The following is a 118,162-nucleotide window of genomic DNA, read 5'->3' as shown; positions in this document are numbered from 1 at the left end:
GTCGCAGAAGGATACCATGGTAGATGGTATCGAAGGCCACTGAGAGGTCAAGAAGCACCTGGATAGAGGAATGACTTCTATCCCTGGCTCACCAGAGATCATCGGTCAGTGGGACCAAAGCGGTTTCAGTGCAGTAACCAGGCCTGAAACCAGACTGAAAGGGATCTAGATGATCCACTTCATCCAAGGACCGCTGGAGTTGGGAGGCCACCACCTTTTCAACAACCTTCCCTAAAAATGGGAGGTTGGAAACTGGACGGTAGTTTTTAAGGGCGGCTGGGTCCAGAGTAGGCTTCTTGAGGAGGGGTCTCACCACCGCTTCCTTCAAAGGTTGTGGGAAAGACCCCTCCCGAAGAGAGGTGTTTACAATCCTCTGGATCCAGCCACATGTCACCTCCCTGCTGGTTGAGACCAACCAGGAAGGGCATGGGTCCAGTAGACAGGTGGCGGCACTCATCGCTCCTATGGCCTTGTCCACTTCCTCAGGAGTGGCAAGCTGGAACTCACTCCATAAAATTTGATCAAGGCTCTCCCTCGGCATCTCTTCTGGCACTGTCCAAGTGGAGTCTAGGTCCGTCCGAATCTGAGTGACTTTGTCCGACAGAAACTGAACAAATTCCTCAGCTCTTTCCTGTAAGGGTTCACTCGCATCCCTCCCTTTCAGTTATCCTAAACAGGGCGGCCGGGCGAGATTCTGTGGACGCAATAAGGGCGGAAAAATGAGCACATTTTGCTGCTCGTATCGCCACTAGGTAAGACCTAATAAAAGATATTAGTAGTGTTCGGTCGGATTCGGAGTTACTAGCCCTCCAACGTTGCTCTAGGTGTCTCTTTTGGCACTTCATCTCCCGGAGTTCCTCGGTAAACCAAGGTGCCCTCCTGGATCCACTGCCGCGGAGAGGCCGCAAAGGCACAATCCAATCTAATGCCCCAGCCGCTGCTGTATTCCAGGCAGCGACCAAGGACTCAGTCAGATTGTGGGCGAGGGAGTCAGGTATCTCCCCAAGCTCCATCTGAAATCCCAATGGGTCCATCAGGAGCCTGGGGCGGAACCACCTAATCGACTCCACCTCCCTGCAGTGGGGGAGTAGCTTCCGAAAATCAAGCCTCAGCAGGAAGTGATCTGACCATGACAAGGGTGAGATCTCAATCCCTTTTAATTCCAGATCTCCACTGTCCTGAGAGAAACACAAGGTTGAGCATGTGTCCAGCCACATGAGTCGGACCCTGAATTACCTGGGTCAAGTCCATGGTTGCCATGGAAGCCATGAACTCCTGGGCCCCATCTGAGCGTTCACCCAGAGATGGCAGGTTGAAGTCCCCCAGTACTATACGTCTGGGGAACTCAATTGCCAGTCCGGCTACTGACTCTAGGAGCGCAGGCAGGGCCGTTGTGACGCAGCTGGGAGGTAGTACATCAACGCTAATAACCCGCTCCCTCCTGAAAGGGAGGGATGCGAGTGAACCCTTACAGGGAAGAGCTGAGGAATTTGTTCAGTACAAACTAATACACATTAAATTTAAAGAAGAAAGAATGGTAAGAAAAAAGCCAAGAAAGAGAAAAAAAGAATGTCATAAAGAGAAGAAATATATAAACTTCCAACTTTTCAATACAACAATTATAGACATACCGTATTTAGTAACTCTTCAATCAATCAAAATAGAGCTGGAAGGGACATTGTAAGTCTTCTAGTCCAACTCTATGCTCAAGCAGGAGAGCCTATACAATGTGACACAAGTGTCTGTCCAGTTTCTTCTTAAAAAACCCCAGTGATGGAGAAACCACAGCTTCTGACAACAAGCTGGTTAATTGTTCCCACTGTTAGGAATTTCTCCTTAGTTCCAGGTTGCTTCTATCTTTGATTAGTTTCCATCCATTGTTTCTTGTTTTGCCTTCTGATTCCAGGTGTGGCCTTACTAAGGATTTATAAAGTGATACTAATATTCCACATGATTTTGATTCTATGCCTCTGTTTATACAGCCATGAATTGTATTAGCTTTTTTGGCTGCTATGGCACACTGCTTGTTTATATTTAAGTGATCATCCACTAGGACTTCAAGGTTACTATTTTTGAGCCAAGTTTCGTCTAATTTGTACCTTTCTTTTGTTTAGAGTTGAAACTAAAACTCACCCAGTACTTTTTGCAACATGTCATTCTGAGGGTGTCTAATTTCTGAAAGTAACTAGAAAATGAGGCTTGCAAAGTTGTTCTTTAAAACATTCTGCCATGGCTGCAAGCAAAATGTTTAATCCCTCTGTCTCCCAGTGCTCAAACTCATCGAACACAGCTGCCCTGTGGTCTCCTCATGAGGATCAGTCATCTGAAACACATGTGGGTAATCTCCCATCCTCTCTTTATCCAGAGAGATTCTGAAAAACAGTCTACTCCTAAGTTTTTTGCTCTTCTCTGAGGTGGAGGTGGTTCTCCTCCTACCTCTCGGACAGGTCGCAGTCGGTGTTAGTTGGGGAGGAGAGGTCGACCCCTAGGCCCCTGAAATACGGGGTTCCTCAGGGTTCGGTCCTGTCCCCCCTGCTATTTAATATCTACATGAAGCCACTGGGTGAGATCATTCGACGGCACGGGATAAAACACCATCAATATGCGGACGATACACCGCTGTATCTATTCGCCCCGTGCCAACTCAGTGAAGTGGTTGACATGATGTGCCAGTGCCTGGAGGCTGTTAGGGTCTGGATGGGGGTTAACAAGCTTGCACTCAATCCAGACAAGACCGAGTGGCTGTTGTGTTTCCCTCCCAAAAACCTGGTCAATATTCCTTCACTCAGGCTGGGGGGGTGAAAATCTATGCCCCTCAGACAGGGCTCACAACTTGGGGGTCCTCCTGGATCCACAGCTGACTTTAGAACACCATTTGTCGGCTGTGACCAGGGGGGCATTTGCCCAGGTTCGCCTGGTGCACCAGTTGCGTCCCTACCTGGACCGGGAGGCACTCGCAACAGTCACTCACGCCCTCGTGACCTCAAGACTGGACTACTGCAATGCGCTCTACATGGGGCAGCCCTTGAAGAGTATTCGGAGACTTCAACTCGTCCAGAACGCAGCCGCACGAGCGATTCTGGGTGCACCTCGGTACACCCACGTTACACCTATCCTCCGCGAGCTGCACTGGTTACCGATCAGTCTCCGGATACGCTTCAAGGTGCTAGTCGTAACTTATAAAGCCCTTCACGGTATTGGATCTGGGTACTTGAGAGACCGCCTGCTGCCAATTAGCTCCCACAGACCCATTAGATCTCACAGGGTTGGCCTCCTCCGGGTGCCATCTACCAGCCAATGCCACCTGGCTATTACCCGGGGGAGGGCCTTCTCTGTGGCAGCTCCGGCCCTTTGGAATGAACTCCCCGCAGGGATTTGGACCCTCACCTCTTTCCAGGCCTTCCGAAAAGCCGTCAAAACCTGGCTTTGCCGGCAGGCCTGGGGGTGATGAGTTCCCTTTCGACATGTATGGTTGTGCGACTGTTGTTTATTTTTATTATTTGTATTTTGTTTTTATGTTCCCCTTTTTCCCCCTTGAATTGTTTGCCGCCTTGAGTCCTCTCGGAGAAGGGCAGCATACAAATAATAAAATTCTATTCTATTCTATTCTTTGCTGTGGTTGTCATGTTTCGCTTTTGCAGAGATCTGTTCATTTTGTCAGGCCTCTCTCAGAAGTCATCAAAAGTTACAATATGTGAAGACAGCTCACCAACTTTTATTTCTGAAAATGAAACTGTTTCACATTGTCTATTTTTCACTTGGGATATTATTATTGTCCATTTGGGTCAAAGTGTTATCATTATGATTGCTTATCAATTTAGCACCTATCCTGCAATTCTAATTCTGAAGTGTAAACAATAGTCATTCCCCACTTGAAATACCTGCTTTCTGCTATGAATTCATCACATATTTTCCAGTATTGGAAAATTTACAGTATTGTAATTACTTGAAAAGAAAATAAGGGATTACCTTTTCTTCCCTCAAAAGTTTATCTTTTAAAAACAGAAGCGTCCCATTAGATTTGCTGAGAAGGCAGTAGTGGGAGTTGACAAGTTTTTCCTACCTAAACTTCTGTTTGGAGAGAACTTTTTTTTAAAAAAAAAATCTGTTAAATAAGCAGTTATATTTGCCCAAATTTCCCAAGTGAGAAGTTCCAGAGGCAATAAAATGTTGTTTGAAACTTAAGAAGTATTTTCGATTTTGCTGTGATACTTGTTTTATTTATACTTATAAAAGTGGTACCTAATTGAGGGAACACATGAGCATTATTATAAGCTCACAGGTTCTTATTATACCATAGCACATTCACAGAGAAAGCCCAAAGCAACAGCTTCTTTCTTCAACAAGAAAATGGGAAGTACAGAGTCCTTGGTAGTCTCTGATCTTGGTTGTTTGCTTGCAAACATTTTATTACCCAGCTTGGTAATATCAATGCTAGTAAGTACAGTGTTTACTCTCCCTTTTTATACAGTAACGTATCTTGCCTGTGTTGGTGGGGTATGAATTTCTTCTTAGTAGTTCCTTGATTAGAGGTTTTTTTTCTGCTTGACATTTGCCTGGTGTAAATCCCTGCTTATCTGGGTATTAGTTATTGAAGAGGATGTGTTCTTATCTTTTTGGATCCTTCTTAGTATTTTTAATGTCCCTTTTGAATGGTGTGTAAATGTGGTTTGTCCCTAGTTATATATGTTTATTTATGGCTGATAAGCCTGAGTTCTAACCTGCCAAGAATTCCCTGGAATTTTTGGTCTTAGCTTGGTTTAGGATGCTCACAGTTTCCCATTTGAAACTATGGTTGAATCTATTCATGTATTGTGAGATTAAGGAGTTAATCTTTCATTATATCTTCTGACTGCTAGTTGGTATTCATGAATGCGCTCTGCTAGTCTTTTGCCTATCTGTCCTACATAGTGGCTTTTACAGTCCTTCTCTAGCAGTTTCTTTTTTTATTATGATGAAAATGTTATCTACATATCGGATTCATAATTTTAGTTGCATGTACAGGAATGCTATAGTTTCTAGACACTATATTACAATTTCTTCTATGAGTCCTGACAATGGTGATCCTATGGGTATTCCTCTCATTTTTTTGGTATATTTGTCGATCAAAATGAAAGTAGGTAGTGAGGCAGAGGTTACTGAAGTCCATGATTCTAGGTTAGGGCTGTCAAAATCATGGCCCACAGGCCGGATGCCTCATGCACTGGCCACACCCACGCCCGGTTTAGCAAATGGGGGGAATCCTAATATGTCACATGACACCATGAGTTTGACACCCCTGTTTTAGGTAGTTAAATCTTATTGTATATGGATAAGTTTGCTGTTTGTGTAATACTGCTCCATGGATTCTTTCACAAGATCTGGGTCAATGAAAGTACAGAGTATTGTAGCAGCAAACAAAACCATAGTTTTATCTTGCTCTGTTTTTAGGTCTTTGATTTTCTGGAAGCACTTTAGTGGAGACTGATAGAATATAGCTTCCTTCTGTGAAATGTCCAAACTCTTTTGTAAGTTCTTTCTTTATCTTGTATGACACAATCCTTGGTAATGATACGGTTAGACAAAGAAGTATGTCAGGCTTGTGTATTTGTGGGCATCTGTAGAAGCTTGGAAGGATGTGTCTGCAGTGCAGGCTCTCTATTGCTCCCAGAATTGGAAAGGATATCTGGACAATGCCAAAATAAATACTTTACCTTCCCTGCGATCAAAAGATATCTGGTGTCCTTCTCCCTGTTGATCCACATCTTGCCATGGTTGCAGACAGCATAGCATGGCTCTTCAGAGAAATGATGGAAGAACTTCTCCATCATACTGTCCTTGAATGGGCTGGCACACCTGAATAATCATTACTCTACATGCCATGAACTTTAATTCAGGAGGGGGCAGCTATTGAATAAGCATCTATTACATAAAGTTAATGAAATTCTTTAAAGAAGCAGCAGGTCCTGTTTCATATTTCTACAAATTTCTGTAGAAATCTTATAAAAAACAGACTGTTTTAAAGAGTAGCATATCATATCACATGGATTCATGCAAAGTCTAAATCCCTTCCAAAACAGAATATCTACAGGGGGTGTAAAAATATTAAAATGGCACTGCACTTTTTTTTAATGTGCAAGGATCATCTTTTCTTAGATGCCATGATGCACAGTTTTTGTAAATTGTGACTCTCTGACCACTCAAACTGTATCTCAAGTCTACTCTCACAACCCAACTCCACCCCACCATAGGACGTTTCAGGCAATAGGACATCCATAAAAGTGGTAGCCACTCCATATCGGTTCATTCCAATTGTAAAAAAAAAAAACCCCAACTTTGATGATCAGGCATACATGTGATTATATTCTTTATTTAGGAAATATATACTAGGCTTTCCTAGAGTGGTGTGGTGGCCTAGAGGTGGAACTCTCGCCTCACAATCTGGAGGCTGTGAGTTCGATCCTAGGTAGAGGCAGATATTTCTCTCTCTGGACACAATGAGTATTTTCAATATCTGCCGGACAAAACTCTGCATTGGCAACAGGAAGGGCACCTGGCCAGTAAACACTCAGCTCCATTCAGTTGTCCACATTCCACCCCACAAGGGATTATGGGGTCATTAAAAGAAGATGATACTAGGCTTTCCTAGATTTCTGATCTTGTTTTTCATCAGAACAACCCAGGGGCTGGCCTTTCTGAACAAACGTTACTAACTCAAAGTCCCCAGGTGAACTGCTGTCTGAAGGCTGATTAAACCTTAAATGGGTCTCTCCATTCATAATCTGGGAGTTCAAGCTCACACATCTTAAAGTTGAAGCCCTACATTATGCTGCCTTGGTTTACTCCAGAGTTGGTTTATGCATCGCAATCGAAGCAATGTCTAAAACAGAAGAGGGGAAGTTTGAATCCATGGATTTATTGCAAATATTGAGCTGCACCACTGCGTGCAAAGTGCTTTTCTCTTTCTTCCTAGATAGCACTTCTTCCATTTTGATATTCATGATCACCAGTACAAGTCTGACTGATTTATTACTGAGACAGTTTATCAACCTCTTGTGAAGGAGTCAGTATCTCTTTAAAAATAATGACAATGTTTGTCTGATTCCTTTCAACAATGGCCACAGGATAACAGCCACAAATTTATTCCACATTAGCTGGCACATTTCAAAACAAAAGCTTTATGAAAATTTGTATTATTTTGCATTCAAAAAACCTTGAATGGTTTTTGCATGTTTTCTTCGAGTATCCATATTTTTGCAAGTGATTTCTTCTTAGCTTGGTTGCCCTTAATAGACTGTTTTTATACTCTTTTTCCTCTAATGTATTTTTTTAAAAAAATCAAGGAATGGCTCATAAAATTCAAAGAATTGTAAAATTCCAAGAAGTGCAAAGACCAATTGTATCTCAGTAATTTGGAACATGTGACTTAGGTCAGTTCTTATTAAAACACAACCCTTCTCTGGCCTTATTTTTAATATGAGCAGCTTAGGATCACAATCCTTCCCCAAAATATGAATACCGCCATGCCAGTTCCCAGACCAAACCAAAAGAGTCAAGTTGATTCCTAGAGTTGAAGAATTCCAAAATAAACTCACCTTCTAATGAATAAACAATTAAAGGAGATAATCAGGATAATCAAGCAGCCTGTAGGAACGTTAAAGGAACTCAGGTCCATTCCCAGCCCCGTTAATCAGGCTCAGACTATTTCCCCTCTTGCTGCAAATCACCAGAGTTTTCAACTAACAAGAATGGGTTGCCCTACTTGATCTGACAACCCCCGTAAGAGAGGCACTTAGCATAACATTACCATCATTACATCCCCAGGTTAAAGGCAATGAAACTCCAGGAGTGGCAAAGTCAAATCAGTTCAATTGTCTGATTGTTCACGCTCACCAAGTAGGAAGGCCGGCAGGGTTCCGGCATAAAACTTTGGGTTTTTATCAAAGAGCTCCTTTAAGGTAATTCATTGCCCTCTGCAGTCACTTTAAATCAGACAGAATGGAAGGGTCATGCCGAAGATGGCTCTCTCTGTTCTTGGAAAGCTGTGGAGCAGATAGCCAGCTGCTAGGCCAGATGTCAAAGGTGCATTCGGAGCATTTGCTTTGGATCCAGCCCACTCTGGAGAAGCCTTTTGGAGTTGGCTCAGAGTCCTCCCAATAATAAAAGATGGTGATTAATGAAGCAGTACAACTTAATACTGCAAGATGACTCCTGTTCCTTCTCCCAGGCGCTTCCCCGTCCACCAAGCAGTTCTTTTACTTACCAGCAGGGACATGTAAAAATGTTAATCATCAATCTGTGGGCCATTAACGAAGTTGCTTTCCCTCTCACAACTTGGAAACAAACCAAGGGGGAGAAACGATAATAGGTTTGCTTAACAGAGCTCTTCAGATAATGGAAAATGTGCAGAGGGAGCCCTGGTGGAGTCAACAAGGGAGGAGGGCACATTTATCCAACTTTCCCGGAGGATCTGGTAATTCAAAACGTTGGGCCTCAAAACTCAAGTCAAAGAGTCAGTTCCATCCATTTGGGTCACTTAATAAAACCCTGGATTCTCTACCCATGGAATAGAGGGAACTATATTGGTGCCATCTGGGATTAACTGGCAACCCTAATGGCTGCTCCTTGGCTTTATAGGTGTCATCTCTTTATATGGACTCCATATAACCTTCTAAGCAGCAGCAGCAGTTCTCTGGTGAATCTTACAGCTTTAGCTGCTAAAGTTCTTAAACTGAAAATGAGAGGCATGAAAACATTGGAGAAGTGTATGGCCAAATATTTTTGGATACTTTATTTACTGTCCATTTTAATTTTTGTAATATGTGTTTTCTTTTATGTTGTACGCCGCCCTGAGTCCTTGGGAGAAGGGGGGCATATAAATCCAATAAACTAAACCTAAACCTAAACCAAGTATGATGTTTGGTTTCTCTCACTCAGTTGAGGACTTGAAATAATAAAGATGCAACTTTATAGCACCATAGCCCTTTTCCCCTCTTTTGATTCATAAGCTTTCTCAGTATTTTCATAGTCTTCTCTTCGTTTTGATCGTGGGGTAATTCAACCATTCATATTTTCCTCCTGATAGCAGAAAAGGAATAGCTTCGGGATGGAAGAATCCAATGAAATGAAATTGTCTAAAGGTCAATTTCATGACCCAGGTCCATGCTATCTTACTCTCTTAATGTGATCTTTGACCTAAAATATATCTAGGGACACTGGGATGCTGCCATGCATAAGTTTACAAACTCTTTTTGTTTATTTGTCCTTTATAATGTGTGCAAGCAATGGACTAATGAATGAGATAATCTACAGCAATTTGATGGCACTATAGAGGAACATTAAAAGACAGTATTCACTAAACAAAAGGCATTTTCGAGAGTCAAGTGGAGTTCTACTGATTTCAAGGAAATTAAAACTTAGCATAATTTTATACAAGTGCAGGATCCCTCCCCAAATCTTTCCTGACCAGTCCATCATCTTACAGGAGTTTAATACAACATGCGCCATCCTTTAAACTATATACTGTATGATATTAGTATTAAATTAGTATTTTGATTAAACAAGCACTGTATTCAATGTTAACCCTGGGCATTAAGAGCCATGGTGGTGCAGTGGTTAGGTGCAGTACTGTAGGCCACTTAAGCTGACTGTTATCTGCAGTTCAACGATTCTAATCTCACCGGCTCAAGGTTGGGGGTGATATGCTGACTCTGTAAACTGCTTAGAGAGGGCTGAAAGCCCTATGAAGCGGTATATAAGTCTAACTGCTATTGCTATTGCTATTAAAAAATAGAGCCAAGAAAAGTTTTATGACAAGTTATTTCACTTGGAGCTTTTTCTTTAAAAAAAAAAAAGAACACCTCCTTTCACGTTATTAAGATCCATGAGACAGATAGGGTAGCCACGAAGCACTGTCCGTATATGAAAGACTGCACTACTGCGTTTGTATGGCCTCCATTGAAAGACTTAAACTATGCAATTTATGATTATTTAAATGTTTATAAATAATATGCAGGAAGTATATTACTTAGGGATGCAATTTTAGGGATGCAGTGACTCAGTGGCTAAGAAGCTGAGCTTGCCGATCAGAAAGGTTGGCAGTTCAGCGGTTCGAATCCCTAGCACTGTGTAACAGTGACCTCCCGTTACTTGTCCCAGCTTCTGCCAACCTAGCAGTTCGAAAGCATGTAAAAATACAAGTAGAAAAAATAGGGACCACCTTTGGTGGGAAGGTAACAGCTTTCTGTGCACCTTCAGCGTTTAGTCATGCTGGCCACATGACCACAGAAATGTCATCAGACAGCACTGGCTCCTCCGCTTTGAAATGGAGATGAGCATCGCCTCCTAGAGTCAGGGAAAACTAGCACATATGTGTGAGGGGAATCTTTACCTTTATCTATATTACTTATTTATTTACCGTAACCCATATACTTCCCATTTCTCCTAGAGGTGACTCTAGGCAGCTTACAATCTATAAAAGCAACAAGGAAAAGTATTCAGACATTAAAATAATATTAACACTAAAACTGATTTACAAATGTTGTGGCAAGAAAGGAGCAAGATGTACACAAGGAGGGGGTGAGTTGTTGTTACAGGCCATTTACCACCTGACATGCCCCATCAGGGCCCCAGGCCAATCAGCATAGCCAGGTCTTCAGGCCCTTTCATAAGATCAAAATGGTGGGTATGAGTTCATCTTGAGGGGATGTTCCAGATTGTGGGAGCCATTGCAGAAAATATTTTTCTCCTGACCCCACTAGCTGCAATTCCTTGAATATAGGGGTCCAAAGGATGCCCCCTCTGCTAGCATGGGTGGGGCAGGGCAGGCCAATCCTACTGGGGTGAGATGATTCTTCAAATAAATACAATACCTTGCATTTTCTGTTTCCAATCAATATCCAGCTTGCAAACAAATCTCCTATTCAGCGTTTCACTTCAGTGAGAAGATCCTAATTTTATGCAAATTATTGTCCTTTTTCCTCTTTTTCTATGTGCTGTTATTTAAGCTTCATTGTCTTCGGTATTATTGTTTTTCTTCTCAGTACATTTTTTTGAATGCCACTTGGATCCCTTTATGGTGGACTTGCCTCTCAATACGTCACAAGCCAAAATCATCTTGTGATTTTGCCACAAACTTTTTTAAAAAATGGGAGTTCCTGGTAGTTGTGATTTGTGATTTTTAAAAACTGTGTGTTAAATAGTCCCAAGTATAATTATATACATGGGATTATAATTATACATGGAATTACTTAAAGCTAAAAAAATGGGGGTGGGGCAGTTTACATTCTCTACTTTCCCCTCTTTAAAAAAAAACAATTTGACTTCATTTGCCTCTTGTGAGATTGTGTTATCTCTCAAGATAGAAGGATGAAAAATTGTTGACTCTCATAGTTTCATACCTCAATGTGACAAGATCAGGAGATGCCATTGCAGAATTTACTTCGTTTTTTTTCAATTTCCCAGAAAACTGTCTCTGTTTCCAGGAAGCAGGAAGCCAGGAATTATTGTGGGCAGTAGTCATCAGAGCTGACAGCAGATTCAGACAGTGAGGAGGTTGGGGAGGAATATGGGCCAGTCCTGGAGTCTGGAGGCAGCTCTGATGAGTGCTCTGCATTGGAGGCAGAGATGGGGCCAGAGCCTTCTAACAGTTATCAGCTGCCTTCTGAATCAGACATCAGTGAGGCAGATGAACAGCTGGAGCCTGTTCCCAGTGTGTGCGCATGCGCAGAGTTGCCAGACGAAGGGAACAGCTGAGGAACAAGGGTTGACTTGGATGTAAGGCCACAGGTAAACGGTGAATGGCCCCTCCCATAGAGAACAAAAGGGGAGCAAAAGGGGAGGGGTTCTTAGCAGGAGACAATTAGTTCATTCCTGCATTCTTGCCAAGTATTGGGGCATCTGAAAAATATTGGCCTGGCCACTCTCCAAGCCTGATAAAGGACTGTAATTGTGAACTATCTTGAAAGACTGTGGAAAGACTTTGCTAGAGAGGAATTCACTATAAATTAAATAAAAGGGGTTTATTGGGACAAGGATTTGGCTTTGTGCTGCTGGGGAAGCCTAGGTAAGAACAGGAATAGGGAGATAATAGCAGGGGAAGTGCACCCTGGCAGTGAGAACTACCAAGGCACTATCTCAAAGGGCAGGAGGTGAAGATCCAGAACGCTATAAGAGATACTATTTGAGGTCTCTCATCCTTCTAACTTTTGGGCTTAGCTATGACCCTACGCTTTGCAAAGACTACGCCAAATTCTGTGATTAGTTTATTTGATAATGTCATAAAGGGTATTCTTATTGCTATCTAAAATGCTATGAACTGTTCCTCTAATCTTGATTAAACTGCTGGGGAAGAAAACACTTAGAGGCCCTTGTTAAAAATGTGTGTACCACATTTACCATTGTGTCAGCTGCTATTAAAATGTTTGTTCTGTAACACACCGTACATGAGGAATCTGTTTAGGTGCTCCTGAAAGTTAATGGGCTGTCAGATCTGAAGTCAAAGAGAGTGCAACACCTCAGCTATATGGCAATGCGCTGAGAAAGTGACCTCGAGCACAGCTATTTAAAGGCAAGGCAGACTGAAATAATTAGAATCACACAGAGAGAGAATCTTAAGTGGTAACAATCAAAGGAGCACAATGGTGCTAACAAAATCAAGAAGCCTGACCAAAAAGAAAAAAGAAATAGCAGCTCAGCTGGGATTTTGAATTGGAATCTGGATCTAAACTTCTCTAAAGTCCTTTGCATTAACTCAGACTCTTCATTCGAGCCTGATGTGCTCAGAAAATACTTGAGCTTTCAGAAACGACCTTGGCTTTACCCACTCGGTTGGTGCAGTAACTCTTTCAGCTTCTTTCTTTTGTATAATTTGCAGTTATTTATAATAACTTTTGCTGTTCTTGGAGAAATTGGAAAGCAAAAGATTAACCGTAAAATACTCTATACAAATTATAGCCCAGAGTAATGCAACTCTGTCAAACTCTTTTAATACAAAAAAAGTGTTGTGCCAATCTACAAAGTGTTTTATATGAAAAGTGGTCATATAAATCAGGTCCCCTCTTTCCCACTGTCTCTATTTATGCTTTTCTTCTATACTGTATTCTATGGCTGCTTATGAGCCTAGATGAGCCCTTAGCATTGATTACAAATTTCAAACATAACCATAGTTGAAACTACTGAAAATATAAACAATCGTTTAAGCTTCAAGAGAGTTGTGGTGACAGAATTATAGGGAAAGTGTGTTTATAATAAGCGTAATTTTTAACATTTAACAGAGAAAAAGTGGGCAATGAATGCCTAAATAAATAAAGTTGGTTTTGAGTTCTTCATTTCCTTTTTAAAAAAAATAAAAATCATAAACAACTAACATATGCAATGGCATCCAATAAATATCAAGTACAAATAACAAATAATGTAATAATATAAGCTGTTGGCAATAAGGGCTGTTAGTTTAAATTTTAAAAAAATAAAAATTTGCCCTAGTGCAATACAAACAAGATTGGCTATCCATAATATAAAGAGATGAAAATTAAAGAATAACTTGAGAAGTAATCTCAAAGACTTACCATTTAGAACTATTGGTTTTAAAAAATGTATCTGAAAACGTACTGAAAAAATTTCTCTCTTTTTAGTTTTACATTCAATTGCACCAAAACACCACAATTCAGCCTAATCTCAAAATCCCTAACCACTGGAGATGCAATATCACAGGAAGATCTCTTCCTTGAAGAGACAAGGCCCCTGTGATTCTAGATACCCAGAAACAATAGAATATGTACTTCTCCAGTGCCCATAGTATAGAGACATTGTGCTAGTTTCATCTCACATTATTGCATAAATATCCACATACAATTCTTTATCTCTCTGCTGCTCTCAGATACTAACCTTGAACAAGCAACAAAAAATATGTTGCCTGCTTCTGCATAGGAACATTTAAAATCCATCAGTGATGACCTCTACTATTAACTAGACTGAATGGCTTCTAGTTTATTATTACAGATTGCTCTGCTTTTGTGATAGATTTACACTGCCTCTACATTCTCCTACATCCACCTAAAGGTTATACCGATCCTTTTAGATTCCTCTTAGAGGTTTATTTTTTTTTATGCAAGTTTGTTTTATATCTTTATCCATAGCATTTTATTAATGTTTAGACTTTGATGTATTTTGTAGGCTTTTTAACTGGTTGTACCCTTCCCACCTTATGTTGGTCTTTGACCTTAATAAATATTTGATTTGATTAGCCAAGATCTTCCTAATCCTTCACTTCAACTTTTAGCTGCCCCATTGTATCCCCTTTTCTCATCCCATGGCATCCTCTGCAAACCACAATAATGTCAAAATGATGGTGATGTCAACACGGCAATGATACCCTTACAGGGTCTTAGGGTGCATTAATGGGGAATAGAATCAAGATCATGTGAAGTGTTAATGCCACTTTATAATGCATCGATAAAACCACATTTGGAATATTGCATCCAGTTTTGATTGCCACAATATATTAAAAAAATTGAGACTCTAGAAAGAATGCAGAAAAGTTCAACTAAGATGATTAGGGGACTGGAGGCTAAAATATATGAAGAATGGATGCAGGAATTGGGTATGTCTAGTTTAATGAAAAGAAGGACTAGAGTTGACATGATAGCAGTGGTCTTATATATGCTGCTACAAAGAAGAGAGGGTCAACCTACTTTCCACAGCTCCTGAATGCAGAACAAGGAGCAATGGATGGAAACTAATCAAGATGCAAACCAACCTAGAACTAAGGAGAAATGTCCTGACAAATGAAAACAATTAATCAGTGGAATGGCTTGTTTTCAGAAGTTGTGGGTGCTCCATCACTGGAATTTTTAAGAAGAAATTGTACAACCATTTATCTGAAATGGAACAGAGGTTGAGCAGGAGGTTGGACTAGAAGATCTTCAAGGTTCCTTTCAGCTCTGTTATTCTGTTATTTCTGGTAATGCAAGATCAGTGAGGCAAATAAGGAAATCATGGAATTTCCTTGATTATGTCATTATTCATGTATCATTTGTCCAACTTGCCTTCTGCAGAGACCCAGGATTCCTTACTAACAGAATCTATGAGATTTCAAACTGGAGGCCTCCTGACTATATCATAAAGGCAGACTTTGCTAATTTATTGTGCATTTGTGACTGTCTGATGTTTAGCAGATCAAAATCATTATGAAGGATGCCCTTTATCTTATTATTACATTGATTTCTTACCCACTTGGGCCATATTAATGTAGAGGCATCAGAACCAATGTCATAAACAATGAAGGTTATCTAATTATGTAATATATTTTGAGAACAATTGAGTACATCTTGATAAGTAGACTTTGCTCCATCTCAAGACATTAATAGGCCAAATGATGCATGACACTAATTAATTGCATAGCTTTACTATCTAGCACTGGTGTTTGGTGGTCTCTAACACATCACACAGATTTGTAGAAGAAGCAATGACATTACTAATGTTGACCACAGCCAGCAAACTTCTTGGAAATTTATCATTTTCAATAGAATGGAATGAATCGTTACACAGGAGTGAAACTCTGCAACTTTCAGTATTTATGGAAGAGGACCATTGTGGTCCCCAAAGTGACCAATGTGTCTGTTGACAACCACTTGTGGGATCCCTCTCTCACCTGACTTTTAATGGGAAGCTGGCATGTACATCCATCTCCTGTTTCAGCGATATTTCTATGAATTTCTCTGGGTCTCCTGGGACAAAGTCTATTCATTTAAGTGCCTCCATATGTGTGGCTATCAATAGCAATGGCTCACTTGAACAGATTGCCAAGTAGTCCCTTCCTACAGTGAAATTTGTATCTTCCTGAACTCATGCAGCTACTGGAAAAGCTCAAGAGAATCTATAGCTTCTTTAAGGAACAATCCAGGGATAGAAAGAGGGTTCTCATTCTGGAGCTGAACCACCTTCCTCTGCCTTGAATCCAAGCACTGCACACCACTATGACCTCCAGTCTTCCAAAGGGGATCTTGGAATCTGTATCTGATCAGATCTAACACATCTCTAATCTTGTTGAATATCAGTCACTGGGGCCTGATGGTTTACATCCCAGAGTTCTGAAGGAGTTGGCAGATATTATATCAGAACCATTGTAACCTAACTTTAAAAAATCCCAGAGAACTACCAGAGGGTTGGAAAAAAGCTGATATGGTTCCCATCTTCAAAAAAGGAAGATCTAAGGAACAATCAGACCAACCAGCCTTACATCAATACCTGGGAAGATACAGAAAAAAATAATTGAAAACCATATCTGTGAACATCTAGAAACAAATCATGTTATAACTAGTAGCCAGCATAGGTTTGTTAAATACATATCATGCCAAACCAATCTTATTTCATTCTTTGACTAATATAAAGTTTAAATTAGTAGACTTTATTACTTTATTACTAAATTAGTAGACCAGCGAAATGCTGTGGACAGGGTATTTATGTCAGTTGCAGTGTCCCGGAGTCACATGATCTCCATTTGTAAACGTCTTCTAACAAGCAAAGTCAATTGGGGAAGCCAGATTTTCTTAACGACTGCATGATTCACTTAACGACTGGTGATTTACTTAACTATGGCAAAAAGGTCGTAAAACTGGGGCAAAACTCACTTCACCTTTTGCTTAGCAATGAAAATGATGGGCTCAATTGTGGGTATGAGTTGAGGACTACCTGTACTTTTTTATGCCTATGCGAGCGCGCGCGCGCGCGCACACACACACACACACACATATGTTTGCTATACTATTGAGATCATTGATGAAGGCAGGCTTTCAATGCTTGATTTAGAAGAGCTGCAGAATGCCAAGAAACTATGTCGCTGCCTGCCTGCCCTCAGAAAGCACCCATCTTAAGATGCCAACTCTGGACTTGGGCAGATTTAATACTTAATCAATTTGAATTGAATAATGAGGTTACCTCTGAGGAAGGAACTGCTAGGTTTTTGCTAATGCTATTTCTTCCATTGATTTGTGGATAATTGTGGTCTTCTTCAAATGAACAAAGCTGTGAATGGAGTGATAGTAAAATTAATGTTGTTCAGGCCTCGTTCATTGTCTGAGGTTTTTATTGTTGTTATAATTATTGATCATTGCCAAATGTTCAGACTGGGTTTTGCATTTTTGCCTCCCTATCGAGTCCTTGACAAGGACCTGGGATAAGCAGGTCTGGATGTTTGATGGCGTTACAGATATTGTTGCAGGATGGAAGCTGTTCCTAGTAAACATGCCTTTTGCAATTGATGGACAGTGAATTTGTCAATGCCCATGGTGTTCAAGTTGTTGTTGTTGTTCTTATTGTTGTTTTTGTTATTCATTTGTAGATAAAAGTTGAATGGTATGAAGAGAATGCTGATGTTCATTGGAGTGGGCAGCAAGAAAGTTTAATTATTTCATTTAACAGTATGGATAGGAATTTGTTAGAGTGGCAAGGTTAATCCTGCTTTGGATTTTATCCATGCCTCAGTTCTCAATGTATTTAATATGGCAAGCTAATAGCTTTTAATGTTGCTTCTCTTGTGCCAGTGGAACATTATACTTCTGTTCTTCTCCTGCCATTTCAAGGTTCAACTGGTATCTCAGTTTTCTCTGACCAGTTCAGCATTGTTTCTGCAGCCTCTGCTAATCACCTACATTAAAATATTGCTAGCACGTGACCCTTCAGATACAACCAAGTGCATTAAGAAGTCTTCAAGGATTGCCCTGGGGCCCTACTCCATCTAGCATCACACCTAGGCTAAGGTAGAGATCTTCCTGGGACAGTTTTTGATCTTCTGTCAGAAAAATCTCTTAGATTAAAGTAAGGTTTGAATTTGAGCACATCAACTGTAACATCTCCACTATGTCAGTGTTTGCTGTTGACATGGCTACAATTTGTAGCATTTATAATCACCCACCAGTGCAAACAATGAATTAAAATTCTCCATGGGGCCCTTACTGGTGCAGTGTATATTAAGATTAAAAGGCTACTTATGTAAAGAGTTACTTCATGGTTGTTTATCTGCCTGCTGTTGAGTTGAACCTAAAGTAATAAAGTGACCACAAAATGTACAATTTCACAGGAGGCAGTTTTTCAATAGTGCTAAGGGGATCTCCCTGACATATATTTTGTAACAAAAAATGCAAACAAAGCATGATGGATGGATGGATGGATGGATGGATGGATGGGAGATGAGAGAGAGGGAGATGGATGTTAAAAACAGGATCAAAAGTTATCAGAAGGTTATATATCTGGTAACAAAACTATGGTAATAAAAGCAAGCCGTAGTGATTTCAATAATGGTAAAAATGCTAGAAAATGTCCGGGGATACAAACAATCCCTCTTCCTACCCAAATATCTTGCCTCTTCCCTAAAGCATTGAATTGCCAATTTGTTGTTGTTTTTCCCCCTGGCTTTTGAGCACACAAATTATAAAGACAGTCACTTCCGCATAATATATTTATTTCATGTGCTTATAAGAAGGCAATGATGTCCAGTACAGTTCATGTTAAATAGATCTATTCCTCATCTCTCAGAGATAGATAGATAGATAGATAGATAGATAGATAGATAGAGAGAGAGAGAGAGAGAGAGAGACAGAGACAGAGACAGAGACAGAGACAGAGAGACAGAGAGAGAGAGAGAGAGAGAGAGAGACAGAGAGAGAGACAGAGACAGAGACAGAGAGACAGAGAGAGAGAGAGATTTTACTTAAATATTAAGTAAAAACAGATTTATTCTTTGTTTGAGATTTTCTTTCCTTGCATTGGTTCCTAAAAGTTGGAGGACTCAAGTGAAATTATTAACCATTCCAAGAGCGAAATTATACTAGCTCTTGAGATAACAAGGCACATTTGATAAATGTTGACAATTAATATTGACAAAAGTGTTAAATTTGCATACCACACTGTGTGTCTACAGTGCATTTCTACTTCTTTTTTTAATTTACTCTAACCCTCATTATAAAGACTGAGGAAAACATCTGTCATATACATTCATATAGAAGATTTAGTTATCTTTCTTCTTATAATTTTATTTTAAGGCAACACTGTGCAGTCTCATTCAGAGCTCTGTCTGAAATACCTCACACTATTTCAATACTAACATTCCATTGTTGTTGTTGTTGTTGTTGTTGTTGCTGTGAAGGGCTGTAGCTCACATAATTTTGTGAGAAAAGATCTTTGTTTAGTCTGCCTTATGTCTGTAGGGATAATGCCTGAAGCCCTGAGAATTTGATTCCAGCTCAGGATAAAAAAACATGAAGTTAACTTAAGTTAAGTTAACTTAAATCTGACTTGCAATAAGATCCTATACCTTGTATTTCCAAGTTAGGTGATCATATGAAAATTATTTTTCTGACATTCTAATTTAAAGTTTGATCAAATCCTAAATAACTTACAGCACATTTATACAAGAACTGGTTTTATTTACAAATACACAAACATAATCAATGAAAATCTCATTATAAAAAATATAAGGAACAGGTCTGATGGGGAACTGGGAGCTAAAGTACATTCTCATTGGAATGAGTTCAAATGTTAACAGATACCCACCCTATTAAATTTAATAAATATTTCAGTCTATGTGATCAGAACTTACTTGAAGTGAAGCCATGGTTAACCCAAATGTTGTGTTCTAGTAGACGTGGCCGGCAGGCGGCATCTAGGAAAAAGCCCCTGATTGGTCCAGGCACGCCTGCTGGCCGGCGGGAGAAATACAGCTCTCCCATTGGTTCCCCGTCTGACAGCTACAAGTATAAATAGCTGTCAGACGCGGTTTGTGTTGTTCTGTCAGTTCTAGCGTTGTCTGCGTTAATAAACGTTTGAGTGAATTACTGCCTCCTCAGTTATTGCCGCCGCAGGACACAAAACCAAACACCCAAAACTTTATTAAAATTACCAGCCATAATTATAGAACTACTCAGTTAAAGTAAAAAGATGAGCAAAACATTCATTCATTTATATACTGTATATAAAAATGGCTGTGGGTGTTTATGTTATGTTATGTTATGTTATGCATAACTCTGGAATGCCTTGAGCAATTTCAACCAAACTTGGTACACAGATGACTTACTCTCTGGAGACAAATGTGGGGGTAAGACACCCTAATACCCCTTGGGGGTGTTCTATTAAGATTCAGCCTGTTGTGTCATACTGCCATACTGACTTCTACTGTACAGCGCCCCGGAGTTGCCATGGTAACAGATTCACAGCACTCCACAAAGGGGCTCCCTCTGGTAAGAGGGAAAATCCAACATTAGAAATTACATTTGGTCCGGACATTTTCCCTCTATAAATAAATACCCAGGCATCACCGGGTTATCCGCTAGTAAAATATAAATGCTGGAGACCTTTTCAGATGAAACTCCTGGACTTTGGAACTTCTTTTCTTGGAAATTTTGAACCCCAACTTTTATCTGGCTATTTTGTCAACAAGTTTGACCACCTTTGACCAGGACTGAATATTTCTAGTTGCCAACTGGGGGATTTCCTTGAATTTGTTTCTAGAAAATTCTCCAATTTCTCAGAACCATAAGAACTGTTCTTGTTTTAAGTGACACACTTTTAAACATTCATAAATTGAAGCACTGGCACTGTTTCAATTAATCCAGTGACCTTGGTGAATAACCTTTAAAAACAGAGAAGACTCCTTATTTTAGAAGGAATTTATTTGCAAAAGATTTCATATTAATGGTTTTTATTTCTTTATTCTAAAAAAGTACAGACAGTGGAGGTAGTAGAGTTCCCAGGATTTGGCCCTTCAGAAAAAAAATTCTAATGATGAAAATTAGTAGCTCTTGCTTCACAGCCGAGTATAATATTCCAGTGGTTCATCGTCCCTATTGTTTGCATTCTCATCTTCTGCTGCCATTGGTATTTCAGTTTCAATTTCAAAAGCTGGATTGACCCTCCCAGATGCATAATCATTTCTTTTCAAATCTATGAAAACAGAAAAAAGCTTTATCTTAGATAATATATCTTTATTACATGCTGCAATCTCCAAGGATCCCAACAATAACAAACATACAATCTATATACAGCATTAAAATACCCAGTGCTACTATTACTAGTAATAATAATAATAATAATAATAATAATAATAATAATGTCTCCTGCTTCATCTCCATTGCTGCTCAGACCTCCTTAAGATGAACCAATAGAAAAAAAATCCACTTGAGAACATTAAGCCTCCAAGCTACTTCCTGTTACCAGAAATTAATTACCTAAATCAAAAGAACTGCCCACTAGATATTGGAAAACTCCCCAAGCACCTTTCATATTCCCTCCAAATCCATCCATTATTGTGGACTTTTTCAAGAAAGTCCTGGGTGACAATCAATCCCAACTTGTTGTGGCCCCACAGCTGGCAGCAGAGCTGGCAGCAGACTCGGACGATGAGGAGCTTGGGGAAGAATTTGTTCCAGTTCTGGAGTCTGGGGAAGGTTCTGATGGATGCGCTACATCAGGCGCAGAGATAGAAACAGTGTCGTCTGACATTTCTCAGCCACCAGAGAGGCAGCTGCTTTGAAGGCTGATCTGAGTGAGGAGGAAGAACAGCTGGGGCTTGTTCTAGATGCACGTATAAGCAGAGCTGTTAGGAGAGGTAAACAACAGAGGACAAGGAGTCGACTCGGGAACACACGTGGATGCTGAATGGCCCCTCCCTGGCTGGGGAAAAAATAGAAGGAAAGGAGAGTTGTTGTCATAGGAGACAACAGTTCGTATTTCTGAAGATTTTGCTCACCATGTTTCATGCCACAGAGACTGATTGCTAGAACTTAATTTGCAGCTTTTCCGCTGGGAGCTCACGGCCTTGCAATTATCGCAAGGAACTGATAAGGTCTGTTACTTCAGTTAATTCTTTGAAGGACTATTGCCTGGACTTTGCAGTGTGTGAATGCCATTAATTCACAAGAGGTAAATAAAGAGGGATTTTTCATGACAAGAAGTCTGTTTCTTTTTTCTGCCAAGGCTGGGTCAGAACACATCTAAACTATGAGGTATGAGGCCATAGGAGGAACTAAAGTGTAAGGCCTTGTATATCCAGGTCACAGCACACAAGTTGTTTATGGGACAAAATCAACATCTAACCTATGTTGTCATATGCATGAGGCAGAGATTATCTGGGACAAGTCATGGAATTCATGCTGTGGAAATCATGACTCTCCGATACCACGTATAGGACATAAAGAGTGAAGTCCTCTAATATTAACTTCTTCTTCTTGTGCCATATCTTTCATCGGACATTGGTGTCTAATATGAACAGTGAAGGATATTCCAACATTTGCCCAGAGACAAAATATATGAATAAATCAGATGATACACCACAGAGATTCCCATTTTGTAACTCAGCACTCTATCTTCTTAACAGCAGCAACGTGGGTCCTAGAAGAGATATCTTTTAAGATCAATGTTATCATTCTGAAGTTTGCTGCAGGACCCAAATATAAGTAGATAGAGCTCCAAAAGAATAACATCACAACCATCGTCCAAATGGATTTTGGTAAAATATATTCATATTAGTAACTGAAGGGATATAGCTTCAACTATGCATGACATCTTCATAAAACTTACTAATTATACAGATTGAAAATAAATACTTTTATTATTACTTCCTTCCTATAATTCATTAGATTGTAAAACAAAGAAGTGAAGGCTGCTTATTTAACCTTCAAATCTACCGCTTTACTGTAGTCACTCTACTAAAAAACTAATCTAATATACTATTTAGAGAAAGGACATGATTTTAGTGCACAGGTCCAAGGCCTTGAGGCCTCTACAAAAATGGCCACTTTTAATATGATAATAAGGAATGTAATATAAATATTTTTTTTCTTTTTATTCATTCCTTTTCTTGTTCCTTCCATCTTTGGAATGGATCATGAAAAGCCAAGTAAGACTTTTAGCATTAAAAAAGTGCACCCCATATTTAAAGTTTGCCAGATCGATTTGAAATAGAAAACCAAAAAATAAGGCTTTGTGATGCTTTTTTTCTAGACCTACAGTATGTTAGTAGTGTGCAGACCCTCAAAATATTAATGGAAAATGTTAATTTATACAACTCTTTCTTGGAATATTTTGTTACCAACGTCAATTCAAGGAGCTCAGTCCTAGATTCAGGAATTAGATCTAAGGCCAAATTTGTTCAAAAACGTTCTTCAGAGCTTTGCTATGGCATACCAGGAAGTTTGAGTTTCTTGCAACAAGAATTGCAGCAGTGCTTTGAAATGAAATTTTTGAAGGCTTCTTCTCCAAGGTTTGCCGGTCCGAAGGTCATCCCTCTAGAATTTGAAAATAACAAAGGAGTAATTAATGTCATGATATCTGTACACATCTTTTCCACCTGCATATCACAAATACCCTTAGTTGGATGCCCGGTTTTGGGGGGGACCTGCCCAAACAGATTGGAGGATGAGTGCAGGAGGAATGGAATAACAAAATGCTTCGTTGTGTGAGCTTCTATTAGCCTAGAGGATGTAGCACTTATTAAAAATTAATGTTATAAACTCATACCACAGTCTAGTTTGACACAGATACCACTTTACAAAGTAGCTGGAGGGTAAAACCTAATCCTTCAACTAGTGTCATGAGCATTACTTATGAGAACTGTGGTTAGATAGCATTTCATTAACTGTAGTTTGTTTCTTGTGCATTCCTAGGATTAAAAGGCCTATTTAATCCACAAGAAACAATATAGTAACCTCAGCACTACTTGTTGTATCTGAAATGAACCAGGAAATCGGTTATGTCCATTCAATATAAGTCAAATATTTATCACTTCTGTTGCCAGGTTTTTCAGTAAATATCTGCATTTATAGCTTTATTATAATTTTCTTCAGTTACCTTTTTGTCAATGCATTACATTATTCTTAATCGGCTGGGTAAAAAGAAAAATATACAAAACTGGGCTGTTAACCAAAAAGAACATCACTGTCAGCAATGAATAAAAATATGTATATGTGCATTACAGTTAATATCAAAGATTAATTGAATCATGGAGTATACATCACATTTTATATGATACATTTACGTGATTATACTTACTGTTTGTCTTCAGGTTTAATAACAGATGGATCAGTGAGGCTTTCTCCAACACCTGCAGAATTCAAATTTATAATGGTTATTAGTAGGTAATTGTCTTCTTAAAAACCATTTGTGAAATTATAACAAATTGTTATTATTGTGCAATTATTGTACAGTTATCTAATCTTTTGGTTTACAGAGCAAAAGTGAAAAAGCAATATTAAAATTATAAATTATATTAGACTACAACAAACGTCGCATACTCAACTATTTTTAAAACATTTTTTAGCTTAAATGAGAAGCAAAGAACATAAAAGCTATCATTCAAAAATATTTTGTGGATCCAAATGTATATTGCTGGAACTATATATAAATAGGATATATGTTTCAATGTCAGATAAAACTAAGATAAGAACTACTTTCCATTGTGTGCAACAAAACTTCCCTACTCTGAATAAAATATATAAACACTATAGATATATTCCAGCTCTGAAACCTTCATATGCTCCAGAATATCTAGATCGGGGTAGTCAATCTTTTTATACATACCGCCCACTTTTGTATCTCTCTTAGTAGTAAAATTTTCTAACCACCCACCGGTTCCACAGTAATTGTGATTTATAAAGTAGGGAAGCAACTTTACTTTATAAAATTTATAAAGCAGAGTTACAGCAAACCCCTACCGCCCACCATGAAAGCTGAAACGCCCACTAGTGGGTGGTAGGGACCAGGTTGACTACCACTGATCTAGATCAAGGTTGAAATTTGGATCCTCATATTTAATCTATTGTGTAAGCTTGTTTTTCTGTCCTGAAACAATAGCTTACATTAAGCATATTAATGTTTCATTTATTTGTGTCAAAGTTGGTTAAATTTTATGGGTCATTTCAGAATTGCGAAAGCTTCCATAGATGAGTTCCCTAGTCACAAAATTACTGTTGTGTGGCCAGTCACAAAACATCCATTTATCAGAAGGCAAACTAGTCCTCAAGGGTGTTCCCTTGATGATTTCAGCGGGACCTCATGGCATTCATGAAGCCCTAGAGGTTAATGTTTCATTTTGGAACAAGTCAATTTGCTTTAAAACAGTTTTTTAAAAAGTGATAAATTGAAACTGTATTATTAAGAACTGTTAGGTAAACATGGAATCCCTGATTGTATTATATTGTGTATAAATGATGGATTTAGATGCTTAATATTGTTTCTTATTTTTTAAAAAAATCTTTATTCTGTTAACAAGTATTCTGTGATATTTGTGCACTAGTTATCCCTGACATTGAACTGGCTATGACAATATATGGACTAGATTCTATCAGTACCCATGGCTGTTCTGGCTCACATCAGGCACTTTCTCTCTCAAACTAATAGCCCCCTTCTGGCAAATTTACTATTCTCCATGTTCACTGTGAATTTGACACACCAATTTCATGTAGGAATAGAATGTATTATCAGCTAATTTAGCATCTGCAATATAAGCAACCTTGTTCTTGAATAACTACACCAATGTAGACTCAGAAAGTAACTGGAGCCCAAATGTGTAGAGCTAATCAATAGTTACTTCTTCCTGTTAATCTCCAGATTCAGATAAATGCAGAAATACATATGCAAATTCTTAATACACTAATATATCAAAAATAATATAGACAGGAAAGACTTAAAAGCAACCAGATTAGTAGGAACAGCTAGAAGCACACAACTGTACAATTCCATTAAAGAAAGGTAGCATACAATACAATACAATAGCAGAGTTGGAAGGGACCTTGGAGGTCTTCTAGTCCAACCCCCTGCCTAGGCAGGAAACCCTATACCGTTTCAGACAGATGGCTATCCAACATCTTCTTAAAGACCTCCAGTGTTGGGGCATTCACAACTTCTGGAGGCAAGCTGTTCCACTGATTAATTGTTCTAACTGTCAGGAAATTTCTCCTCAGTTCTAAGTTGCTTCTCTCCTTGATTAGTTTCCACCCATTGCTTCTTGTTCTACCCTCAGCTGCCTTGGAGAATAGTTTGACTCCCTCTTCTTTGTGGCAACCCCTGAGATATTGGAACACTGCTATCATGTCTCCCCTAGTCCTTCTTTCTATTAAACTAGACATACCCAGTCCTGCAACCGTTCTTCATATGTTTTAGTCTCCAGTCCCCTAATCATCTTTGTTGCTCTTCTCTGCACTCTTTCTAGAGTCTCCACATCTTTTCTACATCGTGGCGACCAAAACTGAATACAGTATTCCAAGTGTGGCCTTACCAAGGCATTATAAAGTGGTAGTAACACTTCACGTGATTGAGAGCAATGAGAGCAAATATATAGATGCATCTAACTTGTACTTTAAAAAAAACATGTTCTATACCAAGCAACCACACCTTCATTTTCCTAAGAGATAAGTAATGGTGGTATGCAGTAATCAAAGATTAATACATATACTATAGCATGAACTTGCCAGGTTAACACAAGTGCTCCAAATCTCATAACTTAAAGAATGCAGATGTGCCAAGGCAATAGCAGTAGACTTATATACCGCTTCATAGGCCTTTCAGGTCTCTCTAAGCGGTTTACAGAGAGTCAGCATATTGCCCCCAACAATCTGGGTCCTCATTTTACCCTCCTCGGAAGGATGGAAGGCTGAGTCAACCCTGAGCCGGTGAGATTTGAACCGCTGACCTGCTGATCTAGCAGTAGCCTGCAGTGCTGCATTTAACCACTGCGCCACCTTGGCTCTAAGGCTAAGGCTATGATTGCTACCTTATTTGTGCCAAATGATCTCTGGGTGATCATATTTCCCCATATCAGCAAGAGGTCAAGCTTTGTTAATATGCTTGCAAACCCAACCCAACCCAGCCCTGCACTCACCTCACCTCACCAAAGCCAACCAAGAGGCAATGCTTAGGAGTCAAACTTTCTAACCAGTTATGCCAAGTTAGTTAATTACTATAGTTTTAGATATCCCTAAAAACCAGTGATCAGAGGCAGCAACATTTCCCTGCCTGTTAAGGACAACTCAATAATTACTTAGTATTGTGCCAAGTCAGGAAATATGTTTCGCGTGGTTAGAACCTGTGTATGAGACTGTGTGATGGGGTAAGCTTCTGTTATTTTTTCCAATTCCTGCCCACCTATCAGTTTGAAAGAATGCAAACGCAAGTAGATAAATAGGTACCACTTTGTTGGGCACAATAACAGGGTCATGAAAGGGAACAACCAAGTGTCCCCTGGGCAATGGTGATGTCACCAGCTAATCCGTTCAACCTGGAAATGCCTTGGTACTTCCAACACAAATGCAATGCAATGCCAAGCCCTGCACTCCAAGAAAGCAACTGAGAAATAATTGTATAGATTTTCTATTTTTTTTACTTTCAGTATTGTCTTCAAGTTTTAATTCAACGATCTCAACTTTCTTCCTTCCTAAAAAAAAAATGGGAGCTTTCCTCATACTTTTTAAGATAAAGGTGCACTTTTGGTGATAATTAGGCAATACTGGGTGAATCACTCTTGGAGCCCTTCTGATCCATTTGCTTAGCATCAGCAGGGAAGAGTTTGTGATGCTCTTTTTCTGGAAATAAAAAGTTTTTGCAAATTCCAGGCTAGTCCACATCGAAGTATTAATCAGGCCTAATCCTACCTTGCTTCGATCTAAGATAAATTTAGGCAGGTGCTGCTGCCTATTGAGTCTCAGGCATGTGATCTGAACCTTAAAAGAGATGCAGGAGGAATATTTCCCAAGAAAGTGTTGAGACTTTTTCCCATTATAATTTAAAGAAACAGCTCAGATCAAATGGATTTGTCCTCAAATCTCTAAGCCCAGCCTTAAAACAAATCATATTTATTCTAAATCTCAAATATTCAAGGTGAATCAGAACTAATTCACACAGGTCCGCATGCATTTGCAAAGATGGAAGTAAAGAAGGTAGAATGATGAAAGCAGAAATGCAATATCATGTTGCTCACAGAACGAAAATTGTGGCATGCTTGCACAATCTTTTGTAGTTGCACACACACAGGCCTAGAAGTCACTGTTAATCATTCAACTGCTAACAATAGATGGGTGTTTGTATGCCTGTGTGTTTGTGCGTGTGTGTGTATGCGCGCGCACACATTCACACATGTATTATGGACTGTATTCGTAGAACTGATAAACTATACTATGGTCCACAAACTGACACTTAAATAGATGTATTAGCCATTCAAGTGTCATATGCAATTTATCTAGCTTTGATTTTATTAATTTTCATGGGACAGTCTTTTTTACTCACCTTGCAAATCTAATACAAGAAGTTCTCCTCGGGTATATTCATAACTCCAGTGAGAAAAAGCCAGCATAACTTCTTCCAGCAAATTGCTAGGTGTGATTTCATCCCCATTATTGTTATTGTACTTGCGGAATTCTCCTGTCATGTATTTCTCTATTGTCAGCCACTGATTGGCTGAATGGCAATAAATTAAAAAGACTTCAAGGAATCTGAAAAGAAATGAGAGCATCTTTTCAGGAGGTGTTCTTCACACTGCTTTTGACGAATAACGGGTACTAATCTCACATTCAACTTTCATCAAAATCATAATTTTTAACAACATTAAAAACATAAGTATGTGCACAATGCATGTTAAAATGTAATGTTATCCTATCTGTGTCTATGCAGAAATAAACCTAATTGAATTAAATGGCATTTATTCCCAAAAAGTAAGTTGAGAACTATAGCCAAAAAGATGTCCTGAGATAATTAATCTAAGAGTTAATGAGGACCTAATTTTCAGACAGCGTTTCATAAAATCTCCACGCTTGATGGGAAAATTGGGTACAACTTTGAGAAAATCTATTATCATAATCCTGGCAAACTAGTTACAGAGGACAAATCACCACTGGCAATTTAACAAGAGAATAAAAATATAATAATTGCCACCTAGAAGATTCACTGGTGAATCAGGTAAACACATAAGAAGTTATTGGGTCTCACAAAACTATTAGCACATTCCCCCCGCCTTTTTTTTTTTTTTTTTTTTTTTTTGCAATAATCAGCAGTTTTCTGATACTTTTTAAATTCCTACATGGTTACTTTCTACAGGGCTTAATGTAGTCTTTTCTCCTAATTCTGAAGTTGGGTACTCAAATGAAATCGCTATTCACAAAATTAAAAGTGTGTCTTGCATTTCTGATTATCTTGTAAATCAAATAAATCTCCATTTTAAATATATAGAATGAAGTTTTGATGTTGCTCATTAAATGAATACAGATGAATGGAGAAGCTTGAAGTAATATCAGAAAAAAATAATGTACACACTTTAAAAGGATTTTATCCTGCCATACTGTTATCTGACTTGAGCAATTTTGTCCGCACTGAATTGAACAAAAGGAACAAGGTAGATAGATATATAAGATTTTGTGTGTGTGTGTGTGTGTGTGTGTGTATGAGAGAGACAGACAGACAGACAGACAGACAGACAGAGAGTTGAAATATGCTCCAAATTAACTGTATTTCCTGAATAAATATTTAATATGGTGGATCATCCCTTTATGATTTATCACAGTCCTGAAAAGTGGCATCTTGTTTGTAATGTCAGTTTTGGGTGGTCATTATATAAAGAGATGGAAGGAGAGGAATGATGGAATATTGTTGTTGCTATTGAGTCACTAAGCCATGTCTGACTCTGCGACCTGATGGACCATGGCACACTCTCCTTCATTGTCTCCTGGAATTTGCCCAAATTCATGTTCATTGTGTTGATGACACTATCTAACCATCTCATGCTCTACTTTTCTTCATGTTCTTTTCTCCTTTTGCCTTCATTTTTTTCCAGGGTTGTTTCCAATGAGTCCTCACTTCTCATTAAGTGATCAAAGTATTCAAGCTTCAGTTTCAATTTCTGTCCTTCCAAATAACAATCAGGGTTGATTTCCTTTAGAATTGACTGGTTTGATCTCTTTGCAGTCCAAGGGACTCTTAAGAGTCTTCTCCAGCACCATAATTCGAAAGCATGGATTCTCTGCCTTCCTTATAGTCCAACTCGCATTCTGAAAAAACCATAACTTTGACTATGCCATAGTTTTCTTCCCCAAGAGGAAAGCATCTTTTAATTTCATGTCTGCAGTCATTGTCTGCAGAGATCGTGGAGCCCAAGAAAATGAAATATGTCACGGTTTGCATTTCAATGGAATGTAGACTGTAATAATATGTAAAACATGTGAATAAATAGTTGTCTATTCCTCTAATAATTGTGGGCATTTTAGTGCAGGATTGTATCTGCCTGTCTATTAATGACTGATATTATTAATTAAATCAAAATATATTATATAGAATGAGTAAGTTTAGTCTTTTACATTTTAATTCTAGAAACATATTTTTCATACCTGGGGGTATATGGAATGCTATGGGGCTTCATTTGATTGAAGGTATATATCAATTTCTGAGCTGCCCTTTGCTGTTGTATTTCCTAAAAATAATAATATAAAAACCCTAGATATATTATTTCAATAATGTTTACAATAACATTTAGCAAGTTGGTGCTCTGTCTGTCCACATTTTAAGTATGGTACGTCCATCTCTTTTAAGATTGTGATGAGACAATGTGATTTAACTAACTCTGCCCAATGACTCTTTCCAGAGTTGAAGTAAGAACTGAATTTTGAAATCTCAGCTTAGAGATCGTATTAAAAACTACTAATTGGCTTGGGTGGGGGAAACTTTGAAGTACTCATAAGTCTCAATCAAAGGCCAGGATGAAAATGAAAATTTAGTTTTCTTAGAAAACAAAATCACAAAATAATTTATAAAATATGAGTGAGCTGATCCCATGTAGCTGTAACTGTATTTTATTTCCTTGACAAATAAGAAGAATACTCTTTCTGGTCTTTCCAGTTTCTATTACAATGATATTAACAGCTTTGTGACACCCCACCCCCCCCACTACTACAGAATAATGGACTTGGAAGGGACCTTGGAAGACTTCTAGTTCAACCCTTGCTCATGCAGGAGATCCTATAGCATTCCAGACAAATGGCATCCAATCTCTTCTTAAAAACTTCCAATGATGAAGCACCCACAACTTCTAAACAGGCAAGGTCTTAATTGTTCTAAATGTAAAATTTCTCTTTATTTCTAGATTGGTACAAGTTTGAATACATTACAATACATACCTGAGAATATTAGTAGTTACTGGTTACTATTTGTGTGCTCTAATGAATCCATTTTAGCCATTGTCATGAATAGAACTACTTTTGGGGAGGCAGGGCTGAGATGGCTGTTCTCAGAGTTGGGATTTATCTGGCAATGGGATTTGACAGACCTCGGTAAACCACCATTTTAGATCAGGGTGCAGGGGTGGGATTCAGCTAGTTTGGACTGGTTCAGGTGAATTAGATGCTAATTTTACATTTGGTTCACCAAACCGGTAGTTGGAAGGACTGGCTGGCCCTGTCCACCCCGCCTCTCCCAGAAGTCTCCATGCTGCCCATTTTGGATGCCAGGTAAGTGCAGGGCCAGTGCGGAGGCTCTGGGAAGGTGAAAAACGGACCTCCCGGTAGTTCCAGAAACGGGGAAACAGGCCTGTTTCTAGCCTCCAGAGGGCCTCAGAGCCTGGGAGGAGCGAAAATACCACTCCCCCCATGATGCAGGAGGCCAAATAGGCCATGCCCACCCAGCAACCAGGCAGAGAACTGGTTGCTAACATTTTTGAATCCCACCCCTGCCAAGATAGAGTAGATAGACTACAGTGTACAGTGTGGGCTCCTTTGGTAGAATGTTGCTAACCTCCTATTATTATTAGGGATTGCTGATCAGATTATACTCACTCTGAGACATAGATGGAGGACTGTGCTTTCATGGAAGATCTTCTGCCAAGTCCGAACAACTTCCGGAAGGAAAGATTTTACAATGAAAACTTCACCTAACTTGAGCACATTATTTTCAGACCAGGTGCAGACAGCTTTCATGGCTCTCCTCAATCCTCCATCCATTTCCTCTTGAGACAAAACTTGAATCATGGCAGCCATGCCGTGCTGTGACCAAGAGGACATGCTTTTATCAAGGCTCGAAGGTGAACTTTCTTCCAGTCTATAAATCGTTACTTCTTCTCCAGCTAAATAAATTTAAGAAAGAAAGAAAGAAAGAAAGAAATTTGAGATGTTGTAAAAAAAAAATCTGAGATTAACAACAAAAAAACAATGAGATTAACAAAAAGCAATGAGATTAATAATAGCAATAGCAATAGCAGTAGACTTATATACCGCTTCATAGGGCTTTCAGCCCTCTCTAAGCGGTTTACAGAGAGTCAGCATATTGCCCCCAACAATCTGGGTCCTCATTTTACCCACCTCGGAAGGATGGAAGGCTGAGTCAACCCTGAGCCGGTGAGATTTGAACCGCTGAACTGCTGATCTAGCAGTAGCCTGCAGTGCTGCATTTAACCACTGCGCCACCTTGGCTCTAATAATAGAGGGAAATGCAAGGGTTTTTAAGGACAATGTTTTCTAATTATTTCTTGGTATGGCATTATACAAAATAATGCAAAAGATAGAGATATAAAATGAGAGGGGGAGAGAGGGGGGTCAGGGAGGGAGGGAGTGGAGGATAGATAGAGAGAGAGAGAGAGAGAGAGAGGGAGGGAGGGAGGGAGGGAGGGAGGGAGGGAGGGAGAGAGAGAGAGAGAGAGAGAGAGAGAGAGAGAGAGAGAGAGAGAGAGAGAGAGAGAGAGAGAGAGAGAGATGCACCATGATTTGATAAAAATAGCCAGACAATAGCATGATTGTACATTTTAAGTCTAAATTATTATGAATTTTCCTAATAACTAAAATGTTTTCATACATCAACATGGAATCTGGTACTCACCAAAAAACTGCACTGGTGTGAAAGGGATTGTTTGAGCCAGTCTCATTAAATTGTTTCTTTCAACAGCTGCAAAGAACAGGTTAATCATATGATTTGAAAATTCTTGTCCACCATTTTAAAAAAGAAAATGTGAAAACAGCTGTTATTCCTACCAAAGGCCTTTGACCGGGAGACATAAAATATGGTACAACATTTGAAGTGATCAGAATAATGGTTTAATTTTCTTCATGGAAGTAAAACTAATTTGTTAAAATATTATCTATTTTTTTCAGCATTTTAATTTTCTTACACTCCTCTTTTCTGGCCACTGGCTGGAATGGGCAAAAAATATTGAGTGGTGGAATAAATCTAGTAACTAGACAAAGATTGAGTTAGAGATGGAAAAGAACTTAAAGGAACAATATAGCACTGGAAAATCTTTTAAAGAAACCATTGGAATCATTTATTCAACCCTCAAGGGCCACCCACTGAATTTATTCTTCTGATTTAAATAAAATGGGTAGTATTTGATAATATCATTTCAACCCTACAACTGATCTAAAGCCTTACTGTAAAGTATTGACAAAAGTTATTAAGATTTAAATCTGAGTTTCCCTCGGATCTTTAGCAAATTACTGAAACTTTGTCTAAATTCAAGGTATTCCTTTCTATCTTTCTTTTCAGATAGCAAAGCAGACTATAATATCCTAATATAGGATGTATTTATTGCTGGATATACATCAAGGAGGGTTAGTGGCATTTCAGAATTTCTTGTGAGTATTTTTGTAAATTCCACTAGTTATAAAATGATCCTTCACTTTATCCACATTTGCAATATAAATTTGAACTATCTTATACATTCTAGACAATTTTTCTGGACTCATATACCAGAAAATATATTTAACACTTGGCTTTTTTCTTGCCATATAGATTTTGATATGTATACCTTTCTGCCATTGTTCAGTTATCAGAAAAGGTATTGTTTGAAACAAAAAACATTATCCTTGACAAAAGATATATGTTTCTTAGAAAAATTCTCCTCAACATACACAATTGTAATTTCTCCCATGTTAAGATTCTTTTTAGGTTTAAGATTCTAGCTTATACTGCAAGATTATTATATGCATATACTGTACATGGAAAGACTGAAACATCACAATGGAGGAATGGTTGGGAAAAATGATTAACATAGATGGCAAAATCACTTAATTAGTGACAGATCAAAAAGTACACTTATCAGTGACTAGAAACTCCTTATGGAATTTTTGTTGAAAAAAGAGAAAAATGAACTTGTGATTTATGAGTTTGAAGATTAGAAAAGGTTGCTTATGAAAAGAAAGAAATTATGATATAACTCTGGATAAAGAGGGCAAAATATAAATGTATTTATAACCGTTGTCAAGGAGATTGGAAGCCATTTATATATATTTTTATTTTATTTTTTCACTATTTTTTATTATTGTCTTATTTTCTTTTATTGTTTTTATTTTTGTTAAAAATTATTCAATAAAAATAATTTAAAAAATAATGTGTAAAGTTTGAATAGATATTTGTGCGCATGTGCGAAGGAAGGAACATGGCTGCCGAGCTCTTCGCTCCGGCGTTTATATGAGAAAAAATTGCCAAAAAAGAAGATATTGTCTTAGGAGATCGAGCTAGAGAAAGACCAGGGGACGGGCGATTTTTCGGGGGATCGGGTGCTGGCAGCGGACCGGAGAAAAATTGCTTCTCCAGGCTGCCTCGCACGAATAACGCCGATGCCGTTCGGAGGTGTTCGGAAGACGCCACGGCCCAGCTGATTTTAAAAAGACGTTCAAAGATATCGCCCGGGTGCCGCCTGGAAGCTGGAGAGAAGACACGAACGACTCTCGGAGGGCTGGTGCTGGCAGCGGACGGGAGAGAGTTTTTACTCCCCGAGGCTGCCTGCTACGAAGAACACCGACGCCATTCGAGGGTGCCCGGAAGACACCGCGGCCCAGCTGATTTGGAGAGGCGTTTACAGACACTGCCCGGGTGCCGCTTGGAAGCCGTTGCGGCCCATTTCGGCTGGAGACGCTGGGTAATTATTGCTGGGAGTACTGTTGGAGTCCGCTGCGACCCGGCTGATTTGAAGAGAGCCCTGACCCCCCCCCTCCTCTTGTGGGCTGAGAGATTCTCCCCCTCACCCCTTTTACCACTTCTTTATCTCGTCTGTGCGTTTGGTTGCTGTGGATTTGTTCTGACTATCTATTGCCCCAGGGAGAAGGCGGTTAGCCTGAGATAGTACTGGGAGAGAATGGGAGGCGGTTTCCATCTGCTACGATTGCAACCCCACTCCTCTCCCCTCGGCTTGGCCTCCCCTGTTGGGGCATTCTTTCTTCCACTGGACCATTGTCATCACAGGCCCTTTTGCTGGTTGAGCTTGGACTCCCCTCGGAATGCGGCTATTGGACTTTTTGGATTGTATTATCATCTATTCCTTTATTTGCATTTTCATCTGCCACGGCCATTGTTGCCTGATGCCGCCTTGGACCTGCTTTTTCGGATAACACCATTGCTGGACGAGTGGGGGTACCTACAGTGTATAGGAGGCTCTCTCCTTTCCTTAACCACCTCAGACTTTTTTTGGACTCTCCCAGAACTATTCGCACTTTACTTTAATTAACTTCTAGCGCAATTATAATTTCTTCCTTTTCTTTCATCTTTTTCTTCCTCCTTTGTATGGGTTATGCATGAGGTATGCTTGACATGAATGAATGTCCCACTTTTTATGATTATATTGTTGTAAATTTGTGTTTTTTAACTTTTTACGTGGGGACTGTTTGGGGGAGTGTATGAGTGTGCGTGATTCGGAGGACCTGTCGGGAATTGCGGGGGCCACGGGGGTGGTTGAGGGGACCAGAGATACGGGAGAGGGTCGGGGTATTGCGGTCGTAACAGGGAGGGGCAGATACGGCGGGGACTTTAGGGCAGGCCATTACCGGGGAAGGAGGGTTCGCTACATTACAGAGATCCCTTCTTCCGGCCCTAGGAGTCCCACTCCAAGACCAGATGGCGCAAGTAGTCAGGACCCTGGTCTCAGGCTGTTGTCGCTAAATGCCAGGTCTGTTGTACATAAAACACCTCTCGTCCGGGACTTAATTTTAGACGAGAGGGCAGACCTGGCATGTATTACTGAGACCTGGCTGGGCCCAGAGGGAGGAGTCCCCCTTGTAGAACTGTGCCCAGAAGGATTTCAGGTGCTGCATCAGCCGAGAGCCCAGGGAAGGGGTGGAGGTGTGGCCGCCGTTATCCGGGAGTCGTTAGTTCCTCGTAGGGTCCCTGCTCCGGAGATTGTCGGGTGTGAGTCTTTGCTGTTAAAGTTGGACCTCAAGGGTCAAGTGGGTCTGCTGCTAACGTACCTGCCTCCCAACAGCGTTGCAGCAGCCCTCCCCTCGCTCCTCGAGTCGGTAGCCGAGCTGGCAATTGAGTTCCCTAGGTTGATGGTCCTGGGGGACTTTAATTTGCCGTCGCTCGGTGAAAACTCTGATGGGGCGCAGGAGTTCATGGCTTCCATGACAGCCATGGGCTTGACCCAAGTAATCCGAGGCCCAACCCATTCAGCGGGACACATGCTTGACCTTGTATTTCTCTCGGAGCAGTGGATGTGTGATCTTGGTCTGAGGGGGAGTGACATCATACCCCTGTCGTGGTCAGACCATTGCCTACTGAGGCTCGACTTCCGGAGGCCAAACCCCCACTGTAGGGAGGAGGAACCGACCAGGTGGTTCCGCCCCAGGCGTCTTATGGAGCCAGTAAGGTTCCAGACAGAGCTTGGGGTTATTCCTGACACTTTCGCCCACAGTCCGGCGGAGACTCTGGCTGCTGCGTGGCACTCGGCAGCGTCAGAGGCCCTCGACCGGATTGCGCCACTGCGGCTCCTCCGAGGCGGCGGATCCCGGAGACCTCCTTGGTTCACCGAGGAGCTCCGGGAGATGAAGCGCCGGAGGAGATGCCTAGAGCACCGTTGGAGGTCCGATAAGTCCGCATCGAACCGAGCAATGGTAACCACCTGCACCAGGGAATATACTAGGGCACTTAGGGCAGCTAAAAGATCACACATAGCCTCCCTGGTCGCATCCGCTGAGTCCCGCCCAGTCGCCCTGTTTAGGATAACCCGCTCCCTATTGAACAAAAGGGAGACGGGGGAACCCTTGCAGGGCAGAGCTGAAGAATATGCCCAATTCTTAGCGGACAAAATTGCTCGGTTTCGGGCGGACTTGGACTCCACACCTGCAGTTCCAGCCGAGGCACAGGGGGACCAAGTAGAACAGCTCTGGGTTGAGTTTCAGGAAGTTACCCCCGGGGATGTGGACAAGGCCATGAGAGCTGTAAGTTCCTCCACCTGTGTTCTGGATCCGTGTCCCTCATGGCTGGTTTCTAACTGCAGTGAGGTGACACGAGGCTGGATCCAGGCGGTTGTAACCGCCTCCCTTCGGGAGGGGAACTTCCCCGCCGCACTGAAAGCGGCGGTGGTGAGACCCCTCCTGAAGAAACCATCCTTGGATCCAGCTGCCCTTAACAACTATCGCCCGGTCTCCAACCTCCCCTTTCTGGGGAAGGTTGTTGAGAAGGTGGTGGCCTTCCAGCTCCAACGGTCCTTGGAGGAAGCAAACTACCTAGACCCCTTCCAGTCAGGCTTCAGACCCGGTTACAGCACAGAAACCGCTTTGGTCGCATTGATGGATGATCTTTGGAGAGCCAGAGATGAAGGACATCCCTCCATCCTGGTCCTCCTTGACCTCTCAGCGGCTTTCAATACCATCGACCATGGTATCCTTCTGCGACGACTGCGGGAGGTGGGAGTGGGAGGCACCGTATTACGGTGGTTCTCCTCCTACCTCTCGGACAGGTCGCAGTCGGTGTTAGTGGGAGGGCAGAGATCGTCCCCAAGGCCCCTAAAATATGGGGTGCCGCAGGGTTCGGTCTTATCCCCCCTACTATTCAACATCTACATGAAACCGCTGGGGGAGATCATCCGCAGGCACGGGATCAGATACCATCAATATGCGGACGATACTCAATTGTATCTGTCCGCCCCGTGCCAAATCAATGAAGCGGTTGACGTGATGGGCCGGGGGCTTGAAGCCGTTATGGACTGGATGAGGATTAACAAGCTTGTGCTCAACCCAGAAAAGACCGAGTGGCTGTTGTGTTTTCCTCCCAAAGATTTGACCAATAATCCAACACTCAGGCTGGGGGGTCAAATTTTACACCCCTCAGAGAGGGTTCGCAACTTGGGAGTCCTCCTGGACCCACAGCTGTCATTCGACCACCATATAGCGGCTGTGACCAGGGGGGCATTCGCCCAGGTACGCCTGGTGCGCCAGTTGCGACCCTACCTGAATCGGGAGGCCCTCACAACAGTCACTCGGGCCCTTGTGACCTCTAGGCTGGAATACTGCAACGTGCTCTACATGGGGCTGCCCTTGAGGAGCATCCGGCGACTTCAGCTAGTGCAGAACGCAGCCGCGCGAGTGATTGCGGGTGCACCTCGATTCACCCGCATAACACCTATCCTCCGCGAGCTGCGCTGGCTACCTGTCGATCTCCGGATGCGCTTCAAGGTGCTATTGATCACCCATAAAGCCCTACATGGCAGTGGATCTGGATACTTGAGAGACCGCCTTCTGCCAATTCAGTTCAGTTCAGTTCAGTTGTGTTTATTTATAGGCCGCCCTTTTCCCTGGGGGGACTCAGGGCGGCTAACAACTTATGGGAGGGGAAGACATACAATAACATAAAAATACAGTGTGTAGTTAAGATCAAACAACATTCATTCAACATTCGGGCGGGGGCAAACTATGATCTTTACCCCCAGGCCTGGCGGGATAGCCAGATCTTGAGGGCTGTGCGGAAGGTCTGAAGGGTGGTGAGGGTACGAATCCCCACGGGGAGATCGTTCCAGAGGGTCGGAGCTGCTACAGAAAAGGCTCTCCTCCGCGTAGTTGCCAGCCGACACTGGCTGGCAGATGGCACTCGGAGGAGGCCTAATCTGTGGGATCTTATGGGTCGGGAGGAGGTAATTGGCAGAAGGCGGTCTCCCAAGTACGCAGATCCACTACCATGAAGGGCTTTATAGGTAGTAAGAAGCACCTTGAAGTGCACACGGAGGCCAACAGGTAGCCAGTGCAGCTCGCGGAGGATAGGTGTTATGTGGGCGAACCGAGGTGCACCCACGATCACTCGCGCGGCCGCATTCTGGACTAGCTGAAGCCGCCGAATGCTCTTCAAGGGCAGCCCCATGTAGAGCACGTTGCAGTATTCCAGCCTAGAGGTCACGAGGGCGCGAGTGACTGTTGTGAGAGCCTCCCGATTCAGGTAGGGTCGCAACTGGCGCACCAGGCGAACCTGGGCAAATGCCCCCCTGGTCACAGCCGACAGGTGGTGATCAAAAGTCAGCTGTGGATCCAGGAGGACTCCCAAGTTGCGAACCCTGTCTGAGGGGTGTAAATTTTGACCCCCCAGCCTGATCGATGGAACACTAGCCAAATTTTTGGGAGGGAAACACAACAGCCACTCGGTCTTTTCTGGGTTGAGTACAAGCTTGTTAGCCCGCATCCAGTCCCTAACGGCTTCAAGACCCCGGTTCATCACGTCCACCGCTTCATTGAGTTGGCACGGGGCGGACAGATACAGCTGCGTATCGTCCGCATATTGGTGGTATCTTATCCCGTGCCTCCGAATGATCTCGCCCAGCGGTTTCATGTAGATGTTAAATAGTACGGGGGACAGGACCGACCCCTGCGGCACCCCATATGATAGGGGCCTCGTGGTCGATCTCTGACCCCTGACCAACACCGACTGCGACCTGTCCGAGAGGTAGGAGGAGAACCACTGTAAAACAGTGCCTCCCACCCCCACCTCCCGCAGTCGTCGCAGAAGGATACCATGGTCGATGGTATCGAAAGCCGCCGAGAGGTCGAGGAGAACCAAGATGGAGGCATGGCCTCCATCCCTGGCTCTCCAGAGATCATCGGTCAATGCGACCAAAGCGGTTTCTGTGCTGTAACCAGGTCTGAAGCCGGACTGGAAGGGGTCCAGGTAATCGGCTTCCTCCAAGGACCGCTGGAGCTGGTAGGCCACCACCTTCTCAACAACCTTCCCAATAAAGGGGAGGTTGGAGACTGGACGATAGTTGTTAAGTACGGCTGGATCCAAAGATGGTTTCTTCAGGAGGGGTCTCACCACCGCCGTTTTAAGTGCGGCGGGGAAGTGCCCCTCCCGAAGCGAGGCGGTAATAACCGCTTGGATCCAGCTCCGTGTCACCTCCCTGCTGTTAGCAACCAGCCAGGAGGGACACGGGTCCAGTACGCAGGTGGAGGCACTCACAGCCCTCATGGCCTTGTCCACGTCCCCGGAAGTAACATCCTGAAACTCAACCCAGCGATGGTCAACCAAATCATCCTCTCGTGCCTCTGCTGGCTCTGCAAAGGTGGAGTCCAAATCCGACCGAAACCGAGCAACTTTGTCCGCCAAGAACTGGGCATAATCCTCAGCCCTACCCTGCAAGGGGTCCCCCGTGTCCCTCTTATTTAAGAGGGAGCGGGTTATCCTAAACAGGGCGGCTGGACGAGACTCGGCGGACGCAACCAAGGTGGCAATATAAGATCTCTTTGCTGCCCTAAGTGCCCTGATGTAATCCTTGGTGCAGGTTGTTAAGAGTGCTCGGTTCGGTTCGGATTTATCGGACCTCCACAAGTGCTCTAGGCGTCTCCTCCGGCGCTTCCTCTCCCGGAGCTCCTCGGTGAACCAAGGAGGCCTCCGGGATCCGCCGCCTCGGAGGGGCCGTAGTGGCGCAATCCGGTCGAGGGTCTCCGATGCTGCCGAATGCCAGGCGGCAGCCAGAGTCTCTACCGGACTGTGGGCGAGAGCATCAGGAATAACCCCAAGCTCCGTCTGGAACCTCAAAGGGTCCATAAGTCGCCTGGGGCGGAACCACTTGGTCGGTTCCTCCTCCCTACAGTGGGGGTTTGGTCTTCGGAAGTCAAGCCTCAGTAGGCAGTGGTCTGACCACGACAGGGGTATGATCTCATTACCCCTCAGACCAAGATCACAAGTCCACTGCTCCGAGAGGAATACGAGGTCGAGCGTGTGACCCGCAGAGTGAGTTGGGCCTCGGATTATCTGGGTCAAGCCCATGGCTGTCATGGAAGCCATGAACTCCTGCGCCCCATCCAATTACCTCCCTACGACCTATAAGATCCCATAGATTAGGCCTCCTCCGCATTCCATCGGCCAGCCAGTGTCGGCTGGCAACCACAAGGAGGAGGGCCTTCTCAGCAGTGGCCCCGACCCTTTGGAACGAGCTCCCCGTAGAGATTCGTACTCTCTCCACTGTCCAAGCCTTCCGCATAGCCTTGAAGAACTGGCTCGCCCGTCAGGCCTGGGGATAAGGACTGTTACCCCGCCCGAATGTTGTATGCATGTTGTTTGCTATTTTATTATGTGTTGTAATCTCAATGTTGTATTCCCCCCTCCCTTGGTTTTCTGTGAGCCGCCCTGAGTCCCCTCAGGGAAAAGGGCGGCCTACAAATGCAAATAAAACCTCTAAAAACCTCTAAACCTCTTTTCAGTTTTATGAAAATTCAGCTTGGTGCTATTTTTAATATATACTAAATTGATCGCAGCAGATTTGGTATATGCTGATATGTGTTTATAATATAATAGCTTTCGTATTTATTGCAATAACAATATACTACCTCTAACTATCATACAATTGTTACCTGCTACAAATACTTCATTAGCAATCTAACCCTGAACAATATTTGCAAAGATTGTGATGTACATCTGTTCTTAAATGTGTGACGGCAAGGACATCTGCTGGTGGGTTTCACAAATTTCATCAGCTTTGAATATATAGCAGCTTGGGAGGTTCATATGTGTTCAGTGCTTCCAATACGGTGTGAAATCATTTTTAGTATATGAATTCACTAGGGATTGATACTAAAAGCAGATTTATTTCATAGGAAACTGAATTAGCTGATCCTCAATCTCCTCTACTTCCCTTTATTCTATTTCCTAAATATAATATTAATTATATTTATAAAAGAAATTATATTATAAAAGAAATTTTACTTCTATGGCTTTTGATTATAGATCTGTTATTATCCTTTCCAGTAACCAATTTATTTTACCAACAACTACTTGGCATGCAGAAAGCAGTGCTAACATAATAAATTATCTTAATCTCCCCAAGATACTCTCTTAGGAATTATTTTAATATACGGCTCTTGATAATGAGCTACTTCAAAGTCAGATAATTAGAAAATGATAGAGGGAAAGAATTAATATACTCAGCATACTCACTTAAATACTCACTACGTACCTGAGTAATGATGGTGCAAATCTTGAGGGGTTTTTAAAGAGAGTGAGATATCTGAAATATTTTTAAAACATTAATGTTAAATATGGAAAATACACTGTTGTGAGCACTGTGCAGTCAAGATTGCCATAAAGTAATTAGAATGAAAGAGAATCAATTTTAACTTTTTGTTAAATTATCAGTAAAAGCATATAATTATACTGGGGACCATAATATTATTTATTTGTTTCATAAGACCTATATCTTTCCCTATTCCTAGCAGTCTTTGGGCAGAATACAACAGGGTTAAAACAATTTTTAAAATATTATCTTAATTGTATTTATATACAATTAAAACAATATTTTAAAAAGTCAATGATAAATGACATAGGTACCAATAAAATTAAAATAACAGTTAAACGTATACCAGAATAAGATGCCTTTCAATTCAACTGAAAATCTGTTCAGTTGAAGAACACTCTGTTTCCCTGAATTTGAACATTTATTATAAGTTTTATAAAGATAGGTTTGTTTTTTATGGCCAAAGGCCAGCAGTTTAAAATAACATATCAGGACAAATTATCCAGATACAGTTCAAAATTAAATCATGAATCAGTATAAGGAAAAAGGAAAAAAAAAAGATGGTAGATGAATAAAATCACTGAAAATGATAGAATATAACTTTTATAATAAGTAAATTTTAATATAAATCTAATGGTTACTGACAGCAGTAGAGACAAGTGTTAAAAGTTTGCTATTTTCGTGGAAGCTTTACTGCAGCAATCACTTAATTAAAAATGCACTATATTCTGTTAGCTCCAAATCGACTATTTTGCAATTAGTGGTATTAATAATTCTGCTTTCCCAGATTGGGCAGGCCAGGAATATATGTGTGTAACCATATTAATTTCAATATTAGAACAGATAAAGAGATTATCTTGGAAAGGAACATTATGACATTTCCCTGTTAAAACCATTGAGGGGAAGGTATCTAGATGTGTCCCAATGAATATCTTTTGATGTATCAATACAGAAATTTAGCGCATACAACTAAAATGTAGTGAAAGGTAAAGGTCAAAGTAAAAGTGGTGTAACTAGTCTGAACTGAAGAAAGTTATTATTTGCAATTCATAAATTGATATTATAGTTTGAAACTAGCCATAATTTTCAGTAACTGTTGATATAATAGCTGAACATACATTACAGGTCTTCAGCATCTTTGGATGTGTCTGGAAGCCTTCATATATATAACTAAGTACTAATGCCTGAATTTTTTCATTCTTCAATCCCTTTTTATTTTCCATATATTATATGACTTTTAAAAGGTAAGACTAAACAAAACACCTCAACAATCTCTACAAATGTATCTGGGGGATAATCGGTTATAGTAAGTTTCCATATAGGAAAGTCTAAGTGAGTTGGTAGTGAGAGGTTCTTCTAAACTAACTTTGCTCTAAGCATGCATTTGACTACAGTATTTACAAATAAAATAAAATAAAATAAAAACTTACTGCCATCTCCATCTAAACTTCTCAACCTTTTTGAAACAAAAAGGGGAAATGGATTTTTATCATTAACTTAACATGCACTCAAACACAGAATGATTCATTGTATTGAGAAACCTACATAGCTTTTCATTCATTTTAATTTTGCAAAGGATATATAATAGTCATTACAATCAAGACTAGGTTCATTGAGCATTTATACACTAACTTGTGTCTCTTGATCTCTCATGACAATTGATAGAGAAACTTCTTAATTGTAAACTCTATAATTTTTACTCAGCATTTATCTTCTTGATATATCATAAGTGGTGCATGCAGAGATATATTTCTGTGCATTTTTGGCACTAGTTTCAATGAGGATCTCATGCAGATTGAATTCATATTTATATTCACATATAAACACATTTAATATAACTCACAATCCTTCTAAACAGCTTTTAGAATAGGACATCTCAAAGAGGTATCAGCTAAATGATTAAAGATCACAAAGGCATGTTAGGTAATAGAAATAATATGGTTAAAAACCATCAAAAATGCCATCTGTGATCAAACAGACAATACTTACGAGTAGCTTCTGCTCAGATTATTCTTTCTATTCTTCCTAGTCCAAGCAATGCTGTTATTTAAATCCTGAAAAAAAGGTTATTGTTTCTATTATGAATAGGCATTTAATTCTGCCTGTATATCTTAGTTCATTATTAGTAACTTTCATATATCTATATACTTTGTTTCCTCTGTAGAAGCATACATTTTGCACAAAATTGTAGCTTCTTTTAACTACCGTTTATTAAGCCCACTTATAATATTAATCCATGTTTGTGACTCACCAGTTATAATAACTGGATTTTTTGACCATGTTAAAATAAAATCAACCACTTCATGAAATATATATACATACAAATATTATTAGTTCTTCACTAAGGATACTGAAAGGCAGCAAGCATCTAAGAATATATACTATATTTAAAACTAAGCTTCTAGTTTTCATTTCAAAATGTTTTCAAGACAACCTTTGTTATTAATATTTAGTTATTGTAGATTTAATCAATGGACCAGAAAACAAACCTTTGCTTTCCATATTTTTTTTTATTTCTATCCCACCTTTATTACTATATAAGCAACTTAAGACAGCAAACATACATAATCCTTCCTTGAAGCTTTCCATGTAGCAGCTCGGTTTGATTAAATTATTCAATCAGCATCAAATATTTTTCTGGATCTAGTACAGGTAGTCCTCGACTTACAACAGTTCGCTTAGTGACCATTCAAAGTTACAATGGCATTGAAAAAAGTGAGTTAGGACCATTTTTCATGCTTACAACCATTGCAGCATCCCCATGATCAAAATTCAGGCTCTTGGCAACTGACTCGTATTTATGACGGTTGCAGTGCCCTGGGGTTATGTGATCCCCTTTTGGGACTGTCTGACAGGCAAAGTCAATGGGGAAGCCATATTCACTTTACAACCATGTTGTCAACTTAACAGCTGCAGGATTCACTTAACACCTGTAGGCAAGAAAGGTCATAAAATGGGGAAAGACTTACTTAACAAATGTAGCAACAGAAATGTTGGGCTCCGTTGTGGTCATAAATGGAGGACTACCTGTACTATAGCCTAGCAAGTTTGGTGATATCAAGAAAGTAAACTGGATTCCGATTAGGAAAGTTCCAAAGTACCAATTGTAAAATTCATTTATCAGCAGATTTTATTAGAACTGTGTAAAAGAGTTGATCAGAACGTTCTGGAGTGTGCATGAAACTTTTCTTTAAAAAAAAGTAATGCCATGTCTTTTTCCATCTTCCACAACGGCTACAAAAGGTATTTCTGGGAATACCTTGTATCCTAGATAAGCCATGGAAAGTAGCTTCCAAAATAGTGATATAAACCTGAGAACAAAGATGGCTGCTTTATCAAATTGAGAAGATATGCTATGTACGAGCTCTCTACTTTCCAAAAGATCCCTTTGAAGGATTGCACACAGTGGTGGGATTCATTTTGTTTTACTACCAGTTCTGTAGGCGTGACTTTGTGGGCGTGGTGTGGCTTTGTGGGTGTGGCAGGGGAAGGTTACTGCAAAATCCCCATTCCCGCCTCACCCACTAACCTGCTTTCCAGCTCTGTTCTCCTGTTCAGGGCAACAAAAGAAGATCAGCTGAGATGCAGCTGGGGGGGGGGGGGCAGCCTACTTGTCTACTCAAAATTCTTCTACCAGTTCTCCAGAATCTGTCAGAACTGCATGAATGCCACCTCTGATTGCACACCACCAAGCTATATTTACTCATTGATGCTATTTCCTTAATAAGTCACAATCATCTAAAACATCAGCTTCTAAAGTTATTCTCTTCATATATCCTTGACTTTATGTTTTGATGTTGGGTTTTTTTAATTATTGATCTTTAAAAATATTACAGATTAATTACTTACTGTGTTTCCCCAAAAATAAGACAGGGTCTTATTTTTTGGACCTCCGAAATAAGTACTTGGCCTTATTTTTGGGGAGGTCTTATTATTTTTAAGCTGCAGGAGGTGGTGAGCATGGTCACCTCATGGCTGCTGCTGTTTTGCAATAGTTTCAAGGAAGGTTTATTTTTGGGGAGGGCTTTTTTAGCATCTACTCAAAAGCCCGATTGGGCTTATTATCTGTGGATGTCTTATTTTCAGGGAAACGGGGTATTTCTTCACCAGCATCTTCTGTACTTGCTGCATAAAAAAAAGTATCAGGCTTCTTTAGTTTGCTCACTAGAGATTCAGCAATTAATATAAATTACAGACCATAAAAATCTACTTTGCAACTCTTACCTCTTGCGATTGTCTCAAGTAGTCACAGATTTGCACTGTCTGCCTCACCAGTTCTTGATTTTTCATTTCCTGATGCATACAACTGATATGATCTAAACCTAGCCAAGTAAACAAATATAAGAGCTGTATGTTCAAAGTCGTTGCAAGTATCTTGTTCCCCGAAAAGTGAAGGTATGTATATCAATAAATCAATTTAAAGCAAGATGGTTCTTATCTTCTACCTTTGAGAAATAGGACTTTCATAAGGGTTATGCAATGTCAACACAGGGCTGTGTCATGCTGGATTCTTTTTAGACAAGTCAGGCAAGCTTTTTTTTCACCCTTTGTTTGACTGTCACTAGGATATTGTTATCAGTCGAGGGACTGAATGGTATGGGAAAGGAAATCTGCATAATCAGGTTTGATGATAAAGGATTTATATAATAAAATGCAGGTAGTCCTCAACTTACAACAATTCATTTAGTGACTGCTGAAGTTATAGTGGCACTGGAAAAAGTGACTTATGACTGGTTTTCACACTTACAACCACTGCAGCATCTCCGTGGTCATGAGATCAAAATTCAGACACTTGACAACTGGTTCATATTTATGACAGTTGCAGTGTCTTGGGGGTCATGTGATCCCCTTTTGTGACCTTCTAGCAAAGGTAATCAGATTCACTTAACAGCCATGTTATTAACTTAACATCTGGAGGAGTGATTTACTTAACAACTGTGGCAAGAAAGATCGTAAAATGAGGCAAAGCTCACTTAACAACTGTTTCGCTTAGTAACAGAAATTTTGGGCTCAATTGTGATTATAAGTCGAAGTTCCCCTGTTATTAATGTGATCTGGATAAGGTAGGTGAAAATAAAAGAATTTTGGGCATGGGCATGAAACGCGCTAAATATTTAAAATGTTTCTGGAATAGAATAGTGGTAATTTGCATCTGTTAACTCCCTGCAATATTTAAGGCATAAATTTTACATTTAAAAAATTCCACAAATAAAGACAGGCTAAAAATACCAGCTTTCTAGTTGTATCAGTGCTTGGCTGCTGCAACCCTCAGAAAGAAGAGGAGGAGGAGTGAAACTTGTAGCAAAATAAAGTTAACTAACCCTGTTCTTCGGAACTCATGAAAATTTTGCTGCTTCCATGCAATTTCTTCTTACTGGACCACAAATGGAAACTAATATGATCAATCCAACATTCAATAGTAAACCTCTGTAGAACAATCATACGTTCCACAGGGAGCCAAGATTTGCTGTAAGTTGTACATCTTTAATTTGTTACATATGATTTGAAAATATATTCATTCTGTCCATCATGGTAGATCCGGGATGTCAAATTCAAGGCCCAGGGGGCAGATTCGGCCTTTAGGGTACTTAGATCTGGCCCATGAGGTCGCCCTGGAAACAGCAAAAGACTGGCTCGTGGTGCCTCTGCCAGCAAAACTGGAGTTTGGGAGGGCTGCATGAGGCCCTCCTGAGCTCCATTTTCACTGGCAGAGTGTTGCAGGAGGCCCTGGCAGCCAAAAAATGGAGCTTGGGAGTCTGTTTTTGCAGGCAGAGTGCTTGGGCCACCACAGGCGCCCCCGACATGAGTGATGTTGGGCTGCCCATGCCCACCCTGGTCACACCTACCCCAGCTGCCAGAGGTCAAACACAATCCTGATGTGGCCCTCAATGAAATCAAGTTTGACACCCCAGTGGTAGAACTACAACTTTCTACAACTTGTGAAATTAGATTAATATATTTGTTATTCTTCAAATTCATAATATTGCAATTCTTCCCAAGAAATTTCTTAGCCTGTCTTTATAACTTGTTCTCTTGAAGGGGTTATTTTCAACACTATGCATAGTTTTCTTTTAGTCCCGTGTGTAATCTTCATGAGCTTAATGTGACATACTTAGTTGTTTGAAGTGTGACACAGTCAGCCATTTGGCCCTGCGTTCCTCTTCGTCTTCGGCAGGTTTACTGTGAAGCGGTTCGAAATTCACTTGGATGCTCTGAGGGCAACTATCTACTGTAATCAACTGCCAAGAGAAAAGAGAAAATAAAAATTAGCCAAAGATCCAGAAAAATATCCATTTTAATGTCACCTGGACAGCTGTTATACTTTCAGGCCTTCAAAAGAAGAAGAAAAATACTTTATTGCCATTGTACGTATATACACAGTATACCCATACAACAAAATTCACATAACACCCAGAGACCAGGCCCAACACACACACACACACACACACACACACACACACACCAAAAATTCCCTACCCCTAAACCACCCAAGCATCCACACAACAGACCAAGTAATGCTGTTCAACAGCTCACTGATGGTGGTTCTTTAGTTCATTGTTGAGTGCAATTGTAGCTCTGGATAAAAAACTATTCAGAAGACGTGTGGTCCTAGTTTTAATTGTTCTGTCTGCCAGAGGGCAACAGTCCAAAAAGATTGTAAGCAGGATGGGAGAAGTCTCTGAGAAGGTCGGGCAACTTCCTCAAACAGTGAGATGCGAAGATGTCGTCCAGGGCTGATAGCTGGAGCCCAATGATATTCTTGGCAGTTTTAATGATTCTCTGTAGAGTTTTTTTGTCCTCTGCAAAGCTACTCCCATACCATGCAAGAATGCCGGGTGTCAATGGTGCTGCAATAGTAGGACAGAAGTAGATGCTGAGATAGATTTATCTTCCTTAGCATTCTCAGGAAGTACAGCCTCTTCTGTGCCTTCTTCACAAGCATGTTAGCATTCATAGTCCATGAGAGGTCCTCTGAGATATAAATGCCCATAAATTTAAAATTACCAATTCTCTCCACCTCCTCACCATTTATGTACAATGGTAAATGTACATCTCTCTTCCTCTTGAAGTTAGTTATAAGTTCTTTAGGTTTTTGTGGTGTTAAGTGTAAGAGTATTTTCTTTACACCACAATGTTATCCCGTGTACTTCCTTTCTATAAGCAGACTTATTATTCCTATTAATGAGCCCCACCATGTCGTGTATTCCACAAATTTAATAATTGTGTTGGTGTTATATAATGGGGCACAGTCATGTGTGTACAAAAATAAAGGAAGGGGCTTAGCACATAACCCTGATGGGCTCCTGTGCTTAGTATCAGAGTAGAAGATTGGTGAGATCCCATTCTTACTGTCTGTGGCCTATCTGACAGAAAATCCTTTATCCATAAACAAATCCTCTGATTTATACCCAAATTGGACATTTTAAAAAACAACCTGTTGGGTAGAATGGTGTTAAAGGCAGAGCTATAATCCCCAAATAATAACCTTACATATGTTCCCTGTTGTTCCAAAAGCATCTGTTAGCCCCATACATACAGAGATTAGAGAGTTAACAGGAAAATATTGCATGAATCAAATAGAGTAGAAACAAGGTACAAAAATATAGATAGCCCCCATTTTTATCCAAAGTTAAATCAAGATATTTAAATAAAAGTATTTGCATGCTCCATGCATTGAATTCATTATGCAATACAAGTAGATGACAGCGGGGAAGAAGCGATTTTGTTATATACCAATCAGTTGGAATGGGAAAAATGTCATCAAATGTAGGATTAAAAGTCACAATACTTTGGGGGATTCTATTCACCTATTCATCTTATTCACTGGGATGAAATCCAGTGATTAAGCAAATAGTACTCTATAAAGCATGTCTTTTTCCTGTGGATTGTATCCTACAATTCCAGATGACTCATTTCATCAAACATTTGAAAATTCGGAATATGATTCACAGAACAAAAAAGTTATCTCTGTGGATTAACTACTCCAAAACCTGCTGCTCTGAAATAATCTTCAGACGAGATGAACAGCTTTTCTTTGAAAACATGTTAACTATGCATTGTAGTTTACAAATAATCATCCTCTATTCAAATGAGTAGCTTCTATTTTTGATGGATGTTTATCCTTTGTTTAAGTAATGCACTCTCTGTAACAATATATATCACCAGAAGTTTAATCAAACCCATAGATTGGGCCTCCTCCGAATTCCATCTGCCAGCCAGTGCCAGCTGGCAACTACAAGGAGGAGGGCCTTTTCAGTAGTAGCTCCGACCCTTTGGAACGAGTTCCCCGTGGAGATTCGTACTCTCACCACCGTCCAGGCCTTCCGCATAGCCCTTAAGACCTGGCTAGCCCGTCAGGCCTGGGGACAAAGATAGCCGCCCCTCCCGAATGATGAATGAATGTTGCTCATTATTTTTACTTTATGTGTGTCTACGTCATTGTTTGTATTCCCCTTTCCTGATTTTATGTGAGCCGCCCTGAGTCCCCTCAGGGAAAAGGGCGGCCTATAAATGTTAATAAACTCTTAAACTCTTAAACATACATACCCACACAGAGACACACAAACCGAGTATGTATGTATATGTGTATGTACATATATATAAATGTTTTGTGTGTGTGTTTGTGCATGTGTTTTGTGTATGTGTGTGTATACACACACATATACATGCACACAGACTATACATTATACAGTATACATCTCTGTGTTTATTGTGTGTGCATATAAATGTACATATGTACACATATGCATACATACACATGCACACACATGCTGTGTGTGTGTACAATGTGTGTGCATGTGTGTGTATGTATATGTGTGCATACATTTATGCACACACACACACAAAAACTCTTAACAAGATGTCACTGTAATTCTATTAATACCTACTGGAACTTGGAGAGTTTTTCGCTTTTTCCTTGAAGACCTCCTTTCTTTGTTTCCAAATTTTGCCTTGGCCCATACTGACTGATAGAGCTGAGTAGATTTTGAGACTTCTAAGAATAAAAAGGGGGAGGAAACAAATTCATATTTCAAATAAGTCTACACGTTTTGCAGTGAAGTTTCTGTTTAGAGATAAGACACATTGTGGTCAATGGGGTTTACTTTTAGGTATGCCTTTTTTAGCATTAATAGCTTGCAACGCCATGGAATCATCTTTAATACAATGGAATATATAAAGTTAAAGACACTATGAAGGCAAGAGATAAAAGTGGCTTGCCACAGACTTCTTACAAGGTATTTTCTAGCAATATTTTGAAAAACACTGATTATATATATTTATTTAGCATATGTATCTATTCTGCAACTAAACGAGTTCAATTTTCTGTTAAATCATAGAATAATATATTTATTTATTTATCTAACAAAAAAATTGTATAATTTCAACATACTAATATTTCTTTGTATGTCAAATTTGTAGTTATTTATTTAATTACAAATATTTACTGCTGTCCATCTTAAACAACTAAGTGGTTTCCAATTTATTTTTCTCTTTTCATGACTCTGTTTTCCAAGCATAACAGATTACCTCTCTTATCATTAGCACTGTAAGAGGTGACTATGAATGATGTACATGTAGACCCAATATATGGAGTATAGTTTGGGGAGGCTGAATCATCACAATTGCTCCTCAAATTTTGCTGATGAATAGCTAAGGATTAAACTATTTTTCTATTGTAGACAAAAGTATGAGTAAAGAGAAGAGGAGAGGAGTGGGAGAAGCTTAATAATATAGGTGTATGGAGGAAGAGTGTCGTGACATTTCATATGTCATTATAGTATTGCATATACTTATAGGTAAAGGTAAAGGTTCCCCTCGCACATAAGTGCTAGTTGTTCCCAACTCTACGGAATGGTACACATCTCCATTTCAAAGCTGAAGAGTCAGCACTGTCCGAAGATGTCTCCCTGGTCATGTGGCCGGCTGATTTAATACTGATTTAATTTATTTGTGTCCTGCCTTCTACATATACACAGAGAGACAGACAGACAGACAGCTAAAGAAGACAGAAATATAGAAAACTCTTTAAAAAAATACAGGTATTCCTTGACTTACAACCACATTGGGACCAGATTTTCCATTGCTAGGCAAGGTATTTGTTAAGTGAGTTACACTCCATTTTTTGACTGTTGTTAGGCTAATCACTGCATTTGTTAAGTGAAGCATGCAGTCATTGTTAATCTGGCTTCCTCCATTGACTTTGCTTGTCAAAGGTCAGCTGGGAAGGATGCAAATGGCAACCCAGGGATGCTGTACATCACAAATACATGCCCTTGCCAAGTGCCCAAATTTTGATCATGTGACTGTTGGGGATGCTGGAATGTGATGATTGGTTGTAAGTCTTCGTTTTTCCAGTACCATTGTAACTTCAAGTTGCTAAACAAATGGTTGTAAGATGAGGATTACCTTTAAATGCAATAGAGCAAGGGTCTCCGACCTTGACAACTTTAAGCCTGGATGACTTCAACTCCCAGAATTCTTTGCTGACTGGGGAATTCTGGAAGTTGAAGTCCACCAGGCTTAAAGTTGCCAAGGTTAGAGACCCCTGCACAAGAGCTCTCTCTTTGAAGATGAAAGCACAAGAAGAAGAGAAAACTCAAATCTGTGTTGTTATTGCCTTTTATTTTGCAGGTTTTTGCTGTTTTCTCAGCACCATGGGCACAAAAGCTGCTCCCTTTGCAGAAAGGCCAATTTCTCTTCAGAGGGTTGATCCACACAGACATGCTGCGTTGGAAAGTCAAGCGAGACTGTGAGTTGTCACTGCTGTATTCTGATAAATCCGAACTGTAAGAGAAAGATTTGGATTCCTTGATCTGCATGTGCGGAGGACTGCAACGGCCATCTTCTTTGCCACAGGGCGATTGTTGACATGCTCGTCTTGACCAATTGCCACCATCTCTCTTCTCGTTGTCTTCCAGGAAGCCCCAATTTACATAACCTTTTCCTGGTCCTTCACAGTGATAAGGAGCAGATTGAGAGATCTCGCTGATGCTATTAACCGCGTGGATGGACAAATGGTGTTCGGCAGTAGTTTCGCTTTCTTTCTTAGCCAGGGAAATGTTCAGCTCCTGCATTTGGCTGATAACCGGCATTGTTTTTGCCACATCATTGGCACTGCAGACATGGCATTGAGGGACAGTGTCATTCTGTTTTATTTCATCTTTTAAGTCCTCATCCTTAAGCTCATTCAGAGTAGTTGAAAGGGCCAAACTTAAACCAGCATCTTCAGAAGCTCCTTTCTGATCTGGAGGCACAAGAAGAAACTGTCCATATCGAGAGCCTGATTTATTCTCTGAAGATAACTCTGAGGTCAGAAGGCCATTTTCAACTTCCTGTTCTTGCTCTTTCTTGACTAATTGGATTTCACCATAGTTTAGGCCATCCAGAATGGGATGGTCCCCTCCTAATGACCAATGGCTTCTGGCTAGGTTCCTCTGAAGAGAAGGTGGCATGCTGTAGTAATTGTACTTGATGTTTTCACTTTCCATACAACTCAAAGCCTTTGAACATAGAGTGTTGCTCCAACTATGCGGAAGCTTCCTACAGGTCTGGTGCTTCTGTTCAGAGAGGAAGACTTCACCTTCTTGCAAAGTATCCACAGCTGAAATGACTTTGAGAGTATCAACTGTTAACACTGAGAGGTCCTGTAAGTGTCCCAGTTGGCTGTCCAAGGCAAGCAAAGAATCTTTGATATAAATTACTTTGTCGTGAATTTCCTTCAGCTGTGAAAACATTTCTTCAACTCTGGGGGAAGAACATCCAAAAATTATATTCCTATGCATGGTTCACTACACCAAAGGAATGTATTTACTGTACTTTCCAACCGGTAAATTAGACACTCATTAGATATGAAGTCAAATTGTTTCACCACTTTTCTACCTTATAACTCTTGATTACTGCAAGGTGTTTATGATTCATAGAATCGTTTGTCATAAATGTGAATATCTGAGACACACTTAAATGGTTTGCAGTCTGCTAAAACAATTTCAGTGCCCAGAATTTGGTCTATATGATCATTTGAGTAATAGAATAGAATTTGTTCAATATAATTCAGCATAACCCAAAAATTAGTTGAATAGATCTTTACTTTCTGCATTAAACTGAATAAAGCCTAAAGAATTTAACAGGATGGCGTAGCTTAAGGAATTTATTCATTTTTTTCATATTATCTATTATTATTTTTGTTCCACTGTATTGCATAATATTTTATTAACATTTAAATATTTTGGACCAGTTCAACATGTTTTTGTTGCCAAAAATTAAGAGGGGCAGTTCAAAATTGCAAGATTTGAGAAGTTTGCATACATGACCTGGCTCTTTTATGGCATACATGCACAAAGGGGCAGGGTTTTCATTGTGATTCTATGACTGACATCTCAAAATTTTTGACCCTCCCCCATCAATGCCACTGTTGCTCAGTATCAAAAGAAGTATTATTACAAGACAGGCCCTACCTTTCATTTGTAACACGGATCTGTTCACTATCGCTGAAATGAAAGCTTTCCTTCTTTTCGTGTAGATACTGTTCCACACACTGTTCTTCAAAATCATGAAGCTTTTTTAATTCCTCATCACTCAGGTACAGTTCTGGGTAAAGCAATGACAAATCAATTTTACCTTTATTGGATTTAAATAACTACAGTGATCAAACACGTGACAGAAAGTTGTCAGTTACAGGTGGGTGAACCTTTCAACAGTGTTGATTAACTGTTAATAGGGAGTGGTAAAATGAAACTTGAGGCAATGACATATGAAGACATGTGTTGGTCTTTTGATAGATAGATCGATAAAGCCCCTGGTTAGTTATGTTTTGTCTATGAATTTGCATAGAGCGACTGGATGCCATCTTGTTTTCTTCTGTATTGTGTTTTATTGTTTCTTAGATTGTGTGTCATCCAGAATAAAGTAAAATATAATACATAAAATCCTTTTCTCTTCCATTTTAGTTTCCATTAATCTTATACACACCACAAATATCACATATAGTCCTTCATATTTTGTTAAATAGAGGATTATATTGAACAAAGTTATTTTCTTTACTGCATATAAAGACAGCCCTCCTTAAAGAAGGCAATAGTAAATTCACGGTGTGGGGGTATGATGACAATATAATGGTATTACCCATGGCTAGTTTGCATGAACAAAAGTTGTTCAACATATTCTGGAAGCCATAGCATTTCCTTCTAAACAATATAGTTCATGCTTGGAGATTATGATAAAATTAGTTTTATCATTACAGGGCCTCTCTGGAATCAATAGAACATCGTATTTGTAGCCCAGGATTGAACTGTAGGCTACTTGGTGCTCTCTAAGCTTGGTAGTTTTCTTGCAGACATTTCATTACCAAACTAGGTAACATCAACAGTGCAAACTGATGGTGTTATCTAGTTTGGTAATTAAATGTCCACGAGAAAACGAAGCTCAAAGAGCACCAAGAATCCCACCTCTCTGGAACACAACATGTTTTATCAACTGAGTGGTATAGTTACAACCCAACTTGATTAGAAATAATCTTGACTGAACATGATGTACACCTTTCACTTGGCACTAGGATGCTGATTGTAATCATAATCTGTGAATCAGGGCTGGGTTCCTACTGCTGCTACTGCTGGTTTGCTCAGGGATGTGCTGTGTGTGAGCTTGATGCGTGCAACGTGCACATAGACAGTACTAAAAATGCTTCTGCGCCTGCGCAGAAGCAAAAAACTAGATGGCACCTGGTTTTTTCTCCCTGGCTGTTTTTGCTTTATTCCTCTTGTTTGATATGGCATATATTTGCAAGTATGGTGTTAGTTGGTCAAATTTTCCATCTTGTTCATTTATTTATTGTACATCAGAAGTGTCAAACTGGTGGCCCAGGAGCTGGATGTGTTACGCACAGGCCACACCCACCCCAGCCATGCCCACCCTAGCTCTGCAAATAGAGAAAATGTCACAAAACACCACATGACGGCAATGTGATGCAGTGAGTTTGACACTCATCTTTCTACATTGTATCTTGTTCTTTTGCATTGTGCCAACACTGATTACAACAAATACGTAAATAAACAGTATTTTTAGAATTCTGCAGCACATCTACACATTCAAGGAAGAACGTGTGATAAAAAAGAGCAGCGGAACTTTTCGGGTTCTGAATTTAAACACAACCATTTAGACAGAATTTAAGTCCTTATTTGACAATATCTATAACCACACAATTATCAGTTGGAATGCCATTACAGTCTTTTTTTAAAATAACGTATATATTTGATCCTTGCATAAGAAATCTAAATGTAAGACTCTGCTTACTGAGTTCAACATGCTCCTTCTCCTCTTGATCCAGTTGACTTGGGAGCCGGCGGTTGCAAAGGCAATTTAGCACAAGGCCAATATGGCTCAGTATGATGAAAGGTGGAGGCAGCCATGGCTTTTCATGGTATGTCATGATATAGCGGTAACGGTTATATTTCCAGAGTTTGTTTGACATAGACTTCATATCAAAATAAACATTACTGGGGATTAAGAAGGAAAGGGAGAGGGTGGATCAGATGGTCACTTTACAAACCATTTACAAAGCACAAACTTTATAACCATTGACATTTTACATCATATTTATGTTAGTTAGTGCTTAACAAGAAGAAATACAGGAAGTCCTCGACTTGCAACAGTTTGTTTAGTGACCGTTCAAAATTGCAACAGCACTGAAATAGTGCGTTCTGACTGTTTTCACTTTTACAATCCAGGAGTGGGTTTCAGCCAGTCTGTTCAGGGATGCTCTGCATGCACACGCTATTAAAAAAAATGCTTCTCTGCATGCACAGAAGCAAAAAACAAGATAGGCGCTACCGAGAGAACCAGTTCAGGGGTGTGGCAGGCCGAGTTGCTACCTATTCAGCCGAACCGGTCCGAACCGGTAGGAACCTACGTCTGTTACAACCATTGCAGCATCCCTGTGGTCACATGATCAAAATTCAGACACTTGGCAACTGACTCATATTTCTGACGTTTGAAATGTCCCGAGCACAGGTGATCCCCTTCTGTGACCTTCTGAGAAGCTAAAGTCAATGGGGCAGCCAGATTCACTTAACAGCAGTGTCATTAATTTAACAATTGCAGGGATTCACTTAACAACTGCAGGGGACTAACTAACAAGAAAAGACATAAAATAGGGCAGCTGAGACAGTTAGTTAGTTAGTTAGTTAGTTAGTTAGTTAGTTAGTTAGTTAGTTAGTTAGTCAGTCAGTCAGTCAGTCCGTCAGTCAGTCAGTCAGTTTGTTTGTTGAAAATGTACAAGATAACAGGTATAAGTATAAACATGGACAAGGAAATGAGTACAAATAAATGGGGACAGTAGGACAAGGACGGAAGGCACGCTGGTGCGCTTATGCACATCCCCTTTATGGCCCTCTTAGGAATGGGATGAGGTCCACGGTAGACGATTTAAGGTTGAATCTGTGGGGCTAAGAGGATGTAACAATGGAGTCCGCATAACTGTATAACTCAGAGAAAAAAATTGTATGACTCTGATAAGGAAGACGCCAAATGAAGTTTTTTTAAAAAAAAAACAGTTTGCTTTTTATGTCAAAGGTCTTCCCTGCCTTTCACCCAGTGGTATCATATAGCCTATGAAAGTAAGAAAAAAAATCCTAGTCATATATACAAAAGCAAGCAAGAATCTGCTGAAAAAAAGTTCAGTGTTGAACTCATTTGTTAGGAATAGACAATATCTAGTAAAAATAAATCATGATCATAACCTTGGACTTATTATGCCTTTTCTCCTAAGTTATGCCTTGGAATCTATTTATTATAGCTGGAGGAAGTTGATTTTTACTTCTATAAAATTTTGTAAGCTAGATATACTACCAATAATAACAATAAAACATAAACCTTAATACCCTACAGATGTGTCTGGACTATACTCCCCAAATTTTCCTTGGAACTTTAATTCTAAAATGTCTTAAAATCATGAGGATAATGATAGAAGAAAGCGATACTTACTTGAAGAAAGCAATAAGTAGATTGACCATAATGATGTATTGTACAAAGAGGTACACTGCTTGAAGAAATGGGGTGAGAAATGAACCTGGAGGACAGTTTTTATCTAATTCACAAGCTGAAAAAATATAAAAGAAACTATAAATCTGGCTTGTGAATACTAATATAACGACACATCCATTCATGAATTAAGAGATCCAGCCAGTTTAAACCAAATAATAAAGTTTAATCAATTTGATGATAGTAAATTAGCCATAAACAAACTACTTCCAACCATTTTCTGTATAGTTATTTCTTTTATTTTTCATAATGAAAGACAAATTATGTATTTAAGAACAAGAGGATAGAGTTCTTAGAAAAACGCATGTAGTATATTCTATATTACGAAGGTTTTAAAGTCAGAGCAGTGGGTGAAACAATCTGAAAATTATTGAACTATGACCTCATTAGAAATTATAGTATAATAATATTTAAAGTATAGTGCAATCGAAGATATCTAGTCATTCGGCATATCTTTCTTTCTTCCCATAATTTTAAGAGTCTGAGACAGACTCCAGCTGGGAAATTCAATCATCAGTCAGAAAGGATGGGGAAAGGGAGAGTTTTTTATTGTTTATCGGGATATTAGAGCTTTTAATTGCAGTGAAATTGACAGAATGATGAAATTATGCTTCATTTGTATCACAGGTTATAGAGCACAATTAAGGCAAACATTTGGTACTGTTCATTATTACTAGCCACATAATAAGTGGCTGTGTTAATAATAGGTAAGCTATGCCTTTATTTATTTGTCCAATTTGTATTTCACAAGAAGTGACTCTGGGAGGCAGGCAGAAAAACCTACTATTAAAACATGCTGACTATAAATCCATTAAAAAGAATTAAAATAATAGATGTAAATAGAAGATGAAATTTAAATGGAACATTTCAAAAAGAGCAGACATACCATCAATTTCTCCTGCATACACCTCACCAAATATCATCCAATATGGCTGAAATACAATATCTCGTGCAAGAGTCCATGATGGCTGCTCATTTGGAGAAAGTATTGCTTTTCGTGCAACACCAAAGCTTAATAGTACTATGGCCATCATAATTACAATATAGAACATGTTTGCTGTCTGTAAATGAAAACAAAACAAGGTATCATACCGGTAGTAAAACAGTCTCTGCTGTTGCTTTTAATAAACCTGATTGTGCAATCTATTAAGAAATAATACAAAAGCATCTTATAAGATATAGGGTTGCCAATTATTCAAAAACCATTAATAATAATAATAATAATAATAATAATAATAATAACAACAACTGGCCGCTGTGATACAATTGTATAATAATAATAATAATAATAATAATAATAATAATAATAATAATAATAATAATAATAATAATAATAATAACAAAATCAAGAATGGAGAGTTGGCAGAACAAAGCACTGCATGGTCAATTTCTGGAAAAAATAAAAGATAAAGTGGACAGTGAACAAACTTGGTTATGGTTAAAAACAGGTACATTAAAGAAAGAAACAGAGTCACTAATCCTGGCTGCGCAAGAACAAGCTATCCGCACAAATGCCATTAAGGCCAAAATCGAAAAATCCTCTGATGATGCCAAATGCAGACTTTGCAAAGAAGCTGATGAAACTGTTGATCACATACTCAGCTGCTGTAAAAAAATCGCGCAGACTGATTATAAATTGCGGCACAATTCAGTCGCACAAATGATCCATTGGAATCTGTGCAAAAATTATAATATTGAAACAGCAACAAACTGGTGGGAACATCAGCCTGAAAAAGTCACCGAAAATCAGATGGTCAAGATCTTGTGGGATTTCCGTATACAAACCGACAAAATACTGGCGCATAATACACCAGACATCACACTGGTTGAGAAAAATAAGGTCACAATCATAGACATCGCAATACCAGGTGATAGCAGGGTCGCCAAGAAGGAACATGAAAAAATCGCAAGATACCAGGACTTAAAAATCGAAATTCAACGACTATGGCACAAACCAGCAGTGGTAATTCCAGTGGTAATTGGCACACTGGGTGCTATTCCAAAAGCACTGGAATTACATTTAAAACAGTTAAAAATTGACAAAATCACCATCAGTCAAATGCAAAAAGCCGCACTGCTTGGATCTGCACGCATATTACGAAAATACGTTACGACGTCCTAGGCCCCTGGGTGGGGCTCGACTAGTAACCAATGCCAAATCCGGCGAAACAACTGGCCGCTGTGACACAATTGTATAATAATAATAACAACAACAACATCAAGCGAGGAATTTTCCAGGGTGATTCACTTTCACCTCTTCTCTTCATCATCGCAATGATCCCACTATCAGTAATATTTAAAAAAATGAAATTAGGCTACCAAACAGCCAAAGAAGCTGAAAAAATTTCGCATTTACTATATATGGATGATTTGAAACTCTATGGAAAGTCAGAAATAGAAATCCAATCATTGACAAACACAGTCCGAGTATTCAGCACCGATATTTCAATGCAGTTTGGCATGGAAAAATGCGCCACTGTATCCATAAAAAGGGGCAAAATCACTGCATGTGAGGGAATTGAAATGCCCAATGGCCAATTAATTAAATGCAAAGAAAATGAAGCCTACAAATACTTAGGCATTCTGCAGTTGGATAACATCAAGCATGGAGAAGTAAAAACTATTGTCAGGCGAGAGTTCACCAACAGAGTTAGGAAAATTTTGAAATCTAAATTGAATGGTGGAAATACAATCAAGGTCATAAATACCTGGGCAATACCAGTTATAAGATACACAGCTGGTATAGTTAACTGGACACAAGCTGATTTGGACCTTTTGGACCGAAAAACCAGGAAACTAATGACAATGCACTACAGTTTACATCCACGTGGTGATACTGATAGACTATATCTGCCCCGAAAATCAGGTGGCAGAGGATTATTACAAGTGAAGCAAACAGTTGAAGAAGAAAAACATGCACTGGCTGATTATTTAAAAGAAAGTCAAGAACATCTATTAATCGAAGAAAAGAACAAAAATCTACCGAAGGCCCAACAGACGAAACAAGAATACAGAAAAGATGTGATAAAATCAAGAATGGAGAGTTGGCAGAACAAAGCACTGCATGGCCAATTTCTGGAAAAAATAAAAGATAAAGTGGACAGTGAACAAACTTGGTTATGGTTAACAAGGTAACATTAAAGAAAGGTACATTAACAAGGTACATTAAAGAAAGAAACAGAGTCACTAATCCTGGCTGCGCAAGAACAAGCTATCCGCACAAAAGCCATTAAGGCCAAAATCGAAAAATCCTCTCATGATGCCAAATGCAGACTTTGCAAAGAAGCTGATGAAACTGTTGATCACATACTCAGCTGCTGTAAAAAAATCGCACAGACTGATTATAAATTGCGGCACAATTCAGTAGCGCAAATGATCCATTGGAATTTGTGCAAAAATTATAATATTAAAACAGCAACAAACTGGTGGGAACATCAGCCTGAAAAAGTCACCGAAAATCAGATGGTCAAGATCTTGTGGGATTTCCGTATACAAACCGACAAAATACTGGCGCATAATACACCAGACATCACACTGGTTGAGAAAAATAAGGTCACAATCATAGACATCGCAATACCAGGTGATAGCAGGGTCGCCGAGAAGGAACATGAAAAAATCGCAAGATACCAGGACTTAAAAATCGAAATTCAACGACTATGGCACAAACCAGCAGTGGTAATTCCAGTGGTAATTGGCACACTGGGTGCTATTCCAAAAGCACTGGAATTACATTTAAAACAGTTAAAAATTGACAAAATCACCATCAGTCAAATGCAAAAAGCCGCACTGCTTGGATCTGCACGCATATTACGAAAATACGTTACGACGTCCTAGGCCCCTGGGTGGGGCCCGACTAGTAACCAATGCCAAATCCGGCGAAACAACTGGCCGCTGTGATACAATTGTACAACAACAACAACAACAACAAACAACAACAACAACAACAACAACAACAACAACAACAACAATAATAATAATAATAATAATAATAATAATAATAATAATAATAATAATAATAATAATTCCGGTAACTAATGGTAACTAATTCCGGTAAATAATAACTCCGCCGTTGCCGGTCCCAAGCCCGGATGAGAAAGGAGGAAGGTTGGGGTCAGCTTGGCATCTGGTCCCGTAAAAAAAACCTGCCAACCCATACAATATGGTGAAAAAAACAAATAAGAATTCCATACCGCATCGGTCGTCGCGCGGGTTAACAAGGGCCGCGGTGGATGTTGGGGTCCCTGGACATCCGTCGACAAGTGGGCTACAAGTGGCCCAGCCAACAAAACGACAAAAATATAGTGCAGATGAAAACCGTGCCATAATGGCCTGTTACTACAACTCAGAGCCAGAAAAAAGAGGCTATTTAAAGAGAATGTATGAATTATGGAAACAACAATATCCACATTCAAATGTTAGTGAACAACGACTAGCAGATCAAAGGCGATTTATTATACGGAATAAAGTGTTTAGTGAAGTTGAACATGAGGAAATTCAGGCAAATTGCAAAACCCCAAAAACAATATCACAAGCGGAAATAATTGATATTCAAGACACAACTAAAGACATTATAGTAGAACTCCCAGAAGAAGCTCTCGGGGAGGAAATAACATCACCACCACTAGAACCAGTTATCACTGAACCAACTGATGAACTAACTCAAAAACAAAAAGAATTGAAGGATAAGATCATGGAGCATTTTCTGCTTAATGAGGAAAGGCAACGTTTACCATCACTAAAAACTATGCCTAAGAAAATTTTGGCCCCTATCATGAAAATGGTTAATGCAGTGTTTTCAACAATTGAATCGGGATCCATCTTGGAAACAAACCAGTTAATGTACAGCGCAGCTGTAATAGTCACTAATGAACTAGGCATTAAAATTAAAGTACCTAGTCACACAACAGAAAAAGCATCAAAGCCAAAGTGGAAAATCCGTTTAGAACAAAAAATCAAAAAATTAAGGGCAGATGCTAGTAACTTAAAGAACATGCATGAGCAACGGCTTAAAAACAACAAAATCATAGATCGGCTAATCAGGAGATATAGATTGGATACAAGAAACATCAATGAAGCTGTAGAGATTGTAAAACAGCAGATAACAGCAACAGCTAGAAAAATTGAAAGATATGAGGCACGAATCATCCAATATAAACAAAATCAGCAATTTCGATCATACCAACGGCGTTTTTACCAAAGTCTTAATGTAAATGGTGACACCAAAAGTGAAAAACCAGAAAAACAGGCCACAGTTGAATTCTGGAAAGAATTGTGGGAAAATGCAAAGGACTACAACAAGGAAGCAAAGTGGATACATGACTTTGAGAAAAGCATTGGCAACAAACAAATGCAAGTATTAGAAATAACAACTGAGATGGTCAAAAATCGAGTTAAAAAGGTAAAGAATTGGACATCACCTGGAAAGGACCAATTACATGGTTTCTGGCTCAAATATCTGACCAGTTTACATACAATATTGGCCAGGCAACTGAATGAAATTTTACAAAAGGGCCAAATTGATGAATGGTTGACAACTGGAAAAACATACTTGATTCAGAAAGATGCAACTAAGGGAACAACACCTGAAAACTACAGACCAATAACATGCTTGCCAACAACCTTCAAATTACTCACAGGCATTATTGCAGATAACATGATGGATTATTTGGAAACAAACAACATCTTGCCAGTAGAGCAAAAAGGCAACAAAAGAAGGAGCAGGGGCACAAAAGATCAGCTTCTAATTGATAAAATGATATTAGAAAATTGTAAGAACAGAAAAACAAACTTGAATATGGTCTGGATTGATTACAAAAAGGCATTTGACTCACTGCCACATAGTTGGATCATAAAATGCTTAGAAACAACTGGCATTAGCAAAAATATTACATCCTTTACTGAAAAGGCGATGAAACAATGGAGAACTGAGTTGGCAGTAGGGAATGAGATCTACGGAATGGTTAATATCAAGCGAGGAATTTTCCAGGGTGATTCACTTTCACCTCTTCTCTTCATCATCGCAATGATCCCACTATCAGTAATCTTTAAAAAAATGAAATTAGGCTACCAAACAGCCAAAGAAGCTGAAAAAATTTCACATTTACTATATATGGATGATTTGAAACTCTATGGAAAGTCAGAAATAGAAATCCAATCATTGACAAACACAGTCCGAGTATTCAGCACCGATATTTCAATGCAGTTTGGCATGGAAAAATGCGCCACTGTATCCATAAAAAGGGGCAAAATCACTGCATGTGAGGGAATTGAAATGCCCAATGGCCAATTAATTAAATGCAAAGAAAATGAAGCCTACAAATACTTAGGCATTCTGCAGTTGGATAACATCAAGCATGGAGAAGTAAAAACAATTGTCAGGCGAGAGTACACCAACAGAGTTAGGAAAATTTTGAAATCTAAATTGAATGGTGGAAATACAATCAAAGCCATAAATACCTGGGCAATACCAGTTATAAGATACACAGCTGGCATAGTTAACTGGACACAAGCTGATTTGGACCTTTTGGACCGAAAAACCAGGAAACTAATGACAATGCACTACAGTTTACATCCACGTGGTGATACTGATAGACTCTACCTGCCACGAAAATCAGGTGGCAGAGGATTATTACAAGTGAAGCAAACAGTTGAAGAAGAAAAACATGGACTGGCTGATTATTTAAAAGAAAATCAAGAACATCTATTAATCGAAGTAAAGAACAAAAATCTACTGAAGGCCCAACAGACGAAACAAGAATACAGAAAAGATGTGATAAAATCAAGAATGGAGAGTTGGCAGAACAAAGCACTGCATGGCCAATTTCTGGAAAAAATAAAAGATAAAGTGGACAGTGAACAAACTTGGTTATGGTTAACAACAGGTACATTAAAGAAAGAAACAGAGTCACTAATCCTGGCTGCGCAAGAACAAGCTATCCGCACAAATGCCATTAAGGCCAAAATCGAAAAATCCTCTGATGATGCCAAATGCAGACTTTGCAATGAAGCTGATGAAACTATTGATCACATACTCAGCTGCTGTAAAAAAATCACGCAGACTGATTATAAATTGCGGCACAATTCAGTAGCACAAATGATCCATTAGAATTTGTGCAAAAATTATAATATCAAAACAGCAAAAAACTGGTGGGAACATCAGCCTGAAAAAGTCACCGAAAATCAGATGGTCAAGATCTTGTGGGATTTCCGTATACAAACCGACAAAATACTGGTGCATAATACACCAGACATCACACTGGTTGAGAAAAATAAGGTCACAATCATAGACATCGCAATACCAGGTGATAGCAGGGTCGCCGAGAAGGAACATGAAAAAATCGCAAGATACCAGGACTTAAAAATCGAAATTCAACGACTATGGCACAAACCAGCAGTGGTAATTCCAGTGGTAATTGGCACACTGGGTGCTATTCCAAAAGCACTGGAATTACATTTAAAACAGTTAAAAATTGACAAAATCACCATCAGTCAAATGCAAAAAGCCGCACTGCTTGGTTCTGCACGCATATTACGAAAATACGTTACGACGTCCTAGGCCCCTGGGTGGGGCCCGACTAGTAACCAATGCCAAATCCGGCGAAACAACTGGCCGCTGTGATACAATTGTATAATAATAATAATAATAATAATTTTCGGTCCAAAAGGTCCAAATCAGCTTGTGTCCAGTTAACTATACCAGCTGTGTATCTTATAACTGGTATTGCCCAGGTATTTATGGCCTTAATTGGTGGAAATACAATCAAGGCCATAAATACCTGGGCAATACCAGTTATAAGATACACAGCTGGTATAGTTAACTGGACACAAGCTGATTTGGACCTTTTGGACCGAAAAACCAGGAAACTAATGACAATGCACTACAGTTTACATCCACGTGGTGATACTGATAGACTCTACCTGCCACGAAAATCAGGTGGCAGAGGATTATTACAAGTGAAGCAAACAGTTGAAGAAGAAAAACATGGACTGGCTGATTATTTAAAAGAAAATCAAGAACATCTATTAATCGAAGTAAAGAACAAAAATCTACTGAAGGCCCAACAGACAAAACAAGAATACAGAAACGATGTGATAAAATCAAGAATGGAGAGTTGGCAGAACAAAGCACTGCATGGCCAATTTCTGGAAAAAATAAAAGATAAAGTGGACAGTGAACAAACTTGGTTTTGGTTAACAACAGGTACATTAAAGAAAGAAACAGAGTCACTAATCCTGGCTGCGCAAGAACAAGCTATCCGCACAAATGCCATTAAGGCCAAAATCGAAAAATCCTCTGATGATGCCAAATGCAGACTTTGCAAAGAAGCTGATGAAACTGTTGATCACATACTCAGCTGCTGTAAAAAAATCGCGCAGACTGATTATAAATTGCGGCACAATTCAGTAGCACAAATGATCCATTGGAATTTGTGCAAAAATTATAATATCAAAACAGCAAAAAACTGGTGGGAACATCAGCCTGAAAAAGTCACCGAAAATCAGATGGTCAAGATCTTGTGGGATTTCCGTATACAAACCGACAAAATACTGGCGCATAATACACAGGACATCACACTGGTTGAGAAAAATAAGGTCACAATCATAGACATCGCAATACCAGGTGATAGCAGGGTCGCCGAGAAGGAACATGAAAAAATCGCAAGATACCAGGACTTAAAAATCGAAATTCAACGACTATGGCACAAACCAGCAGTGGTAATTCCAGTGGTAATTGGCACACTGGGTGCTATTCCAAAAGCACTGGAATTACATTTAAAACAGTTAAAAATTGACAAAATCACCATCAGTCAAATGCAAAATGCCGCACTGCTTGGATCTGCACGCATATTACGAAAATACGTTACGACGTCCTAGGCCCCTGGGTGGGGCCCGACTAGTAACCAATGCCAAATCCGGCAAAACAACTGGCCGCTGTGATACAATTGTATAATAATTTAATCGAAGTAAAGAACAAAAATCTACTGAAGGCCCAACAGACGAAACAAGAATACAGAAAAGATGTGATAAAATCAAGAATGGAGAGTTGGCAGAACAAAGCACTGCATGGCCAATTTCTGGAAAAAATAAAAGATAAAGTGGACAGTGAACAAACTTGGTTATGGTTAACAACAGGTACATTAAAGAAAGAAACAGAGTCACTAATCCTGGCTGCGCAAGAACAAGCTATCCGCACAAATGCCATTAAGGCCAAAATCGAAAAATCCTCTGATGATGCCAAATGCAGACTTTGCAATGAAGCTGATGAAACTATTGATCACATACTCAGCTGCTGTAAAAAAATCACGCAGACTGATTATAAATTGCGGCACAATTCAGTAGCACAAATGATCCATTGGAATTTGTGCAAAAATTATAATATTAAAACAGCAACAAACTGGTGGGAACATCAGCCTGAAAAAGTCACCGAAAATCAGATGGTCAAGATCTTGTGGGATTTCCGTATACAAACCGACAAAATACTGGCGCATAATACACCAGACATCACACTGGTTGAGAAAAATAAGGTCACAATCATAGACATCGCAATACCAGGTGATAGCAGGGTCGCCGAGAAGGAACATGAAAAAATCGCAAGATACCAGGACTTAAAAATCGAAATTCAACGACTATGGCACAAACCAGCAGTGGTAATTCCAGTGGTAATTGGCACACTGGGTGCTATTCCAAAAGCACTGGAATTACATTTAAAACAGTTAAAAATTGACAAAATCACCATCAGTCAAATGCAAAAAGCCGCACTGCTTGGATCTGCACGCATATTACGAAAATACGTTACGACGTCCTAGGCCCCTGGGTGGGGCCCGACTAGTAACCAATGCCAAATCCGGCGAAACAACTGGCCGCTGTGATACTATTGTATAATAATAATAATAATAATAATAATAATAATAATAATAATAATAATAATAATAATAATCGGGATCCATATTGAAAACGAACCAGTTAATGTACAGTGCAGCTGCAATAGTCACTAATGAACTAGGCATTAAAATCAAAGTACCTAGTCACACAACGGAAAAAGCATCAAAGCCAAAGTGGAAAATCCGATTAGAACAAAAAGTCAAAAAATTAAGGGCAGATGCTAGCAACTTAAAGAAAATGCATGTGCAACGACTTAAAAATAGCAAAATCATATATCAGCTAATCAGAAGATATAGATTGGATACAAGAAACATCAATGAAGCTGTAGAGATTGTAAAACAGCAGATAACAGCACCATCTAGAAAAATTGAAAGATATGAGGCATGAATCATCCAATATAAACAAAATCAGCAATTTCAATCAGACCAACGGTGTTTTTATCAAAGTCTTAATGTGAATGGTGACACCAAAAGTGAAAATCCAGAAAAGCAGGCCACAGTTGAATTCTGGAAAGAATTGTGGGAAAATGCAAAGGACTACAATAAGGAAGCAAAGTGGATACATGATTTTGAGAAAAGCATTGGCAACAAACAAATGCAAGTATTAGAAATAACAACTGAGATGGTCAAAAATCGAGTAAAAAAAGTAAAGAATTGGACATCACCTGGAAAGGACCAATTACATGGTTTCTGGCTCAAATATCTGACCAGTTTACATGCAATATTGGCCAGGCAACTGAATGAAATTTTACAAGAGGGCCAAATTGATGAATGGTTGACAACTGGAAAAACATACTTGATTCAGAAAGATGCAACTAAAGGAACAATATCTGAAAACTACAGACCAATAACATGCTTGCCAACAACCTTAAAATTACTCACAGGCATTATTGCAAATAACATTATGGATTATTTGGAAACAGTCACCGAAAAGTCACCGAAAATCAGATGATCAAGATCTTGTGGGATTTTCACATACAAACAGACAAAATACTGGCTCATAATACACCAGACATCACACTGGTTGAGAAAAATAAGATTACAATCATAGACATCTCAATACCAGGTGATAGAGAAGGAATAAGAAAAAAATCACGAAATACCAGGACTTAAAAATTGAAATTCAACGATTATGGCACAAACCAGCAGTGGTAATTCCAGTAGTAATTGGCACACTGGGTGCTATTCCAAAAGCACTGGAATTACATTTAAAACAGTTAAAAATTGACAAAATCATCATCAGTCAAATGCAAAAAGCCGCACTGCTTGGATCTGCACGCATATTACGAAAATACATTACGACGTCCTAGGCCCCTGGGTGGGGCCCGACTAGTAACCAATGCCAAATCCGGCGAAACAACTGGCCGCTGTGATACAATTATGTTGTTGTGAATAATAATAATAATAACATATTTATTATGTGGCTATTTCCAATCAAATTAATGGGCTTTTCATAAATCTTTCTCCCAACATATTTGAACATTTAATCCAGTCATTCAAATGACCAAATAAATCAGGAATTCTTTGCTTAGCATATTGTTCAAACTTGGGATCTTGGCTTGTTATTCTCAATGAATCCAAGATTTAAGTCAAGAATAAATGATAGATTAATTGCATATTATAGTCTGATTTACTATGGAAGAGAAGGAAAAGAGAGACACGGTAAGAGAGATTACCAAGATACTTGAGTTAACACATAAAGTGGAATAAATTCCTCATTATAAGGTACCAAGTGGGTGCAACGTCCACCAACATATATATTGTATACAATAAGTCAAGTGTCCTTCATCCACACATTGTTTATTGTTCCATGTGCATGTCTGCTCCAATATTACAGTTCTACTGACTGTATGACCACATTTTATTTAGTTGACTTTTATCTCACTTTTATTATTGTTTATAAATAACTCAAGATGGCAAACATACTAAATAGTCCTTCAGTTTCCTATTTTCCACACAACAACAACCCTGTGAGGTGAGTTGGGCTGAGAGAGAATGTCAGGGACAAAGTCACCCAGCTAGTTTTCTTATGCCTAAAGTAGGATTATAACTCATGGTTTCATGAGGCACCTTGGAGAACTATTAAAGCCAAGGCTTGTTAAGAAACTGTTATAATTATTCATAATAGCACCCAACAGTACTTACCATTTTGCCTATCATTGTCAGATAGGGGCCAGCATGCTGATTTACGGCAAAAAAATCAAGAAGTCGAGCATACCAGAATATTATATCCAAACAATAAATTAATCTTCCGACTGTTTGAAGTGGAGGATTCGCCCAGCGTAAACCAAATCCGGTCATGAACAGGATGATAGCAATAAAGTCTGTAAAATTCCAGTATTCATAAATCCATACTTTCACCTTTTGGATGAACTTGCTTGGCTCTGAAATAAAAATCTAAAGGCAGAATGATTTGTTATAACATTACTATATAAACAAAAGTATGTATCTCAAGTGAGTGACACAAAGCAAAGGAAAAATACTTCATTTGACTTCTGAGTCATTACAACGGAAATGTCCAACAACTCTACACACTTACACATTAAATTAATTTTCTCCAGAAATGAAATAATTATTGTCAGCATCATTTGTTATATTTATTGTTTTATCCATAAAACAAAAATTACGATGCTTTAATGACTATGAATTATGAGCTTGAAATAGATATATTTTTAAGTTTGTGTAAGCTAAATTGTAATGATAATTTAGAAAGAAGCCAATTTTAGGTTTTTAAAGATCTTAGTTTATTTTCATTGTTAATGTTTTGCCAAATATGGGTTATTTCTGATAACAAGAAAATTTATCCTGATTCAGATTTGCTTCAGATCAGGGAGTGATGTCTTCTTAGAGAGCTACAATATACACAAGTGGGACATATTGACCATGTCTTCAACCTGAAACATTCTACTTTTGGTGGTGGTGGGGGAAATACTTGAATAGTAAGTGGAGGCCTAATTACTTTGTGTCTTCTTTATTCTTTATTCTTCAAACAGTAGGGGGAAGATCTAATTTATTAATGGATTTTTCTCAAGTTTTATGGATTTTGACTATGATCCTTCCATGGAATTCTTGAAATTTATGGTAGATGCAATCCTACATCAATTTTGACTTATTTTCTCCCAGTTAATTTTTTAATCGGATTTTCTTCCATATCTTCTAGAAAGGTTAATCAGTTATCCATCATTTCATTGAACCAGAGCGATGGGGGAAGGGTATCTTTATTGTAAAATGGTGACTCTCACCTTGACAAGTTCATTCGCATATAGCTCATTTAGCTGTAGACAGAAACCTTGTGCCCCAATGAAGATCCATGAATACATTCACCAGTAAGTTGTAAACTGAAAGTTTAAGCTATGGCCTATTTTTCAATAGCCCACATCTTGGACTTTCAATTTACAACTTACCGGTGAAAGTATTTGTGGTCTGGGATTCAGAAGCACATGCATGAAAGTTGCAGATAAAAGAGACTATTAATTCCTTGGTCTGGAAAAACCTTCATTTTGCATGCAGACTATTGCAACAACAACAACAAAAAAAAAATAATGAAATTTTGTTCTTATTGCTTTAAATGTTCAAGCCTAATTATCTTGATGGTTAATAGATATTTGGGACGTCCATTTTTGCAACTTAGGAAAAGTTGATTAAGGTAGCAAACTGGCAAGATGACAGAAAGGAATTATTCAGTGAAACTTTGGAACAATGGTTGGGGGCCTTTAGCAGAAGGAACTGTTAGGAATATAATCTAACGGTTGGGTTGGCAATATATAAATCATGTAACAATGCTATACCTGTTTCTTTAAATCATACTGTAAAATGTGATTGGTTGCTGTTTCCTCAATTGTCCTTAAGAGGGAGCCAGAAAGACTGTTAGTTCTCTGTTCGTTAGATGCTGGGCTGATCTGATCTGAGTGTTTTTCGAAGCAGGAAGTACTGTGAGCTATTGTAAGTTTTGAAATTGTTAGCAAACTTTGTGTACCAGACTGTTTATATGACACTGGACTATGTTATTTGGATTATCCCTTAACTTAAAGACATTGATGACTGACTGTCTTATCCGTGTATGATTTGGACTGTTTGATGGACTCTGATACTTCTATTTCCACGAAAGTAAAAGCCTATTAAACTGCAGCGTCTCTATGCTGGTTTGTGTGTTCTCCAACACAACTCTCACAACGCTTCGCTGAACGTATTCGCTCTCCCAATGGGGAGCTTACATAACAAGAACAATTGCAATTACTCAAATTACTCAATCAACCACTGTTCAAAAATCCTGAATCTCAGATTTTTGTCAGTTCTTCCAACTGAAATGTATTTCTATGTCTATGTCTATTTGTTCTCTGTTTCATTAGAGTGACCAAAGGGCTAAAATAGCTATACCTGTGTTTAAAATATAGCTAGCCCTCTGGCAAAATGAAATATTAATAAACAGCATATAAAATCAAGGAAGCAGAAGGGAAATTAAAAGAGCTTTGGTCAAACTAAGTATGAATTAATAAATTAGCTTTCTTCTGATACAAAAAATGGGGTGGGGACAAATTGTTGCCATTTTTAAAAGGCATGCCAATCCTGAAAGGAGAAATTTTTGACATTACAAGAAGAAAAATTTAGTGGTGAAGCAGGGGGTTTCTGGAACAATAAGATTGCCCTTCAGGGCTTTGTCAACAAGGCAAATTATGAACTGGAAACTTTGGAAGGTCATTAAAAAAGATTTCTTAACACATTACACAGTACAAACTAATTATACACTGCCATGATCGTGCTGATAAGCTCCAAAGTGAAGGGGTGATGTTAAAATGTTTGCCTCCAACCAAAAAAATAGAGAAACATATAAATGACTCTAGGTGTAGGAGTCCCATTGAGCTGAAGGATACTATTAGAAAAGGTGCTATTTAAAGAAATGTTGGTCATGAGTTAGCAATTACCTAAAGCAATCTAAGAGGCAAATGTCTGCATTGAGCATTGAGCAAACACTCATGAAGTTAATTTCCCATATGTAGAACACAATGTTCTGCAAAATTGTACTTGGTAAACCAAGAACCAGTGCACAATGCTGTTTCATAAAGGAATAGTTTCACAATTAGTTGCTGTATTGAAGCCTGATCTCTAGCATATACATAGACAACACTTAGTTAATCTGTACACTTAGGACTGAATTTTTTTTAGAGGGCGGGTGCACAGCATTTCATAAACAAAATTTGGTCTTTAAATAGCATGGTAAAGATTGCATGCTAAAAAGTAAGAGGCAACACCAGCATTAAAAAAGTACATTTCATTTCTATTTAATGTATATATTTACCTACTGCATTTTTAATTATAATTAGGTAACAATGTTTGGTTCCAGGATCAAATGCATCAACAAAAAGCTTTTTCAGATAAATGGCCCCTGTGAAACTGGGATAAAGGGGAATACTGCAAAACGAAAATGCTGCCAAAACTGTTAACTGCTGCTTTCAGATGTATTTGGTTCTTCCATCCACCCAAAAAAGATTGTTGAAAGGCTGCATTGCCAATGCACATTTTCAACTCTGGTTAAATTTGTTTTTGCAAACTATGCAATATTAATATTTTTTAAGAAAAAAGTAAGTCGATCGAAAATTCGTGCAGATTTATTTTCTTTCATATCTTTTCATATATAGGTAGTCCTTGACTTACAACATTAATCATTTAGTGACCGATCAAAGTTCCAATGGCACTGAAAAAAGTGACTTATGACCATTTTTCACACTTATGATCGTTTCAGTATCTCCTTGATCGTGTGATCAGAATTCAGACTCTTGGCAACTAACTGATATTTATGATGGTTGCATGTGATCCCCTTATGGGACCTTCTGACAAGCAAAGTCAATGAGGAAGCCAGATTCACTTAACAACCATGTTACTAACTTTAAAAAAGCAGTGATTCCCTTAACAACTGTGGCAAGAAAAGTCATAAAATGGGACAAAACTTACTTAAACACTGTCTTGCTTAGTATCAGAAATTTTGGGCTAAACTATGGCTGTAAGTCGAAGACTACTTCAGTGGTGGGTTCCAGCCAGTACGCCCCAGTACGTGTGTACCGGTGGTAGCGGAGAGGAACTGCCACCGTACCAGAACGGTGTTTTGGTGGGCCAACCCTCCCGCCCACATTCCTTGCCTTCTTTTAAGCCAACTGGGCCATTTGCACATGTGGACGCAGCGTTCAGTGCCTGTGTGATCTCCGCAGTGCAGCTGGTAGGTGAGCATCGCAGACGGGTGCGTGCACATGCATGCACAGTGTGCGTGCCTGAGGGGGACGCCCAACTCTGTCACAGTCTACCAGTTGCGACGGGATCCGGAACCCACCACTGGACTACTTGTAATTTTACATGTATCTGGATGTATTCTTAAATAAGAATTGACTACTACAGAAATAATGCTAGCATTAAATAAAGGGCATACCTCTCTGGCTTTCTCAATGGAGGTAGTAAAAATGTAGGTGATCACAAGCCATTCCTGAGCACTGGGGGTTGGTTTCATCTTCACCAGGATTGTGTAAGTAAACAGCATGAGAAAGGCTATATAGGCCATCTAGCAAATATACAATAAACATTTTATAATTGACAGCTGTGACAAAAATGAGCAACTAATAGTTTACATCATCACAAAGCATTGTTATTCCATCATTTCTTCACTTGCCTGAACTGGATATTCTGAACAGTAAGTCCAGAGAATCAATACTGATATTTTAAGAGATTGAATTATAAATATAATATAAGTCAACTAGAACAAATAGGCAGATGTATATTTAGTAATCTCATTGTCTAATCAATTGCAACATTCTTCAATGCAAGAGCTGTGGTGGTGCAGTGGTTAGAGTGCAGTACTGCAGGCTACTTCTGCTGATCACTTGCTGCCAGCAGTTTGGCAGATCGACTCTCACCAGGCTCAAGGTTGACTCAGCCTTCCATCCTTCCGAGGTGGCTAAAATGAGGACCCAGATTGTTGGAGGCAACAGGCTGACTCTGTAAACCACTTAAAGAGGGTTGGGAAAGCGCTATGAAGTGGTATATAAGTCTAAGTGCTATTGCTATTCTCAGGACAATAAAGTTAATATCATTATTTCAAATAGGTTCATTCTGCAATATATTTGGCTATTAGGAAATCTAAATAAATAAGTAAAATAAAATTCAACCAGTTAAATTACTTAAAATGCCAACATTCTTATTCTCTCTCACGAATAGGTCCGTTTCAGTGGCGTGAAGAAGGACTGAGTTGTCGATACACGTTTTGGTAAAAATGTAACGTCAATAACTGACCGTATGGAACCAGAACTTGACAATGGGGGCATTGTAGAATTCATAGACTTTCCTTGTTCCAAGAAGGCTTTGTTGTTCATTGTTATTAGGGAACTTTGGTTTTTCAGCTTGCTTCTCAACCTCTTTCTCAAAATCATAATTGTTCTTTAAAAAAAATAATGAAATGTTTAAATTAGTTGCCATCCAACTAAATAAATAAATTCTGGTATATGTAAATAAACAAATATTCTGAAAGAATCAACCCACTTTAAGTATTTCTGAATTGGTGATATAGACTGGCGTGAATATGCTTTGACTTCTGGGGAAGAAATGACAAAATAACGACATCTGTGCTAAAAATAGAGCCTATGACTATGGTCAAACAAACACCCAATAAGTAGGCTGGCTCTTCATAATTCCTCTCTTCATTAGGAAAGTGCAAGAAAGCAGTCCACAGGGAGTTTAGAAAACATGAGGGAATAGCTTTTTGCTCCAACCACTGTTCCCACCTTTAAAAAGACACTGCGTTCACATCAGGGGTGGGTTCCTGCCAGTTCTAACCTCTTCTATAGAAGAGGTTCCACAATTCTACAGTGCCGTTTAGAACTGGTTCCAGCTCCCTCTCCCTGCCTGTCCGCACATCACCAAGATGAAGAGCGAGAGGAGGAATTCTGAGAGTTGAAGTCCACAAGTCTTAAAGCTGTCAAGTTTGAACATCCCTGGGGTTTTTTTTCTAAAGGGTTAGGGGTGCAAGGGTCTTGTAACTTGACAGCTTTAAGACTTGTATGCTTCGAATGCCAGAGTTTCTGAGCCAACATTTGGTTGCTAAGCAAGAGCGTTGTTAAGTGCGTTTCACCACATTTTACAAGTTGGCCACTCCCACCCAGTCACATGGCTGGCAAGCCACTCCCACCCAGTCATATGGCTGGCAAGCCACTCCCATAAAGCAGGCCACACCTACAGAAGAGATTCTAAAAAAATTTGAAACCCACCACTGGTTCACATGCTTTGCTTCTAATCACTTTCAAAAATTGCCTCTTAAAAATTAAATGGGATACACAAAGTTGCTTTAGTTGGGAAAAGGAATTTCTTTTCTTTTTCTTTACCATAGTCATATTTTCTTTCTTTTCTTTATTCTTTCTATTCTTTTCTTTTATATTTTATCTGTCCTTTTTTAGTTTTTGAAATTTTTATTGTTGCAATTATCATTTTGAATAAAATTAGTTTAAAAAGATGATTTGGTAAAAACTGAACTTTGAATGTATTTGTGTTATACTAGTGCTTTATCAAAAACAGAAAAAAGTGACTTTGCTGCTTCTAGGATAGACGAGGAAAAAAGTGAAAAAGAAAAAAAATGTTGGAATAATAACAAAATTGTGCTGTGAATTTCCTAGAAAAGTAAAGGATATCTAAATGCAGTGTAAAAGCATATGTACAGATAGTCCTCCATTTACAACAGTTCATTTAGTGACTGTTTGAAGTTACAATGCTACTGAAAAAAGTGACTTAGGACTTTTTTTCACACTTATGACTGTTCAGATGCTTGGCAACTGACTGATATTTTTGACAGTTGCCGTGCCCAAGGTCATGTGATCAATTTTTCAGACCTTTTGACAAACAACGTTAATGGGAAAGCCACATAACATGCATGTTACTAACTTAACGGTGATTCATTTGTGGGGTGGGGGGAAAGGTCATAAAATGGAACAAAATTCATTTAGCAACTATCATGCTTAGCAACAGAAATTTTGGACTCAGTTGTGGTCATTATTCGAGGAGCACCTGTATCATGCTATCTGCCTTGCATTTATTTATCACATCTGTGGCACACATTCCAATTATGGCAATTAGAAAATGCGAAGCATGAGACTGACACTTTTGCTGAGGTTCTTCTTAGTCCAAAATCTCCCATTCAAGGGAAAAGTCACATGTGAACAATCCATAGTCTAGCTAGAAATTAACATAAAAATTTCAAATGGCCATAAACTCTCAAAAGAGGAAAATTCAGATCCTGCTCTGAGGAAATAAGATTTGTTTACGATCTCATAGACTGAAGACAGTATGTTATCTATAATATCTAATATGAAAGACCAATTCTCAGTATATTGTTAAGTGGGCATGCACAATTGAAAGAGAGAAAACAGGAAGAGATAAGAATATACCAAAGGAGAGCGGTAAAGCCCAGTGTAATGTTATAGTAAAGATACACAAACCGAGGGGTCCTTGGTGCTGTCTGAGCTTGTTTGTTTTCTTGCAGACATTTCATTAGCCAAGCTAGATAACATCAGCAGTGCTAGCAAATCTAATAATGTTAACTAGTTTGGCTAATGAAACGTCTGCAAGAAAACAAACAAGCTCAGAGAGCAACAAGGACCCATTATGTCAACCCTGAGCTACAAATATTCTCCTTTAAGCAGAGAACTCACCCTTTCAACTAAAGTACGTATAGGCAAGGCTATGGTTTTCCCAGTTGCAGTGTTTTGCTATGAAAGTTGGACCATAAGAAAAGCTGAGCACCAAAGAATTGAGGCTTTTGAACTATGGAGCTGGAAAAGACTCCTGCAAGTCCCTTGGACTGCAAGCCAATCAAACCAGTCAGTCCTAGAGGAGATCAACCCTGACTGCTCTTTAGAAGGCCAGATCATATTCTTTGGCCACCTAATGAGAAGGAAGGAATCACTGGAGAAGAGCCTAATGCTGGGAAAGATTGAGGGCAAAAGAAGAAGGAGACGACAGAGAATGAGATGGCTGGATGGAGTCACCGAAGCAGTAGGCGTGAGCTTAGAGGGACTCCAGAGGATGGTAGAGGACAGGAAGGCCTGGAAGAACGCTGTCCATGGGGTTGCAATGGGCTGGACACGACTTCGCGACTAACAACAACATGCCCCTAAAATTTTCTAAGCTTTTGAAATCCAAAACTGATTGGTTTACATACTCACCAATGATAAGTTATCTTTTCCACTGTGGGTGTTGGGATCACCATGGTACCACGTGAACTGATGGGGCTCCTGCGACTGAGGCACGTGGGACATTTCTGCCTTGCTTTTAAAGTCCAGCATCAAAATGGTGGGAGGTAGAAGAATACTTAGAATCACCTAAAAGAACATCAATTTTTTTATTATGAATGGGTTTTTTATTTTATTTTTAATTTCAGACAGCAATAGTTATTATTGGACAATAACTACACAACAGCTTCTAAAAAGCAAATCCCATCCTGACATTTGCCAAAGATTAATATTGGCTAGTCTAATCCAATATTTTGCACTGAAACTCATCTGATTACAGCTCAGTTGAATTCACCTGAAATAACAAAATAACATTTAAAATATCAATAGCAGGGATGCATCATTCTGGATTATAGTTATGGTTGGAGGAACTGCAGAGTTTCAACCTTTTGCCCTCCTTGCCATCCTGATTGGTCTGGAGGCTGGAAATTTCCTACCTGGGTTGGAGGAAAAGCATTGTTCATATGACAGATTTCCTCTTATGGGCACGCTCTCTCTCCAGTGCAGTGCCCATCATGCTGTAGTTCCATAAACTGTTTTATCTCAGTGCACTTTGGTTCCAACCAACTGATTTCTGGGTGCCTATCTTGGGCTTTCTTTGCTTTATTTATTTAGCCGATTTGTATACCAACCATCAGACTTGCATGCCTCTTTTATGGTCATTTATAGAGAAAGCAATAAAAGGATATAAAAACTACAAGTAAAAACAATTCAAAAACCACACACACACACACACACACACACACATATATATATATATATATTGATAAGATATATTGATAAGATATATATATTGTGTAATATTATTATTAATATATATATATATATATATATATATATATATATATATATATATATATACACACACACATACATATATTGATAAGAGATATATATATATATATTGTGTGTGTGTGTGTGTGTGTGTGTGTTTTGGGTGTGCACACATATGTATAGTTTATATTTATTTACTATTTACTTATTATTTATTAATTATTAATTATTATTTATTACTTATTATTTATTAATTATTAATTGTTATTTGTTATTTATTACTTATTGATTGATTGATTGATTTGATTGATTTCTATAGCCATTCATCTCAGCAAGTAGCTGACCAGCATACATCATAAAACATAAAAACAATTAAACTATTATAATAATGCAAAATACAAAAAGACACAAAACCAACTCTTCATGGCCTTACAAAGGGCCAACAGGTTGATGTCATCCTGATACAGGGGTGGGCTGCTACGGGTTCTCCCGAGTTCAGGAGAACCCATAGCTAACGTTATGGCTGGTTTGGAGAACCTCCAAATCCCACCCTGGCTGATTTCTCTCTCTCTTCCTCCCCTCCCCTCAGCCCACCCCAGATCACAGGGTTGTTGTTGTGGGGAAAATAGGAGGAGGAAGGTATGTGGATATGTCTGCCGCCTTGAGTTATTTGTAAAAAATAAAGGTTAGATACAAATAAAACAAACAAACAAACAAATATAAAATATATCTTAGAGAAAGAGGTGAATTTGAATTTATACTCATACCATTGTAAAAGAAAACTGTCACTTCTTTATATATATTTTTTCCTTCTTCCTGCACTTATTCTTATTAATCTTATTTTTTGTATTAGTGTTTTCTTCTTTTAATGAAAAAAATCCAATAAAATTTTCTTATAAAAAAACAAAGTTACTCTGAAACAATCAAATGTAGGACCGTTATAATCTATGTTTATTTTGGCAGCAGAGGCAAAGGGCTTCTGCGAGACTGCGAAACATACCGTAAATGAGTTTTATGTTACAAGAGTACAGAGTCCATTCCTTCCCCACCATAATCCAAGGAGGAAATGCTTTCAAAGAGATAACCAACAATTCAGGGCTTGAGAAACAGGAAAGAGTGCATTATAAGTTACCAATGAGTTCTTATTTATTTGTTGTGTCAGAGAAATTACGTGCAGTTTTTCTCGTGCATTTTTTATGATTCTGATACTTCATCAGACATTGACATTTAAGACACCTGGTGTTACCAGAATCTGAAAAAGTATGTGTAGATGTAGACAATTATGGTTCCTTTTATGGCTTGTGGACTTCAACTCCCAGAATTCCAGAGTCAAAATTCAAGAATTCTGTTAGTTGAAGTTGACGGGTTGTAAAGAGGCTATAGTTTTCCACCCCTAGAATAGATGCATGTATAGATGGTTCAGGCAGTTCCTCTGGATAAACCTCATGTGGACATCCACTTACTGTTCTCACCTGCAGTCCAGAACTCACAGTTATATACTGTAGACCTCAATCCAGTAACTGACGAATCATGTACTATTTAGGTGTAACAAAATCATGCGATGTTGGATTTGTGGTTGTTCCGGAATTCACCTTTACTGCATTACTGACATGATCAAAATTATGAAACTGACAAAAACGTTCCCTATTCTGCATTGGTACAAGCATATCCTGGAATACATTTTTTTTAATCTTCTCTTTTCCAATGATGTTGTTTGTTTTCATCTCATCCATGAATGAAACGGATCATCTACAACTTTAGTGGTGTTAAAAAATTATTTTTCCTCCTATTCTGATACTGACCAAGATGTATGAAAAGAATTAAGCTTTAGCAGCTATTACGTTGGAAGGACGTTAGGTGATTGATAGTGATTGACAGGGACCAAAAAGTGGGTCAAACAGAATAGAAAATGTAATGGGAGCAGTTAATTTCTCAATAATGTCTTGGAAAAGACCAGGACAAGTGAACAGTACTATGAGATTACCTCAGCAATGAGGGCTTTCTCTCTTGAAACCAAAACCACTGAACTAAAATGAAGGAAGCCTTCATATAATTCCAGTCCAAGGCTGGAGAAATGTTTTTGGTTTAGACAAAGAACAAATAATTTACCTTACACCAGGAATTCTTTCTCATTTTCAGACGCCCCATCCACATATCAGTCAACAGCATCTGGGTGCATGTGTGAGATACAAAAGGTCTCAAACCCACTGACACAGCCAGTTTCAGACATGTTGAGTTACTCCAGTTCTTCAGCTCATATGTCAACAGCTTCATGGCCATCTGCTCATTTTGTTTGAATGCATTATCTAACACATCTAGAGCAAGCTGCCCAAACTCACTGTAACAGCAAAATAAAATAGGGCAGGAAGAGGAGAGTTGTGATTGTTAGAATAGAATTAATCATAGTAGCCAAGGCTTTGCATACATCTCTGTATCATATGTGCAACATGACTCTAAACATTTTCTTGAATGAGAATTATGCCAAGTGCAATTAAGAGAGCAGTCATATACAACATTGTTGTTTTTCTACAATTTTAAATTAAACTATTTATTTCAGAAAATCCAAAATCCTTCTATAATTTATTCTGAAAATCACAGGCTCAGATTATTATTATTATTTACTTTTTACTAGTATCAAATACATGTATGAAAACTACAGGGGAACTAAGGTAGTTAAGGGAGGGCCATGGTGTCTCAGAATTTAAAATTTGTTTTTAAAATAGGTTTTATGTTTTCTGCTTCAAAATGCCAGGAAAATAGCCTTGGTGTTCTTGGTCAAAGGAGGGAAATTAAAAAGGGCTCAAGGCTTTTATATATTCCTTGGATGCTTATTCCTGATTTATGGTAAAACTCTCATCAGCCTTAATAGATTCCAGCTATATTTTTAAACCTATTTTACTACAATCATACACATAATTGCTCAGCTATTAATCCCATTATGTCTAACAAGACTTAATCTTTTATACTTCCTATCTGACTCTATTAATCAGATAAAGTGAAGGAGAATCAGAGATAGGAACAATAAGGGTAAGAGATAAGCTTCACGCTAACACTATGAGATAATAACTCATTTTAGGGATAATACCAACAATTCAATATATTTTAAACTAGGCATTATTCAGATACATGAAATAAAGTGTCTCAAATAATGAAATTAAACATCAGCTTAAACATAGTTCATAAAAATATAGTTCATAAATAAACCAGAATTTGTATACATTGTTTTTTATATAATGTGATTTACTGCAGTATCATAAAAAATAAAGAATGCACATAAGAGATAAGAATTCCAGACAAAAATGTGAATTGGTGTTTAGGAATGATTACATATATTTCAAGCCAGCTCTTTGTACGCAGAGCCAAAAGATTTTTCAGATCAGATTTCACTTGCCTTAATATAAAACTGTAATAAGCAACCAAGAGAAAAGTATCTAATCGTTGTAAGTCCTGCAGATCATTACTATCTGAAATGAAAGGCAAGTTCTTACTTTGAATACTTCTTCAGTTCCTCTGCTGTATCATCCTCCATGTTGCATTGTTTGGCTTCCCGTGCCATGGCCCTATAGAGTTTGCAAGCTACCACAGCCTTGACCATTGCTTCCTTTCCATGCTGCCAAAAGAACATAGCCATCTTCTGCCTTTTCATCAAAACCGCCCAAACCAAGAGATCATTGTAGGGGTAAATAAAACCAACTGACTCTTGGTCATCAAATACTGTGAATTCATCTTTGACCTTCTTCTTGGATTTATGGAGATTTGGTGATTTTTCCTATAGGTTAATGAATAAAAAGTCAATATAAGTCATTAAACTTTTAGCCTTTTGTTCCTACCTTTTTCCCCTCAGTTAAGCTTTGCTTTGTGTCTTGGAGCTACAAAGTTAGAAGCAGAAGTAGGAATATGTAATATTTAAAAGATTAAAAACATTATATGGAGAATTGTAAGTTCACAAATGGAGCTGCAATGTATGAAACAACTATCAGAAAACTGTATGCAATTATTAATATTAATGCTTTTGTAGTTGGCTTGTATCTAGGCAATTAAACACAGAGAAGGTGTATTTGAAACATGTACAAGTACAGATAAATACAAAGTCCACAACCCAGACCACAATTTCAACAGCTATAATTAAAAACTAGGGAAACCTGTCAAGTGGTAAGGACTAACAGCTTATTTTGTTGCCTTATTCTGCTTCAGTTATGAGGCCAGTGAATATTGATATCCTTATATATTTAACCTAAAACAGATTAAGGAAAGCAATTGGAGGATTTTCTGTCAATGATTTTTTTTAAAAAACCCACAATCACTCTCTTTAACATGTAATGAAACAGGAATGGGAGAATATAGGGAAATGCTTGAATGGAAAATGGACAGATGCTGGAACATGTTTATGCTTTAGGCATCTGTCAGATTGCCTGACAAATAGGTTGCAAGCCCGAAATACTCTAGATGTGTGACCCTATTGCTTGGATTATTTCTGAATTTAGGTCTAGCAATCTTTTGGAAAAAAAAATACTGTGCCTAAAACCAGCCAGCCTGATAGTTGCAGGCACAGAGAAGGGAATGCATGGAACATCATGGGGCTGAGTCCCATGTCATGCTCTGCACTTTCCACCATATCTGTGACCCACCAAATGGACTAATGGGTGAAATGGCTGTATGTGGGATAAGGAATAATTGATCAAGAGATTGAATGCTAAAAATATGCCAAAGGTTTCATAAGGAGCCCATGAAAGACATGACTAGTGCTTTGGAAAGATATTAGATGGGCTGATGCTTCTGCAGAATCCAGGTACCTAGTCTCCTCTGCAGCCAAAGGCAATATGGCCATGGAGAGCAGTGCAGAGGGAATGGAGCAGGAGGCTTGTTCTTACCGCAGCTAAGAAACAGGGCATGTCTTACGCTCTGTCAATTATATCAATAAAGTAGGATAGATCATGTCCATGACAAAAAAAAATGTGTTGGGAGCAGTGAGTAAGCACCACTTTAATAACTGGAGCAGTTTTAAAGTTCAGTTAATGATGATTTTAACCTACTCCGGTAGTGAGCTGTCAATGAGATGAAAGCCATGTCATAAAAAATATTGCTGGAACATGTTTATGCTTCAGTTTTTGTATTGGGATATGAGGATAAGCAATCAGATAGAAACTCTAAAGAAATATTCATTTTGCATTAGAAAATAAATCAGGGGTCAAGCAATAAGCTGGAGTATAATGAGCCATAATTCTAATTCTATAATTTAATTCTGTAATTGGCAATATTTCTAATTCTATCATCAGACATGTCTAGCAGGGGGGGGGGGGAAATGAGTGAAGAGCTTCTCAAAGACTTAGGCGAGCTGAGAATTATTTGTTCTCTTAGCAAAAGCCCATAACAAGAACTGTTGAAGACAGTCAAGTCTTGAGTTGTGGCTGCTCAGTCTATTCCGTAGCTTAAGTTAGGTCAGGCAGGTTAAAGTGTTTCCCAATGATCTCTGTCTATTATCTGATTTCAGTAAATAACTGAAATCTTTCTCTACCTCTCACTGCACAGACTAAAACAAGAGAAGTATTGAAAGCCAGTAGTACTTCTAGCTCTTATCTGATTCAACCTTGTCTCAGTGTATTAAAGAAAGAAAAATTTAAGCCAGTATGCCTGCCTCTTTCATCTTCTCAAGTGAACAAACAGGATCTCCAGTCTAATGCCCTTTTAACAAACTGCACAGGTAAACAAGATTCACAGTACTTTGTATTTGTATGGCTGAGCTGTTCTGATAAACTGGGAATGCAAAGTATTTTCAGCAGTTCCACTTCGACTCCCAGTCTGATTAACCTGATGAAGTGAGACGTTCTGGGCCAGCCTGGAGACAACTTCCTGATTCTAAAGATTCATTATGAAATAGAGAGAAAGAGTTTAATTAAGACTAGGTTACACAAGCAATATATCCTGGTCATGACAATGCTGATTATTGCATAAAGGTAAATGTAAAGGTTCCCCTCGCACATATGTGGTAGTCATTCCCAACTCTAGGGAACGATACTCATCTCCGTTTCAAAGCCAAAGAGCCAGCAGTGTCCGAAGACGTCTCTGTGGTCATGTGGCTGGCATGACTAAATGCCCAAGGTGCACAGAATGCTGTTATCTTCCCACCCAAGGTGATCCCTATTTTTCTACTTGCATTTTACATGCTTTTGAACTGCTAGGTTGGCAGAAGCTGCGACAAGTAACGGGAGCTCACTCCATTACGCGGCACTAGCGATTAGAACCGCTGAACTGCTGACCTTTCTGATCGACAAGCTCAGCGCCTTAGCCACCGCGTCCTTCAGATTAATGCGTGCATGTATGAAAAATGGTCCTTTCCCACCCACTAAGTTAAATGATGTGCTTATAAAACTATACAGAGTTTAGTTTGCTTTACAAAAAAGCAAACTAAGCAAAAAAATCAGTACAGCAATTCTTCAACATTTCTTGGATATCAAGGAAGTACATTTTAAGCTAAACTCAATGTTTACAACTAGCTTTTGAAAATAGCCCTGCTTTATTTCTTCATTAGATTTATATCTCAGTTTTTGTACAGGAGTTCAAAGCAGCATACTTAGTGCTCCCTCCTATTTACCGCACAGCTGCAACTCTGTGGTGTAGATTGGGTCATATTATAAAATAAATAGTCACACATCTGAAATATTACACTGTTTGTGTGCTGATCTAATCAGGATCATATATTTATTGTCTATGTCAAATTTGCGCTTAAAACAAGAGTAGAAATTTCGTGATTCTTCCGCCTCTCACCACATTAGTTGAGCTTCCTATGGTAAGAATTACAAAATCAGCATAAGGAAAACATAAAGTAGGTAAGAAATAATGATGATCTGTGAACGAGGGTGCTCCCCATACAATGTAAGAAAATATGGCATACAATTATGCGTTTGTTTACCTTATGTTTCCTGTAAATATTATTGCATAAAATTCTGAAATGTTTTCTTGTGTAGCTGCTCTGATAAGCTCCACCAATCAAGTATTCTATAACCAATCCAATATCAATCAATGATATTTTATAGTCCACTGGAAAAGTACTCTGTAACAGAAATATTTAACATCTTACATTGCAACAAATACTTGTTTTGTAACTTATTTAAGAATTTGTAACATATTTAAGAAATCCCAGAAAAATCTTTCAACAGAATTATTCTTCCCATCTTGTGGTGAATTTAAGATATTAGTTTTGTTAAAATTTTCTCTCATCTTTTTGATTAAACTGTGATTAATATAAAACTTTTCTAGCCCATAGTTTATCCATTCATTTTTATTTCCTCGGCCAAAATTGAAGCAAGTTAGCCAGTGGTCGACTGCTAATCGGTTTATTACAGGTTCATTTGTACACGCACACATGCTCGTGCAACACTTCTGCGCATGCGCAGAAGCGTCCAGGTGGGTGGGCGGAGCCTCCTGCCACTGCCACTACTGCTGCCACCACCCGGGCCAAACCAGCAGCAACCCACTTCTGAAGTTAGCTATGAAACACTGTAATTTAAACAATTATTTGACAAGATTTTAAAATAGAGTAAACTGCCAAACAAATAAAATGAAGATATAAAAGTCAAATTATCTATCTCATGGCCAAATACAGTGTCTGAAATAAAATAAAATATTTACTATATAACTTCATGCTTTTACAGAAAGTTAACTTGAATATTGAATATAAGAATCAACTTTGCTGTTACTTTAGCTACTGAAGAACACTTAATTAGAATAAAGTTCCACAATTCACATATACATTCATTGAAGTAATTACTTATGGGCAGTTAATAGCTTTTACCATTTTAGTCATATTCCTCACATTTTTACATCTTTAATTAGAAAATACCCAGATATCTTCCACAGTAACAATAGTTCAAGACAAAAAGGAATGGAAAACATTTCACAGAGGAGTTTTCAATTAGAAAATTTTATTTAGTACCACATTGTTTTATTACAGCAATTGCTATGGACCAATAGAATTATAGCACATCTAATAAAGATTATATATAACAAGGATGTCCAACATTGTCAATTGTTAGACTTGCATGGCTGGCTGGGGAATTCTGTGAGTTGAAATCTACATGTCTTAAATTTGCCAAGGTTGGCACTCCTGTTATACACATTTGTTAATAACAAATAGGGATAAATTACTGCCTATGTTCTTTGTATTTAAGAAGGGAATTTACCTGTTTCACGTCACAAAGAAGATGATGCAAAAGTAGATTTGTTGGCCCTTGTTTCTGGAATGTAGAAATAAAAAAAATGAATAGCATGAATAAATATCACTAAAAAATAATATTTAATTACAGCATTTCTGTAATTGTTCATGAGCTTTCAAAAGCTTTTGAGAGACTTTCATGAAGAAATTGTGTGAAAAGTTCAGAATATCACAAGATGTCAAATTTCTTTTACAAGAACTTGCAAAATTTCAGTGTGTGATAGTCAAAAAGTATTCTTCAAAAGAGAAAGCAATTATTGGGACTGAGATCACATTCTGGACTTCAGAATCTAAAAAATGGCCAGGCAGAATGAATTCAGGAAGACTATTTGACTTTGGTTTTCAACTCGAGAGGTGGGGGAAAGAATAGTGTAAAATTTGGGAGTTTCCTTGTTTCTTTTTTATTTAAAAATAACCAAGATTCATCTTAATCTTTTTCAAATACATTGTTTATTTATATCCTGCGTTATTATTTTTCAAGGATTTTTAAAATTATTGTTTCACAATCTTCAGGTGGCCTGAGTCGCTTTCCAAATGCTGAAAAGAATAGAGATTGTTAACATTGGAGTCTTTTATTAGTTTTGCCCAATTCCCTCTACCATTTTATATAACATGGGGGTATAGATGTCACACAAAACAAAATAGAGCTGTTCATTAGAACAAAATTGGCAATTGAACAAAATTATTCTTAAGGCTAAATCAGAAGTCACAATATAACAAGCCAAATTTTGGGTTTTTTTTCCTCTATTGTATAATAATATAATATTTTAAAACCCCAGTGATTACTATACATTTAATATATGTTTTAGCTATTTAGGGCATGTTTTTACTTCCCCCTCAGTTAAAGAAAAATTTTTTCCTAGGAATCTATACATTTCAAGGACCTAATATTTTTATGGTTCTTTGTATCCTGCAATCTATTTATACAGTAATGACGAAAGCTGTGGTACTGTTTTGTTTCTTCAATTCTATTGTTTAAAAGCCATTTGTCATTATTAAAAGCAAATCAGAATTTCAGGCACTCACAGTATTGTAAAGCTCTTCCAGCCGTGATATTGTAAGGAACCGGTGTAGATTCACACCATGTTCTATTAGCAATTTCACAAATTCTACCCGATCCATTATGAGGGCATCCTGCATTGCTTGTTCAAGGGAGCCAACCTTAATACACAATATGGGGAATGCAAATTTTTGTTAATGTTATCACAGTGCTGATGGCAATTCAGATACAAGATGCACCATAGGTAAGGTAAGACAAATAAAGCAACGCATAAAAGCAGAACTGATGGTAGTCATATGCAACAGAAAGAAATTAAATATGAAATTTACCTTCCAGTGTTGCCCATAAACCAATATATGTTTTTTAGCAATGTCCAATCTGTTCCAAGCCAGAGCTAGATTGAGCTGATCTGGAGCAGACATATGTGTGCCTAGGAATAAACACATTCTGTGTTAAGTTTTATACCTGGAATAATGTAACTTCTACTTCCTGATTTGATTTTGGAAGTATATGAGAAAAAAATGATATAAAGTACCTTTCAAGAGTGCAGTCAGGATTGCGAGATCCATGTCCTGATGCTCCTCTGATTCAGCATCAAATATTGTTATCTGCCAAAGAATAACATAAGTTATAAAAGGAAAGGAAAGTGAACATCATTAGATGATTTCTAAGATCTGCTAAGTTATAGAGAAAAAGATTGACAGGAAGGAAGGGACTCAGTGCCCTGAAAAATATGACAATAAGATCAGAAGAAATGAGCTGAAGTTGGCACGGTAGAGAGATATCTAAGACAGGGGTGTTCAGCTGTGTGAAGAATAGGAAGCGAATGCTGAAGACAAATGGAGTCTGCATATATAAAGGAAGACTTCAAATCATTTCATAGCGCATCCAAGGAAAGAATGATGGGCACTTAGTCATTTCATATTTTAAGCCACTTATCATAATTTGTGATTCCAATATCAATATGCAAACTACCGTAATATACAAATTGTAGCAATCAAAGGATTTTCCCAAAGTACGCCAACCAAGGAAAAAGTGTAAGAACAAGTATTGCTATGCAAGTATTACAATGGGTATTACCACAAAAGTGCATAATATTAGGGAGATATGATGCATAAAATTGTGCATATTAGAATTGTACAAAAAATGTACTTTATTGCAGAATGAACTTATTATGAACACTGTATTGAAAAATACTGTAAAATATGGGCACAAACATGCAAACTGAGACAAAACGGCATAGGATCTATGACTGACTAAATGATAATTCAATAGATTTTTTCATATGTGCTCCAGATAAATATCCTACTGCAATTGATCAAAATGTATTGTGAAACTACTTTTGTTTGTGGGAGAAGAGAGAAAGAAAAATGTAAGGATTACTGGTTTATATAATTGGTGCATAATGTCCAACCTTATCTTGAAGTTTATAATAATAATTACGACATATTAATAATTATTAATTCTTATTTTTTCCATTAATAATATTAATTAAACAGCATCTTGGTATGAATAATAATTCGGTGACAGGGAAGAGGATGGGATTAATAAAGAGATATCATGAAATCAGGATACTTACAGAATCCCTATGTTCCATACATTCCATTAAAATTTTCAGCAAATGATGGGACTGCTTTTGCCCAAAACTGAAGCTGTTCTGAATCTTTAATAATATTTTTTCCTTAAGTTGAGCGTTCCAATTTCTGAGAGGAAAATGAATGGTCTAACAGATATCAGTTCATTACATGCATCTTGCCTTGTTCCCTACCAGCGTAAACATTTTCCAATAGCCCCAGCAATGCTTGTTACACTGTACTTCTCCTAAATAGACTTTGTCTTATAACCATTCATTTAATAGCCTTTCAACATTACAATGGCACTGAAAAAAAGTGACTTATGGTTGTTTTTCACACTTATGATCATGGAAGCATCCCCATGTGATCAAAATTCAGATGTTTGGCAAAGGCATTTGTGAAGGTTGGGCTGTATGATTTGTACCCTTGCAGCAGGTTTCCAGCAAGGAATTTCGATGCGGGAAGCTGAATTTGCTTAACAACAGTGTGAGTCACTTAATGGCTGCAGTGATTTGCTTAACAACAAGGGCAAAAAAGATCATAAAATGGGGCAAAACTCACTTAGCAACTGTCTCTCTTAGCAAAAGAAAGTTTGAGCTCCATCGTGGTCATAAGTCAAAGACTACTTACAACCAAATATGTTTTAGACAGAGGTTGTCTTATGAAATACTATTTCAAGAATTATTTAAAGATTTGAGCTGCTTATTTTGGAGCACTATTTTTTCATTTGATATTTGAAGGAATGTCATGCAAATACTCACGTGTCATCTGTGGTGTGTTTATAGGTAAATGCAAGCAGGTCAGCTGCTCTTCCGGTTCCTTCACATATTACTACCGGAACAGCAGGTGTATCCCTGACATATTCCCAGACTGTCAGGATTTCATTGGGACCGCCTTCTACCAGTAGACCAACTAAGGGTACACCTTGTCCCATTCCTGTTTCAAATCACACAGAAATTGCAACCATTAATTTAGGGCATTCAGTACTTATTGAAATATGTTCCTATGACAGGATTGAAATCATAATGTTTCTCATGTTACAAAATGTTAGAAGAACTGTAAACTTGAGAAGAGCCTAATGCTGGGAAAGATTGAGAAAGAAGAAGGGTGACGACAGAGAATGAGGTGACTGGAGGGTGTCACTGAAGCAGTCGGTGTGAGCTTAAATGGACTCCAGGGGATGGTAGGGGACAGGAAGGCCTGGAGGAATGTTGTCCATGAGGTCGTGATGGATTGGACACGACTTTGCAACTTAACAACAACAACAAACTGAAGACTTCTGTCTTGATAAAAATGGCACATTTTAATAAGTGAACTGGTTTCCTTTGTTCAGTGGGATGAATGTGGATATGAATAACAGCTACTTTCAGAATCAAGAATTATATTTCCTTTTTGTTTAATAAAGAGTATCTTCCCTATGACAAGCTTTTCATCAGAAGATGCTTTTTCTTCCAGTATGAACTTTAAATGTTTTAATGACTACATTGACAATTATATACATAGTAATGGTATGTTAATTTAAAAAGAACAGAAATATTAAGACATTACTAATAAAAAATGTTGTAAGACCAATAAAACTACTTCATTAAAAGGGTTAGAGTTAGAGTTAGTTAGAGTTGGAGTTGGAGTTGGAGTTGGAGTTGGAGTTGGAGTTGGAGTGGGGTTGGGGTTGTGGTTAGGGTTGGGTTTTGGGATTTGGTGTTGGGGTTAGGATTAGGGGTAGGGTTGGGGTTGGGGTTCAGGTTTGGATTGGGGTAGGGGATAAACATCTCTACCCCTAGGGTAGAGTAGGGTAGGGGTATAGGTAGGGATAGGGGTAGTGTAGGAGTAGGGGTAGGGGTAGGGTTGTCAAAATACATAATCCCTCTATCCCCACAAGATCAATTAGAAAAGTGCACCATTAAAAGAGGTTCTCACAGAAGTAATAAAGAATGAGAATTTCTTACGGGTATGTATTTTTTGAAGTGATAGATACTTTTCCAGACTTCTCCTGAGTTTCATCTCACTGCCATACTTGCCCATTGTGCCATCATCAACCAGTATGAAATGGGAATGCATGCTGTTGAGGGTGTTCAGTTTGCTAAGGGGATTGCCAAGTGTCTGATACAGGCAGACTACCTAATGAGACACAAAAATTAAAAAAACAGTACTTCCAAAGAAATATTTCACAGCCATTAAGATGGACTGAAAACAAACATTTGTAGTTCAGGAAGACCATGGAATATTATCCATGCTTAATATCAGTCCCCTGATACCTAGCAGAGAAACAAAAGTTATCCTTTTTCAATTATGATCCTTAATACAATTCTTTGCTCATCCTCATAAGAAGCTATGTAGTTTGTGAGGTTTATCGTGATTGATTAATTTTCAGTGCAGAAATATAAAAATTCAAATGGTATCTTACATTGCACAATGAAAACAAAAATGATGTACTTACATTAAAACCTGAAATGAATCATTCATAAATAGTTCCAAATATTTTTTGTATACTTTGAGACACCTTATAATTATAAATTCCACAGTAAATCATACAAAAATAAACAAAGTATATTTTTCTATATGGAAATATACAGTATTTCCTTACAAATGTGAAAGATAAAATCCTCAATGGAGTATACAAATAAAAAGACAAATCTCACCTGATGTTCCCCTATCTTTAAAATATATTATAATTATTTTTTTAAAAAAAATGCTGTTTGAAAATTGTTCAAATGTAATGAAGAAAGGACTCTCCATCCTATAATATTAACATCTTTGTTATACAAACTTTAAAAACCCAAATTTCATTTCTAAAAGAAGTATGTTTATAGCTCAGGAAAAAAAATATAACAGGTATAATTGTGAGTTTCTAGATTGTAATGGACTGGCACTCTCATTAGATGACAATCTGTGTGGTATAAGGGATGGAGTGAATTTGGATCAAAACCAGGGGGCTTCCCAGCCACATTTCTCTGTCCAAACTATTTCACAATGGAAGGTTAAAATAGAGATATAGCTTTAGAAGTTGAAGATGCATATGATAAATAAATAATAAGATATTTTAAATGACTAGTAAATAACCAGTAATATACGGGATAAATGTCTAGACACTAAAATTTGTGACTATATAAAGAAGTAAATAGAAATATTTATCCTCATATATACTATAAGTAGGAAATTAGTAGTGTTCTCCAATCTCCTTGTCTCTGATACTTACACAGTGCAACAGTACAAAGAGTTCATTAAGAAAAAAATAATTAAAAAAAACCACTTTGGAACTCACATCTTTGCCAATAAGTTCTTTCTGATTTTCAATGATGCCCCAAGGGGAAATTCCAATAGCACAGACCTTTCTTAAATATTGAGAGGCATGGAATTTCAATGCATTTCCCACATGTTTAGATATTCCTAGACAATTACATTGAAATAGGTGACATATTATCATCATTACACATTTATAATATTATCAGATTACAGAAATGAAATATATTGTAACCCTCCCAAATATAAATAAGAATCAGAGCAATGTTGAACCTGATGGAATTACTACATCTTAATTATGTACATCTGTAAAACTTCTACACAATAAAGTGGATTGGTTCCTCATTTGTAATATATGATATTTTTTCTGAAGAGTGAGATGGCACAATATTTTCCCGCATGCTTTATGTTAAATATGATTGAGAATGCTATGTGAAGCATAGATGCACATTTAAGTTTAATAGTAATATTGGGCTAAGAAAATGACCAGATTAAGGCAGGTCTAGAACTCACAGTCTCCTGGTTTCTGGATGAGCTCTTTAACTCCTACACGAAACTTTAACAAAACTTTATTTCCATAAGTTAATATTATCCTCCAAGAGTGCTTGGAAGAAGATGCTACAAGGAGGTAAGTAATATATTTGTGGAGAGTACCACCCTTTAAATCAGCTCTGTTGCATGCTTATGACAGACACAAGCAGTTCTTGTTGCTACCTGGTATTGTCTTAATATGCTTAATACGTAACTTTAACAAACAGGGTTATAGCAAGACTATTCTAGTGTTCACAGATCTCAGAAACATTTGCCCACCAAATATTAAAGATAGATAGGTTTACCAGTGTTAATGCCTTCTGTTAATATCCAAGCACCCGTAGTTTCAGCAGCTTTGACCAGTCCTTTGCTGAAAAGTTGTACCACTTTAGATGGAAGTTTGAAGTTTTGGATCCCACCATGAACCGAAATGACCAATCTGGGAAATTCCATCCGCCATTCTTTAATCAAGAGCTGCAATAGCTGATCTAGCTTTATGTCATAAGAGGTTCTGATATACTGTGGAATTTAAAAAAAACAATCTGTAGTTGCCCAAACACAAAAGCAACAGGGATAACTACAAGTTTACAGGAATAATATAAAAACTTAATTCTAACTTCCTCAAGCTGTTGTGAGTTCTAATCATTGCCTTGCTTTTCTGCCAGCCCTATGAGGTAGGCCCTAGGTCAGGGCTGTCAAACTTCTGGATGCGTCATACATTGGCCATGCCCACACCTGGGGGGAAGTGTCGGAGGAAGGGGGGAAAGTCATGATATGTCATATGACGACACCATGATGATGTGAGTTTGAGACCGCTGCCCTAGATCAAAGAAAGACACTCTACAAGTTTGACTGGAAGTATACTCCATTAATAGAGCTGTGCTGACAGAATTTTGAGAATTTATTTTCTCTCTTTTAATACCCCAGAGAATTACAGTGGAACCAGTTTTAGTGCTATCTCATGTTACCTCTTAACAAAGCTTTTGTTTTCATAATCATTTCTGCATATTTTGCAGCAAGGTCATTTCTATAGCTCGCCAAGCTTCAAGACTTCTTCAACCCCGTAATATTGCCTACAGTTTTCAGTTTCATGCTTCAAATCATGTTTCACTATCTTAATTGTCTACCTGTCTTTTCCTTTCCCAGTAGCACAACATCAACAAGAACAGGAATCCACTGATTAATATGATTTAACTCATGTTTTCCAGATTCCTGGTTGGAAAGGTCTACATTCATCACAAAGGGAGTGAATGTCTTCCCTGCTTTGATTAAATTATTTTCTAGCCTATTAGATGAACCAGACTGGGAAATCAACTCAACAAGAAGGCTAAAACTAGTTTCATTGACTGGCTATTATAACAGAATCTTGCAAGTCTGATTGTGTAAATGTCTATGGAGATTCTCAATCATCCAAATCATAATTGTGCCAAAGGTGTTTTTTTTTCAAAAAAGCAACTGGATCTTCTTGGTTTTTTTTCCTTTGAAAACATTTTACTTCTCAAAAGCAAAACATTTTTAAAGGAAAAAAACCAAGAAGGTCATGTTGCCTTTGGGTCTGATTGTGCATTACCTCCTGCTTCTTATATTTCAGTAAATTAGGAAGATGTCTGTTTGAGTTACTTCTGAATGTTATGTGGCTGCTCTGAACTTTAAAAAAAATGCTTGATACCTTATGCCTAGGCAATAGCTCCTTAATATCTCCATCAAGGTCATGTTCCTTATTTTCTACAATTATTACAATTGAGGTGTTGACTGCTATTTCCATCGTGTTTCATATGTATTCTTTCCTGATATTCAGCTTGGCAAGTTGGGACAAAACATTTAAATAAAAGCATATTTATATACTTAGATTCTCTTTATTCAATCTCACAACAGTTTTATGTTTAGCACTAATATTTGTTTTCTAGAGTTTCACTTCTGCAGAATTCTGCAATAAACTCAATAGTATTACAAATCCAGGTTTAAAATTGTACAAACCTTAGCATGGTAAGTGTGATCACTGTCTTGAAAATTGATTGTACCAAATGCATCAGTTGGACTCATCTTTGTATCTTTTTCAACAGACCATTCCACATTATATTTTTCTTTTTCGGACTGAAACACAGGATAACCATAATCTATTCCATGGTGGTCACCAATTAGCCGACCACAATAACATCTCAAATAGAAAGATAGAATTTCTATTAGTATTAATTCAATCAAGGTTGGTGCTCTTTTTTAACCTTAAATCACCAGACTAGCTCAGAGTTTAATATTAAAAATATGTACATGATTCTCGTGTGTTTCTGGGGCTTAAAACGTCTTTCAATGTATGAAAAACATGGCAAAATCATAAAAGAAAAGGCCTCAGTTTTTTATTTTTAAGCTATCTTTTCTAAAACAGAAGTCTCTCTCCCTCCCATAAATTGTGCCAGTTGTCCAGAGCTTGCTTAATTGAGTCTAGATGAATTCAGCTATTGATTGTTAAAAAAAACTGATGACAAACCATTTTGTCAAAACAGCAAATAACTAATATTAGTATAATTTTTAAAAAAATATTTCTAGTACGGAAACATAATAGCCATGATTGGAAAAAGGAATTGCCAAGATTGTATTGTTAGTGCTCAGTATATCTTTGATTACCATTAAATTCCATTTTATTGTTACGTTACATTATTTTAATAATGTCTTTGAGCTATGAGCCAAAATCGCCTCTATTTGTTAAGAACACAAAAGAAAAGGAAATGAAGAGACGAAAAAACTACTTAGAACACTAGATAAATATCAGTTCCTAACTTCTCCCTTGTTGTATTCAATTAATACCCAATGTTCATAGACTTTTTTTTCTGTATCCTTGATTTCAATTCTTATTCTAGAATTGAAGTTTCAAAGATAAGAGTATCAAAGATAAGGGTATTAAAACCATATTCCAGGTATTTATGTTTGGCTTGTTGCACAATATAAAATATGCACTGGAGCCATTTTTGCTTCAATTTAGTTAAACTTCTGTTGTACATATATGCTGCTAGTTTTCCAAATTTGAGTTCCCAGTCTGATATCTTCAGTAACAACTTTCTTTTCTAGTGTTATGCGAAATTAATCCTTGCCTCTGTCAACATGTATCTTAGTAAATTGATATTTGTGACTTTTTTTTTAGAGAAACGGTGGACAATCTCACTTTCTACTCATCCTTTACTCACTATTAAAGTAATTTCTGGGATTCAAAGTTTTGTTTTCTCATTAGGTTGATCTAAACAAACTTGCTCATTTTGACTGCAATGTTTTACTTCTTTACACATTAACTTCCTAGACGAAGCAATGAGCTTACAACTACATAAACTAGTTGTTACCCTAATCTTTAATATATTTAGAGATCCCTTTAATAGCAATTCAAATCTTGCACAATGGTCATGACCTGTGCCTAGCATAAAAAAAGTTGCCATTGGAAACTTGGCAGACTTTTTTTTAATGCTATTTTTTTCTTTCTTGCAGTAGCTAGTTTTCCCAGGATTGTTTTCTTTTTCAAAAAAGTTGAGGGGAGCACAATTACATCATTTCTCTGAAATATTTTTGTTGTGTTCCATTTCTAAGACAAAAGTAATTAATATCTTTGGAATTCAATTTGTAAATCATTACTATAACATGCTCACTGACAAATAAGTTATTCCTTCCTTCCTTCCTTCCTTCCTTCCTTCCTTCCTTCTTTCTTTCTTTTGAAGAATACTTAAATAGTAATTGCATCATCTTTAAAAATACTCCATTCTTTGTTTTTGCAGATGTTGAGTTTTTAGATGGTCTTACCGAATTAGATTCTGGCATACTTGACATCCTGCAGAACCTCTGAAAAAGAGTTTCCATAAAAAATGCTGGTACATGCACGAAACATTTAAATCAGTTAACATGAACAGTTATTGTAGTACTTTAAAGACTTGACACATTGAATGTGGCATGGGGTTCCAGGTACTTGCATTCCATAAGGTTTTTGTTTTTGTTGTTGCAACAAGAGACTAACACAACTACCCTGTTGGAATTATTATGCATGATTTCAACATGGTAGTTGTGTTAGTCTCCCAATGCAATAATTATAAAATATACATTCTGGTTAATAAATACGCCTAAAACTGTACATTATTGTGCATGACATTCCTTAGGATTTAGATCCCATTCTTCAAATATTAGACTATAAAGAGACAAGCATCATAAAAACTTTGATAACAAATTGGTAAGTAATAGACTGAAGATAATAGCAAAATGAAGTAGAGTTTAAAATATGAACCCACCACATGAAATATTGGCATAAAAGGAAAAAAAGAAGACCGAGCAGAAAAAGTTTAGCATTATGTTAAATATTTCTTTATGTATCCAATATTATCCTTGGATTACAAACAGTATGAACTACATGTTATTGGGCACAAAGTCAGGTATGATATAAGCAGTATCATTATTATGATGTATGACTGGTCACTTCCCAAGGACCAGGGACGTAATATGTTCCAAGTAAAGATGCCAATTGACTGAATGAATTTGTCAGTGCCAATGGTGTTCAAGCTCCAGATGTTTTGAGATTGCATTCAAGGTGCCTATTGCTATCAGTATTTTTCTATTTTTATTCCCTCTTACACACACACATACACACACACACACACCGCAGAGCAGTGAATTTACTTAATACACCTCTACAAGGATTATAGAAGAATTATAGAAACATGGAAGGAACCACAATAATACATTTTTTGGCTTGATTGGTACATATTGTTGGATAAAATGGGCAACTCAAGAGAATAAAAGATTATTGTATTATCAAGAATAAACTTACCTGTACAGTGATCCACTGGACTGATGGTAACGTGAATGTTGAAAACATCTGGGTTAAAATAAAAGGATAGGTTAATAGAAAGGATATCTAACTACGAGTCTGCTATAGTTGACTCAACCAAGCAATGGGGGGAGATTTATTAAAGTAGTTTGCTTAAGTCCTGAAAGAGTCCTGAAGTCATTGTGAGTCTAAATAAGGATGTGTATTAGAAATATAAGGAAGGGTTAACAGCCAAGGAAGTTTACAGAGCTCAAAAAAATACAGCAATGAGGTCAGAAAGGCAAAGATAGAAAATCAGCTAGCTAGAGAGACATATAAATAATGTCAATATTATTTATATGTCTCTCGCCAGCTGATTTTAACCAATAAAAAAGTTTCCTTGAAGATGTCATTAGCAAGGGAAACAGAGGTCTTGTACTCAGTGCTTATTCCAAACTGGGCAATCTTAACAGATGACCAAGAAAGCAGAGAGAATGCCAATGTTCCTTTTGACTTTAGAAAGAACATGGTGATTTTCCGTAGTGTAGACTGAGAAAATATAATAGGGGAGGAAGCCAGCCAGTAAGGATGTAGTAAAGGATCTCATAGTTAATGTGGATGTTTTCAAACCTCAGGCCCCAATGAAATACACCCTCCAGTATTGAAGAGATTGGTTGAAGAGCTGTTGGGACGTCTGCCAACTACGTAAAGAACAAATGTGGTCTATTATTCAAGAAAGGGGAAGAAAGATATCTCAGGAGTGATTAAACATTGAGCCTAACAACACCTAAAACTATGTTACAGCATATAATGAAGCAGGCTTTTAATAAACCTCTTGAAGATAATACTTCAGTTTGTCCAAACAGGTAATATGAGATAAATCTCATTTCCATTCTTGACAAAATTTCTATGTGAGCACACAAAAACAACGCTTTGGATATAATCGCCCTTCATTTCAGCCAAATTTTTGTCATGGTTTCATATGACATTCTCCCTTGTTCCTGTTCCCCACACTTACTCTCACCCAGAACCAAAATCAGCTCTCTCTTTCTATTGAAGAGGAACTTCACTGCAGGGTACAGCTGACCTCCTGCCGCCTTCCCCGCCCCCAGCTATAGTATCTGTGAGTTTCTTTATACACCTCCAGCCTGCTAGACAGGTGGCAAGAATGCCACCTCCCACAGCATATAAGCAGATTCACTGCAGTAATGTCCCATATGGGAAGGTTCATTTTCTACTGCCAAAACTCCTATATCAGGGGTCCTCAAACTATGGCCCATGAGCTGCCCCCCAACAGTCTGAGGAACCGTGAATTGGCCCCATTTAAATCATTTGAGGACCCTGTCCTATATGCTGATTTTTCAGGTGCACATTCCAGCAGAAAAGCAATGTCACAGTCACCTGATATTTATTTAGCTACCACTTCACTTAAGAGAGTCACCAGAGCCAGTTGTGGTTGCTAAACAAAGACTACCTTATCTAATGATTCCATGCTCTTTATGCTAACTTTATTCCAACTCGGGCAAATAAATCTAGTTTATAGTTGTTGTTCGTTACAATAACTGCATTAACATATTGGACACCGATCCATCATCTCTCACACTTCATTTTATTTTTATTCCTTTGTATTAATTCCTTTGAGTGAATATAAGCCAATCTAAATGTGCAGAAAACGGAAGTACCGTAATATGTGAGGAGTGTTTAATCCATGATAAATATATTTCTTCAAGTGCCATCTAGTTTGTAGAAATATTAGTTATAAGGGAAACAGCCAGAAATGGTAAGTTAAACTATAGCTGCACCTTTAATTATTTACAGAAATGAAAATGATAGTATTTAATTTTGTGGTTTAAATATCAGGTCCCTCACACAGGCCACTGTTTCATTTACAATCTTGACTATTGAAGAGCTCTGCCTGAAAAAACATACGTTTTTTTTATTATTTGGCATTAACTTAATGGTGCTAATAAGATTTGGGATTTGTCTTATGTCAACACGTCTAACGTTTCTCTTTATACAATGAATACTGACACTGTTCAGTATATATTTATACAAAATACACTATACTCCTTGTACCGGTCAAATGAAAAACAAGAAGAAGCAAAGTACCTGTGAGAATCTTTTGAGCTGGGTACAATTTTTGCACATTCTCTTTTACTGAAGGCACCTTCAATCCAAGATTTCTGGGACTGAACAGAAATATTACATCTCAAAGAGATTTTCTAGAAATCTTTGATATACAAAAATAAGCAACAATTCTATAAGATCATAGAGAAGTTACTATTACGGTATATTGCAAATATTAAAACAGAACTGAAACAAATGTAGAAGCTGTGCCTAAGACCATTACTTTACACAATTCTTGCATTCGCAAACCTTTTTTAAACTCACTCAGGCCTAAAGAAAGAAGCAATCTTGCAGATCATTGAATAAAATAAGAAGTAATGATAGAGAAATCTTACCTCTCCAAGATGAAAAAACATTAAGGTCCAGCAACTATTTTATATTTCAGCAGTGAGAAAACCCTTTATTGAAGGCAATATTCTGCTCTAAATGACTAGAACTCTGCTAATATAGCTTTATAAATAATGATCATGTAAAGAAATGTATAGAAGAAATGCTGATTTATAAAGATTTTAGAATGCTCACGGATATCTCCTTGTATCCATTAGACAAGTTGCATTGCTTATTTTCAAGGGACATGGTGGCTCCGTGGCTAAGATGTTGAGCTTGTTGATTAGAAAAGTTGGCAGTTCAGCGGTTCGAATCCCTAGTGCTGTGTAACAGAGTAGGTGATAGCAATAACTTTGTGACTATATAGGTCTATCCATCTCTGTGATAGGCAGATTTTTTTCAGCATTTGTGCCATATAATAAAGTTTCAGATGTATCTACTAGTTCAAAAAGTTTTGAAATGCTTAATGTAGGCATTTATTTAAATTAAAATTTGTGTTCTATGGGTGACACTTTTAAAAAGCCACAGGTTATTCATAGGAATCTCCCAATGAATCTCTGGAAATTCTTAATAAATGGCTATTGACAATTTACCAGAAGGGCAAATCATTTATTGCAAAAGTTGCTGTCTAGTGGAATCAGTATCTAACTACCGTAGTGAATTGTGAAATCATGATGTATTATGCTAGAATCATCTATGAAACTATTCTTTCAATCAAGCTATTTAACTGAGTTCGAACAGAGAAAAGGGCAAAATTCCACTGACTTGGTTCTTTGCAATGAATTTATCCATCCAAAATTGGTCTAGAATACAGTTGGTGAAACCTGTAGTTCCATAGATGTTGCTATGCAGCCCGTTGGAAGCGCAGGAGTTGTGTACAAAACCACCTAAAAGACCACAACTTCTCATACTGTTACTCCAAAAGGTTAGAACTCTATGGTTGGAAAAGGATAATGGCAATAAGCTTAAGAAATTTGACTGTGACAAGGAGCCTTGTTGCTGGGCTGACAAAGTATGTCTGAGGCAATGGAGTTAATGATAAGCTGGCAAGTAACACCCATTGAAAACTATGTTAAAGATCCTGCTCTTGCTCCCAGTGCATTTTTGAATACAACTGAAGCTGCTAGTTATAAAGCTCCATGTGGCTTGGTTCCTAGCTATCTTAAGGACTGTTGCCTTCAAGTGGAATTGATTCATTAGACTAAGTTGATAAATGTCTATGGAGATTCTCAGGCATCCAGGACATGGTTGTCCCAAAGGTGTTTTTTTCCAAGAGGCAACTGGACTTTCTGGTATTATTCTGAAGACGTTTCACTTCTCATTCAAGAAGCTTCTTCAGCTTCTTGATAGTAGTTGAGAGTTGATAGTAGTTCTCTATTTTCCAATGCATAGAACTGAGGCTCACTTACATCAGCAACATGCCAGGTTCACACGAGCACCATTTGTAACCTTCCCAGCTAGCTTCCAATAAGCATGGTCAGTTGGGGAAACTGGATTCACTTAATGGCCATATGCTTTACTTAACAACTGATGTGATTCGCTTAATGATCCCAACAAAATGGGTCTCAAAATTGGGCACAATTTATTTAATGACTGCCTTACTAGGGATGAAGTTCTTGTCCCAATTGTGGTTGTAAGTTGAGGACCTCCTGCATTTTCTTTCATAATGACCACTATTTTATGGAATAGTCTCCCCTTCAGAAACTAGGTCTGTGTCACTTTCCATTTTCTAGGAATTCAGCTACAAGTTGAATTTTCTGAAGAAAGAGATGCCAACAGCTGTTGTTACATTGTTTGTATTATGATATTTTTATGTTTTTGTTATATGTTCTTATGATGTTATTCAATCTGTTGTTGACTATCATGGTACATTTACACAAGTAATTAATCTCCAGTTTAAAAATGACAAGTTTGACTTGTCCTTAAGTCACACTTGTTTGTAAGTCAAAACAGTATTATTGTTTAATATTGTATAAGTATTATTGTGTAATGAACTTGAGCCATTGTGAATTCTTTTTCTTCTTGTAAAGATAGTGTAAGAGATGGCGAGTAACTTAATATCATTCAGTGAGAGTCGTAGCTATATGCGGAGTTGAGTCTCCAGGGCCTAACACTGCCACAATCACAATGTTTCTTATATCATACAAGTTACGAGATGAAGAAAGCATCACTCCATGATATCAGAATATTGTAATTTTCATGTTTTAACAGTTTTCCCATTTCCCACTCTTATACAAAGATTCTTTTATTGGTCTTTTCACCAATTGCATGGGGCATCATGGCACTCCCCTGGCAAAACTGTCTCTCATTCTATTTTCTTCTAGCAGGATAGGAGCTAATTCTTGCAATTAAAGGATACTTATATCCCTCTTCTTTCAAAAATTGCTGACTGAGGTTCCTGAAAGGCAGTCAAGTCAAACTGCTTTGTAAGTATCTGCCTCGCTACACCCATTGCTCCACTTTCACTATTGTGCTTCAGTTGTACTTCTTTCTTACCATTTAAAGACTCAAGAATACATAGAATGTCAAAAAGAAAAATATTCTTTTTTTTTTAAAGAGAGAAGGAAAAGCAACAAGAAATGATATTCAATGATTTTTGGGTTTGTGGAAATACCACCCCAAGAAAATATAAATTAAGAGCTGGAAGAGACACCTGCAATAATAGAAAAAGAAAGTAAGAGAGGAGGAGAGGAAATGAGAGGGAAAGGAGGGAAGAAAGAGAGAGGTAAGGAGAGGAAGATGGAAGGGAGAAGGAGAGAGGCTAGGAAGGGGAAGGGGTAGAGAGAAGCAGGGAAGAAGGAAGGGAAAGGTGAGGAGGAAAGAAGCAAGTAGGGAAGGAAGGGAGGGAGAGAAAGGAAGAGAGATGAGAGGAAGAGGAGGGAAGGAAGAGAGGAGAAGATGGAAGGGAAGAGAAAAAGAGAGAATGAGAGAGTAGGGAAAGAGGAAGAGAGGAGGAGGGATACGTAAGGGACGAAGGAAGGGAAAGGAGGAAGGAAGGAAGTAGAGAAGGGAGGAAGGGAGAAAAGAAAGGGAGGAGGAGGTGGTGTCAAAACAAGCAAGGGATAGTAAACAAAGCAACCCAAATGGAATAGTATAATTCTATAAATGGAATGACAAATGTATAAGAACCATGAATGTAAAAAAAAAGAATAATAACCATGTGAATGTATACCTATAACTGCATGTAGAGAACAAAAAATAAAAAAAACTTTATATAAAAAAAGAATACATGGAACAATATTTTTTCTGTTTTAAGGTTCAGCTTTCAGCATTTCCAGACCTTGTTCTTGATCTACTATACAACCATTTAGAGTGGATGTTATGTTTGCATACCCACTCTGAAAGACAGATTCAAATCATTCAATGGAGATTTGGCTGAGAAAGGAAACCTATATTTTGTTTACATGTTTATCATCTCAACTGTTGATTATGCGACTGTTTATTTCCCAAGAGTTGCCATGGCAGAAGAAAAATTAAAGTTGATCTTGGTAGAGACGTCTTAATGAAAGATACACATAAATGCTGAAAATAAGTTTGTAGGTCTTTCAGAATTAATATTGCTCAATTCAAGTTATTGCACATGTACAGTATAAGCATAACCATCCAGAAATTGGTGAATTGGGAAAAAAAAACCTAAGTTCCAAAATATTTATATTAATACACACACATATACACATGCAGTGAGTAGGTTAATTAACTTGACTGACTTTAAAGTCAGCCCTATCTGGATTTGTTAGTTACAGATGAGTTTATTTTACATGTTCTCTTGTCTATGGGAAAATAAAAAAAGTATGTACATTGTGCAAAATTAAATATTCTCTTGCCATCTATAATACAATGTGTTACTGTGTCTTAGAAACTAACATTTAGTGCAGGACATACTTTTTTACACCAAGTTCTCCACATCAAATAAACTATTATTCTTAACCAGGAAGTCTGTCCTTTCATATATACAAATATTGGTATACACACACATATTTGACTACACAAACACATTATGGATAGGGAGAGTGACATGTTAACAGGTATATATAATGCTCAATATAAAGAAAATGATCGTTTACACATATACAATTTGGACAATTACACAGTAATAAACTGCAAAGAGTTATATTGCTTGGTAAGTTACGATTTATTGACTTCACATTTGTCTCTTTCTAGAATTCCCTTTTATAAAAATAGAAAATTTCAGGTCATTGGTAAAAAGCTAAATGTTTTGAAAGAGTGATATATAAAGTTTGAGCTGAAGAACCATGAATGAGCCCCGGATGTTCAAACCAATGTAATTAATATCATCTAATATCCATAGAGCTGGCATTTGAAGTTATGACAGTGATAATTTTTTTGTGCTTAGCAATCTTAAAATACTAGCTTGCCTATATAAAAGGAACCTATAGAGAGAGTACCTTCAATCTCTGGCAGTCATATTGCTGAACGACATTTCCTAGCTTTCCTAAGAAAATTTGTGAATAGTGATGAATGCTAGGCATCTTCTCCTTGTTTAAGATATTAAGAGCTTCATAAGGTCTGGTCACTTTATCTCCTACATACCCAGAACTAGAATCCCAAGTACAAATCTGAATTTGTCCTTTTTTCAAATATCCCTCCCCCCTCCAGCAATGATTGTATCTTCATACAAGACTGTATCTTATCTTCCTAATTCAGTTATATAGAAGTCTGAAAACACCTGAACATACTTCTAAGGTGTGATCTGCATTCTGTCTCTCCTCACTTATAGCTACAAAAAAGGAAATGCCTTCTGAAAACAAGAACCAACTAAATAACAACTTATCCACCCCAAACAGAATACCCATGTTCATACACATTACATAGCTTTTCTTCCAGTAAGGTGGAACTGTGAAAAAACAAGATCATCTGGATGCAAAAAAAGTATCTGCCATGGAAGAAGGTTTGAGACACTTTTACCAGCTGCCTAAACGTACTGCATTAAAATGAATAGCAAAAAACCTCAGTCCTAACTTGTCCATCTGTCCAATTCTAGGTAGATTGGGTGGATTTTTTTTTACCTTCACTTGAACTTTCATTCTGTCTGGTGTTTCTTCCTTACTTCATAAATTGGAGCTTCACAAGCTGGAGTTGCACTCATAAATCAGTGCTGCACTCTCTCTTTTCCAGTCCCTGAAAGCTGCTTCAAGTATCGCAGACACACAGAAAGAAAGTCCATTCAAAACTCAAAAGAACACTTTGCTTGATCCTTGGACTACACTATTGGTTAATGTTCCACTTTCTTCTATCAGAGACTGGCAGCTGACTTTATGACCCAAGTTCTTTTGAGGATTCTTGAAGTTACATACTAAGACTCTCTTGCAAAATACATAAACAACAGACAGGCCAAGGGGCAGGGTCAAACTATCCAGTTTGGTCTGTTATGAAATCCAGCATGTGCTTCTCCACCTCAGATGAAACACTGCATGGTTCCTCCCTGCCCATAAGTTAAAATAATATATGTGAAGGAGTAGAGTTTCAAACTTTTTGGAACCTTCCTATTTTGGGGAGGAACTGATCAGACACCACAAGTAGCTAAACTTGGTTTTTCAAGAGTAGGGTGTGTGTGTGTGTGTGTGTGTGTGTGTGTGTGTGTGTGTGTGTACACAAGGCTGAATATAGTGTGCCTTTGGCACTGTTATCACATATTCCACAAAGGAAAAAATAGCTAATACTTGAATTTTTGACCCTAAATTCTTTGCACAAAGAAAACAGATCAACTTAGATTATCACACCTTCTGAATGTAACTCAATATAATTCTTTAGTCTATTTTCTTGACATTTTAACAAGGGATGTACAAAATAAAAAACGCTGAGCAAAGCTTTCTCATATTGTTATATAAAAAAAAATAGAAAATTGAGACAAGTTGGGGGTTGCTTGTTTTTTTGTTTTTTTGTCAGAGACAGGCAGGCAGTCAAGGCACACCAAAAATCCATATATTACGTAATAGCCTGAGAAGACACTAAAGAGAATATGCATCAACAGTCACAAAAACAAAAGCTTGCATTAATTCCAGGATAGAGGTATGAGAAAACTCGGACAAGATCCACTCTAATTCACTGACATGTAGAGGAGGGACTAGAAAACACAGCCAAGCTTCCCTTTCACATTCTGTTATTATAACCTGCATTAATTCAATATTTAATATTTTTTCCTGATCTGGTCTATTTTGAAAGGATGATACTCAATTTACAGAAAAATAACCAAGAAGATATAAATATATATATTCTTAGCCTGCCCTTGTACAAATGATCAGACTTTGTGCTCAGATTAAGCACAGCAAATAATGGTTAATTTAAAAAACAAGTCTATGGGGGAAGAAAAGCTTAGGGCTAATACACATACACTTTGCAGGTTTAGCTTTCATCTTTAATCATCAACAAATCCTTACTGTTTTGTATCTGAAAATCCAAAAACTCAACAGGGCAAAAGTATCTTCAATATGCACACATCATGTACTTCTGCTTTTGGCAGATTTCCAAAAAGTGTTACCCACACAAGCCATTGACTAAACTTCAGCAGAGTGAAGGATTTAAGGACAACAAAAGAACCAGTTAAAGATCTTTTTAGTCAAGAGCTCTGTGATGCATTTCACCAATTCAGCTTCACTCCCACTTTCATTTTTCAAGTAGTAAGGGCAGAACCTATTCCTACTATTTCATTAGCCATTCAGAACATCCCCATAGCTCAAAAATTAAAGTTATTCATGGGGTAGCTGAACACTTTAGAACAAAAGTGGACAAGTTCTGGTTTTTCGAGCTCTGGACCAAACTCTGGAACAGAGAGATTTATTTGGAGCATGGAATATTTTGCACACCTGTACTCTTAAAAAAAAAAGCAAAAGCAAACAAGCCATTTTATTCTCTCCCTGCAAAGTCAAGTTTTCAGAAGGTGGTTTAATGGCAAAACAGTATTTGGCAGGTCCTCAAAATTCTACGAGAAACTCAGGACCACTACTATGCTTCAAAAGCAAGTGTCACATTCAGTCAGAATCACAAGCATGTTACAGCAAAGAATTTGGTCTGAAAGAGGTTTAATTCAGCAAAGATTTGTAATGGTTATTATTTGGCCAATAACCACCTTTGAAGTAAAGCTTCTTCTTCTTGCTATTATTAATCCATAGCTTTCTGAGGTGGCAGATCTAAAAGAAACCCCATTGAATAGTAGTCTAATCTGACCAACGTATTCATTACAACAATACAACGTATTTTTACTTTCTTAAAAATATGGAACATTACAAATTCAACTACCTAAAACCCCATTTTTTCCATTCAAAAATTTATTTGGCTCAAGCACCTGACACAAAAATAGGGAGGCACAGCTCGTTTACACCTGCATATTCATTACTTCAGAAGTTTAAGAGGTTTCTACCTAGAAGCTAAGATACAAACTAAAATAGAAGCATACAGTATTGTTCAAATGCAGACTATAGCTATCATGAGAATTGAAGCTAAAACAACCAACTCTTCCCAAAATAATTGACTTGGCCACTAACTCATTTTTGTTTCATATATTTCATATGTAAAGCTATTTCATTATTATTTGTCCTTTGCACAACTTCCAAAGCATTCCAAAGGTAAATCCTCTGAATCATGAATAATTTTAACAATAATTTATCTTATTAAAGAGATAATTGGTATCTTACAATACTGTCTTGTTTTTTTTCCCCAGAATATACCCAGCTCTGCATTTGTGCATGACTAGTGGAAAAAGTACCTGTAATTGTTTGATGTATTGGTGACATATGTAAGAAATATATATTGCATTTTTCCACTTTAAATATTATTTCTTACACAGTAAGAAGTAACATTCCTTTCCCCTCCCCAAAAATCAGGGTAATCACAATTCTCTGAATTGTTCACAGGACAACCTACATGTGTATATGATAGAGAAGACAAGACAGAAGTAAAACTTAAAGGAGCTCAAGAATGCAAAACTCATTTGACACAATTTAAATCCCAGAAATGGTTTTAATTCTTTACACTTTTATTGATCCTTATACATATAAATCAGTAATATGTTAAAGTCCTAACATAAGTGATTGACACAGCTGGACTTGTCCAAGAACTCAGGTAACTTTTCTTCCCATATGGTTTTATCCAGTGTTGTCTTTTTCTGAGAGGTATGTGCCAAAACACCAACAAGAGGTAAGGGGGGAAAAAATCAGTGCTAGTTTTCAATCTTTCTCTGGTTCTTATTTTTTCACATGCTGGAAACATTTATTCATTCGACATTGAACCCAATAAAAACTTTACGTAATTTTATTCAATGATTTTCCATATTAAAGATGCATACATCACAATAGAAAAGCCATCTTACTTACCTTCTTCATTCTCATCACTAAAATGAACTTTTTGTAGGCTTAAGCTACTGGATTACATACTGAATTTTCCATCTACATCACAATCAGATAAAACCTGCTTTGCCCTAACAGCTAATGGAAACAATGCTGGAAAGTAATGATTACAATTGTCCATGTGCTTGCAATTAAAAACTTTAATGGGAACAGGGAAAAAGATGAACTCTGAAAACTCTGGTGGCATACTTGTACTGCAGTTAAACTGAAGAGACTACAACTTATTCTCAAAAACATGTGACAATTTGGTTTCAAGTTTATATACCACATTAAAGAAATGATTAACATTCAGAATGTTTCTTGTTTGTTGTTTTAAGTAGCAGCTTAGTTCAGAATAGAAGTTTTCCAATGGAAAAATATCCAACAGTTCATTGTAGATCTCTTTTACTAAAATAGGCTCTGACTTGTTCACACTGAGATAACCAAAAAACATTTTCACTATTTTTCTTGCTAATCTTTTTCTTGCTAATCTCAATAGACTTGTTTCTTCTTAATAGTTGTTGCAACAAAATATTGATAGAACAATTATCATTAAAAAAGCTTGTTGTTTGTATATAGGCTAGTGGGGCCTTATATCTTTTTGTTCAAGTAGGATGTACTTCAGAAAGCAAGAAAAAAGTCAAATATCTGATTTACAATGCACATTTTAATTATTAAAATACAATATCAACTTTTGGCTATCAAAGAATGTGTTTCTAAGTAACCTTATGCATTTTTCAGATAGTAGTTCCTTTTACAAAGGTAGCTTCTTTTGGTAATTTGTTCCTCGTCTTATTTTCCCAGACTTTAGTCCATGACTCAAAATAATGAAATAACGCTGGTAAAGGAACAGGAATGTTTAGGCTGATGAAATCTTGTAAGAGTAACTTTCTTTCATTCCATAGCAAACAAATAAATGGAGAAGCATGGAGGAAAAAGGAAACGATATTTGCTTTTTCTTCTGTATTGAAGAGTTCGATAGTGAATTCTAATGAAATACAGCAACCAAAATTTAAGTACAAAATTAGAAAGAGGCTGCTATACAGCATTTGTATTTTTAAGAGGGGAAAATATCTGCAATTGCTAACCAAAACTTAAGCATCTTAGTACAAAGACTAATGTTCAGTAGCCTTATTTTTGAATAAGCATGCAAAACTAACTTTATAGCTTATATGCAGTTACCAGTATCATTTAACATGAAATGAATTGCATAAGTATTGGAAAAATATGGAAAGTCAGTGAAACGTCATTATAAGTCTTATAATAAGACTTATTAGGTAAGTCTTATTATATATTACTTTCTACGAGCAAAATTATTTCAACACACCTTATTAAAAAAAGTCTACAAATATTGCCTATGCTTGTTTATCGACATGCAAGTTTACTGAAATGGCAAAGTGAAAATACCATTATAAATAAGAAATCATATATGTGAATTATTTTCATTGTATAAACAGTAATTCTTTTGTTTTTAAGAAGTCAGTAGAAATTTTATTAGACAGTGAAGGTAATTCAAAATGCTCAAGTTGTGGTGTATTTTTTAAAGCCTTGTAATCTGAATAAAAATTAACAATTATCAGAATTCTACTGAAGATATCGAACAACCATCATTAAGAAAATGATAGCAAAGTCAGTATTTAAAAAATAATCAAACTTTTATAGTATGCAAGTTTTTAACTATACAGTATGGTTATGCAAAATATTCAGTGCATGGAACAGAGTTCTGAATATTCTATGCCAGACTAAAACTCCTATGTTTGGTCTGTGTACAGATCTGGAATCAGTGTTTGGTGTGAATAAAGAACATGTGTTCTAGGTTGAGGTGTTGGATGGCAGTTGAATGATCAGGAAACCACTGATGGCAACAGGCACCTAAGGGAAAATGTGAGGCAAACTACGTGAACACAGGCAGCAGGCAGCTAAAAGAGCACAATGGAGGGAAAGGAAGCACAAGATGGGGGAGGAGTGGACCAGTTGAATATGCACTGAAGTGGTGACTCAAGAGAAAGTATAGCAAGACTGGGGTAATGGGGAACACTGACTTGTATCCGAGTATGATGGTAGTGGTGTGCAAAACAGAGTAGGTGGAGTAAATAAAAATAGGGCAGCCATGGGGACTACATGGATAGGAAGAGAAAGGAGATTTAAGTGTAGTAGCTTTACTTTATTCATCCTTTAAGACTCTTCTAGATTTGTTTCAGTCTAAATCTGTTAAAAATTAAGACATTCCAAGCTGACTGCAACTTCACTCCTGGTACAATCCAGTTTCAGGCCACTTTCTGTAAATATAGCCAGAACCTACATCAGTTCGTCCCTCATGTAGGTTTCCTATCATCTTCCATCATGATTCTTCAAGTTGCCTGCAAATTGCTAGAACTTTTTAACATTACCCAAGTAACCAGTTATAATAAAAATAACTGATTTAAATTACTCTCAGCAACAAGATTTATTACTATGGAAATTCTTGGAAGAAAGTGTTGGCCGTAGTAATTTCAGTTTTGCAGAGATTTGCAATTTTATTTTGCTGTTAAATCTTTTCTATCCATAACTAAAACACACATATAACTTGTACTCTTTTCCATGGCAGTATAATAGCACATACCCCTTTTTAGAACGTTGCACACTTTTCATTTATACTGGCAATGAGCTAAAGCAATTTTGTTCATATGTATCAGTTTTTGTAAACTCCTTTAATTCTCTAAATTTCAAAAGCTACTGGTTTTATACATTGATAACTTCTCTAGTTAAGTCTTTGATGAATTCTATAGTATACGACTCCTTCATTTTAGAAGAATTTAGAAGTTATCCTTTCTTCAAAATATATTTAATACCTTTGTAGTTTCAACTCTGCTTACACTTTCAAGAAACAACAGTGCAAAACAGTAACCATACTCCATAATTTATACCAACAAATTACTCTTCAGGTTTCCATTTCTGATAGTGAGGTGTTACTTGAGGATCTTGTTTCTGTTATGGAGCCTTTTTCTAATTCTTGAATATCAGACAAATCAATGGTAGGTAATGGTAACTTCCAGAACTGGAAGGAGTTGTAGTGCCAAACGTCATCTTCAGGCTATGAAAACAAAATGTTCAAACAAAATCTAATTAAAATAATGCTAGAAATTAAGACCTCATAGACAAAGAAAGAACATAGTATGGAGAAATATTCACACAAATATTCAAGAGTTCTCTAGTTTCCATCATTGTAGCAGCTCAATCAAATTAAAATTGATTTACAACAATGGAAACAACTGCATTTTTCTGTGTGCACTTTCTTTTAAAGACTCTTACTTCCAAGTAATGAATGTGATGTATTTATGTGTTATATAGCAATCAAAGACAGAAGTTGCTCAACACAGAACTTAGAAAATTTGACTTGTATCACCCTCTGGTGGCTTGAAGTGGCAAAATAATATTAAATACTATTTTGCATTCTGAATAGTTCATAGTTTGCCAAAAAATGTGGTTGCCTATAATTAGAATTATGCCACTTCATTAAATTTATATCTAATTTTTGGATCTGGGAAGACACAAAAAGATTATGCATATGAAAAAAAATATTTTAATTCATTATGTGGTAACCAGAACCTGGCAGATCATTCACCATTAAAAAGGAATTAAATGTTTCTATTTCTCTCCTTTATTCTGTCTTTGAGTGATTGACATTGTACATGTATAACAATCTGATCAGGACTGAACAATGAGGCTTTAAATTTGTTTATAGACAAGCTATGGGATGAAATCATTTATTGCATTTAAGAGAAGGAGATAAATTACTGAAATAATTTAAATTATGTTTAAGGGCATTCATTTCTTTATATATTTCTTTTCTTTTTCTTTACTATATACTAAAAGACTGAATAGTCTTAAAAAATTAAATGGTCTCAATTAGGTGGTTAGTCTTTGGTTGGGAAACCATTAGGTAATCCATGGCTACAGCCTACAACAAGCAGCCCCAAAGAAATTTACAGCAAAGACACAGTCACCTCCACAAGAAGTAATGGTATAGTCAACAAATGAGTTTGCTGCAAAAATTGGTTTATGTATCAAGTCTATACTAGTCACCCATCTCACAAATGTAACTTTTGATGACATACAATAAAACAGTTATCAAAAAGCAGGCTTCTGGAGGTTCTCAATCATCCAAATAAGTCATGGTTGTTCCTAAGGTGCTTTTACCAAAAGGCAACTGGACTTTCTTAGTTTTTTTCTTTTAAACATTTTGCAGCAAAACCAGTTGCCTTTAAAAAAAACACCTTTGGGATAAGAGCAGGATTTATTCACAGATGATTGTGGACACCTTTCCAAACTTAGTCTTTTAATAATATCGTGACAGCCAAAAGGGCTCTACCACCTTAATTTTTATCCAGCCAATTTAGGGAGTTTTTTTTTTTAAAAAAAATTCTCAGATGCTCTTAATAAACTAGTATAGATGCAACAAATTCATATTTATGGCGGCCGCAGTATCCCAGGGTCATGTGACGTCCCCATTTGCGACCTTCTGAGAAGCAAAGTCAATGGGGAAACCAGATTCACTTAACAACTGTGCCATTAGTTTACCAACTGCAGTTATTCGCTCAACAATAATGGCTAGAACGGTCGTAAAATGGGGCCAAGCTCACTTAACAGACGTCTTGCTTAGCAACAGAACATTCTGGGCTCAATTGTGGTTGAAAGCTGAGGACTAACTGTATTCCCTTTCTGCTTTTGCCAAAGTTTGGGCCACAACGTCCCTTCACTGGCCAAGGCTGTGCCTCACCGTTATTCCTTTGTTTGTTAATCACCAATAGTTTTCCAACCAAAGAATCAAACCAGAGGTTAGCTGGAGAATTCTGGGAATTGAAGTCCACAAGTCTTAAAAGTTGCCAAGTTTGAAGACCTCTGCTTTTAACCAACTAGCATCCATAAAGATTCCGAGTCGCCAAAGTGAAAAGGAATCCCAAGGGCGTTCTCAGCTACCGTCCCTTCTCAAGCAGCCCAGACAGAAGAGCCCAAACGGATTTATTGCTCCTCGAGGCCATCGCCGTCCTCCACTATGGAAGCTTTCCCGCCTGACGCTGTGGCTCGCCCGCCCGCGCATCCCTGGAGGCAACAGACGGACCGCTAAACTACAGTTTCCCAGAAGTCCCCCCCCCTCCAAGCACAGCTGGCTTTCTTCACCTTCTCGGGTCCTCCCTGACTGCCCGTTGCATCTCCTCCGGCGAGGGCCGCCACTTCGGTCGCCATAGCCGCGGCTACAGGACGCCGTTGCTCAGGTTCCCGCCGCGCCGTTCCTTCCGCGAGTCTCTTGCCGCCGGCGCCCGCCTCGTCGCCTCCTTCCGCGACAACCGTCCATTTGCGCTTCTTCTCCCCGCCGTTATCCCGCCAGAGAGCTGCGTCTCGCGGCTCCCGCCGTTCGAGATCGCTCCGCGAGCGTTTCGAAGGAGGCGCGCGCGGAAAGGAGCGCGGCTGGCAAGGCGCGCGACAGGCCACCGCCTCCGCTCTGCGCTTAGCCATCAAGGCCGTCTTTGGCCGAGCTAATTAAGCTTCACTGCGCAGGCGTCACTGCTGAAAACGGGGGGCGGGGCTACTGGAAGAGCGCACAGGACAGCGTGATAATTTTGGTTTGTACTCCGGTCGCGTGCGCCCTCTGTCGGGGACGTAATAAATAGCCGTCAGTCCAATACCGATAGTCCTTGGTAAGCTTGAGGTGAGTTTTTTTTGTTGTTGTTGCAAATGTTTCATTACCGAACTGATAACCTCATCAGTGCTACTGGAGTTTGTTCTTATTTTATGTTCTGAAGGTTTGTCCTGTCAGTGTGCGTGAGAGTGGTTTTGGTAATTCCTTGGTTGGGCTATTTACTGTCAGCTTGCTTGGGGCATTATTTTTTTTATTAATGCCTAATCCTAATGCTAATCTTTGTATTACTCTCTACTCATCTGGGTGTTAGATTGCTGGTAAGGAAATGTTTAGTCCTCTTGTTCCCTTTTTGGGTTGCTGATTGCCTCTTTTGAATGGTCTGTAGCTCATATCTGTGTGCCTGTTGATGGCCGATTTGTCAGAGGGCCACGTTTCCAGGAATTATCTATACACTGAGGACTGTTTAAAAGGAAAACTGGCATTTTTAACCCAAACTCTTTGTTCAAAGGGTTACCCAAGCTGCTTCATCAACAGGCACAGCAAAACAAGAGACCCCAAACCGTGAATTTCAACTACCAGTAAAAAGAAAGTATGTATTGAGCTGCCGTTTAAGGGGGATCAAATATCGTGCCTGATGACCCGATGTTTAAATACCTTGATTGAAACAATGTTCAGTATGGCCGAGCTTTACATACTGCATCAAATCCAGAGGCTACTACTGCCATCAATCAAGAAAGCACAACCTATCAGCACCAAAGCCCATTGTATGTACTAATGTGTTTGTACTGGAGATAATTACATCAGCAGAATCAGTAGGTGCCTGGCATGGAATGAAGGAGCACTTTCCAAAATGGGTTCAAACAGAGAGTAGTCCAACCACAAACCAGGGCCACAAAATGCTACCACCTGCTATTGCGAGACATATACTAGCTGGTCATCAAGTCGATTCAAACACTGCATTCCAGGTTTTGCTACGCCACAGGAACTCTCGTTTTCTCCATTTCATGGAAGCAGTTCAATTAATTGAAGCCTCCTTTCTATGTGCAGAAACACCTGTATGTCAATCTATGCCTTCCGTGGACGTAAGGTGTCATGGACTGGTTTTCTGTATCTGTCACGTTTAACTAATACTCTTCGCTAAACCCTATGTTCTATGTTGTTTTTAACCATGTTATTGTAAGTTTGGTACTGACGAGTGAATACAAAATGCTTGCATCTACTGCTGTTCATTTTTAACTGCATTGCTTAAATTATTAAAGGGGGCTGCTTCAAATTTCTAACTGCTAGTTGTTGTGCATGGAAGTGCTCTTTTAGTCTTCTGCCTTACATTGTTACTGTTGTGTAGGTCAGAGGTCTCCAATTTGTCTGGCTTTACGGACCAGCGTGGGGGGGGGAGGGATGGTTCTGAGTAAGTGGTAGGCGAGCGTGCACATGCACAACTCCATTTGCGCAAGCAGCAGGCATGCAAGCATGTCGCATGCACAAATGGAGTTGTGTGCGCGTACACGCTTGCACTCACTCACTTCGCAGCTCGTTTCTGAACAGGCCGTGGCCCAGGGGTTAGGGGCCCCTGGTTTGAGGCTTGCCTGGGCCACAGTCAATAGGAATTATATTGGGCCCCATATAAAATATATATTTAATATACATAAATAACATGTAACAATGTTAAAAGTTTATAATCTTGTGAGACTGCATTACTAGCTGTCCAAGGCTGCACACAGCCTATGGTCAGCAAACTGTATATGCCTTTTCGGAGAATACAACCTTGATAGAGATAGGCAACTTATTACCAAGCAATGAGAAGTATACGATATACAGATAGTATGCTCATAAGAGATACCTTCTTGTATGGATGATTGATGGGTGTCAGCCGACCTTGAGAGGTTGTCCAATTAGCCTTGTGAGTAATCCAATCATATATCAGAACTACTAGCTCTGTCTTTATTATAAGGTTACATTAACAGAATCTTGCAAGTCTGAAAATAACACCCCCTCCCATTACAGTATAGAAAATTACAGCCTCTTCGGAGATATTGCCATGGCCCTATTCCTTCTGCAGGCTATTTGACTATTGCCTAGTCCATGGGTCGTCAACCTGGTCCCTACCGCCCATTAGTGGGCGTTTCGGGATTCCAGGTGGGTGATAGGGACTTCGGAGGTTAAAACCTCCTTTTGAGCGAGTGGGCAATTGCAAAATAGAAGCAAACACGTGGGAAGGGGAAGGGGGGGAGGCGATAGCAGGGACAGGCAGAAGCCGAACAGAGCAGTTGCAAAATAGAAGAAAAGTTATAGGCAGGAGAGAATTGTTGGCTAATAATAATAAGTGGGCTAACTAGCTCAGCCTTACCTTTGTACGTTGCCCTAAGGAAGGTAAAAAAAAGGAGATAAAAAGGAAAAGATAAGAATTTTTTTTAAAAAAAATTAACAAAAAAGGGAAGAAAAATAGAGAAAAGGGGATAAAATAAAGGAGGAGAGTAAGCAGTGTTTATAAAGTTAAAAACATTATAAACATGCATAAAATAGAAATAAAAAGATAAATGTACGTACATTTCTTTTTTAGAAAAAACACCCTCCTTTCTAAAAAATGTTCCGTACTTGCGCAAAAACTGGTGGGCGGTAAGGAAATTTTTCCATCAAGAAAGATCCATTAGTGGGCGGTAGGTAGAAAAAGGTTGGCTACCACTGGCCTAGTCCAATGATAGTTAACCCCTTTGGCACCATGGTCCAAAACTGGAGCGTGCATGCGCGCCTGAACCAGGAAGAACAACTTGTCTCCTAAGATCATTCCCATATACCATTACACTTATGGAACTAAAATTTATGCAGGTGCATTTGTATGTATGTATTGAGAAATGGAAACAAGACTACTGAATGCTGCCAGAATTCTTCACAAATGGAGGAAGTGGAGTCAGGTATATCAAAACACTTTTTAATTTTCTTGACAAAAGAATAAAGATGTGGAGAAAAAATAATAAAACATTAGTGAAAAACCATTAAGGAAAAACTTTTAACGTATTCTTCCCTTCCTTCCCATTTATTTCCAAACTGCTAACTACAACCTAAACATTTGCACTTTACATTGAACATTGATAATGGCCAATAGGTAATTTCATTATTATTTTTGATTCCATTCATAGAAACCTAAATTTTCTTTGCTGTAGTATATTATAGAACCTTTCCTGCTGGAATTTAAATTTTAATTATGCATATGCACAACCCTATCAATTTTGCATTTTTGCATATTCCAATTTCTCCTAATCTCATATTATCAGC

At 38.2% G+C, this 118,162-nt stretch overlaps 2 protein-coding genes and 1 long non-coding RNA gene across 3 annotated transcripts; 1 reads left to right on the top strand and 2 right to left on the bottom strand.

The window, feature by feature from the left end:
* Positions 1 to 19,271: 19,271 nt before the first annotated feature.
* TRPM6 (transient receptor potential cation channel subfamily M member 6) lies at positions 19,272 to 106,134 on the bottom strand. Its single transcript, XM_087715985.1, has 40 exons — positions 105,955 to 106,134; positions 100,583 to 100,662; positions 98,495 to 98,542; positions 97,480 to 97,518; positions 95,677 to 95,857; positions 94,005 to 94,218; positions 93,191 to 93,315; positions 91,875 to 92,046; positions 90,690 to 90,864; positions 89,934 to 90,057; positions 88,890 to 88,962; positions 88,684 to 88,784; positions 88,381 to 88,515; positions 87,323 to 87,376; positions 86,053 to 86,193; positions 84,864 to 84,998; positions 82,631 to 82,911; positions 81,252 to 81,480; positions 78,303 to 78,458; positions 75,385 to 75,528; positions 74,528 to 74,656; positions 70,255 to 70,506; positions 59,115 to 59,289; positions 58,172 to 58,286; positions 56,483 to 56,685; positions 54,649 to 54,781; positions 52,812 to 53,938; positions 51,082 to 51,188; positions 48,306 to 48,432; positions 46,418 to 46,515; positions 44,183 to 44,247; positions 43,624 to 43,649; positions 42,137 to 42,187; positions 32,812 to 32,877; positions 31,776 to 32,062; positions 30,336 to 30,418; positions 28,246 to 28,451; positions 24,019 to 24,070; positions 23,155 to 23,255; positions 19,272 to 20,913 (listed from the first exon to the last, which is right to left on the bottom strand). Exons 1-40 carry the CDS (start codon positions 105,970 to 105,972, stop codon positions 20,777 to 20,779), a joined length of 6,165 nt encoding a protein of 2,054 aa, XP_087572111.1. The 5' UTR covers positions 105,973 to 106,134; the 3' UTR covers positions 19,272 to 20,776.
* A 3,784-nt stretch (positions 106,135 to 109,918) lies between these two features.
* CUNH9orf40 (chromosome unknown C9orf40 homolog) lies at positions 109,919 to 114,765 on the bottom strand. Its single transcript, XM_014054192.2, has 2 exons — positions 114,430 to 114,765; positions 109,919 to 112,342 (listed from the first exon to the last, which is right to left on the bottom strand). The coding sequence occupies exons 1-2, from the start codon at positions 114,763 to 114,765 to the stop codon at positions 112,190 to 112,192; spliced, it is 489 nt and encodes a 162-aa protein (XP_013909667.2). The 3' UTR covers positions 109,919 to 112,189.
* A 55-nt stretch (positions 114,766 to 114,820) lies between these two features.
* Positions 114,821 to 116,175, top strand: LOC148045414 (uncharacterized). Its single transcript, XR_015696720.1, has 2 exons — positions 114,821 to 114,958; positions 115,398 to 116,175. It is a non-coding gene; the product is annotated as an uncharacterized LOC148045414 (long non-coding RNA).
* Positions 116,176 to 118,162: the final 1,987 nt, after the last annotated feature.

This window comes from Thamnophis sirtalis, unplaced genomic scaffold (genome assembly GCF_051295495.1).
Source record: "Thamnophis sirtalis isolate CommonGarterSnake01/CBP01778 unplaced genomic scaffold, rThaSir2_p1.2 scaffold_5, whole genome shotgun sequence".
Lineage (NCBI taxonomy): Eukaryota > Metazoa > Chordata > Lepidosauria > Squamata > Natricidae > Thamnophis > Thamnophis sirtalis.
Note: the sequence above shows the minus strand (reverse complement) of the source record. Positions and strands in the feature narration are given on the sequence as shown.

Coding starts and splice junctions, on each gene's coding strand:
- TRPM6 (XM_087715985.1), bottom strand. Junction 70,507..74,527: donor CCATTGAGAAAGCCAGAGAG/GTATGCCCTTTA, acceptor TTCTGCCTTTAG/ATTTTTATTTCAGAGCCAAG. Junction 23,256..24,018: donor ATTAAACCTGAAGACAAACA/GTAAGTATAATC, acceptor TTCAAATTCTAG/AGGGATGACCTTCGGACCGG.
- CUNH9orf40 (XM_014054192.2), bottom strand. CDS start 114,765: ATGGCTAAGCGCAGAGCGGAGGCGGTGGCCTGTCGCGCGCCTTGCCAG. Junction 112,343..114,429: donor GTCAGGGAGGACCCGAGAAG/GTGAAGAAAGCC, acceptor TTGTTTTCATAG/CCTGAAGATGACGTTTGGCA.